General features: G+C 44.7%; 1 protein-coding gene across 1 annotated transcript; it reads left to right on the top strand.

The window, feature by feature from the left end:
- Positions 1 to 11,336: 11,336 nt before the first annotated feature.
- ankmy1 (ankyrin repeat and MYND domain containing 1) lies at positions 11,337 to 107,296 on the top strand. Its single transcript, XM_072573064.1, has 16 exons — positions 11,337 to 11,598; positions 16,981 to 17,127; positions 32,647 to 33,116; positions 39,852 to 40,068; positions 44,246 to 44,410; positions 55,594 to 56,075; positions 56,773 to 56,944; positions 62,665 to 62,814; positions 64,100 to 64,252; positions 64,964 to 65,071; positions 67,213 to 67,344; positions 74,891 to 75,004; positions 80,113 to 80,278; positions 97,548 to 97,722; positions 103,605 to 103,765; positions 106,925 to 107,296. The coding sequence occupies exons 1-16, from the start codon at positions 11,350 to 11,352 to the stop codon at positions 107,023 to 107,025; spliced, it is 3,162 nt and encodes a 1,053-aa protein (XP_072429165.1). The 5' UTR covers positions 11,337 to 11,349; the 3' UTR covers positions 107,026 to 107,296.
- Positions 107,297 to 119,347: the final 12,051 nt, after the last annotated feature.

Below are 119,347 nucleotides of genomic sequence, written 5' to 3'. Positions count from 1 at the left end.
TGTAATAACATCTCGAAAGAGGTTGATTAGAAAATATGAAAAGTCAGGTGCACAATGTGTTGCTAGTGGGAAGAGTAAATGTTCAGACAGCACTATGAAGAGGAATTAAGGTGAAGGCTTTACGTCTTTTGCTTGAGGCTCTTGAATGGTATTCCTACAATTGAATCCACTGAATTCACACAACACTCAAATTACAGACATTTGTGCACCATGGCTCTGTGCCCACAATAATTATGTAGAAGCAGCCTAACTCATTTCCTTTGAACTCTTATTAATGGAAGATCAAGCAGAAATTTATCCTGTTATTCTGATCTGGATTTTAACATTAGTCCCAGAGAACAGGACTAATATTTGGGCAATTTTCTGACCAATACCACAATTTCATTCCGTTTCGACTTGCTGGAGTATTAATGAATTTGTGGTTCATGCTCACAACCTGTAGAGGAAAAAAAACTCCATGTTGGGCTCTTGTGGTGCAGTGGTAGTGCTCCTGCCTCTGGTTAGAAGGTCCAGGTTCCAGTCATAAATGGTCACATCTCCAAATAAGTTGATTAAAAACACTTACAATTAACATATGACTTTGTGTCATGATTTGCAAGGACCTTGTGGTGTGTGGCAGTGTCCCTGTCTCTGAGCCAGAAGACAAGCATTCAATTTTTACTTATTGTCTTACTTACTATATGTCTGAACAGGTTGATTTGAAACAATTGCCACAAACAATCCATTAATGCTAATGGTAGAGATGACCATGGCATTTAACAATTACACCAAAAAAAATCAAGCAGGATTTAGCTTACATTGCTCGTTTTCCAAGTTCTAAGGAAGATTCTGATAGATTCCTGGATATATGGACGCAGAATACTGATTTTTATTAACAAACTAATGTGAACATCATGATTATGTTGATCAATCTTGATTAATTGTTCTGTACCCAGGTGTGGATAAAAGCAGTAAACTTCATTATTCACTTCAGTTAGAAATGATCTAGTTAAAGAATTTTAAAAGAAAAACTTTCTGATATGTGTTATTTTGATTTCAAAAATGATTTAAAGGTATTTAATAAACTAGTGCCTTTCTCTTACTCTTTAGATGTATTTCTTTCCATATAATTTTACATTTCCCAATAAACACTTTTTGTCATTTAACTTGAAGTAAGCAGTCTTACTTACTTGGCATAATACTTTCCACTGATTGCAGAAAGATGGAGTATACAGCATGCATTCAATAATTCATTGCTCTAGAAAGATGCTATGTCTTAAGATAAAATAGGGCTGAGAGTTAAAGTATGGTTTTATAGATTTCAATCTTGTTTCCTTTAAGGATATTTCCAGTAAGATTGACAAATTTATAAACATAATCTGAAAAGGTGAAAACCTAACATATAAAATAATAGTTCAAAAGGCAAATCACTCTGCCTTTCATAATTGTTTTGTTACCGCGAGAACAAAGAAAAAAATTGAGAGTAATGAATTGTAACAAGTGTTCCATAAATATTGAATACAAACCACTGTTTGTTTTGAAAGAAAATCAGAACAATTTGTTTCCCTTTTTATTTTTACCTGAAATGCCAGACTGGTTCTTTTATTCTTGAAGAATGAACATCAAACATTGATCTTAATGTCAAATAGCTACGTCTTTAATGTCAATTAAATGAAAAAAATGCTGATTTGATTGTTTTACTGTGCAGTGTTATTGCTTCTGTATGTTAGTATTCTGTGCAGTGCTGATGCACTTACTGGCTACTTTTTAGTCTTTCTGTTTGTAACTCAGGGCACTTTACAAAATAATTTAACTGGAAAGTGCTGGTGAATTTCCAGGTTAACTTTGTTCATGGTATGTCCTTGTATTTGCAGGCTTTTGGCTGTATTGTGCAGCCTTAGACCCTTATATAAAATACATCTACACAGAAATGCATAGAACGCATCAGCACAACCTTTGTTCATTTCAAAAATATACTTTATTCATAAATATGTATGCACATACAAAGTCACTGCAGCAGTATGGTTCTATATAATAGTACATGAAGTAAATAAACAAGCTTAAGAGTTTGACTTTATTTATCTAACAAACAAAGGCATCTCTTGCCTATGTGAGATTATATTTACATATAATTGAGGTACCGAGAGGGTCAGATAACCAAGGAGACCCCCATTTATCTTCAGCAGAAAGACCTTAGACAGTGGTCTTTCCCTACTGAGCCATGGCAGCAGCTACCCCAGGCTTTAATACATCCCTCAGCACGTAGTCCTGGACCTTGAAAAGTGCCAGTCAGCAACACTCGGTCAGGGTCAACTCCTTGCTCTGAAAGACCAACAGGTTTCAGGCAGACCAGAGAGTGTCTTTCACTGAGTTGATGGTCCTCCAGCTGCAGTCAATGTGGGTTTGCATTTACCTGTTGTGAGATTAGCTTGAACTGCATTTAGCTCCCCTGCTCCATTGTGCGTATTCAGCTTTTCTTTCATCCTTTTCTCCATTCTGATGTGTTGACAAGAGGGCAAAGTCTTACACTGGGCTGTGGTGAAGTGTCTGGCAGAATCGGGTGACAGAGTTCGGTGAGGCTCTTCTCGATGTCAAGATCATCTCGCTCCATCTTTAATGCCTCGTTAATATTCAAACCCCATCTTACCCAACATGCCATGTGAATAAAATTCAACAAGGAATCCAGAGCATGTACCTGGTGGATTCACCTCACTGCTCCCACCAAATGACCTCCATGCTGCCTGTGACCAAACTGCAGCCCAGAGCATGACAAGCTGCATTCCATGAACAATGGCATCCAACATCTGATATTCCAGTTTGACTGTCTTGGCACTTCTAATGTACTCTACCATTGTACTCTCAAAGCACAGATTTGATTGCAGGACACACCAGTCTGGAATCATAGAATCTTACTGTACTGAAGAGGCCTTTCAGCCCATCTGGTCCATACTGTCAAAACTAGGCTAAATCTACACTAATCCCTTTTTCTTGCACTAACACATAACTTTGAATGTTATGACACTTCAACTGTTCATCCAATTACTTTTTTAAAGGCTATGAAGTTCCATGCCTCTACTATCCTGCACTACTATTGAAAGGCTGCTGAGGGGATACCTACCACACAGGGGCAGGCACTCGGCTCACACAGTGGCCTGCAGCTCAAGGGTGTTGGTTTTCTGACTGAGCGCTCGCTTGCTGAGCACCTATCTGCTCGCTTACAGTAGTCCTGCCTTGCATTGCCATGTCCAGCCAATTACCACAGGCAGAGAGCCAGGCAGCTGGCCTTGCCGGTCAGCAGCCCTCAGTCAAGGGGATGTACAACTTTCTGTGTAGCAGTGTGCCATGTCAATCTCACACCTGCTCTCGGAGCTTACATGGCACACAGCAAGCAGACAACCATGTCACAAAGTCTTAGGGGACTAGTCCTCAATAAGGTGCCTGGAGGCATCTGGCAGTCAGGGGCTCCCAGCGTAATAAGTTAAGAGCAATTTCCCATACCACTCAAGGGCAATGGTCCCAGTCAGGTGTCCAGTTAGAAGACGTCAGTCAGGGGAATCAGTCCAGGGGGTGGGCCATACTCTGTCCATTCGCTCTGTAACGGCAAGTCTGGCAGTTGGACTAATGCAGTCGGGGAGAGGTAAAGGCACCAGGAACGAATTTGGTTGGAAATCGACAGTGTGCACTGGGAATCAAATGGCTGCAAGCTTACTCAGAATGGGTGGACTAAATGACTCGACCTGTGAGGGAGGGGGCTGCAGCACCCATCGTTCATGGGTTTTTTTTAAAGGGGAACAACTGGTCCCTGAAACGTCTGGTACACTGCCCTGCACGTCTATGTACTCCTTGGCCATTTTACAACATCGACCCTCTCTGGGACAGCCACTGCTGAACAAATCTCTGGCAATTCACCTTTGCACACAGACGAACCCAGGCATTAGCAATTTGTGTCCAAAAGTGCCAAAGGAGTAGGCAGGGTACCTTGGCATGTGTGCATGTTATTCCCCTGCTTGTAATTTATATGGTAAACTCTCAGTGCAGAGCTCAATCCATAAGCCTCTGTACAGCCATGAATTGTCACTAGATGGCGTGACAATGCATTGAGTGCCTGGACAGAGAGACTCAAAAGCTGATGTGTGCAAGTTAAAAGTCAACATTTGTGCACAAAGTCTGAAATAACAAGGTAGCCTTTTTACACCAAAGCACCTTCAATATGCTTTGTTTGTTGTCTCCATCCCACTGAGTCTAAGTGCACTCCCTCTGCTTCTGTTTCCATCAGAAGCTTTCTTTAATATAGGTGTGAAAAGGTGACACCAAGGTGATCATATCTGGACAGGCCAAACCTGCTGAGGGTCTTCTCGCTAGAGGTAGGTTGACCCTCCTCAGATTGACCTTGTAAGGGGGCAGGCAGTGTGGAGGTGGAGGACCAGGACCCCACTCTCCTGTGTCCTGAGTGGAAAATGCAGAGAGACCTGTGGTTCCTCCTCTGGCCTCTGAGACTGTTCCGTCTTCTCGTGAGAACGGGGCAGCCAGACTAGGGACAACATTCCCTGTGCCCTTGTCACCAGGCCCAGAGTCCCGGGGACCAACGGGTGAGGCAATGGAGAGTAAGTGTGTGTACATTACCAGCAGCCCTTGACAGTGTCAGACCTGGCTCTCCATGGCAACCTGTCAATGGAGGCAGCCACACCATCGGTCAACTCTTCGCATCGCTGCAGCTTCTGGGCGATGAGGGCCACAGAGTTCCACAAACTCATCAGGCCCGATGCTGTTACAAAGTTCCTGATTACTCAAACCACAGGGCATTCCCCTGCCTGATCTGAGTAGCTGCCTAGTCTCCTACAATCCTTTAAGTGCTCGCATCCTGCACAGCTGCTGCTGTGAGGGATACAGATCACCATTGCTTACCAGATTGTAGCCCCTCACTCTCTATAATGATGGTTCCCCACCTAGGTATCTGGCTGGACGTTGCAGGAGACAGTCTTGCCAGTGTTTCTTCTGAGTTGTTGGTACCATCATCCTCAAAGGTTAAGAATGGGACGTCTAGGGGTGCTGGGCATTTCTCTGCAGGGCTCAAAGCTAGGATTGAGGCATGCTTGAGACTTTTATACTTGGGTGACACGGTGGCTCAATGGTTAGCATGCTGCCTCACAGCACCAGGGACTCAATTGTGATTCCAGTCTCGGGCGACTGTCTGTGTGAAGTTTGCACATTCTTCCCGTGTCTGCATGGGTGTCTGCCTGGTGCTCCAGTTTCCTCCCACAGGTTGGGTGGGTTGGCCATACTAAATTGCCCCTGTATCCAGTGATATGCAGATTAGGTGGGTTAGCTATGGGGGAATGCAGAGGAAGCGGTTGGATCTGGATAGGATGCTCTTTGAGGTTCGGTGAAGTACTGATGAGCCGAAAGGCCTCTTTCTGCACTTTAGAGATTCTCTGATTCTACAAACCTTCAAGACAAAGGGGGAGTGTTACAGCAAGTGGTGTGCAATGTTGGAGAGTGATAGTGAGGTTAAAGGCAGATTGCCAATGGTATGCAAATGGCCCTTACTCATTTAGTGGGACATGGATGTCTTGAGATCACTGCAAGATCAGTCCTGGTCCTCTGCTCAAACAGAGCTAGGACCATCTCCATCACTGTGATGGGCTGCTGTCTTCTGCAAAAGGCAGTGAACAAGTGAAATTATAATGGGTAGCGTGTCTGTTCATTCTGGTGCCTGTGGGGAATGGTTGAGAGCTGCTCTGAGAGACTGAGGAGGGAGAATGTCGGGCATGCAGGGTTTAATTGCATGGAAGGCTGAGGTGTGAGAGTAAGTTTAGATTAGATTAGATTACTTACAGTGTGGAAACAGGCCCTTCGGCCCAACAAGTCCACACCGCCCCGCCGAAGCGCAACCCACCCATAACCCCTACATCTACCCCTTACCTAACACTACGGGCAATTTAGCATGGCCAATTCACCTGACCTGCACATCTTTGGAATGCGGGAGGAAACCGGAGCACCCGGAGGAAACCCACACAGACACGGGGAGAACGTGCAAACTCCACACAGTCAGTCGCCTGAGGCGGGAATTGAACCCGGGTCTCTGGCGCTGTGAGGCAGCAGTGCTAACCACTGTGCCACCGTGCTGCCCACTAAGGTGTTGGGAGATGTTGCAAGAGACTTGGTGAGAGGAAGTGCAGTAGCAGAGATGGAGTCGAGATGGTGGAGCTAAGAGTGCGGCACTTACCAACGCCGTTGACCTTTTTGCAGGTCAGCTGGGCATTCCTCCATAACTTGGCTATCGCTTTGAGCTGGGCGGTGACCTCAGGGTCTGGTGGCATGCCCTTCTCTATTGGTTGCCAACCTTGCTGACTTTCTCCAGCATTCTCTGTGTTTGTTTCAGATTTCCAGCATCCGCAGTACCTCACTGTTATTAAATGTCGTAATTGTACCAGCCAGCTGAAGTGATAGAGGCAGGTACAACCACAACACTTAAAAGACATTTGGACAGCTACATGGAGAGGAGAGGTTTAGAGGGATATGGGTCAAACACAGGCAAATGGGACTAGTTCAGTTTGGGAAACGTGGTCAGCATGGACAAGTTGGGCTGAAGGGTCTGTTTCCGTGCTGCATGACTCTGGATGGTTCTGGAGTCACATCTAGGCCAGACCAAAGAGGCATGACAGATTTCCCTCCCTAAAGGATATTTGTGAATTGGATAAATTCTTACAACAATTCATGATAATGTCAACATCACTGAGACTAGCTTTCAATCTTAGATTTTGCTACTTTTCATTAGAGTCATAGAGTCATAGAAATATACAGCAAAGAAACAGACCCTTCAGTCCAATTTGCCCATGCCAATCAAATATCCTAAATACATTTTGTCTCATTTGCCAGCATTTGCACATATCCCTCTAAACCCTTCCTATTCATATACCCATCCAGATGCCTTTTAAATGTTGTAATTGTATTCACCTCCACCACTTCCTCTGGCAGCTCGTTCCATACATGCACCACCCTCTCTGGGGAAAACGTTACCCCTCTGGTCTATTTTAACTCTTTCCTCTCTCGCCTTAAATCTATGCCCTCTAGTTTTGGACTCCCCTGCCCTGGGGAAAATACCTTGACTATTCATTCTACCCATGCCCCTCATGATTTTATCAACCTCTGTAAGGTCACCCCTCAGTATCTTAAGGTAATACAGCCCCAGCCTTTTCACCCTGTCCCTCTAGCACAATCCTCCAACCCTGGCAACATCCTTGCAAATCTTTTCTGAACCCCTTCAAGTTGAACGACATCTTTCCTATAACAGGGAGACCAGAATTGAATGCAAACTTCCAACAGTGGCCTAACCAATGTCTTGCCCTGCCACAACATGACCTCCCAACTCCTGTACTCAATGCACTGACCAATAAAGGGAAGCATACCAAATGCCTTCCAAGGATTGGTGAAAGAGGCAGGATTCAATAAGTTTCTTAAAGAAAAAGTAAGAGGCAGAGGAAATTCTGGAGCTTAGCATCTTTGCAGGTGAAAACCCAGCTCTCAATGCCAGAGCAAATTAAAACAAGCATACTTACGAAACCAGAATTGGAGGAGCTCAATTACCTTGGAGAATTGTAGGTTTTGCAGTAAATTAGAGACATATGGTGAGGCAAAGTTTTGGAAGCATTTGTAATTTTAAAACGGACGTGTTGCTTAATTGGGTGCTAATTGGCAGACAGCTTACATACCATTTTGGGTAAATGGGACAGCGCTGTTAGAAACAGTAGACATTGATCAATCATACTGCCTACTTCCATAATGTCTAATTAAACACTGCATCCTTGGAAACATTTCTTTGTGTTAGTGCTGCTTTACTTAATACCTTGGAATGGGGAAAATTAGCAAGAAAGGACATACCCTCAGCTATCTCACAATCCAAATAATTTTACGTATCATTGAGATGTAAAATCACGGACACAGACCCTTCAGTCCAACTCGTCCATGCTGATCAGATATCATAAATAAATCTAGGCCCATTTGCCAGCACTTGGCCCATATCCCTCTCAACCCTTCCTATGCATGCACCCATCCAGATGCCTTTTCAATGTTGTAATTGTACCAGCTTCCACCACTTCCTCTGGCAGCTCATTGCATACACACACCTCCATCCGCATAAAAAAGTTGCTCTTGGGTCCCTTTAAAACATTTCCTTGTCATCTTAAATCTATGCCCTCTAGTTTTTGACTCCCCTTTCCCGGGGAAAAGACGATGACTATTCACCCTACCCATGCCCCTCGTGATTTTCTAGATCTCTATAAGGTCACCACTCAGCCTCTGATGCTCCAGGGTAAATGGCCCCAGCATCTTCAGCCTCTCCCTATAGCTCAAACCCTCCATCCTGGTAAATCTTATCTGTATCCCTTCAAGATTCACAATATCTTCCCTATAGCAGGGCGGTTGCTTTTGAATGGTAGTCGCTATTTTACTGTGACCAAATGTAAAAACCAATTTCTGCAGAGTTAACTCCTATTAAAAGGAATATGATAAGGACTGGGTGATCTGTGATACTTATTTTGTTCCAAAATTGGTCAGAATCCCCTGATAACTTGCCAAGATTTTATCTGTCTATCTGAAAGGAAGGAATGGACTTGGTTTAACATCTCACTTGAAAGCTACCACTTTTGACAGTGCTGCACACCCTCAGGACTGCACTGAATCCACAAACTTCTATAACCTGTTACTTTCACAACAAACTAATACTTTATTGTCAAGTACCTCAACGCACAAGAAGGGTATTACAGCTCTGCCCAATTGACCTGATGTTTTTTCAGTTCCCAGAGATGATATGGGATGCACTTCAATGTGACCACCAAGGTGTGGTTGGGTCATTCTTCAAACATCAATCCACAGTGCCTCATACTAACTGGTCTCCTCTTTATCTTAGTTGTGCTGAAGAAGGATCTGTTAGGCACTAATACAGAGAGCTCAGCAGCATCTGTGGAGAGAGAGAAACAAAATTAACATTTTGAATCTTGCATGACTTCTGGTTGACATTCGGATGGATTTCAATCTTTGCCTCCACTTAAGGAACCAGTCTGAGTCGAAATTATATTTTCTTGGCAAAGTTGACATCCACTAGATCAATCTGTCCTACTGAACTTCACGTAATGTACTGAGTGATATCAATCCCGAGGGAACTATTTTATGGATTCGCTGATGTTGGTTTGGAATGGCCATTTCCTTACTTCAATTATTTTCAGCAGTATAAATCAATAATTTTGAAGAAATATTTGTTCCAATTTACAAAGAAGGTACTGAACAGCTTTCCTATGCCAGGCCTGAACATTAAGGGCTGAAGAAGCATCACAACTGGTTTCAATATGAGGATGGAGTCTCTTCTTAAATGGAACATGAACCTGAGGCATAAATTGTGGAAGGTCTGTTTGGTTTCAGAGGGCAGTACACAGACACAGGCCTTTCCAGTGGCAAAAGGTTTGAGCACAGCTGTGAAATGCATCATCAATGGAATGATACCACACGCGGTCCACTCAATCAGGGGGCAAGAATGCCCAGTATTCATGTTGAGCATTTAAACCACTTAATACCAGTTCAAAATTATTTCTCTTTCCTTTGAGCGACAAGTTTACCTTCCCTCTAAAATAAGAACAGGCACCTTTTATCAGTGCAGTTCATAGTATTTCTCCTGAAGGTTTACTTCTTGTGCCTGTCCTCTGTAATCCTGGGATATACAGCTATAATCTTGGAGGTATAACTGCAATCCCAGGATCTGGCAGAAATCCCCAAGAATGCAGCATTCCCAGCTGCAATCCCTGGATATAAACATGGTGGAGCAGCATTTGCAGGACACAACTACAATCCTCGGAAAACAGCATTCCTGGGATAGAGCTGTACTCCTGGGGAGCTACATTCCTGGGATATGGCTGTAATCTTGGGGAGCAGCATTTCCAAAATAGAGCTGTAATCCGGGAAGCAGCATTCCAATGATATAGTTGTAAACCTATGGAAGCAGCCTTCCCGTGATATAGCTGTAATCCTGGGGTAGCAGCAATCCTAGGGCATAACAGCATTCTGGGGATATAGCAATATTCTCAGGGCACGGCAGAATTCCTGGGATTTGGCAGCCTTCCCGGGATGTAGTAGCATTCCTGGGAGAAAGAAGTATTCCCGGCGTGTAGTCATTTCCCTGGGGTTGGGCAGCAGTCCTAGGATTTAACAGTGTCCTCTGGATACAGCAGCATTCCCAGGTATAAGCAGCATTCCTAAGATATTGTAGCATTCCTGGTATCCAATAACATCCCAGGGGTATCATAGCATTCCCGGGATATAACAATATTCCCGGGGGTATGGTTGCATTCCCAGGATATGGCAATACTCCTGGGGATATGGTTGCATTCCTGGGATATGGCAATACTCCTGGGGGTATGGTTGTATTCCTGAGGTATAGCAATACTCTCAGGGGTATGGTTGCATTCCCGGGATATGGCAATACTCCCGGGGGTATGGTTCCAATCCCGGGATATAGCAATACTCCCAGGGGATATGGTTGCATTCCCGGGATATGGCAATACTCCCAGGGGATATGGTTGCATGCCTGGGATATGGCAATACTCCCATGAGTATGGTTGCATTCCCGGCATATAGCAATACTCCCAGGGGTATGGTTGCATTCCCGGGATGTAGTAGCATTCCTGGGAGAAAGAAGTATTCCCGGCGTGTAGTCATTTCCCTGGGGTTGGGCAGTAGTCCTAGGATTTAACAGTATCCTCTGGATACAGCAGCATTCCCAGGTATAAGCAGCATTCCTAAGATATTGTAGCATTCCTGGTATCCAATAACATCCCAGGGGTATCATAGCATTCCCAGGATATAACAATATTCCCGGGGGTATGGTTGCATTCCTGGGATATAGCAATACTCCCAGGGGATATGGTTGCATTCCCGGGATATGGCAATACTCTCATGGGTATGGTTGCATTGCCGGCATATAGCAATACTCCCAGGGGATGTGGTTGCATTCCCGGGGTATGGCAATACTCCCGGGGGTAAGGTTGCATTGCCGGGATACAGCAATACTCTCAGGGGATATGGTTGCATTCCCGGGATATGGCAATACTCTCAGGGGTATGGTTGCATTCCCGGGATGTAGCAACACTCCTGGGGTGTAGGAACATTCCCGGTATAAAGCAGCAGTCCCGGAGTGCTCACTCCCCCCGCCCCGCTCCGCTGCACGTGCTCTCTGTCCCGGACTGTATCCAAGCGGTTGCCCGGGTGACGGGGGGTTTGTTTATTTCCGGGCGACTGCCTCACTCACTGAGTGACTGGGTGGACGACTGAGTGAGTGAGTGGTCAGCTCTCCTCCCCCCCCCCCCCCCCCCTTCCAAAACCATGAGCTCCCCGGGTAGCCCCAGCCCGGGGCTGCCCACCCAGGAGCCCCCCAGCCCGGAGCAGCAGCAGCTCTGGGAGCCCCTGGACTCCCCCGAACCGATGCAGCCCAGCCCGGCGCCCAGCGTCTCGGTGATGCCCTCCCTGGTGGACGTGGGGCTTCAGGAGTGGCCGAACGGCTGGAGGTACGAGGGGCAGTTCGAGGGGAACCTGAAGCACGGACACGGGATCTTCCAGTGGGCCAGCGGCGAGGTAGGTCAGAGTCCAACCCCCGGACCCCAGCAACTCTGTCTTCATGCACTTCCCACTTGGGAGCCATCAAGCCGAGGGTTGCTTTAGCTTTCTGCCTCTTAACAACTGCCCTCCCCCACCCCTCCCCAGGAAGTGAGGGAACGAAACAGCCCCACTCCTCCCAATCTCTGTGCCACTTCATCCAGGACTCTGAGCTCCGTCACTGCAGCTGCAGGTACCCTGACCCATCCTGGAATCAAACAAGTCATCGTTTTGTTTTCTTGTTTTACGGCGCTTGAAAGAGGGACCCTGCAGAAATGTGCGTGTCCCCCTTGAACCGTGGAGGAGGAGGGGCAGATAAACCTCGACGGGCACGGTTTTATCAAATCGATAGGAAATGGAATGAGGCGAGCTGTTGAATAAGAACCTGATGGAAAGAAACCTGACAACGTGTGTGTCATGTGAATATGCTCAAAAGCGGGGCAGCCAAGTATCCATTAATCACACTTTGAACCACAGAGTTCTTACAGCTTTTACAACATGGACATTTGCCCACTGCTGGTCATCTCATATCCATCTATTCCCACCCCATTTGCCTACACTTGGTTGGTAATCTTGTATGCTATGGTGTCTCAAATGTTCCTGTCAGTGTTCTTAAATGTCTATCCTGTCCATGACCCTTGGAATTCTGCACCTCAATCAGATCATCCCTCGGTCTTCTCTAGTCTGAGTAAAACAAACCCCAGCCTATCCAGCCTCTCTTCATAGCTAAATCACTCCAGTCCAGGCAGCATCCTGGTGAATCTCCTGTACACCCTCTCTCGTGCAATCACATCCTTCCTGTCGTGTGGCGACCATAACTGTACCAGAACCAGCTGAACTAATGTCATATGGGTCAGGCAATGTATTTCTGGAAACCTTGGAACCAACTGCTTTTCAGAAATCAGATAATTTTGGCTTTCAAGTACAGCCTACTTCTGATTTCAAATTAAGTTTATCACTTCCTGCTGGTCTGGTGGCTTGGTGGTTAGCCCTACTGCCTCACAGTGCAAGTGACCCAGGTTCAATTCCCATCCTCAGGTGATGGTATGTGTGGAGTTTACACATTCTGATTCCACACGGTAGGATTTTAAGATTCAGTGGGGCCTGCTTCCCCACTGTAAGGATTCTATACTTTTCCTAAATCCCGGAGCAATGTAGTCATTTTTTTAATGCTTTTTACTTTTTAAAAAAATATACTTTTATTGAAAAAAAGAGCATTTCTTGGATACTACAACAAAAACTAAATTAAACAATTCAAAACAATACAAAGAAACCCACTAATTACATAAATAAATACTAACTAATAGCTAACAATTAACTAATAAATCATGACAGTTATAATAAGGATCCAGCTCAGCGAATCAAGGTAATAGCTCTCGACCATCGAGTACATAAATTTATACATATTCATATGTTTATAGTTCCTCCTCTCTGGATACCAGATTCATTAAACAGAATCGTCATGGCTATGTAAAAGCCCTTATTAGTATGGCAGACAAATCTGTACCCAAGTCGTCCAAAAAGGGCTGTCACGTCTTATAAAAATTCTCAGTTTTGTGGTGCACCATACTTGTAAGAAAATCCAAAGGGATGTGTTCCATGTCTAACTTAAACCCAACAGCCCTGGTGGGTTTGCAGACACCCACCCAACAGGATGTTCTTTCTTGCACAAAAAGTGAGAATACTGAAAAGCCTTTTTTTTTGTGCGTGTCTAATGGAAGTGGATTATCAAGGTCAACAAGAGATACCGGGTCCATCTCTACCTCTGTCCCCAAGACCCTCTCTATTTCACCTACTACAGCGCTCCAGTATGCCCGCAATCTGTGGCAAGACCAGAGACAATGACTGAGTGACCCATACTCACTTTGCATTTAGGACACATTGCAAATACTCCCACTTTAAATTTTGATAGTTGGTCTAGACCCAAGTGGACTCTATGGAGAATTTTCAATTTCGAGAGTGCAGTGTGGAAAAGCATAGCAGGTCAGGCAGCATCCGAGGAGCAGGCAAATCAACATTTCAGGCATAAGCCCTTCATCAGGAATCACGTTCTCCGAGAGGATGTTCAATTGCAAGGCATGGGTCCTGTTGCAAATGAAGATCCTTCTTGCATTTTCCCAGATATCCTCCCATACTTCAGAAGAGCTCTCAATGTCCAGCTTCCTCTCCCATACCTTACAGAGCCATTTGGTTTCGTCCGAGGGACCCTCCCCCAATAGATGATAGACATTACTGAGAGAAAGTGTGTTCTCTGCACCCTCTTTTCTGTGTCAGATCTATAAAAATCAGTTAGAAGTGTGGTCTCTTTTTGTATGAAATTTCTAATTTGAAAAAAATGGAAGAGGTTCCTACTGGGCTACTTGTATTTCCAGGCCAACTGGTCGAAAGACATCAGTATACCCCCCTCAAATAAGTCACCTAGCTGCTCATAGTTTAAACCCTGAGTCTATCATCCCCAGCTGAAAACCCGGCATACCAACTATGGGTGTGAAAAATAATGTTCTGGCAATTTGCTCTCATTCTGATGCATTGCCCTCCACTCCTTGACAGTATTAATAACTATGACAATATTACTTAACTGTCTTCATTTTGTCCAAGAACAGCAAGCTAGTAAGGGGGCATCTTGCCTCAGATGCTTCAATGTCCAACTAAAATGAGTAAAATACCCCTTTTACCTAACACTACGGGCAATTTAGCATGGCCAATTCACCTGACCTGCACATCTTTGGATAATGGGCAAAATTGGTTTTAAATAACCGATCAAAGACGGGAGTAATGAATATACCTAAGTAGAGAAAGCCCTCCTGCAACCATCTAAAGGGAAATCAAGATTCACCTTCAGGACCAGGCATTTTCGGGAGACCACCCACAGGCATGGCCTCTGATTTTGCAAAGTTGATCTTGTAACCTGAAAAGCCGCCAAATAAATTAATGCATTGTATCATTTGAGCCACTGAAACTGTTGGCTTTGATAAAAAGACAAGAACGTCATCTGCATACAGTGCAACGTTTTGTGATTTTGTCCCCAGTTCTGGAGCAGGTATATTGGGATCCTTATGTATTGTCTCCTCCAGCAATTCAATCACCAATGTGAAAAGCAATGGTGATAAGGGACAGCCTTGTCAACTGCTCCTAAGGATATTGAACTTGCTTGACAGCGCACCATTGGTGATGATCACAGCAAGAGGGTCACTATTCAAAACTTTTACCCATCTGATGAAGGCTTCACCCAAGCCAAAGCACTGTAAAATATCAAAAAGATATGGCCACTCGACCGGTTGAATGCCTTCTCTGCATCTAAAGAGATCACTAATCCCTGTACCAATTGTTGTTGGCATGCTTGGATCATATTAAGTAACCTCCTGACCTTATTTGACGATTGGCGACCTTTTATAAAACCCATCTGATCCCCCTTAATGACGGAGGGCAGCACAGTTTCTAGTCTTAGTGCAAGAGTCTTAGAGAGGATTTTGAAATCGATATTCAGGAGTGAGATGGGCCTCTCGGAGGCACAGTCCTCTGGGGCCTTCCCTTTTTTTTAAGGATAAGAGAGATGTTTGCTTCTCTTAAAGATGGTGGGAGGAGGCCATGACTATGTGAATCGTTAAACATACTAAGCATTGGTCCTGACAGTACATTTATAAATTCCTTATAAAGCTCACTGGGAAGTCCATCAGGACCAGGTGCCTTTCCACAATGAAGCAGCCTCACAGTCTCCTGCACGTCTTGCACTGACAACGGGACATTAAGGAGACACTCTTGCTCAGGGTTCTCTCCCAGGAGGTCCAAATTCTTTAAAAAAAGACTCCATCCTAACCCACCCAACCTCTCAACTTTCAGACTGGTATAGTTTGGAGTAAAATTTCTGCGTTAATCCTTTTAGGTTCAAGGGTAAAACTTCCAGTATCCTCCCTGATGGAGATAAGGGCTTGGCGAGCCCTCCTTTTCCTGGCGAGGTACGCTAAGTACTTGCCCCGGCTTGTCCCCATGCTCAAGCAGCCTTTGGTTTGCAAATGTAGGCTCCCTCTTAGCTGTCTGTGTGAGCATGGAGTTCAGTGTGGATTGAAGTGCTGTGCTCTGCAGTTTAATCAGCGAGGGCCTGTCAAAGTATGCCTTTCAGAGGTGTCTCAAGCAAGCACTGCTGCTCACCCTTCTGCCATTTCTTCCTGGCAGAATAGGAAATAACTAACCCCCCCAGCATAGACTTTAGCAGTTTCCCAGAGAATGGATGGATTACTGGCTGAGTCTTAAAAAAGCCCTGAACTCATTAGAAAAGAATTCAGTAAAGTTAAGGATGAAGGGATCCAGTCGCTAGTGCCTCGATCCTACCACAGTATCCTTACTCTTGACCATTAAATATACTGGAGCGTGATCAGAAATAATGATATTGCCAATTGTACATGGCACCACTGAGTTCATGCACTGGGGAGTCAAAAAGAGATCAGTCCTGGTATGGTATTTGTGCAGATTTGAGAAAAACGTAAAATCCCTGCCAGTATGGTGAAGGTGCCTCCAAACATCTACCAATCCTAGATCAACACACAAATCCCTTAATAGCTTAGATTGTGAAGAAGATATCGGGGGTGGGGGGTGGGGGGGGGGGTGGTGGGAGGGGGGGGGGGCCTTTTGGCAATCTGTCCACTGTCCCCCACTCCAACAATAGTATGCTGAGATGCAAGGTTAACCAATCTAGCACATGCATCAATCAAGAACTTGAGGGGTTGGGCTGAAGGACAATAAACATTTATCTTCCCCATTTATCAAAGCTTTAAGGATTAAAAATTTCCCATGTGCATCTTTAATACACTGTAGCAACTTAAATGGAAGATTCCTAACAAGTATGGCCTCTCCCCTACTCCTAGTATTGAAAGATGAGAAATAAACCTAGTCATACCCATTCGGTTGCAGTTTCAGATGCTCTACCTCGTAAAGGTGTGTTTCTTGCATGGCCAGTTCACCTGACCTGCACGTCTTTGGATTGTGGGAGGAAGCCAGAGCACCCAGAGCAAACCCACACTGACACAGGGAGAGAACGTACAAACCCCACAGAGACAGTCGCCCGAGGCTGGAATCGAACCGGGGTTCCTGGCACTGAGGCAGCAGGGCTAACCACTGAGCCACCCAGGTTGCCTCTCCATTGTGCCACCCCTTTTTATTCTAAACTTGTCTGTATGTCACTTCCTTCTGTATTTTCACTCCATATCTATCTTCCTGTCAAGTTAACCAACTGCACCAGAAAACCTTCCCACAAGGATGTTGGCCTTGTTCCAATTTTGGCACAACCCATCAGACTTGTGCAGGTCTCACCTTCGCCAGAGACAAATCCAGTGATCCAGGAATCTTTGTGCTTTATTATTACAGTATTATGTTGGGAGCTTCTACAAGGATCACCGTCATGGACATGGGATCTACGTCTGGCCAGACGGGAGTAAATTCACAGGAATGTTTTACCTGGATCGAAAAGATGGATATGGGACCTTAGAAATGAAGGATGGTGCTATATTCCAGGTACTTCCATATATTCAGGGAAAAAAGAAGCTTGAAGTATTTTACTTCGAATCCCCACAGTGTGGGAGCAGGCCATTCAGCTGCTTGAGTCCACACAACCCCTCCAAAGAACATCTCACCTAGACCCACCCCAACCGTGCATTTCCATGGCTAATCCACTTAGCCTGCACATCCCTGGACATGCCAGGCAATTTAGCGTCGCCAATCCACCTTGTGGCTAAAGGCAGAGGATATTAAGCTTGCATTATCAGCCCTGATTGTATTGGATGGTGGCATAGGCTCAAAGGGCCTACTCCTGCACCTATTTTCTATGGTTCGGACCTGCACATCTGGGAGGAAACCCATGCTGACACAGAGAGAATGTACAAACTCCACACAGACAGTCACACAAGAGTGGAATTGAACCTGTGTCCCAAGTGCTGTGAGGTAGCAATGCTTACCACTGAGCCACTGCAACTTGTTGCAAAGTTGGCAGTGCATTCTCAATATTCATTGGATATGGTAAATGCAAGCAAGGCCTGTAATTGATTGCTGATCCCTCATTACCCTTAAACATGTGATGAAGTTACTCCCACACTATCATTAAATAGGAAGCTCCAAGGTGACTCTGTGGCTCTATTTTGACAAAGTAACGATAAAGGACAGTAAAATGCTTCAAGAAACTGGAATTCTGAAATGAACACAGAGAATGCTGGAGAAACTCAGCATGTCTGAAGAGTCTTAATGGACTTGAACAATTAGCTGACACAGATACAGTCAGACCTGTTGAGTTTCTCCAGCATCTTTGTATTTGATAAATGACAGACTTATGTTTCCAAGTTAGAATGCTATGTCGCTAAGAGAGAAAATGCTGCCCTTGTCCTTTTAGGTGGTGGAGGACACAGGTTTGGAAGGTACTGCCAAGCAAGCCTTGGTGTGTTGCTGTACTGCATTCTGTGAGTAAGACATCGTACTCTGGTGATGGATGAAGAGAATAGTTCAGATAGTTAAAAAAAAGGCACCAAAGTAAATGATGAAGACAGGAAAGAGTTTCCAAACTGGCAATGTTGGCAGTGGACCTTGCCCATTAGCTGAATACATTGGAACATGATGGGGGCCCTGCCACTTTTCCAATCTCTAAAGATATTGCAGGCCTACCAGCAGCATGGTGCTGGAGAAGTGAGAGAGAGAATCAAAAGTATGTTGTATTTCTCAAACTTACGCAGAGGGGACATTAGTTTCTGAGTGTGTGTGCTACATGTTTTATTCACAGGGTTTTTTGATGTCTGCTTCATGGTTCTAAGCTGCTTCCAGCTCATTGTACAGTTTGCTGACTTTATTTCAGAATCCACATCCAGACTTAACCAATCAAGTAGAGAGAGCACCAATAGTAAACTGACTCACAAAAGGTAACAGGTCAATTGAACCACTGAACAGCACAGCTTTTACAGCAATCCCATAATATGATGTATCTGCTTCATTCTTTGCAATGTGAGCTGTTCAGATTGAAGAGAGACAAAGGGCAATAATGAATTAGGGGTCGTGGTGACATAGTGATATTGTCACTAAATGAGTATTCCAGAGCCACAGGCTAATGCTATAGAGATTTGAACATAATAGTTTCGAATCTGACCATGGCCAATGGTGAAATTTCAATTTGATAATGTAGAACCACTGGTAATTGTGGCCATGCCATGCAAACCAATCTGGTTCATTAGTGCCCATTACAGAAAAACAGCTGCTGTCCTTAACTGGTCTGGTCATTGACTCTATAACATTGACTGAAACACTTATGTGCCCTGTGAACAGCATGACATACCTATTGGTTGTTTCAAAGTTGCAACAAATCCTTAAGTAAGGAATAAATCTGGACAAACCATCTAGCTTCAACCTCGGCACCAGAAAACCCAGCCTTAATGTCCTTAATAACATCTGGGGGCCTGTGAAAAAAATTGGGAGCACTGTCTCACAGTCTAGTCAAGTAACCATGTGATATAGTCATACTTAACGGAATCATGCCAGACAATGCCCCAGCCACCATCCTCACCATCCTTGGATACTTCCTCTCCCATCAACAGGACAGGTCCAGCAGAGGTGGTGTCAAAGTGATACACAGTCAGGAGGGAGTTGCCCTGAGTGTCCTTAACATTCACTCTGTAGCCCATGAAATTAGATTAGATTAGATTAGATTACTTACAGTGTGGAAACAGGCCCTTCGGCCCAACAAGTCCACACCGCCCCGCCGAAGCGCAACCCACCCATACCCCTACATTTACCCCTTACCTAACACTATGGGCAATTTTGCATGGCCAATTCACCTGACCTGCACATCTTTGGACTGTGGGAGGAAACCGGAGCACCCGGAGGAAACCCACGCAGACACGGGGAGGACGTGCAAACTCCACACAGTTAGTCGCCTGAGGCGGGAATTGAACCCGGGTCTCTGGCGCTGTGAGGCAGCAGTGCTAACCACTGTGACACCGTGCCGCCCAAATCTCATTGCATCAGGTCAAACATGGGCAAGGAACTTTCCCGCTGTTTAGCACTGACAAACAAACCCCTTCCCTCAGCTGAGGAATCGGTACCTCTCCATGTTGAACAACACTCCTTCAAAGGTGACAACAGACACAAAACATATGCTGAGTGGGGGTCCTCACTGTCCATCACCAAGAACAGCTTGGCAGCAGCATCATTGATTGAACTGGTCATAGGACATAGCTGCTAGGCTGGGTCTGCGGCAGGACGTGAGAGAGTCAACAAGCGGGAAATATATCTTTGACTTCATCTTCACCTGTCAGCTGGCTGGAAATGCATTTGTCTGTGATAGTGGAAGTGACCACTGCACAGTCCTTATGGAGACAAATACCATCTTTATTTTAAAGATACTTTCCTTAATTTTCTTTGGCACAGTCACTGTGTTGAATGAGATAGACTTTGTACAGATCAAACAACTCAAGACTGGATATCCATGAGGCACTGTGGAGGGCCATCAATAGCAGCATTGTGTTCAACCAGAATTTGCAACATCATGGCTTGGCCTATGGCCTGCCCCACCCTTACTACCAAGCCAGAGGATCAGTCAGGGTTCATTAAAGAGAGCAGAAGGGGATGCCAGGAGCATCCTAACCCAAAAATGGAAGTGTCAACCCAATACAAGACTTCCTCTACTTTTTGTCATTTACACAAATGATTTGGATGCGAGCATAAGAGGTACAGTTAGTAAGTTTGCAGATGACACCAAAATTGGAGGTGTAGTGGACAGCGAAGAGGGTTACCTCAGATTACAACACGATCTGGACCAGATGGGCCAATGGGCTGAGAAGTGGCAGATGGAGTTTAATTCAGATAAATGCAAGGTACTGCATTTTGGGAAAGCAAATCTTAGCAGGACTTATACACTTAATGGTAAGGTCCTAGGGAGTGTTGCTGAACAAAGAGACCTTGGAGTACAGTTCATACTCCTTAAAAGTGGAGTCGCAGGTAGATAGGATAGTGAAGAAAGTGTTTGGTATGCTTTCCTTTATTGGTCAGAGTATTGAGTACAGGCGTTGGGAGGTCATGTTGCGGCTGTGCAGGACATTGGTTAGGCCATTGTTGGAATATTGCGTGCAATTCTGGTCTCCTTCCTATTGGAAAGATGTTGTGAAACTTGAAAGGGTTCAGAAAAGATTTATAAGGATATTGCCAGGGTTGGATGATCTGAGCTACAGGGAGAGGCTGAACTGGCTAGGCTGTTTTCCCTGGAGCGTCAGAGGCTGAGGGGTGACCTTAGAGGGGTTTACAAAATTATGAGGGGCATGGATAAGATAAATAGACAAAGTCTTTTCCCTGGGGTTGGGGAGTCCAGAACTAGAGGGCATGGGTTTAGGGTGAGAGGGGAAAGATATAAAAGAGACCTACAGGGCAACATTTTCACACAGAGGGTGGTATGTGAATGGAATGAGCTGCCAGATGCTGTGGTGGAGGCTGGTACAATTGCAACATTTTAGAGGCATTTGGATGGGCATATGAATAGGAAGAGTTTGGAGGGATATGGGCCGGGTGCTGGCAGGTGGGAATAGATCGGGTTGGGATATCTGGTCGGCATGGACAGGTTGGACCGAAGGGTCTGTTTCCATGCTGTACATCTCTAAGACTCTATGACTCTACTCGTGTACCAAACAGAATAAGCAGCAAATGATTGACAGACCTGAGTGATTCTACAACCAGTGGATCAGATCTAAGCTCTCTGTTCTTGCTGCATTCAGTTATGAATGGTAGTGGACAATTAGCAATCAGGTTGCAGCTCTGTGATTATCCCTGTACCCAATGATGTATTGGTGAAGTGGGGGTGGGGGCAGCACATTGGTGTAAGAGACAAGGCTAAAATATTTGGATCCCTTTTCAGCCAGTAGAGCCAAGGGGATGGTCCATCTCGTCCTCCTCCAGAGTTCCCCAGAATCACAGATGCCAATCTTAGAGTCATAGAGATGTAGAGCACAGAAACAGACCTGCTGCCCAACTCATCCATGGCGACCAGATATCCCAACTAAATAATCTAGTCCCATTTGCCAGCACTTGACCCATATCTCTCTTAAACCCTTCCTGTTCATATACCCGGCCAGATGTCTTTTAAATGTTGCAATTGTACCAGCTCCACCACTTCCTCTGGCAGCTCATTCCATACATGCACCACTCTCTGTGTGAAAAGGTTGCATCTTTAGGTCTCTTATATCTTTCCCCTCTCACCCTCAATCTATGCCCTCTCGTTCTGGACTCCTCCACTCAACCTCTATAAAATCACCCCTCAGCCTCCAACGCTCCAGGGTAAACAGCCCCAACCTATTCAGCCTCTCCCTATAGCTCAAATCCTCCAAGCCTGGCAACATCCTTGTAAATCTTTTCTGAACCCTTTCAAGTTTCACAACATCATTCCGAAAGGAAGGAGACCAGAATTGCACGCAATATTCCAACAATGGCCTAACCAATGTCCTGCACAGCCGCAACATGACCTCCCAACGCCTGTACTCAATACTCTGACCAATAAAGGAAAGCATACCAAACACTTTCTTCACTATCCTATCTACCTGCGATTCCACTTTCAAGGAGCTATGAACCTACACTCCAAGGTCTCTTTGTTCAGCAACACTCCCTAGGACCTTATCAAGTGTATAAGTCCAACTAAGATTTGCTTTCCCAAAATGCAGCACCTCACACTTATCTAAATTAAACTCCATCTGCCACTCCTCAGCCCATTGGTCCATCTGATCAAGATCCCGTTGTAACCTTCTTTGCTGTCCACTACACTTGCAATTTTGGTGTCATCTGCAAACTTACTAACTATACCTCTTTTGCTCACATCCAAATCATTTATATAAATGACAAAAAGTAGTGGACCCAGCACCGATCCTTGTGGCACTCCATTGGTCACAGGCCTCCAGTCTCAAAAACAACCCTCCATCACCACCCTCTGTCTTCTACCTTTGAGCCAGTTCTGTATCCAAATACCTAGTTCTCCCAGTATTCCATGAGATCTAGCCTTGTTAACGAGTCTTCCATGCGGAACCTTGTCGAACGCCTTACTGAATTCCATATCGATCACGTCCACTGCTCTGCCCTCATCAATCCTCTTGGTTACTTCTTCAAAAAAACTCAATCAAGTTCGTGAGACATGATTTCCCATGCACAAAGCCATGTTGACTATCCCTAGTCAGACCTTACCTTTCCAAGTACATGAAAATTCTGTCCCTCAGGATTCCCTCCACCAACTTTGGGGCAGCACGGTTGTTCAGTGGTTAGCACTGCTGCCTCACAGCACCAAGGATCCGGGTTCAATTCCCACCTCAGGCAGCTGTCTGTGTGGAGTTTGCACATTCTCCCTGTGTCTGTGCGGGTTTCCTCCGGGTGCTCCAGTTTCCTCCCTCAGTCCAAAGATGTGCAGGTTAGGTGAATTGACCATGCTAAATTGTCCATAGGGTTAGGTGCAGCAGTATATGTAAGGGAATAGGTCTGGGTGGGTTGCTGTTCAGAGGGTTAGTGTGGACTTGTTGGGCTGAAGGGCCTGTTTCCACACTGTAGGGAATCTAAGATGAACTTTCCTACCACCAACGTCAGGCTCACTGGTCTATAATTCCCTGGCTTGTCCTTATCACCTTTCTTAAACAGTGGCACCACATTAGCCAACCTCCAGTCTTCAGGCACCACACCTGTGACTATCAATGACACAAATATCTCAGCAAGAGGCCCAGCAAGCATATCCCTAGCTTCCCATAGATTTTTAGGGTACACCTGATCAGATCATGTCGATTTATCCACCTTTATGCATTTCAACACATCCAACACTTCCTCCTCTGTAATATGGACATTTTTCAAGATGTCACCATCTATTTCCTACATTCTATATCTTCCATGTCTTTCTCCACAGTAAACACTGATGCAAAATACTCGTTTAGTATCTCCTTCATCTCCTGAAACACTGCACAAAGGCTGCCTTGCTCATCTTTGAGGGGCCCTATTCTCTCTCCAGTTCCCCTTTTGTCCTTAATTTATTTGTAAAATCCCATTGGATTCTCCTTAACCCTATTTGTCAAAGCTATCTCATGTCCCCTTTTTGCCCTCCTGATTTCTCTCTTAAGTATACTCCTACTGCCTTTATACCCATCTATGGATTCACTCGATCTATCCTGTCTATACCTGACATATGTTTCCTTCTTTTTCTTAACCAAACCCTCAATTTCAGTAGCCATCCTGCATTCCCTATACCTACCAGTCTTCCATTTCATCCTAATAGGAATATACTTTCTCTGGATTCTCATTATATCATTTCTGAAGGCTTCCCATTTTCCAGCCGTCCCTTTACCTGCGAACATCTGCGTCCAATCAACTTTTGAAAGTTCTTGCCTAATATTGTCCAAATTAGCCTTCCTCCATTTTAGAACTTCAACTTTTAGAACTAGTCTATCCTTTTCCATCACTATTTTAAAACTAATAGAATTATGGGCGCTGGTCCCAAAGTGCTCCCCCACTGACACCTCAGTCACCTGCCCCGCCTTATTTCCCAAGAGTAGGTCAAGGTTTGCACCTCCTCTACTAGGTACATCTACATACTGAATCAGAAAATTTTCTTGAACCACTTCTCTTTATTTCATGTGATATTAAGAAATGGGTGAAGGCACTGGATTACAGCAAAGTTGATGGCCCCTGACAACATTCCGACTATAGTACTGAAGACCTGTGCTCCAGAACTAGCTGCACACTTAGCCAAGTTGTTCCCATACAGTTAAAGTACTGGCACCTTGCAAACTCATGACCATGTCCATCTAGAAAGACAAGGGCAGCAGAGATATGGGAACACCACCACCTGCAGGTTCCACTCCAAGCCACATCCTGACTTAGAAATATATCTCCATTCATTCTGTGTCCTGGGTCCTAACAACATTGTCGGTCTACCAACGGTACATGGACTTCAGCAGTTCAAGAAGGCAGCTCATCACCACCATTAAGGTTGGGCAATAAATGCTGTCCCAGCTAGCAACATCCATATCCCGTGGGCGAATGAAAAAGAATCCATCTGACATTGTGAAAATTAGCAAAGGAATATCCTCTCCCCAAAAAGCAGTAAAGACTCAATCCAAACAATTACTGTCCTCTCAGAGTACTTCTCATCATCAGCAAAACGATGGAAGGTGTCGAGAATGGCGCTATCAAGCAACATTTGTTCAGTCACACAGCTCCTGACATCATTGCAACTTTGGTCCAAACATGGACAAAAGAGCTGGACTCAGGGGTTCTGATGAGAGAGACTGCCTGAATATTAAGTCAGCATTTGACTGACTATGGTGATATTCAATGGTATTAGTGTTGCTGAATACCCTACAATCAACATCCATTTATTGACCAGAAATTGAACTGGAACAGTCATTTAAATACTGTGCCTAACTAGAAGATCAGAGGCTTGAAATTCTGCGGTAGGTAATTAATTCACCTCCTGTTCTCTTCAAAGCCTGTCCAGTATCTAAACAGCACAAGGCAAGAGAGTGATGGAATACTCTCTACTTGTCTGGATGAGTGCAACTCTTGCAACACTCAAAAAGCTCAACATCATCCAGGACAAATCAGTCTAATTGATTGTTACTCTATCTACCACTTTCACATTCACTGCCTTCACCATTAACTCAGAGTGCATCTACAAAATGTATTGTCGCAACTCACTGCGGCTCCTTTGACAGCTCCTTTCAAATGTGTGACCTCTATCATCGAGAAGGACAAGGGCAGCAGATACATGGGAACAATATGATTTTCAAATTCCCCTCTAAACCACATGCCACCCTATCTTATAGAGTCATAGCATCATACAGCGTGGAAACAGACGCTTTAGTCCAAATAGTCCACATCGAACATGTGCCCAAACTAGGCTAGTGCCACCTGCCTATATTTGGCCCACATCTCTCCAAATATTTTCTATTTCTGTACTTAACAAAATGTCTTTTATATTTAACTGTACCCGCATGCACCACTTCCTCAGAAAGTTGATTCCACACACTAACCACTCTCTTTGTAAAAGAGTTGCCCCTTGTGTCTTTTTTAAGTCTTTCTCCTCTCACCTTAAAAATATGCCCCCCAATTTTGAACACCTCCACCCTAGGAAAAAGACCTTTGCTATTCACCTTATTAATGCCCCGCATGATTTTATAGACATCTGATGCTCCAGTGAAAAAAGTCCCGGCCGATCCAGTCTATTTTTATAATTCAAACCCTCCATTCCCAGCAACATCCTGGTAAATGTCTTCTGAACCCTGTCCAGTTTAATATTATCCTTCTGGCAACAGGATGACCCGAACTGGACACTACTCCAGAAGAGGCCTCACCAATGTCCTGTTCGAACTCAACACGATGCCCCAACTCCTACACTCAAAAGTCTGAGCAATGAAGCAAGCATGCTAAATGACTTTTTCCCCAATCTGTCTGCCTGTGATGCACATTTCAAAGAGTTTTATTGAAAATATATTGCTGTTTCCTTCACTGTCTCTGGGTCAAAATCCTGGAACACTCCCTTCTAGAATTGTGGGCGTACCTACATTCCAAGGACTGTAGCGGTATAAGAGGTGAGATATGACCACCTTCTCAAGGGTACCTAGGGATGGGAAATAAATGCTGGCTTAACCAGTGATGCTTTTATCAATGAAACAAATACAGAGAGGAGAGATTCCATGCATGCAAACTAAAAGAAGCAATCAAAGAAACAACAAAAAAAAGTGTATATTCTATATAAAAATGCTATTAGATTAGATTCCCTACAGTGTGGGAACAGGCCCTTCGGCCCAGCCAACCCACACCGACCCTCCGAAGAGTAACCCACCCAGACCCATTTCCTTCCAACTAATATACCTAACACTATGGGCAATTTAGCCTGGCCAATTCACCTGACCTGCACATCTTTGGACTAGACAAGTGAATAGTCCCAGAGGACCGGCAGAAGGCAAATATGATTCCTGTATGTCAATAGGGATATTGAACCATTCAGAGAACTATAGATCAGTTACTGTAATGTAGCAACAATAATGGAATTTTTACTGAATTATGTCATAGGAAAAATCTCAAAATCGCAACAACAACTAAAAGTAATCAACACACTCCTCTCAAAAGGGAAGGTCATATGTGGCCAGCCTTGGTGAGTGAAATAACTCCACAGAACCCTATCGTCACCCTTTATTTACACATTAATAATCCATGACTCTAGTACTGCCTCTTCAGAGTTATGTACTAGAGTGTCAGTATCTCTGACACTCAACCTTTTTATATGTCAGCCAAGGCTCCCTGGTTGGACCACATTATCAGGCCCAATCAGGGAACTCATATTCTGTGAGGTGCAGCTGGCTGACCTCAGTACAATCACCACAGTGAGGTTTTCCATGAAGTAACAGAACAATCATGGAATAGGAACTAAAAGCAGGGATAGGATACTAGGTGCTTCAAGTTTTCAGTACAATCCTGTCAGATCTATTTGCGGCCTAAATTCCACTTTCCTGCCTGCCTCCTTAAATCCTTGATTTCCTTGTAGATCAAAAAGCAGAATATATGCTTAATTAAATCATTAATCTAAACCTAGATCAGTGTGAGATGCTTCATTTTGTGAGGAATATAGGGAGCACATAAGGCTTCAACAATCAGCCTAACTGGGATAGAGGAACTAATGGATCTGGGAATGTAAGTTATCAAACAATTTAAAGTAGCTGTAACTTTTAAAAAAAAAAACTCTCAAGACATAAGTAAAGCACTGAGGTTCGTTTCAAGAAGATGAAGTTTGCAGGTGAACTAAAGGGAGTGATTCTGAAAAGTTTGATGTCTCAGGTTTTGATGGCGTCGATGTGGAGTAGGCATTTCCATTTGTACAGATGTGAAAATGAACATGCACATAAGATGGGCAGTACTAAATCTAATAAAAAACTCAGGTGAAACTTCTTTCCCTGAGAGTGTTGTGAACGACGACCTTTGTTGCAAATGGAGAAAGTTGGGGTCAAGAAGATAGATAGAGTTAGGAACGTGTGCTGAACACATGAGAGGAAAGCAATCAGAACATGACATGCACCCCATCCCAACAGTATCCCAATTCCATCTGTGCGTCACAAGCACCACACTTGTGCTGGTGCCCCTTTATTACGTTTCCTGATATATCAAGCTCCTTATTTTTGTCTCTTTTGTCCTTTCATGGGATGCGGGCATCACTGACAATGCTGGTATTTGTTGACCCACCCATAATTGCACCTAAGCCGAGTGACTTGCTAGACCATTTCAGAGGGCAGTTCAGAATCAACCACATTACTGTGGTTCTGTACTCCCTATCATCTTTTTTGTGCACGGACCTATGAGGTCCATGCGGGGCCGGAGCTTTCAAAATGGGAAGTCAGTGTGTCTACAGGTGGATCACGCAGATGGGCATGTGTAGAGTCTTGCAGTCACTGTGCAGCTTAGGGCAAATGCGGTTCTGGGCCTTGAGTTACACATAGGCCGGACCAGGTGAGAGTTTCAAATAGAAACAGAAAAACGCTGGAGAAACTCAGCAGGCCTGGCAACATCTGTGGAGAGAGAAACCAAGTTAATGTTTTGAGTCCAGTACGATTCCTTCAGAATGTCCTTCCCTAAAGGTCGATGTTGCACCAAATGGATTTTTATGTCAATCGATGTTAGTCATCAAGGTCACTAACTGGTGCTGGTGTTACATTTAAGATTTGTTCATTGAATTTCAATCCTACCAACTGCTATGTTTGGATTTGAACCCAGCAATGACCACTCACCCCAAAGAACTACACTACCCCTCTGGATTACAGTGAGTTCCCAACTATACTGCTGCCTCCACCTTTGTTTCAGTTGCAGTGTTGTGCTGTTTTGTACGGACTTAAACATTCTAAATCAGGACACTGAGATCCTGTCGTGATTTGGGTTGTACACTGGAAGCGTGGTATTATTAGATTGACATTGATTGGGTGAGGTAATGTGTGCATTGTATTAAACACCATCACAGGGCAAGTTGAGAATTGAAGTCAATAAATTCACTCATTTCTGGTCTTCAAGACTCACCGCAAAAGTGATTCAATTGTTAAAGGCAAGCTACTGCTCCAACCTGGCCTGAGCAACCAGAGAATACCATGAAATAACGCTGCGTCACTGCTGCTTACATTCAGTCATGGAGTCATACAACACGGAATCAGACCCTTCGGTCCAACCAGTCCATGCCGACCAGAATCCCAAGCTAAACTAGTCCCAGCTGCCTGTGCTTGACCCATATCCTTCCACACATTTCTTATTTGTGTACTTATCCAAATGTCTTTTAAATGTTGTAACTGTACCTGCATCTACCACTTCCTCTGGAAGTTAATTCTACACAAACACCACACTCTACGTAAAAATGTTGCCCCTTGTGTCGTTTTTAAATCTTTTTCCTCTACAACTTAAAAATATGTCCCCTAGTTTTGAAATACACCACCCTAGGGCAAAGGCATCTCCCATTCACCTTATCTATGCCCCTCATGATTCCTCCATAAGGTCACCCTTTACCCTTCTACATGAGAGAAATCCCAGCCTATCCAGCCTCTCCTTATAACCCTCCATTCCCAGCAACATCCTGGAAAATCTCTTCTGGACCCTCTCCAGCTTAATAATATCCTCCCGATAACAGGGTGACCAGAACTAGACACAGTACTGCAGAAGACGTCTCGCTAACGTCTTGTACAACCTCAACAAGATGTCCCAACTTCGACACTCAAAGGTCTAAGCAATGGAAGCAAGCATGCTAGACACCTTCTTAATCTTTGAAAGAAATGTCTGTTACCTTTTCTCATTGAAGAGTGAGCCCTATTAGACCGTAGAGCCGCTCTCTCATCAGAGAGACAACTGGTGGTGGTCTAACCTGAGGGTCACTAAGCCTCAGGGAAGGGGAGAGGCTGAGAAGATGAGTCCTTCACAGCATCAACATACTAAATCTGTTAGTATTAATTTGCATCACAAACCAGCTATCCAGCCAACTAAGCTAACCAGCCTCATCTAATCTTATTGGTGTCTAAGTAAATGTGTGACTGTGAATGAGTTATCCATCATGGCACTTAGCCCATTGCTAGCCTGTACTGAGTTACCTCATTGTTGTTGTGGTGGGTGATTTTAACTTCCCATATATTGACTGGGACTCACTTTGTGATAGGGGCTTGTGTGGAACAGAATTTATAAGTTCCATTCAGGAGGGTTTCTTGACACAGTATGTAAACAGTCCAACCAGGGAAGGGGTTATACATGACCTGTTTTTGGGAAATGAGCCTGGCCAGGTGAGTGAAGTTTCAGTGGGGAAGCTTTTTGGGTATAGTGGCCATAATACTATGAGTTTTAAGTTACTCATGGATAGGGATAATGGCAGTCCTCAGGTGCAGGTGTTAAACTTGTGGAAGGCAACCTACAACAATATCAAGACAGGAACTGGAAAATGTTGATTAGAGGCTGCTGTTTGAGGGTAAATCCATATTAGATGTGGAGTCCTTCAAGCAGCAGTTGTTAAGAATTCAGGAGTGGCACGTTCCTGTGAGAATGAAGGATAGATGTGACAAGTTATGTGAACCTTGGATGACCAGGGATGTTATGACTTTGGTCAAAAAGCAAAAGGAAGCATATGTAAGGTCTAGGAGGATGGGAACTGACAAAGTCCTTGAAGTACATAAGGAAATTAGGAAAGAACTTAAAAAAGGAATTAGAAGGGCTAAAAGGGTTAATGAAAAGTCATTAACAAACAGGATTAAGGAGAATCCCAAGACTTTTTATACATATGTAGAAAGCAAGAGGGTAGGCAGGGAAGGGGTTGGCTCACTCAAGGACAAAGGAGGGAATGTATGTGTGAAGCCAGAAGAGGGAAGTGAGGTCATAAATGATATAAATGAATATCTTGTGTCGGTATTCACCACAGAGAAGGAATTGGTGGAGGATGGTTTCAGGGAAGCGAGTGTCAAGTAAGTTTCTGTTAAAAAAGAAGAGATGTTGTGTATCTTAAAAAGTATTCAGCAAAGTCTCCGGGTCCTGAAAGGATCTATCCCAGAATATTGAGGGAGGCAAGAACAAATTGCTGGAGCTTTAACAAACATCTTTGTATCCTCTTTTGGCCACAGGTGAGGTCCCAGAGGACTGGAAAGTAGCCAATGTGGTCCCATTGTTTAGGAAGGGTAGCAGGGATAATCCAGGAAATTACTGGCCTGTGAGCCTCACGTTGGTGGTAGGAAGATTATTGGAAAATATTCCCAGGGACAAGATCTAGACACTCTAAGACGTAAACTGACTTATTAGCGATAGACAGCCTGGTTTTGAGCAGAGGAGGTCGTGCTTCACTAACTTGATCGAGGTTTTTGAGGAGGTGATGAAGATGATTGATGAGGGAAAAGTGGTTGGTATTATGTACATGGATTTCATCAAAGTTTTTGACAAGGTCCCTCATGGCAGGCTGGTACAAAAGGTGAAGTCACATGGTATCAGAGGTGAGCTGGCAAGATGGATACAGAACTGGCTTAGTCATAGGAGACAGAGGGTAGCGGCAGAAGAACTTCTTTAGGAATGGAGGTTTGTGAATGGTGGTGATAATTGCTGGGCCCTCTGCTGTTCATGGTCTATATAAATGATTTGAAGGAAAACATGGCTGGTCTATTAGTAAGTTTGCAGACAATACAAAGATCGGTGGTGTTGTGGATAGTGAGAGGGATTGTCAGAGGATGCTGCAGAATATAGATTAATTGGAGGCATGTGCAGAAAAATGGCGGTGGAGTTTAATCCAGACAACTGTGAAGTGATGCATTTTGGAAGGTCAAGCACAGCTGGAAATTCTATAGTGAATGGCACCACCCTTTGGAGTATTGATATGCAGAGGAATCTGGGTGTGCAGGTCCACAGATCACTAAAGGTGGCAGCGCAGGTAAATAAGGTAGTTAAAATGGCTTATAGCATTGTAGCCTTCATGGAAGGGGCATTGAGTATAAGGATAGACAAGTTATGCTGCAGCTTTATAGAACATGGGTTAGGCCACACTTGCAATATTGTATACAGTTCTGGTCACCACACTATCAGAAGGATGTGAATGCTTTAGAGAGGCTACAGAAAAGCTTTACCAGGATGTTGCCTGGTATGGGGGATTTTAGTTATGAAGAAAAGTTGGATAGACTGGGTTTGCTTTCATTGGAATGCAGGAGGTTGAAGGGGCAGACTGATAGATGTTTATAAGATTGTGAATGGCATGGATAGAGTGGGTAGTATGAGATGTTTTTCCCAGGGTAGAGAAGTCAATGACTAGAGGACACGGGTTCAAGATGCGAGGTTCGGGTGTGGTGGTGGTTTGTGGTGGGGGGAGGGGGGATGGTGGGGAAGGTGATTAGGGGTGGGGAGAAGTTTAAAAGAGATGTGTGAGGCTAGTTTTTCACACAAAGGGCGGTTGAGATCCTGGAACATGCTGCCAGAGGAGGTGCTGAAAGCAGACACAATAGCAGCATTCAATAAGTATCTGGATGAATACTTGAATAGGAAGGGAATATAGGGATATGGATTCTGTAAGTGAAGAGAGTATCATATGGAAGGTCAAAATATGTTGGCACAGGCTTGGAGAGGCGAAAGTCATATTCCTGTGCTGTATTGTTCTTTGTTCCTTATATTCAACAGAATAGCGTAAAGGTGCTGCATTTGGCCTGCATGTCCTGGGCACTGAGCTGTGCGCAATGAAGGCTTCCATTACGGTTCACTATCTGAAAGACCCCATTCTCACTGAGATTCCAGTAAAGCCGCAAATGGGGAGCAGTAGGTGTAGCTGCATGGAAATTGACAGCCAGTGCACTTTGCTACGTGATGATAAATACACGGCTTCAAGTTTATTTTTCAACAAATGTCCTGATTTTAACAGTCAAGAGGTCCATTTCAGTATACTGTGCATTACCATTCTGCTCTGTATTCAGAATTGCAGAATGTATGACTGCGGAATTGGCCCATTTGCCCTAAGTTTTATTTTGTTTCTGTGCTGTCAGTAACCAGGAATCTTTCTTTCCCATTTAGGGGCTTTATAAAGCTGATGAGCGTTTTGGGCCTGGGGTATTGACCTATCCCAATGGCCGGCAGGATGTGGGCCTGTGGTACCGGAATCACCTCATCCGGCTTTGTACTGAAATTCCCGGAGCCACCACCATGAAGGATCACCCGCTTTACTATTCCAGCAAGGAAGAGCTTACCATCCCAGCGAGAACGTACAAGGAGAAGTATTTCTGGAGAGTCAATCCCGAGGAAGACCCCTTCTTTTACCCTTTCAAAGAACTGCTATTTGACGACAACTACACCCTGCCTGCAGAGATTGCGATTTATTCCACCGACGCTGACCACTTGCCCCTCACTCGCTCCTACACAAAGGAAGGTGACAGATATTTCTTCCAAAAAGAAGAGTTGGGAGATGAAGATGAGATTGTGAAGCTCCCCATCGTAAACCAGACTCCTTTGCTGGTTCAAATGCAAATACACATCTATAGACATAGGTATACATTTGTCAGTTATTCTGGGATGCTAACCATTTTGCAAATGTTGTGGCATAGGGTCATACAATGTGGAAACAGAACTTTCGGTCCAACCAATCCCCTGGTCATAATTCCAAACTGAACTAGTCCCACCTGCCTGTACTCGGCCCATATCCCTCCAAACATTTCTTATTCATGTACTTATCCAAATGTCTTTAAGGGTTGTCAGTGTACCCACACCCACCACTTCCGCTGGAAGTTCATTCCGCACACAAGCCACACTCGGTGTAAAAAGGTTGCCTCTCATGTCCTTTTTAAATCTTTCTCCTCTCACCTTACAGATTTGCCCCTCAGTCTTGCAATCTCCTACCGTAGGGAAAAGACACCTGTCATTCACCTAATCTGTACCCTTCATGATTTTACAAATCTCTATAAGGTCACCCCTCAACCTCCGACACTTGCATGAAGAGAAGTCGCAGTCTAACCAGCCTCTCCTATATACTTGTTTGTGCAAGGTATTTTTCTCCTTTCACATATGTAAGAGGCCAAAAGGTAAGTACTCTACTCTCAGGCTTCTGTCAATGCCCCTCACTGTGGCATGTGTGGAGAAAAGGTTTGAAAATGACTTGCCTGTGCAACTATCCCTTAGCCCATGCAATTCAAACCCATGCAAGTGACCACAAACTCTAAGCTAACACTTCAGTGCTGTGCTGAGGGAGTGCCATATCTATTAAACCCTCAGCTCTGTCAGATTAATGCAACAGAACCCAGTGGTACTATCTCAAGGAAGACACTTGGATGTCTTGAGGAGGTGAAAAATTTTATATTTTATTCATTCATGGGATGAGGGCATCACTGGCCAGTCTAGCATTTATTGCCTGGGGCAGGGGGAAGTTCAGAGCCAACCACTGTGCTGTGGGTCTAGAGATACATGCAGACCAGACCGGGTCAGGGTGGCAGTTTCCTTCCCTAATGGACATTAGTGAACCAGATGGGTTTTTCCAACCATCAACAATGTTTTCACGGTCATCATTAAACTCTTAATTCCAGATTTTAAAATTTTTATTGAATTCAAAATGTAACAGCTGCCACACCAGGATTCGAACCCAGGTCTCCAGAACATAACCTGGACCTCTGGATTAACAATGCAGCTCAGCCATTGTCCCCCCTCCTCTTCCTAAAAAAGGTGCTATGTAAGTGCAAAATCTCAATGTCCTTGAATACTTTTTTGCCTGACTTTGTTTTGACTAAGATTGTGTTGATGACACAAATGTCCAAACTTAGACAGATAAGCATGTCCATGTATATTTCTCATGAGTCTCCATTCACCCTTCTTGGTCTAACCCTAGTTAAAAAGTGTGGTGCTGGAAAAACACAGCTGGTCAGACAGTATCCGAAGAGCAGGACAGTCGACGTTTTGAGCATAAGCTCTTCATCAGGAATGTGCTTATGCCCCAAACGTCGACTCTCCTGCTCCTCAGATGCTGCCTGACCAGCTGTGCTTTTTCAGCACCACAATTTTTGACTCTGGTTTCCAGCATCTGAAGTCCTCACTCCTGTTTGGTCTAACCCTATCAGAGCATCTCTCTAGTCCCTTCTTCATGTTGATAGAGCTTCCCCCTGAATGCATCTGTACTAATTGCCTCAGCTATTCTTTATGGTAATAAGTCTGACATTCTAACCTTCCTCTGAGTATAGAATTGTACCTGGAATCCCTATTGGAATTTGTCAGTGACTGGCATATATTTAGGACTCAAATCTTGCCTTGTCTCATGGAAGCATCTTCTCTACCTCTACCCTGACAAATATTTGCCTCAGAGGTCTCTATTCGGTCACCCCTTAGTTTCTACCTTTTGAGTGAAAAAAGCTCCTCTGGTTAGGCCAAACCTCCCTAATAGAGTGGATTTGGAGGCATAGTGGCAACATCTCCAGAAGCCAGGCTAATGCTTTGGGTTGTGAGATCTATTCTACCCTACCGTGGTGCACAGTAAAACCTGGAATTAAAAGCTAGTCTAATGGTGACCATGCAGCCATTGTCAACTGATATTAAAAATCCATCTGGTTCACTCATGACCTTTTCCTGATCTGGCCTACATGTGACTGCAGACTCCGAGCAATGTGGTTAATATTTAATTGCCCCCTGAAACAAATCAAGTGACACAGTTCAAGAGCAATTGAGGATGGTCAACAAATACTGGTCTTGCCAGTTATGCCCACACCCCATGAAAAAGTTTAATAAAAATTCAGGATCTCTCAATTTTGGTGTAATCCAGTAGCACCTTTTTCCCATTCTTCTTTCTCCCTTTTATAATATGGAAACTAGAACTGTTCACCAGACTCAAAATCTGTCACACTTGAGGAAGTTAAGTGTAAGGGGCTGAATCCTTGCCTTGGCTTTGGGCAGTAGGAGCTGGGACTGTTTCAGTGACCCTAGTCTGAGGGACTTCATTGGAACTTTGGTTGGAATTCTCCCGAGTTGGCTTGTGGAGGGGTTGCCTATCTGACTGTGAGTGGCAGGCTGGCTTTCAAAGCAAGTGGGTAAATCAGAGGCCTTCCCAGGTTGCAAGGAGCAGACAGCTACAACTAATGGTCAATAGCTGAGAGGGGGTGGGGGCTCCATCACAAAGGTGCTCTGTAAGCCACTTCATAAAAAGGATAAGTGCATAAATGAGCGAGAGCTGCCAAGTTGAGTAAAAACTGTGTCTCCAGAGATGGGGCTATGCAACAAAATAAATCTCGCCTTGAGCTTATCTATCCCTTCCATAAGCTGATGACACCCCAATGTAGTGTACAGTCAATAATGAACCAGCATTTATTTTAGCCAAATGTGTCATCATACTTATTATGAAGAAACCACAACTGCTAGTTCAACCACAGCAAGATCTTATAAACATGATCATTCATTTATGGGTCTACCGTTCCGTTACTTATTGAATAGGTACTGGCCAACTCAACAGGAGATCTCACCTGCTCTTCACCGAAGTCGTGACCAGATTGTTTATGGCTTCCTTTCCAAGGGGAGATAGGACCTCAGTTCAACATCTCATCCAAAAGCCAGTGCCTCAATGCGGCCCTGTCTTGAGGTATCATCATTGACCTTTGTGCTCAAAAGCTCCAAGGTTGAGATCTAAAGATGTGGGGCCTTCAAAAACTGAAGAAGGCCAAAAGATACAAAGGAATTGAAGGGCTGGAAGCAGTTGTTGAAGCAGGGGCATGTGAGATTTTGGATATGGTTGCAGAAAAGGATTTGAATTTGGAGGTTCGTTGGATAAAGAGCAACTAGAATATTCTAGTTTTTTTCTCTGTCAAGTATAGTTGAGGGAGTTAGTGATGCAGTGATAATGTCACAGGATTACTAGTTGAGAGGCCTAGATTAATAATTAGAAGTCCATCAGCCTGGATTAATAATCCAGAAAAGGGAACATGGATCAAATTCCATCGTGGCAGTTGGTTAAATTTAAATTATTTTAATAACTCTGGATTAGAAATCTTGGTTCAGTAATGGCTACCACAACCATCAATTGGTTGTAAAAACCCCTTCAGAAAATTCAGAAAATCTAAGCATTGTATAACCAGAGACTCTATTTTATCAATTTTAATAGTAACATTTTCAAAAGACTCCAACTAAGGAGGACCAAGGAACTGATAAGGAAGTGAAGAATAGAATATGAATGCAATCCAGCAAAAATATATAAACAGTCTGTAAAAACTTCTATAGGTACTTAAAAAGGAAACGTTTGGCTAAAATGAATATTGATTAATTATAGGCAGAGGAAGGAGAGTTAGTAATGGGGAATGGAGAAATGACAGAAGAGCTAAATGATTACTCTGTGGCAGCTTTCACTGAGAAAGATACAGAACTAGAGATTCAAGTGGCTAAGGAGAAGGAGGAGTTGGAAGAACATTAGCATTAGTAAGAATGTACTGAAGAAACTAGTGTGATTGATAATCCCCAGGACCGGATGGTCTACATCCCAGAGTGTTGAAGGAGGTGGCTATGGCGATAGTCAGCACATTGGGAATTATCTTCCAAAACTCTGCAGTCTGTGGAATAATTCCTGCAGTTTGAAAGGTATCAAATGTTTAAGAAGGGAATGTGAGAGAAAACAGGGAACTACAGACTTGTTAGCCTTTGCATCAGCATGGAGAAAATCTATCCTAAAGAATGTGATAAATAGACAGTCTGTTTATTGATAATGATCTGATTGAACACAGTCAGCATGGATTTGCAAATGGGAAATCATGCTTGACAAAGTTGTTAAAGTTTTTATGAAGATATTACAAACAGAATTGATAAAAGAGAGTCAATGGATAAAGTATACATAGATGTTCAGAAGGCTTTCAATAGAGGTTCCCAGAGGAGGCTGATTAGAAATGTTAAAAGACTGGTAACGTACTGGCATGGATGAATGATTGGTTACAGACAGAAAACAGAGCAGAAGTGAATGTGTTCTTCCTGCATGGGAAGGCTGTGACTAGAGGGGTACCATGAGGATCAGTACTTGGGCTCCACCTCTTCACAACACTTAACAATGATTTGAGGGTAAGGACCAAGTGTGATATTTACAAATTTGCAATGATGCACAACTGTAGGAATGTTTTGTGAGGAAAATGTAAAACAGTTTCAAGAACGTTTGAACAGGCTTGGTCAATGGGTAAGAGCACAGTAGATGGCAGAGAGAGATTGAATGGAAGACTGGAGTGTGTGACCTTAACTGCAGCTGCTAATTGTTGGTAATGGTTATGATGAAGTTGGCATTGAGGTGTGGTGGATTTTCAAAGGATGGGAGGTAATTAACAGTAGAAAGGACAGGAAGTCCAGCAGCCAAGTTACCCTTGATGGGGTGATTAAGAGCAGGTGAATAATGGCATAGAGACCTCATGAAGTACCAGGTCCCCAGCTGAAATACAGAAGGAAATGCAGTCAGATTCACCACCTCTGCTGACACTGAGCGAGTAAGAGTATAAGGATTCGGGGAAAAACTGCAGCTGTAGGAGAGACCAGAGACTGGAGCAGGAACTAGGGACCAGATGGAGTCTGGGGACTGGGGCAGAGACTAGGGACTGGAGGGAAACTGCAATCAGAGAGAAAATGGGGACCAGAGAACAGGCTGAGACATGTGTGAGAGGCTGGACTAGGGAGAGAATGAGAATCAAGGAGGTGTCTGAGGAGAGAACAGATCATGAGAAAGAGACTGGAGATGAGCAAGAGAGAGTAGAGACAAAGGAGAGACTGGACTTGAGTGAGAGGATTGAGTCTGGGAGAGGGATTGGGCTCCAGAGAGAGGGAAACCAGAGATAGGCCAGCAGGGAGAGAAAAGACCAGAGACAGAAATATAAAGGAGACAGAAAGTCTGGGGACCTATGGAGAAATCAGAGACTGGGGGAGAAACTAGCGACTAGGGGAAGAAAGGACACCAAAGAAGAGATTGTGGATTGGGGAAGAGACCAGAAGGAGAGACTTGTGACCAGACAGAGAGAGCGAGCGAGCGAGACTGGGCAACAGGGAAGAGATCATGAGCGAGACTGAGGACTGGGGGAAAAGTTGGAAATGGAGAGAAACTGGGGCAGCCTTTGGAGAATGTTGTCACCTAACTATAATTAATATATTGAGTGAATGTTGTGATACGGCTCCCCTAGAATCACAATGCTGTTATATGCTGTCTGCACTGTGATTATATGGTGAACAGAATCTGGTTCACATGGGGCACACAGGACACTGGAGGGTATAGTGCACGTGTCCCTGCCAATGGTTGGCTGTGGCAGATAAAGAACAGAAGGCATGGGTAGCCCAACAACAAGATGCCCCCGTTTGGGGGGATGTGGGAGGACTGGGGATGATACCAACTGGTATCGTATCTTGGGAATGAAATGGGAGTGGGATATTAGTGAAGAATGGATTAGAGGATGGAGGTGGCAAAGGAAAAAATGATGGGATGAAGATACTATGAGAGGAATCCGATGCTGTATTTATTCTAATGAACCTGTTTGATGATGTTATTACACACCTCTGGAGCAAGTGGGATTTGAACACGAACTTCCTAGCTTAGAAGTACTGACACTAACGTTGCTCCAGAAAGGGCCCCAATACAATGGAATAGTCTGAGACAATGTTGGCATGGAATGAATGAAATGGCGTTAGGTGAGCATTAAGAGATACAAGTTGTAACAGAGAAGCTAATTCCATTGCTAGTATTTTGTAGGCCCCTGCTAGTAATAAACTTAAAATGGAATGCTGTCAATGCTGAAATTCTGTAAGCAAAAGAGAAAATTAGAGAAATACAGAAAAAGTTAATGTTTCAGCCCATGTGACACAGACACAAGTTATTACTGGGAGAGATGTCTGGAAGTTTATTAACAACTAATCATGCTCACTGATATGACATCTCAGATTTCCATGTAGTCTGCGTCTTATTCTTACTTAATTACAATGACATTATATGTAGTTGACTGCCTCAGATTGACTCATTGCTCACTTACTTAAATCTACAAAGAGTAAAATGGGGATATTTTATATACTGTAGAGTTACACATCATGATGTTGTCTAACTATCTTAAAGGTCTAGTGCCGTTCTGAGATCTGTGTGACAATACGACAAGCTGACATATTCACTCATGTTTCTCTGAGTATGAGTAGTGGACATCACATGATGCAACCTCCAGCTACATCTAATCAGAGACATGTACACGCAGAGTTGGCAACCCTCAGTTCAATGCACACTGCATTAACATGGTGTCACATTCCCTTCCCTGTAGGCACGCTGAGGCAATGCTCTCCTGGGATGTCGCTGCTGTCATTGCAGGAAATCGTGAGGGCTTTGGTCCAAGGGGGCCTCTGGAATGCAGTTCCGAGCAACTTATCACTGAAGCTGGAGAGGGAAACCAAGAGACCGTGCTTAAAATTCTCAAAACGAACTTAGTGAGTGCAGATGTGGCAGATGTCAATGGACACTTCTCACTGATTGGTGCTGCAGTAAGTATCATTCCTTTGTCAGGGCTCTCTCTGGAGTGTCTATGAGGAATTGTCCTGTGGTAAAGTGAACAAACCATCTGTAAGGGGTTCACTCTCAGGAATGACCCCATAAACTTAGGGGGGTTCCCACCCTCCTAGCCAGGGAGCTCTTGATCTCAGTGAGACCAGGTTGACATATCATTGTACAATAGAGACTGAGGTAGCATTTTTGATATATCTCACAGAGGTATGTAGCCCTCCACAGCAACCGTTTCTGACCTATTTAGGCCTCCATAAATAGACATAAACCCCGAGACACAGCTACCTATTAAGAGAAGATGCTCCTATATCCTACTTTGATAATGATTATAAACAAACAATAAACTGGCTGGGTCAGTGGGTCAGACACTGTCCTTTCACACTCTGGGACTGACTGGGAGACTGGGTCAGACACTGTCCTTTCACACTCTGGGACTGATTGGGACAGTGGGTCAGACAATGTCCTTTCACACTCTGGGACTGGCTGGGACAGTGGGTCAGACACTGTCCTTTCACACTCTGGGACTGACTGGGAGAGTGGGTCAGACACTGTCCTTTCACACTCTGGGACTGATTGGGACAGTAGGTCAGACACTGTCCTTTCACACTCTCGGACTGACTGGGACAGTGGGTCAGACACTGTCCTTTCACACTCTGGGACTGACTGGGACAGTGGGTCAGACACTGTCCTTTCACACTCTGGGACTGACTGGGAGACTGGGTCAGACACTGTCCTTTCACACTCTGGGACTGACTGGGACAGTGGGTCAGACACTGTCCTTTCACACTCTGGGACTGACTGGGACAGTGGGTCAGACACTGTCCTTTCACACTCTCGGACTGACTGGGACAGTGGGTCAGACACTGTCCTTTCACACTCTGGGACTGACTGGGACAGTGGGTCAGACACTGTCCTTTCACACTCTGGGACTGACTGGGACAGTGGGTCAGACACTCCTTTCTCACTCTGGGACTGACTGGGACAGTGGGTCAGACACTGTCCTTTCTCACTCTTGGATTGGTCAGAGTTTTTGATTGACTCCAAACTGCATGGATTGAGAACAGTAAGCCTAGTATCTGTTGCCCATTCCAATTGTCCTTGGGCCAAATGGCTTGTTAGGCCATCTCAGAGGGCAGTTGAAAGTCAACCACATTGCAGTGGGTCTGGAGTCACATGTGGGCCAGTCAAAATAAGATTTCCCTCCACAAAAGGCATTTGTGAACCAAGTGTTTTTTTTTTCCCAGACAATCAATGATCATAGTCATCATTACTGAGACCGGCTTTCAATTCCAGATCTGCTAACTGAATTGAAATCTTCCCAGTCAATATATTTAGATTTGAACATATTTCCAGTGCATAAGCCTGGGCCTCTGAGTTCCCAGGCAAATGCTGTGTGGGAGGGTACCGAGAGAAGGCGGGATGAACAGGAATGGGGTGCACGATGAAACAAAACAAACTGGGGAAATGTGGTAAAAAGCAATACATATGGGAGCTGACTACAGAAGGACATATACTTAAAACAGGGCAGGCAGATGAGATTCAATGGGGTGGCATGTTGGCTCAGTGGTTAGCACTACAGCCTCACAGCACCAGGGCCTGGGTTCGATTCCAGCCTCGGGCAACTGTCTATGTGGAGGTTGCACATTCTCCCCGTGTCTGAATGGGTTTCCTCTGGGTGCTGCGGTTTCCTCCCACAATCCAAAGATGTGCAGGTCAGGTGAATTGGCCATGCTAAATTGCCCATAGTGTTAGGTGCATTAGTCAGAGGGAAATGAGTCTGGGTGGGTTACTGTTCGGAGGGTCAGTGTGGACTTGTTGGGCCAAATGGCCTGTTTCCACACTGTAGGGAATCTAATCTAATGTGGGAATGTATGAGAGATGCATTTTGGATGGGAGAATGAGGAAAGACAATATATGAATGAAATAGTGTGATGCTAAATGTTGTCATCAAACCAAGACACCTTGGGTGTCTGTCCCCAAATACTTGTACATCGTAGAACTAGTTGAAAAGGCTTTTAGGAAAGGCCTACCTCCTCGGTTTTATTAATGGAGACCTGAATACAAAAACAAACAAAAGGTTATATCTGGGCAATAGAACATATACACACCCCAGATTGAGTGCTGTCTTCAGTGGTGGTCAGAAACCTCATTCCAAGAAGGTCACAAGGCATTGGAAAGAGCAGAAGAGATCTATTGAAAGGCACCAAGTATAACGGACTTTGAAGACAGGACCTGGGTAGTAGTTTAGCACGGCTGCTTCACAGCACCAGGGACCTGGGTTCAATTCCACTCTCCGTTGACTGTCTGTGTGGAGTTTACACATTCTCCCCGTGTCTGCATGGGTTTCCTCCCACAAACCAAAGATGTGAAGGTTGGGTGGATTGGCCACGCTAAATTGCCCATAGTGTCCATGAATAGGTGGATTAGCCATAGGAAATGCAGAATTAAAGGGAAGAGTCTAGGTGTGATGCTGTTTAGAAGGTTGGTGTGGACATAATGGGCTGAATGGCCTGCTTCTGTACTGTAGGGATTCTGTGATTACCTGGAAAGGGAAGAGAGGCTAAATTATTTATCCTTTGCACAGGGGTGATTAGCAGAGATTTAATTAAGGTATTTAAAATCAAGAAGCGTTTTGATAGAGTAAATAAGGAGGAACTGTTTCCCAATTCAGAAGTGTTGGTGACAATGTGCAAAGTCAAAAGAACCAGTGGCAATATGTTTATGACCAGATGAGGAGGTGAAATTGGCTCCCCTTTTTTCTAATCCCCTCTTTGTCAGTCACAATAAAAACATGTATTTCTTTTTTTTTAGCACACAGCTGCCACTCTTTAGTTAAACTTAATTAGCCAGAGGAAAATGAAGGACCCAAAAGATGGGTTTTCTAAAGTGGAAAGATGAGGAATTTTATTATCTATTAATTCTGAAAGTATAATCAAACCATAGTCTCAAACAATGCACACAAACATAGGTAATAGTTAAAAAGGAAAAGGTATATGGTGGCTCAGTGGTTAGCACTGCTATCTCATAGCTCCAGGCACCTGGATTCAATTCCAGCCTTGGGCAACTGTCTGTGTGGAGTTTGCACATTCTCCCTGTGTTTGCGTGGGCCTCCTCAGGGTGCTCCAGTTTCCTTCCACAGTCCTAAGATGTGCAGGTTAGGTGAACTGGCACTGCTAAATTGTCCATAATGTTCAGGGTTGTGTAGGTTAGCTGCATTGGTCAGGGGAAAGGATAATAAGATGGGGGAATGGGTCTGGGTGGGTTGCTCTTTGGAGGGTTGGTGTGGTCTTGTTGGGCCGAAGGGTCTGTTTCCACACTGTAGGGATTTTATGATTATAGGTAGGAAAAATAGGTCAGGTCTTCAGACTTGTCTGATTTTAAATTAGAAGCCGATTGTTTAATAGTTGACTTGGATTCTTCAGCAGCTGCTAAGTTTGTCGACAACCTTGAGTTGTCAGTGAATGCTGGATTGTGAGAGACAGGCAGAAGAGAAGTTTGCAGTGTCCTTGCTGTTATCAGTTCATATTTATTTCTGTGTCTGCTTTTCTACTCAAAGCAGTTGTTGATATAGTTCCATTGATAGTTCCTGAGTCTGCTCCATTGTCTTTACAAGTTGACAGTTGTGGACAGTCCTTTGATGCTCATCACCGCAATATAAATTAAATTACAGATGGAAATTCTTTCATTGCTGATTTAAAGAGATTGGTTTTCTTCATCCCATGTGTGTTCTCAGGACTTACCTCAATTTGCGGTCGAGTTAGCCATTTTATTTCAGTATTTGCCGCTTTTGAAAACCAGGTTTAGTCTATAAAATCATATGATTTGTATCAGAAACTTGAACATCAATTGTTCATGTTTACTATCATCATAGCAGTAAGAGGAAATAATTTTTTCACATAATAGATTGTTGTGATCTGGAACAAACTGCCTGTTAGGATGGTGGAAGTAGGTGATTCACAAAAGAGAACAGGAAGAAATACACAAAGTTAAAAAATAAAGTGGCAAGCCATTCACAAAGAGTAACAACGTGGGATTAATTGGTTACGCCAATGAGCCAACGCAGACATGATGGGCCCTTCTGTTCAGTGTATGCTCTGATTCTGTCATTGCATGTTCATCCCACCTCATCTAATGCAAAATTGAAACAATGTTTTGCAGGCTGTCTGCAATGACTCGATCATCAACCTGCTGCTTGATAATGGAGCCAATGTGAATAAGCTGAACAACGAGGGTATATCTGCGCTCAACTACAGCTGTATACATTACTATCCTTCAGGCTGCTTTCTTCACAATGAGATCTACAAAGTCACAAACAAAAAAGAGGTTTGTTTCACTTGAAGCCAGCACTGGATGGGAAGAAAACTCCCTGAGTCCGGTTGCCTTTTGGTAAGACGATATGCAACTCAGTGGCTAGCACTGCTGCCTCACAGCGCCAGGGACCCAGGTTCAATTCGAGTCTCAGGTGACTGTCTGTATGGAGTTTGCACCTTCTCCCCGTGTCTGCGTGGGTTTCCTTCGGGTGCTGCAGTTTTCTCCCACAGTCCAAAGATGTACAGGTTAGCTGAATTGCCATGCTAAATTGCCCATAGTGTTCAGGGATGTGTAGGTTAGGTGCATTAATTAGGGATAAATGTAGAGTAATAGGGTCTGGGTGACATACTCTTTGGAGGGTTGGTGTGGACTTGTTGGGCTGAATAGCCTGTTTCTGCACTGGAGAGGTTCTAAAAAAATAACAGTTGTGGACTTATTGGGCCAAATGTTCTGTTGCCACTCTGTAGGAATTCTGTGATTCCATGAAAAGGTAGAGGGACAGAATGGCTGATATGTTTCCTATCCTCATTCTCCTGCATTTTCTCCCTAAAGCTTGATCCACTTACTAATCTATCTACCTCTGTCTTAAGTACATTAAATGACTTGGCTTCCACAGCCTTCTGCAGCCATGAGTTTCACAGATTAACCACCCTCTGACTGAAGACATTCCTCCTCATCTCAGTCCTAAATCCCTTTACCTCAATCATTCGGGTAATCCTGACAGTGTGCTGTCAACATTACCTTCAAGGTCTGAAACCACCTTTCCAACACTCCTAGTTTTACTTTAAACAATGACTTTTGGGAATAGTTGTTGGCCTCTTGAATTTTCACAGATTACTGCACGGGATAAATCTTTTCTGTGTTGCTGGTTTAAATTAAGCTGGGTGGGAGGTAGTTTACCTTGTGTCATAACATTCTGGGGGCTCGTTGTCGGGATTTGAACAGTTTGGGGGCTTTCGTCCGAGATTTGAACTGCTTTAGACAGATTTAAATAGATTTGGGGGTACGAAAAATCCCAGCAGATATAAGCACTTGCTAGTTAGTGTCGTGGATCTTTAAGTAAAACGTAAGTGAGACAATTTGTTTAATTTTGGTGACTTATGATTGATTCAATTAAAAGTGAGAGAAGTGGCTCTTAAAATTGCTAAAGAGGTCCTGGGATTTGAACATGATTCTCAAACTTGCCAAGAAAATTTAGAAGGAATGAAAAAGGCCATACTTTTAGAATTAGCAAATAAATTAGATTAGGAAAAAACCAAGGACAAAAGTAAAACTGAAATTGTAAGGGAGTTACTCAAACATTTAGGTGTGTCAGAGAAACAGACAAGTGCAGTGGAGGTAGAGAAACTTAAATTACAATTGAGGAAAATGGAGTTAGAAGATAAACAGAGAGAGAGAGAAAGGGAAAGAGAAGGTTCTTAGCTGAGCAAAAAGAGAGAGAATTTGAACTTGAGAAGTTGCAACGTAGTCAGTAAAGTCAAGTTAACAGGATGGAGATTAAAGGAGAAGGTAGTGATATATACAAACATGTCAAAACTCTGCCACAATCTGATGAGAAAGATGTTGAAGCCTTCTTTATGTCATTTGAAAAATTGGCTTGGCAGATGGAGTGGTCTGAGGATTTATGGGTTATGCTAGTTCAGACCAAACTGGTAGGCAGAGCTAGTGAGGTATTTGCCACACTGTCAGATGAGGGGTCAAGAGATTATGAAGAGGTTAAACAGGCTATTTTAAGTGCACATGAATTGGCGCATATAGACAGCGGTTCAGAAACACAAAGAAGGAACCAGGTCAGACTTATGTTGAGTTCGAAAGAACTAAACATAGTCATTTTGATAGATATGCTTTAAAAATAGATAGGACCTTTGAGGCTTTACGAGAGATTATTCTGCTGGAGGAGTTTAAAAACTCACTTTCAGAGGTAGTAAGAATTCACATGGAGGAACGAAAGTTCAGGAAGTGAGAAGTGCAGCAGAATTAGCAGATGAGTACAGTGGTGTATAAGACAAGCTTCCGGCCAGAATTTCATCCTGTGAGGGATAGACATTGGGAAAAGAGAAGATTCTACACTACTAAACCAAGAGTAGAGAGCACTGGGAAGATTTTACCGCAGGTTAAAGAAGCCCAAGAGGGTGGACAGGAGGTGAAAGGCCTCAGGTGTTTTCACTGTAGTGGAGTGGGACACAGAATTATAGTACCGGTGGTTTCAGAAGGGCACTGAGAAAAAGTATTTTCACTGCTAGAAGGTGGGACAGGTAAAGTCACAGTGCTAGTTGTTAAAGAAAGGTGCTGTGGGAAAAGATGAGGTAAAAGAAGCTAAGTCAGTGGCATTGGTGAAGGTAGTAGAGGAGACCCCAAGAAGAGCCGAGGAGCTGCAGGAGAGTGCACAGCCGAGGCAGGGGCAGGGTATGGAGTTAGTACCTGATCTCTACAAAGAATTTGTCTCTGTGGGTAAAGTTTACTCAGAAAGAACAGGGGAGAAGGACAAGGAGTTATCATTTTGAGAGATACAGGATCTAACCAGTCGCTGATAGTAAGGGATGAGTGAGTTTACACTCTTTCTGTTACCTGAGAGTGTGGTAATTTGTGGGATAGATGGACAGAAATTTAACATCCCCCTATGTAAGATCAGGTTGGAGTGCCAACTCAAGACTGGGGAAGTTACAGTGGGAGTGATTGACCGAGTGTCAATTCCAGGAATTCAATTTGTTCTTGGGAATGATTTGGCAGGATCCAAGGTGGGAGTGACACCCCATGTTGGGGAGAAGCCCAAGGAAGACCAAAAAACTGAGGAGTTAAAACAGAAATATTCTGCTATTTTTCCCAGACTGTGTGGTAACCAGATCCCACAGCATGAAGCGAAAAGTAAAGAGAAAGATGAAGGAGTTGAGGTTCAGTTAGTGGACACCATGTTTGACACAATGGTGCAGAATAACCTGAACAGGCAGAGGGTCAGATAGAAGTATTTCCTCCTGAAAGGCTAAGAGACTTGCAACAGCACGACAAGACAATAAAAGATATGCATTCCTGATCAAGGGCTTTTGCCCGAAACGTCGATTTCGAAGCTCCTCGGATACTGCCTGAACTGCTGTGCTCTTCCAGCACCACTAATCCAGAATCTGGTTTCCAGCATCTGCAGTCATTGTTTTTACCCCAATAAAAGATATACATGTGGATGCACACTCTGAAAAGGAGGCAGAGAATATTCCTGAAATTTTTATCTGAAAATTTTCATCTGGATTCTTTTTTTAGTTATTATGTGAAAGATAGAATCCTAAGATGGAAGTGGAGACCACAGCAGGTTAGAACAAAGGAGAAATGAGCTGAAGTGCACCAGATTGCGATGCTGGTAGTGTACAGATAGGAAGTGTTACAGGTAGTACATGGACTTACCTGTCAGAGATCACTTAGGGGTACGAAAGACTCAGGTTAAGGTGCAAAAACATTTTTATTGGCCTGGAATGCACAAGGATGTGGTTAACGTTTGCCGTACGTGTCAGACATGCCAAATGGTAGGTAAGTCTCAGGCGGTAATAAAACCAGCACTACACAATGCTCACATTTGAAGAACCTTTCACGAGGGTTATAATTGATTGCGTAGGGTCCCCTCTGGAGAACTAAAATTGAGAACCTGTACTTGTTAACCATAATGGATATGTCTATTAGATTTCCGGAAGCAATTCCATTACAGAGTATCAAGGCAAAAAGGGTAATAGAGGAGTTAGTAGCTTTCTTCACACGGTATGGGCTACCCAGAGAGATTCCGTCAGACCAAAGGTCAAATTTTACTGCTAGGCTGTTTAAGGAGGTTATGGATAGCTTAGATGTACAGGTACAGCACTTTAAATCCAGTGCATGTAATCCTGAATCCTGTATGAGCCCCAAAACTGTTACGACATGGCGTAAACTATCCTACTTAATTTAAACTAGCAACAGTGAAAGGATTTATCCTGTGCAGTAATCTGTGAAAATTCGAGAGGCCAAGAACTATTTAAAGTAAAAATTAACAACTTTATTTCTTTAAGTCGTTAACTAACAATTATTTACAACTCCTTCCTCTAACCTATCTTTTACCTTTCCCTCTACAATACTAGTCTGATAAAATCCCTGAGTAAGATTTACCAAAAATCAAACTTCAAAAGCAGGCAGCTGTCAAATCTTCCCTTCATATCTTCCTCTGTAAATTTTTTTCTGCTTAGGGATTTCTGCTTCACGGGTCTTTGATAGATAAAGGTACCTTTAAGAGAGCTGTGTTTCGGGCAGTCTGTACATGCTGGTGGCTTAGCAATTCTCCCCCAACTGTTCAGTTTTTTTTGGTTTTATATCCCAAAGCATCGGATTGTTTCATTGGTGTTAATGTTGTCAAAATACCAACTTCAATCTTGTTTGGAGTTTGGTATCTTGGGGTATAATTTAAACTGATTAGTCAAATTCAAACTTGTTTTTTTTTTCTCCAGGCAACCCAGCTAATCTAGCTGTTTGACCAACTGTTACATTTTAAATTTTTCAGTACTCTCTGCAACTCTCTAAAAGGTACAGTCCACCCACATCTGCATAACATCAGTTATCTCCTTCAGAACCCTGAGGTGTTGGTCCAGGTGATTTATTCACCTTCAGACCTTTCAGCTTCCCAGCACCATCTCCTTAGTGATGATCACTATACTCACCAGTGCCCCTGAAACTCTTGATGATCTGGTATGCTGCTGGTGTCTTCTACCATGAAGACTAGTGCAAAGTAGCTATTCAGTTCCTCTGCCATTTCTTTGTTCCCCATTACTACTTCAGCAGCCTCATTTTCCAGTGGTCCAATGTTTAAGTGCCAATCCCTTTCTCACTACGTCTCTGTCATACCCACAACATTATACCTGTCAGTTTTGATCTGCACTGCAAGCTCTCATTTTACCTTGTTTCATATACTACATGCATTTAAGTACAACACCCTCAGTCCTGCATTGACTGCTCCCCTTCACATAGTTGTCCCCTCATCTGCTGTGCTTAAAGTTAGATTCCTGACCCTTTCCACACTCTCTGTCTTATTACTTGCTCTGGAAGCTTTAACAACCTTTCCTGAGCCCTCCCCACATTTAACTTTTTTCCATAATTTTCCGTGCAATGGAAACCACATTCTTCCCCTACAATTGAGTTTAAAGGCCCATCCACAGCCCGATTTATACAGTTCACCAGGAGTCCAGTTCCAGCATGATTCAGGTGGAGACCATCCCATCAGAACAGTTCCCCCCTTCCACAGTACTGGTGTTACTGTCCCATGAACTCAAAACCTGTTTCTCCCCCACCAATCTTAGAGCCACACGTTTGCCTTTTTGATCTTGTTGGCTGTGTCCCAATTAGCTCGTGGCTCAGGTAGTAATCTAGAGATGATTACTTTTTTGGTTCAGCCCCGAGCTGCTCATATTCCCTCAGCAGAACCTCGTTCCTCTTTCTGCCTATTTCATTGCAACCAATGTAGTCCATGACAATTGGATCTTTCTCCTCCCACTCCAAGTTCCTTTACAGTCCAGGTGAGACATCGTGAACCTGGGCACCAGGCAGGCCACACAGCCTTCAGGATTCTGCATCCTGGCCACAGAGAACAGTGTCTATTTCCCTGACTTTACTATCCCTAATTACAACTACCTTTCTCTTTTTTCCTCCTGTCTTGACTGCAACTCAGTGCTATGGACAGTTTCCCATCTTCCCTATAGCCTCGACTCTCGTTGACATAGGAAGCAAGAATGTCAAACCTGTTCGACAAGCTCAAAGGCTGAGGTTCCTTCAGCACTACCTCCTAGATCCCTCTGCCTGCCTCACTCATAGTCTGTTCCTGACCACTGACCAAATGCAAATCTAAGGGATGGGACTGCCTCCTGAAACTATTCCCCCTCCATGATGTGTCAGTGTTTGAAGCTCAGACTTCAGCTCACCAACTCTGAACTGGAGTCCCTCAACCAACCAGGCGTTGCTATAGATATGGTCACAATGAACGACAATGGGATCCACCAGCTCCCACACCTGAAGCCTGCCCCAGTATTTCGATTTTATTTAATCAATTCTTAATTTGTGTTTTTGTCTGAAATTCCTACTGGTATTTTAGTTTGTAGCCTGTAAATATTCCCCCATTTAACATTAATATGAAAATAACCTATAACACATTGTCAAATTCGCGATTATTGCCAACCAATGAACTTACCGTTTTCCAGTGATGTCACTCTTTCTTCTGACCCTGGGCTTCATTTTATTCTGTTCAAAAAGGACCATATAAACTATGAGCCAAAAAGCAAGCAAAAAAACTCCTTTTCATCTCTGCCCGAATTCCCGGCTGCCTCCAGAACCCTGAACTACATATACTCTCGGGCTGCGGTCTCACATTTGGGTAATTATTCAAAATGGGTCTGCTTTCAGTTGAGTGAGGTGTCCAAGTTCTGTTTAATGTCATTGATAGAGTTATATTAAGTGGATGCGGAAGCAGTTCCAAGCAGTGGTTCCAGGGATGAGGAGCTTCAGTTAAAAGGATTGATTGAAGAAGCTAGGACTGTTCTCTTTGGACATGACAAGGGATATTACAGAAGAGGAGTTGCTGAATGTCTCGAAATGCATAAAGGTGGATAAATCCCCAGGACCTGATCAGGTGTACCCGAGAACTCTGTGTGGGAAGCTAGGGAAATGATTGCTGGGCCCCTTGCTGAGATATTTGTATCATCGATAGTCACAGGTGAGATGCCAGAAGACTAGAGGTTGGCTAACATGGTGCCACTATTTAAGAAAGGTGGTAAAGAAAAGCCGAGGAACTGGAAACTGGTGAGCCTGACATTGGTGGTGGGCAAGTTGTGGGAGGCAATCCTGAGGGACAGGGTGCACATGTATTTGGAAAGGCAAGGACTGATTAGGGATAGTCAACATGGCTTGTGCATGGGAAATCATGTTTCTCGAACTTGAATGAGTTTTTTGAAGAAGTAACGAAGAGGATTGATGAGGGCAGAGTGGTGGGTGTAAACTATATAAACATAGTTCAGCGATCAACAAGATTTACAAGGATGTTGCCAGGGTTGTATGATTTGAGCTATAAGGAGAGGTTGAATAGACTGGTTGTTTTCCCTGGAGAGTCAGAGAAATTCGAGGCAGAGACGAAAAGGAGTTTTTTGTTTGCTTTTTGATTCATAGTTTGTAAGTCCTTTTTTAACAGGATAAGACGAAGCCCAGGATCAGAAGACAGAGTGACATCACAGGAAAACTGTAAATTCATTGGTTGGAATTTGACAATCTGTTATGGGTTATTTTCAGATTAAAGTTAAATGGGGGGAATATGTGCAGGCTACAAACTAAAAGACCAGTTGAAATTTCAGACAAAAACACAAATTAAGAATTGATTAAATGAAATCGAAATTAGCAGTTTATAAAATCATGAGGGACATAGATAGAATAAATAGACAAGATTTTTTTTCCCTGGTGTGGGGTAATCCAGAACTAGAAGGCATAGGTTTAAGGTGAGAGGGGAAAGATATAAAAGAGACCTAAAGGGCAACTTTTTCGCACAGAGGGTGGTACGTGTGTGGAATGAGCTGCCAGAGGATGTGGTGGAGGCTAGTACAATGACAACATTTAAAAGGCATTTGGATGGGTATACGAATAGGACGGGTTTGGAGGGATATGAGCCGGGTGCTGGCACATGGGACTAGATTAGGTTGGGACATCTGGTTGGCGTGGACAAAGGGTCTCTTTCCGTGCTGTATATCTCTGTGACTCTATGACCTGGTGGAGGTTTTCAAAATCATAAGTCATCTGGACAGAGAGAAACTGTTTCCACTTGTAAAAGGGAAAAGGGAGTATTGACTTAAAGTGATCAGTAGAAGAACCAAGGGTAATGTGAGAAAAATCTTTTACATACAGCAAGCAGTTTGGGTCTGGAATGCACGGCCTGGAATCTGTACAAGGTGGGTTCAAGTGAGGCATTCAAGAAGGTACTGGATGGTTATTTGGACAAAAACAACGTGAATAACAGAAGATTAGCACTAGGTAATAATGCTTATTTAACGAATCAGTGCAAGCACAGTGGCCTGAATGGCTTCCTTCTGCCCTGGGACAATTCTATGACTTCACCAAAAAGACAGTGGGGATTTGGAACTTGCCAGCAGGAAATGGTGGAAGTGAATAATTTGTCTTGACTTGATTTGAATCAGCCTTATTGTCACGTGTACTGGAATGAGCACCGTGAAAAGCTTATACGTCACCACTTACGGTGCCAGCTTAGGTGCCTTGGTACAGCTTCTGTAGTTACAGGATTAATTCCAGTGTGTCACTAACACACGGCATCATCTTAGGTGCAGAGAATCTGGGTACAGTCCTTAGGTACAGAATAGAGAAATTAATAAAAATAATTTGCCAGTATTTGGTGGATTACTGGACTGGCCAATGAGACAGCAGGGATTAGAGAGTTTCAGCAATTGATGTAAACAGGAGAGCAATGGATTGTACCCTTCCACCATCAATCATGGCCACCCCCCCAATGATGCCAGGCTCCATCTTCCCAGTTGAGCTAAGGATACCTCTCAATGCCACTACAGCCTTGTTGGCATTGGTGGTCCACCATCTTGTTTTTCAAGAAAGATGGAAGTTTTTCGGTCAGTGTAATCTTTTTGAGTGATGTTCCTAGCATAGCTGACAGTATGTGCAAGCTGGGAGTTTTGGGGACAAGGCTTGAGAAAATGCTGGGTGTGTGAGTGTGAAATGAAGTGTATGAGCTCCGGATTCATAGAGAGATTTCCTTTTCCCTATTCTTTCACAGGACCTGGACATTGCTGGCGAATCATTTGTTTTCCATCCCTAATTGCTGTCTGAAATCAGCAGCTTGTGAGGCCACATCAGAGGCTAGTTGAGAGGCAGCGAGGCTGATGGGTCTGGGTCATGTATAGGTCAGATCAGGGAAGGAAGAGAGGATTCTTTCCTTCAAGGGCATTGGTGAATGAGGTGGGCTTTTGTGATAGTCAACGCTGATCATTGCCACTGAGAGTCGTTGGTATTGTAGATTTCTCAAGTCATTCAATTTAAGTTTTGGATTGTTGGTCGGTGAGATATGGTGTACTCTGCAGCGACTGAGGTCCCATTATGCGGTTGGTGTGCTGTGGCAATTCAAGATGCATTCACCTACCTTGGTCATCACTGTGAGGCCATTGGAACTTCTTGTGAAGCCAATCCTCAGGACTGTCCGACACAGCGATCTGATCCCACTCCCTCCTCAAAGCCTCCATCTGGAGTCTACTTTCCCTCCTGAGGATAATTGACACCCTTCCTCCACTCGGCGAAAGTGGGTACAGCAGATGCTGGAGATTAGAGTCAAGACTAGCGTGGTGCTGGAAAAGCACAGCAGGTCAGGCAGTATCCGAGGAGCAGGAGAATTGATGTTTCAGGCAAAAGCCCTTCATCAGGAACCCTTCCTCCACTGCCCCTCCCCCACCCCAGCCTCCAGTGCATGGTAGCCGGGATGTCTTGAAGGGGTACGTAAAAGGAATTTTTCTCCTTTTAAAAGATTGGCATCAAATTGTTCTGACCTCCTGTGAGTTTGCAATAAAAATACAAAATGGTGCCTGTGTGACTGGGACTGGCTGTACACAGGTAAATAGGAAGACAGTGTATTGCTGGGGAAACAGCAGGTGTAGGTTCTCCTGGTACATATGTCCCTGAAAGTGAGCATGTAGGTGCAGTTGGCATTGGTATATTGGCCTTCATAGTGAGAGGATTTAAGTTCTGGAGCACGGGTGTCTTGCTGCACTTGAGCAGTGCCTTGGTGAGACTAGACCTGGAATACCGTGTGCGGTTTTGGCCTCTCTGTCAGAGGATGGATGTCCTTGCAAGAGAGGGAGTGCTGTGAACATTTACCAACTTAATTCCCTGCGAAGAGGTTGTATCGGTTAAAGACTATGTTCACTAGTACTCAGAGGCTTAGGGGTGGGAAACCTATAAAATGGGAGTCCAGAACTGGTTCTAGATGTGGGGTAAACCATTTAGGAGTGAGATGCAGAGAAACGTTTTCACCGAGAGTGGTGGGCCTGTAGAATTCACTTCCACAGTAAGCAACTGAGGCAAACATATTGTATGACTTCAAGATAAAGCACTTGATGCTTAAGGGATCAAAGGGTATGGGGGATAAACGGGAAAAGTTGGATGGTCAGTCATGATCATAAAGAATGGCTGAGCAGGATCGAAGGACCGATTGGCCTAATCCTGCTCCTAATTGTCTATGGTTCTGTGTAGCTTGTCCCTCCTGCACCTGTTTTGCCTTTCAGGGACACTCACAGCCTTGGAAGGCAAGCCTCTGTTTGCCGCTCCGACAGTAAGCGTTTGAAGTAGGCTGCGACATGCGGATGTTCTTCCCTTTGCATGGTTTTCACTCCCTGGAGGGTCACTGGCCTTACGTTCTAGAGTGGAGACACCCAAGTGTTTAGACTCTGGGCTCATTTTTCAGAACCTTGCCTCTCGCCATTTTCAGCTCCCACTCTAAAGTACCAAACACTTCAGGCTGTGAATTTAATCAAAGCTGTCTTCCACGTGAAGCATCTCCACAGAGATTGGAAATGGCACATCGCAAAAAGGAACCCACCACCCCCCCCAACCCCGCCCAAATTTTACACTCACCTTAGCCCCACGCTCTCTCCTAGGTCCAATACAAAAAGGGTCTCAGTTTAATAAAGAACAAGGAAAATTACAGCACAGGAACAGGCTCTTCGGCCCTCCAAACCTGTGCCGAACCAGATCCTCTATCTAAAACTGTCGCCTGTTTTCAAATGATCTGTATCCCTCTGCTCCTTGCCCATTCATGTATCTGTCTAGATACAAATTATGTGATGTTATCGTGCCCGCCTCTACCACCTCCGTGTTCCAGGCACCCACCACCCTCTGAGCGCAGAACTCCTTAAACTTTTCCCCTTCAACTTTGAACTCATGACCCCTAGTAATTGAGTTCTCCCACTCTGAGAAGCAGCTTCTTGCTATCTACCCTGTCTGTACCTCTCATGATTTTGAAGACCTCAGTCAGGTTCCCCCCACAACCTCTGTCTTTCCAATGAAAATAATCCTAACCTATTCAACCTCATCGAGAATCCTGCGCGTGCCCCTCAGTCACTCACTGATTTTTCCTGCTAAAGTATTCACAATCACTTGCATTGTGGTGAGAGCTGACTTTGGATTTTTTTCCCTGTCTCCAGCCTCCCAGTGTGACCGAAAGGAAGGTAGAGGATCTGGAGATGGATGATGACCTGACAACGCAGGTGAAGATGGCTAAAAGGCTCTCAGTTTATGACCACAAGATAAGAGTTGGCAGCATAAGCTTTAAGAAGGCTTCACTAGTTGCTTCACAACAGGAAGAGCTGACGTGGAAAGAGGAAGAGGATGCGCAGGTACACGAGCTTCCGAATTTTGAAGAATCTCTAGACGATGAGACTACCGTGTCAGAAATCGACGAGGAGAGTCTTGTGTCACCATCAGTAGGGCCTCCCTCAACTGGTTACTTTGAATCCACCCGGAGTGTTCACCATTTTCAGTTCAACGTAAGTGGCCGACAGCTACAGCAGGCTGCCCATGTCCTAAGTAGGAACCAGCGTTTCAAGAGCTCGGCTGGGAAATCTATGATGACACCTGCTTTCAAACACAACGAGAAAGTGTGGCGGATAGCCGCAATGAAATCTGAGTACGTGCAACAAGAGCAAATATTGCCTTACCCAACGGGGACTGTGTCGTAAATGTATGCCGCTCAATCTGACCCAAAGCACGTTTTCAGCTCGCCCCATTTGACCCGGATCAAAAGACCACCCCAATGGATTTTCCATCAGGTTCTGTTCCCCATCCCTTATCTTCCTGTGTAAGGCCCATTGCGAACAGAGGTTCAAATTCAGGGCAGGTCGCACTTGAGCATTTCACGAAAATGCCTTACATTGAGTGGCTCGCATGGGGATGGCATCAGCGCGATCTGCAATCCAACTCCAAGATTGGGTTTTCTTTTGCCTGGGTTACTCTAGTGTGTTAAGGCTTCGGTTTTTTTTACAGTATGTACCCAACCCTATACCTGCTAACTCGTCATAGGGATTCCAACATGCAAGTTCCCAGCATCGGCCCAGATTAAACTCTTACTGCCTCCTGCTCTATTGTTCAGCACAGAGTCAAGGCTGAGTCACCCTCACACTTGCTCCTGTTCCATTACTAATGATATTGACCTCTCTGCATTAAGTCAGTGCTTCATTGCCCCATTACTGCATGCTGGTCGTACCCGGTCGAGTTTGACCCGATGCTTCTGCATGAAAGATAGTCAATCCTTTATTTGCGGAAGGTATTGTATATTAAAGGATGGCATAAATCGATTTTTTTTTCCAAATGTTTCCCGTTCCCAGGCACCAGAAGAGAAGGGAAATCATCATCCTGCTTCTCCGAAGAGGAGCAGATCCCAATATTTCCACTAATCCGATACCAGCACTCTTTCTCGCCATGTTGGCTGGGGACCTCAGCTCAGTCAAATTGCTACTGGAGAGCAAGGCAGATCCGAACACCCGTATTCGGTCACAGGTAATGCACCAAACCAGCACAGCAAAGGGGGTAGCCATATTGATATGATTCGACATATTAACCAAGTGCAGGGGACAGCATGACCTTTCATCAACAACACACACTGAAGCAGTTTTGAATAGCTGAAACACGCTTCAGAATAGAAAATGGTTGAAAGCAGATCCAAAGATTGAGTTTTAAGAATAGTTAACAAAGAGATGGTTGGTAGGTTTGAAATGAAAAAAGTTGGGGGGTGGCTACACGGTGGCTCAGTGGTTAGCACTGCTGCCTCACAGCATCGGGGACCTGGGTTCGAATCCAGCCTCGGGTGACTGACTGTGTGGAGTTTGCACATTCTCCCCGTGTCTGCGTGGGTTTCCTCCGGGTGCTCCGGTTTCCTCCCACAGTCCAAAGCTGTGCTACATTGCCCATAGTGTTCGGGGACGTCAGGCTAGGCGGGTTAGCCATGGGAAATACAGGATTACGGGGATTATGCTGTTCGGAGGGTGGGTGTGGACTTGTTGGTTGGAACGGCCTACTTCCACACTGTAGGGATTCTATGAAAAAGGGATGATGGTGCAAGGCAAAAGGGAGTGATAATATGACAGATAAAGAGGATTTATAAACAGAAATTGCAGAATCATTACCCACACGTGCTTCCCCTAAAAGGAAGAAATGGCTGCAGTGGTTATGAAATGGCGAGGACTCATTACTGAGGCTGGAAGACTGTGAAGTGTATTGTCTGAAAGATTTAGTGCAGTTTCTGTAGCAGGTTGAGGACAGAGGTTTGAGAGTGAGAGCAAGGCAAAGAATTAAAATGAGGGCAGCTGGAAGCTAAGGGTCCCACTTTGAGGTCTGAATTCTGGAGGCAGATCTTGTGAGGAGCAGACCATCATGAGTACTGGTAACTAAATTGCAAGAAACACAATTTTATTCAGAACCAGTGCTTGGGTCCCTGGGTGGGGGTGAAAGGGCAAAGGTTGCATCTTCAGTACTAACTTGGAAAGGTGATGTAGAAAGACCATAAGACCATAAGACATAGGAGTGGAAGTAAGGCCATTCGGCCCATCGAGTCCACTCCGCCATTCAATCATGGCTGATGGGCACTTCAACTCCACTTGCCCGCATTCTCCCCGTAGCCCTTAATTCCCCGAGACAACAAGAATCTATCAATCTCTGCCTTGAAGACATTTAGTGTCCCGGCCTCCACTGCACTCTGCGGCAATGAATTCCACAGGCCCACCACTCTCTGGCTGAAGAAATGTCTCCGCATTTCTGTTCTGAATTTACCCCCTCTAATTCTAAGGCTGTGTCTACGGGTCCTAGTCTCCTCACCTAACGGAAACAGTTTCCTAGCGTCCACCTTTTCCAAGCCATGTATTATCTTGGACGTCTCTGTTAAGTCTCCCCTTAATCTTCTAAACTCCAATGAATACAATCCCAGGATCCTCAGCTGTTCCTCATATGTTAGACCTACCATTCCAGGGATCATCCGTGTGAATCTCCGCTGGACAGGTTCCAGTGCCAGTATGTCCTTCCTGAGGTGTGGGGACCAAAACTGGACTGGAAAAGATGGGGTTTTCCAAGCCATTCAAAACAGGAACAGGACTTAATGAAAGAGGAATGATACTTCTGGCCCATGGTCACTGCTAATCCAGGTGGAGTTTGACTCTGATTGACAAAGACATTGCCATAAGGAATGAATCAGATGATGGTTGTGTTGAATTGGAAGGGATGCAGTGTATGCTTATGTTTCTGCTGTCTGCAGAGTACAGGGCGCTGAGTGTTAATCTATATCACTTCCCGTACACACCGCACTATGAGCCCAACTGACAATCCTGAATTAATGGTCGGCTTAATTCTTCACTCACTATGCAGCAAGTGTTGTCCAATTGCAAAATCTTATCTAATGATCACTGTGTTTTGCAAGTGCGGACTGGTTGAGTATCGGCAGTACCTTGGTAAGTTTGAACAGAGAAGCGGGTGTGCTTGGCTGTTGACTGCCAGTCATCTTTAACTGATGCTTTCTCGATGGGAATACCTCTACCAATCAGAGTACACTTGCTCACCAATCTGTCCTCTCCCTGGGCTTAAAAGCTGCTTTGCTTTGATCTTTCTTGTAAATTGTCCTGGTGAGCGCAAAACAAAAAGCTTTAACAAGATGTTTTTTTTCTCCCCCCCCCAGCAGCATGACCACTTCTGTACAACAAAGCAACTAAGAGATGGGTTTGTTGGGGAAGATTTGGGATCCAAATGCATTGAGTAAGTGAACACAGGGGTCAAAGGGAGTTGAATTCAAACTTGCTGAGGATGAGAATCATTTGGTTCAGAAGCTGAGAGAAGGCAGGGAGAGGATATACTGAGGTGTAACCTTGATGGTGGGGCTCAGGCCATGACTTCAATGATTTGGACACTCCAGGCAACAGAAGGCAAGGCATTGACATTGACAGAACGTCAATGAAGGTGACCATAACATGGCTGCTAATGGCAGGGACACTGTTTGCAACCTCCTGATGTTGGTTCAGAGAAGGCTGTGATTGCAGTTTCATTGACTGAAGCCAAGGGGGAAGATGTGGGTGGGTGTGAGGAGACAGTCATTGAAACCAGGATGAGTCAGGATGGAGGGGCGTGCATTGGGGTGCTGGGGGATGAGAGAGTAAGTCAGTGATGGGAGGAGTGGCTGAGTCAGTGAGGAGGGGACGGTGAATACGAGTCAAGGTAAATGGACAACAAATGCTAGTCCATTGATGACCCATATTCCATGAAAGAGTTAAAAAATAATACCAGAAAAGAAGGAATGCCTATGGAGCGTTTTGTTTTTCTTTCAATCTTGGGATGTGTGTGTTGCTGCCAGTTACTGTCTATCCCTAGTTGTCCCTTGAGTAGTTGGTGGTGAGTTGCCTTCTTAAACCGCTGCAGTCCATTACTGTGGGCTGACCCACAATGCCATTAAGGAGGGAATTCCGGACTTTGACCCAGTGACAGGGAGGCAACGATAATATATTTCCAATGGTGAGTGTGTTGGAGGGGAACCTGCAGGGGTGCACGGTATTCCCATGTATCTTTTGCCCTTATCCTTCTAGATGGAAGTGGTTTTGGGTTTTGAAGGTGATGTCAAAAGAGCCTTGAGGGTGGCATGGTGGCTCAGTGGTTAGCACTGCTGCCTCACAGCACCAGGGTTCCAGGTTCGATTCCAGCCTCGGGTGACTGTCTGTGTGGAGTTTGCACATTCTCCCTGTGTCTGCCTGGGTTTCCTCCGGGTGCTCCGGTTTCCTCCCACAATCCAAAGATGTGCAGGTTAGGTGAATTGGCCATGCTAAATTGCCCATAGTGTTAGTTGCATTAGTCAGGGGGAAATGGATCTGGGTGAGTTACTCTTCGAAGGGTCGATGTGGACTCGTTGGGCTGAAGGGCCTATTTCCACCCTGTAGACAATCTAATCTATTCATAAGTTAGTACAGTGCATCTTGTCTATGATTTACACATTGCTGCCCCATTGTAACTTTAAGACGAAGGGAATGCATGTTAAAGATGGTTAAATGGTAAGAGTTCAGCAGGATGCTTTGTACTGCATGGTGTCAAACATCTTGAGTGTTATTGGAGCTGCACTCATCCGGGCACGTGGGGTGTATCCCATTGCATGCTTGATCTGTGCCTTGTAAATGGTTGATAGACTTTGGGGAGTCAGAAGGTGAGGTACTCAATGCAGGAGTTCTAGCCTCTAACTTGAGCTTGTAGCCACAGCATTGGATGGCTGGACCAGTTCCGATTCCTGATGAAGGGCCTTTGCCCGAAACGTCGATTCTCCTGCTCCTCGGATGCTACCTGACCTGCTGTGCTTTTCCAGCACCACACTAATCTTGACTCTAATCTCCAGCATCTGCAGTACCCACTTCTGCCCAGTTCAGATTCTGCCGATAGTGAGGAATTCAGGAATGGTAATGGGAGATGGTGCAGACACCACACCCGGGAAAACATTCATGGCACACTTAGCATCACCCCAAAGCTCTGTGATTGGATCCTGGAATTGGATGGGAGGATGGGAGTGAAATTTAAGACCCACAACTCACCGTCTCACTCTGTTCTCCCTTTATCTTCGGTATTGTTCTCTGAGCAAGGAGCCCTGATCCAGGACAGTTTCATTGGGCATTATCGTGTTGTTGCCTCACATCTACCAAGTGTCATTTCACCCAGTTCCTAATCTGAAGCAGAACAAACAGTAATGTAGGAACATACCAACAGGAGTAGGCCATTCAGCCCTTCAAAGACGCTTTGCCATACTCAATAATGTTGATTATCCATCTTAATGCATATCCCTCAATATCATTAGTGACTAGAATTCTACCAATTTCTGTCTGAATCATACTCTGTGAATCAACTTCCCTCTCGGGCTGAGGAATACAAAGATTTACCATCCTCTGAGTGAAAGAATACGTCTTTTAGTCTGTGTTATGGACCAGGCCAGAACCCCTCAAACCATTTCAAGAAGATAGCCCAGACCCTAACTTTGCTGGTCGTTTTAAACAGATGTACAGTGGACATTCCAGGAGAGAATCAGCTAGTCAACCCACTTCGTTTTAAACAAAACAGAATTTACTTACAAGATTACTGAACGAAACACAAAAAACAGACAACAGATTACCGAATAACTTATCCTATCCGAAAACCCAACAGACATTCCAAACTTAATGATGCTGTTCCAAAATACTCGCAAGCATCCCCATAAATACCCCTTGGCAGAATAGATAAAATCAAACAAGGTCTTACAGACTTGATGTTAGAGAGAGAGAGACGACAGTAGCCTTTCCTCACACACCCACACTCACAGCTGCATTAAACCAAACCAAAGATTAGCTGCTAGAACTGGCCACTCCCCTTTCATTATACAAGTGCTTTCTCTTTTCAAAACTTGAAAGCCTTCTGTCTGAGGCAATATCGGTTAGCTGTAAACAAACTGGCCCTACCATCCATCCAAACTCGGACCAGTCGGAACCTTTTGTTGTTTACAACCTCTCTGAAAGACAACCTAACCTTGCCAAAGGAACATCTTCATCACAGTCTGATACTGTGTCCTCTGATTCTAGGCCCCCACACCAACGGGTAACACCCTTTCTGCAAATACTCTGTCAATCCCATTGAGAATTTTGCTACACCACCACCTACCCCCCCCCCCCCCCCCCATTATATTTCATATGACTGTGTCCTGTCCGTTCCTGCCTGTCCAAATTCCTGAGGAGCCTCTTTGCATTCCCTATACACCTCACTCCCCACCAAGTAACATCTCCCACCATCTCCCAGGGAAGACAGTCACTTCTGAGTAGTCTGTGAATGGTTCCAATGGGCACTGTTAAAAATCGCACAACACCATGTTACAGTCCAACAGGTTTATATGGAAGTACTAGCTTTTGAAGGGCTGCTCCTTCATCTGATAGCTAGTGGGAAAGGATCATCGGACACAGAATTTATAAGTAAGAGATCAAAGTGTCATGCAACTGTTGCAATGTATTGAACAAACCTAGATTGGTATTAAGCCTTTAATCACTTAGAATGCACTGGCACCACCTTTAGAAGGTGCCACTCTCCTCCCTCTACATGCCAGTCACCCGGTCTCAGCTTCCAGCGTCTGACCGGGTAGGTCTCGATAGCAGGGGCAGACTCAGCATGTCTGATTGTAGCCAGCGTGTGAGAAGCCAGTGCAGGTGAACACCAAGACCGTTGGTTTTGTGGCTGTTTTCTTGCAGATAAAGGAAATCGATGGACTGACCCCACTCCACGTCTCTGTGGCGATCCCTGGCAAGCAAGGAGTGTTGATTACTGAGCTGCTGCTTAATGCTGCTGCCAACCCTAACAAAGGAGCATACGATGACGATGTGACCTACGAGCCTGACATGGTACGCCGTTTAATACGTATGTCCTGCACATGTATGTTGTGAGGAACTCCCTGAATCTCCCATGGGAGGGAGATAGCAGCTCTGCTGCTCCTTATCCAAGGAAGGAGGCAGAGCTTTAGGGGAGGCCCTGAAATTGCCCACCAGGCTTAGCTGCATTTTTCGGTTTCAGGAGAGTTCCTCATTGCCTGGGAGGGCACAAAACATCAAGACTGGGTTTTTGTTTTAGGGAACTTGGAGCTCTGAGTTGGAGCAGCACAGTGGCTCAGTGGTTAGCACTGCTGCCTCACAGCGCCAGGGATCCGGGTTCGATTCCAGCCTCGAGTGACTGTCTGCATGGAGTTTGCACATTCTCCCCGTGGGTGTGCTCTGGTTTCCTCCCACAATCCAGGTTGGATGGATTTGCCATTGGAAATGTGGGGTTGCAGGGATAGGGTAGGGATCTGGGTGGGATGCTCTTTGGAGGGGTCAGAGTGGACTCAATGGGCCTGCTTCCACACTGTAGGGGTTCCATGAATTCAAAGCAAATTACCGTTTGGGCCTATTGGCCTATTGACCACAAAACCTATTTATGTAGCCCGTCCACTTTTGGCTCTCCAACAATCATTCCAGCTCAGAAAAGGCATCTACCCTCTGGAACAGGAACTGCAGTGTCCAGAGACAGTGATGCATGTGGCAGTGTTAGGAAGACCAAGACTTCTTTCCACCGAAACACCTCAAATATTCCTATTAATTGTTCTTCAGGGCACCACTGGCTAGACCAGCATTTATTGCCCAGAGGGCAGTTCAGAGTCAACCACATTGCTGTGGGTCTGTAGGCCAGGCCAGGTAAGGACCGGTTTCCTTCCCTGAAGGACATTAGTGAACCAAATGGGCTTTTTACAACAAGGGTTAACATTAATGCTTACCTTTAATTCCAGTTTGTTCTTGGGGTTCACCTTCCACCATCTGCCATGGTTGAGATTGAAACCCATGTCGCCGTTCTGGATTACCCGCCCCAGTACCAATGCCAGTCGGCTGCTACCTCACCTTCCCGTCCAACCTGATCCAACTGCTGGGCGTAGACCCAGCCCCAACAGTGTGGCCATGGCTTGGCTGGTGTATTTCAAAAGGACAGACACTGGTTAGGGTGCAGTCTGACAGGACAGACTCCAGGGCTGGCGTTGGGGAGAGGTGAACCACCCTCCTGTACCCACTGCAGGTCGTCAGCAGGGGCCGTGATTTTGAAACACTCCCTCTCAGACGATGTGAGAAAGCGACACCCAGTCATGAGTTGTCTCTCTGGCAGGACATCCAGACAGAGGAGCCCACAGGTATGATCCTGAAGAGCCCCAATTTGATGGGAGTGCCATCACATTACTTTACGCCCAGCGACATAGTGTCCATCGAAGGTGGACGAACCCCGCTGCATATTGCTTGCCAACGTGAAGATGACCACAAGGTAGGAAAACATACTGTTGTTGCACCCCCCCCCCCCCCAACCCAACTCCATGCTGCCTGGCCAGCTCCTGACCCACCTTCTGCTAGGCTAGGAAGATACCGCATTGGGGGAGAAGGTAGGGGCTGTTTTGGGTGCTGGATGAGTGGGCGGGAGACAGAACCTGACACTCGCCCAATGTCAACATCGAGGGGAGTGATCTTCAGTGCTGTTGTTTGGGATTAGTAAACCCACCCGTTGGAGGCAGAGTTCCATTGGCTAGAGGTTACATGGCAGACTCAATACACTGCAATCCACCAGTGACTGATAGAGGGTGCTGTGCTGCTTTCAGGATAAACACTTTCTCTCTCCTGAATGGGCGCTGATGGCATGGCTAGCATTTACTGCCCACCCCTAACTGCCCAAGAACCGAGAGGCTTCCTCAGTCATTTCAGAGGGCACTTAAGAGCCAAGCACATCACTGTGGGCCTGGAGTCATGTGTAGGACAGACCCGATGTGGGCTCCCTTCCGTAATGACCAATGGGGTGGAATGTTCTCAGCGCCGTTGAGATGGGATCAGCAGCAGTGCAGTCTTACAGGCCAGGTGTGTGTGTGTGTGTGTGTGTGTGTGTGTGTGTGTCTGGGTTGGGCTGTATGTGGAGGCTGTGTTGCAATGGTTCACTCCTGACAGCTGACAGTGAGTGTTTATTGATGGGCATCACGTGTCATTTCAGGATGCTCACCAGATTGTCAGACTGCTCCTGCTGCACAAGGCTGATCCCAATTTACTGTGGAGTGGTCACTCACCCCTCTCGTTGGCAATCGCTAGTGGAAACGACCTGGTAGGTGCTCCCTTCGAACACTTTGTTTACATTCTCACCCATATCCCATGACGCATCCATATCAACATGGTGTGTCCTGCAAAGATTCTCAATGAACCAAGTCTGTGTATAGCGAACGAGGATTAGATTGGGCTCAGTGTGGGTCAATCCAAGTTAGAGAATTTGTCAAGACCACTGAGGTACCAGATGTGACCATTTGGGGCAGGCACTGGAGTGCACTCTACAATGGGAAATGCTCATGGGTTCGGCCAGGGGTTTACAGATTCTGAGGAGAGGGTTGACTCATTAGAGGGAGAGGGAGGGGTGGAGTTGTCCTCTTGGTGAGGGAGACTGACCTTTTTGATCCTTGACATCTTATGCCAGTCAAGGAGGAGGCCCTCTGAAAGTTCAACATTTGGACATGAGGAAAAGGGAGAAGGGAATGAACTAGAACATGACCTTTGCCCTATTTAAGGTGTTGGTCAACTTCCTTTTGAAAATCCTCTGGCCTAATAGGGTTTGAGGATTAATGTGGCTGCTTTTAATGTTACCTTCAGCTTCCTGCAATACTAAGATTTGCCACATGATGGTGGAGGTGCATCATATACAACTGGAAGGCTCTAGCCTATTTGTGGCTGCACTCTGCTATAACTGACAGGAAAGATGCAGTTAAATGTGAATACATCGAATAAATACCAGAGATTATTTTAAAGTTGCAAACTGAAAATGAGGGCAGAAGAGGGACCAAGTTTATATGAGGAACAATGCTAACCAGTTATTTAGAGAGGGAGTGAAGCAGACAACGAAAACTTGCCATTAGATTCACCGGCATGATGGGCCCAATAGCCTCTTTCTGTGATGTAATGTTGTATGAAAAACTACATTTCAACTGGTTTGATCTTTTCAGTGTGCAAGTTTGATGGGATACAATTAAGATAAAATGCAGTGTCAAAGAATGGCACTCTGTCTAGCGTTGCCTCTTCATCAAATCGACTGATACCATCCACATCACTAGCCCAAGTCTGAGAATATGCCTTCTTCTGTTCAGCATTGATTCTCCTGGCTGTACCATCAATATTCTTCAAACTGAAACCCACCTGCCCCACCCCTGTGCTCCCCTCATCTCCCTTCCCCCTTCCCCTCATCTCTCCAGTCTAGAATCATCCTGCTGCCAGTCTCAAAGTTCAACCTCTTACTGGTCTGGCTTTACCCTCATCTAACATTGCCCCTGCCACCTTCCCATCTGGGAAAACACTCAAGGGCAACTAGGGACGGGCAATAAATGTTGGGCCCAGCCAGCGATGCCCACATCCCTTGAGTGAATGTTTGAAAAAGTCAGCATTTAAGATTTAAGAAAGGACTGTCAATTCTTTCATCAATTTGAGTTGTAAGTTGATTTGTTTGCCTCCGGTGAGAATTGATTTATTTGCAACAAATATTACTCCTTATTAGGAACAAAAATCTGCTCAGTGTTTTCTTTTGATCTGAGTCCATCACGCAGGCAAATTGGGGAGCTTGATTAAGTTTTAAACTTGTGTGAAGACCCGGAGTGGTGGGGTCCAAGTATCAGTGAACTGTCCCAAGTGTTTCATAGCAAATGCTGGTCACTCAGAATTCTGAATCCTGAGCTCCACCAAATCGAGTGGCTTAAGTTCAGCTTTTATACTATTCTACGTGTCCCATTATCACTCCACTCAATGTGTTTTGAACACCCTTATACTCTTGAGCAGACTGGACAACTGACCCATGACTGGCGCTCAATATACGTTACCTTGCCAGCCATTTTTGCATAGCAAGATCCCAATCTGACTGCACGATACTCACGGTGTTTGGAGCTCAGAGGCTGGACATTTATTTGGCCTACGCCAGGCTGTTCCAGTGTGGGTCCCTCCTGAGGCAGCAGACCCACTTCACAAGGGATCCAGGTGAAGCGGCCTCCTCCCACCTCTCTGCTCCAACCTCTGTAGACCCCCCCCCCCACCCCAACAACATGCCCAGGGTTAGCCCAGAACGACTAGCTTTCCCCCTTTCCTGTGGTGTTGCTCTCACCCACTCCCACTGTCAGGCTGAGGCAGCCGGGCTGCACGAGCTCTCGGGTCCCGCCAGGAGCAAACGTTCAGTGACCTCTGAACCCTCTCTCTCTGCCCTTCATCTGTCCCCAGGCAGTGAACGAGCTGCTGACTAACGGAGCTGAGCCGAACCTGCCGCTGACCCGCGGACTGGGGAGTGCGATGTGCACTGCTGTCAACACCAGGTACGAGCACAAGAGGAGCCTGACGGGCAGACTAGCATTGGTAAGTGACAGAAAGACCCAGCCAGCTGTGTGTGGGGGGGGGGTTGGAATTGTTGCGGGGTACCATGCTGAAAGGAAGCCTCACTGCGGTTTGAAAGGTGGACACTCTGCAGCCTAGGCTCTTTCCAAAGTGTACTTACTTCACAGGATATGGGTAAGGCCAATTGCTCCTTGAGGCTGTTTGCTCGGGCCATTTCCAGAGGGAAATAAAGAACCAATCATATTGAGGAGATCACTACAGAATCCCTGGAAGCAGGCCATATTGCCTATCGATGAACTTCCCTTCTGGACTCACTCCCTGCCCTATCCCTGTAACCCTGCACTTCCCATGGCTAGCCCACCTAGAGGGCACATACCGAGATACTACGGGGGGAGTTTAGCATGGCCAGTCCACGTAACCTGCACATAGAATGAATGAATAATAGAATCCCTACAGTGTTGAATCAGGCCATTTGGCCCAACAGGTCCACACTGACCTTCCGAAGAGTAACCCACCCAAACCCATTCCCCTACCCTATTACTGTACATTTTCCCTGACTAATGCACCTAACCTACACCTCCCTGAGCAATTTAGCCTGGCTAATTCACCTAAATTGCACATCTTTGGACTGTCGGAGGAAACCGGAGCACCCGGAGGAAACCCACGCAGACACGGGGAGAATGTGCAAACCGATACACAGGCAGTCGCCCGAGGCGGGAATCGAACCCAGCTCCCTAGTGCTGTGAGAAAGCAGTGCTAACCACTGAACCACCATGCTGCCCAGGGCCTGAGGGGGCAACCTTTCCAAAGAAAAGGTGATGCTTCTTGTATGGATCGAGCTGCGAGAAGAAGCAGTGAAAGCTGGCACAGTTACAACAATTAAAAGACATTTGGACAGCTACATGATTTAGAGGGATATGGATTGAAAAGTGTGGTGCTGGGAAAGCACAGAGGGCCTGACCTGCTGTGCTTTTCCAGCACCACACTTTCTGATTGTGATCTCCAGCATCTGCAGTCCTCACTTTCTCCGAGAGGGCAATGGGTCAAACACAGGCAAATGGGACGAGATCAAGTTGGGAAAGCTGGTCGGCATGGACGACTTGGGCCAAACTGTCTGTTTCCACACTGGATGACTCTGGGTGGATCTGGAGTCACATGTAACCCAGATCAGAGCGGGACAACAGATTTCCTTCCCTTAAAGGACATTGGTGAATTGGATAGATTCTTACAACATTTCACGATAATGTCACCATCACTTAGACTAGCTTTCAATCCCAGATTTTATTAGTGTGCTTTAAGTTAACTCCAGCAGCTCCCCTGATGCGATTTGACCCCATAACAACAACCTGTGTCTGGAAAACTATTCCAGTGACATCGCCCCCTATCGCACCATCTCCACCATAACCTCTACCCTCCCACACCTCTGTCATTTCCATCAGGTTTAATGGTTCACTCGTCTACTCAATGGCCTTCCATTGGAAATGTCTGAAGAATGATGGATCGGGCCAGGATCATAGATGTCTAGAACATAGGAGCAGGAATACGCTATTCAGCCCTTCAAGCCTGAGTCTCCAATAAGCACAATCATTGCTCTTCATCCCTGTTTCTCCTGAAACCCCTTGATCTATTAGGTAGAGACTGATACAACTGCCTCATTTAAAAGACATCTGGATGGGTATATGAATAGGGAGGGTTTAGAAGGATATGGGCCAAATGCCAGCAAATGGGACTAGGTTGGGCTGGGATATCTGGTCGGTGTGGACGAGTTGAACTAAAGGGTCTGTTTCCATGCTGTGCACGTCTATGACTCTAGTAACCAAGAAGATTGATGAGGACAGAGCTGTAGCTATTGTTTACTTGGATTTTAGTAAAGCCTTTGACAATGTTCCACACGGTCGACTAATCAGTAAAGTTAGAGCACATGGGACTCTGGGTGAGCTTGCCAAATGGAGACAAAATTGGCTTAACAATAAGAGACAGAGAGTGATTGTGGAGAGTTGTTTCTCAGATTTGGAGGCCTGTCAGCTCGCTCTGGTTTGTCATTTATATGAAATGGATGAGAGTAGGCATGGTTAGTAAGTTTGTGGATGACACCAAGATTGGTGGTATCGCAGACAGTGAAGAAACTAATTCTTCATGAATTGGGTCAATGGGCTGAGGACCAGCAGATGGAGTTTAATTTGTATAAATGTGAGATTTTGGTAAAACAAACAAGGGCAGGACTTATACAGTTAAGAATAAGGCCCTGGGTCATGCAGTAGAACATAGAGACCTAGGGGTTCAGGTACATAATTCTTTGGAGTTTGCATCACATGTAGACAGGGTGGTTAAGAAGACGTTTATCACACTTGCCTTCATTGCTCGGTCCTTTGAGTATAGGGGTTGGGTACGTCATGTTGAGGTTGTACAGGACGTTGGTCAGGCCTGTTCTGGAGTACTGTGTCCACTTCATGTCACCCTGTTAAAGGAAGGGTATTATTAAACTGAAAATAATTTAGAAAACATTTACCAGGATGTTACTGGGAATGGAGGGTTTGAGTTATAAGGAGTGGCTGGATAGGCTGGGAGTTTTTTCACTGGAGCGTAGGAGATTGAAGATTGGCTTTATAGAGGTTTGTAAAATCTGGAGGGCATAGATAAGGTGAATGACAGGTATCTTTTCCCTAGAGTGGGGCATTTCAAGACTAGGGGGCATGGAAGGTGACAGGAGAAAGACATGGGGGCGATTTCTTTAAATGGAGAGTGGTTCATTTGTGGTTTGAACTTTCAGAGAAAATGGTGGATAAGGGTACGGTTACAACATTTAAAAGACATTTGGATAAATATGTGAATAAGAAGTGTTTGGAGGGATATGGACCAAGAGCAAGCAGATGGGACTAGTTTGGTTTGAGATTATGCTTGGCACAGACTTGTTCGGGTCTGTTTCCGTGCTGTATGAATCAATAATTCTAAGAATTTTATCTAACTCCTTGAAAACATTCATTGTATTGGCCTGAACCACTTCCTTCAGCATGAAATACCATGGGCTCACCCACTTCTGAATGAAGAAATTTCTCCTCATCCCAATCAAACATGGCACACCCTGTATACTTATACTGTGACCCTTTGGTCTGCGGGTCAGTGGGAATGCCCTTCCTGCTTTACCTATTCTAGTCTTGATAGAATTGTATTGGATTCTATGAGATCCACCCAATCCTCCGTGCCTCATTCTTCTGAATGCCACTGAATGTAATCCCAGCCAACCCAGTCTGTCTCCATTTATCAGTCCAACATTCCAGAAATCAGTCTGGTAAACTCCGTCTGTAGCCAGAACAACTATCTCAGATAAACAGACCAAAACTGCACACAATACTCTGAGTAAGGTCTCAGAAAGGCCCCTATATAATTACAGAAAGACATCTCTGTTCCTGAATCCTCTCTCGGTGAAGGCCAACAAACCATTTGCCTTCTTCACCACCTACTGCACCTGCACGCTTACTTTCAGTGACTGGTGTAAAAGAACCCCAAGTTCTCTTGGTACCTCCTCCTTTCCCAGCCATTCAGATGATAAACTGCCTTCCTGTTACTGCTACCACCGTGGAAAGGCTCACATTTATCCAAATTACACATCATCTGCCATTATTTTCCCACTCGATCGACTTGTCCAAGTCACACTGAAGCACCTCTGCGTCCACCTGAGAGCAACATCTCATGATCCTATGTGTTCTGATCCTTTGACTCATGCACATTGTGGCACTGCATTGATCCTGTGGAGAGTCAGCATGTAAAAGCAAGATGCTCCCGCCCAGGGAGAGGAGGTGCAACGGTTCCATTCCAATTTATCTCCTGCCTAAGAGTTGTCATTAAACACGCCCTTGGTGGCACTGAGCTGAAACGTGGCACCCATTTGCTTTGTGCACATCAGGACAAATGCTAAATTTCAAACAATCACAGCAATTTATACCACAGGAGACAAACTGTTTTACAAGAATATTAATGACTTGGAGGAGGAAGTGAATGTGCTGTAGCCTGTTTTGCAGACAACACCAACATCGGTGAAAAGGCAGTTTGCAAGAAGGATGCACATTGTTTAAGGTTGAGTAAGTGGGCAAAACGTTGGCAAATGAAGTGTGTTGTGGGAAAATGCAAAGTTGTTCATTTTGGAAAGGAGAACAAAAAAAGCCGAATTTTATTTAAATGGAGCGACAGTGCAGAACGCTGCAACACAAAGGGACTTGGGGGTACCTGTGCACAAAACTCAGAAAGCTTGCACACACGGGGCAGCAGGTAGTCTGGAAGGCTAATGGGCTGTTGGCCCTTAATTCAAAGGGATTGGAGTATAAGAGTAGGGATGTCTTACTGCAACTGTACAAGGTGCTAGTGAGACCACTACTGTGAGCAGTTTGGGTCCCCTTTTTAAGGAAAGATATTATTTCCCTGGAGGCAGTCAGAGATGGTTGATGAGGATGTTCCCTGGTATGGAGGGATTGTCTTATGAGCAAAGGCTAAACCATTTGGGACTCTCAACTAGATTCTAAACTCACTGGGGTTTAGAAGAATGAGAGATGACGTTACTGAAAGATATAGGATTCCAAAGGGGCCTGACATTGTGATGATGCTGCTTCTTTAACAAGGTTATGTTGTCCTTGGCTTTTTTCAAAAGTGCTGTATGAGGCAGAGTTGCTGAGAGGTCTGGCTTGGATGGGTTTTAGGGCCAGTTTGATCATAGCTAACATTACTGCCTCAGGAGCGTCGCTCCGAAAGCTAGTGTGCTTCCAATTAAACCTGTTGGACTATAACCTGGTGTTGTGTGATTTTTAACATTGTAGATCATGGTTGCATAATGTAACACTGTGATATCATTGGTCAAGGTGTTGTAATGTAATGTCACACTGTGATATCATTGGTTAAGGTGTTGTACAGTCACCGTGTGATATAATTGGTTAAGATGTTGTAATGTCAGACTGTAATAATGTTTAAGGTATTGTACTGTCACACTGTGATATCATTGGTTAAGGTGTTGTATTGTCACACCATGATATCATTGGTTAATGTGTTATGTTGTCACACCATGATATCATTGGTTAAGGTATCGTACTATCAGACTGTAATACCGTTTAAGGTATTGTACTGTCACACTGTGATATCATTGGTTAAGGTGTTGTATTGTCACACCATGATATCATTGGTTAAGGTATTGTACTATCAGACTGTAATACCGTTTAAGGTATTGTACTGTCACACTGTGATATCATTGGTTAAGGTGTTGTATTGTCATACCGTGATATCATTGGTTAAGGTATTGTAATTTCATGCTGTGATACTGTTTAAGCTGTTGTAATGTCACACTGAGCTATCATTGATTAAGGTGTTGTAATGTCATGCTGTAATATTGTTTAAGGTGGTGTAATGTCACTCTGAGCTATCATTGATTAAGGTGTTGTAATGTCATGCTGTAATATCATTTAAGGTGTTGTACTGTCAACACCCTGATATACTGTCACCATGTGTTTAAGGTGTTATACTGTCACCATGTGATATAATTGGTTAAGGTGGTGTAATATCAGACTGAGATACTGTTTAAGGTGTTGTAATGTCACACCGTGATATCATTGGTTAAGGTGTTGTATTGTCATACCGTGATATCATTGGTTAAGGTATTGTAATGTCATGCTGTGATACTGTTTAAGGTGGTGTAATGTCACATCGTGATATCATTGGTTAAGGTGTTGTAATGTCAGACTGTGATATCATTGGTTAAGGTGTGTAATGTCATGCTGTAATACTGGTTAAGGTGTTATAGTGTCACACCATGATATCATTGGTTAAGGTGTTGTAATGTCAGACTGTGATATCATTGGTGAAGGTGTTGTAATGTTACACTGTAATACTGATTAAGGTGTTTTAATGTCACGTCGAAATACTGGTTAAGGTGTTGTAATGTCACGCTGTAATACTGGTTAAGGTGTTGTAATGTCACACCGTGATATCATTGATTAAGGTGTTGTAATGTCACACTGAGCTGTCATTGATTAAGGTGTTGTAATGTCATGCTGTAATATTGTTTAAGGTGTTGTAATGTCACACCGCGATATCATTGGTTAAAGTGTTGTAATGTCACACTGTAATACTGTTTAAGGTGGTGTAATGTCACATCGTGATATCATTGGTTAAGGTGTTGTAATGTCAGACTGTGATATCATTGATTAAGGTGTTGTAATGTCACTGTAATACTGGTTAAGGTGTTGTAATGTCACGCTGTAATACTGGTTAAGGTGTTGTAATGTCACACCGTGATATCATTGATTAAGGTGTTGTAATGACACACTGAGCTATCATTGATTAAGGTGTTGTAATGTCATGCTGTAATATTGTTTAAGGTGTTGTACTGTCAACACCGTGATATAATTGTTTAAGGTGTTATACTGTCACCGTGTGATATAATTGGTTAAGGTGTTGTAATTTCAGACTGTAATACTGTTTAAGGTGTTGTAATGTCACACCATGATATCATTGGTTAAAGTATTGTAATGTCACACTTTAATACTGTTTAAGTTATTGTCATGTCGCACTGTGATATCATTGATTAAGGTATTGTAATATCCGACTGTAATACTGTTTAAGGTATTGAAATGTCACACTGTGATATCATTGGTTAAGGTGTTGTAATGTCACGCTGTAATACTGTTTAAGGTAGTGTAATGTCACACTGTGATATCATTGGTTAAGGTGTTTTAATATCAGACTGTAATACTGTTTAAGGTGTTGTAATGTCACACCATGATATAATTGTTAAGGTGGTGTAATGTCACACTTGTTATATCATTGGTTAAGGTGTTGTAATGTCACGCTGTAATACTGTTTAAGGTGGTGTAATGTCATACTGTGATATCATTGGTTAAGGTGTTGTAATATCAGACTGTAATACTGTTTAAGGTGTTGTAATGTCACACCATGATATAATTGTTAAGGTGGTGTAATGTCACACTTGTTATATCATTGGTTAAGGTGTTGTAATGTCACGCTGTAATACTGTTTAAGGTGGTGTAATGTCATACCGTAATATCATTGGTTAAGGTGTTGTAATATCAGACTGTAATACTGTTTAAGGTGTTGTAATGTCACACCATGATATAATTGTTAAGGTGGTGTAATGTCACACTTGTTATATCATTGGTTAAGGTGTTGTAATGTCAGACTGTGATATCATTGGTTAAGATTTAATGTCACGCTGCAATACTGGTTAAGGCGTGGTACTGTCACGCTGTAATACTGTTTAAGGTGTTGTAATGTCACACTGTAATACTGGTTAAGGTTACTGTTACGCTGTAATATTGTTTAAGGTGTTGTAATGTCACGCTGTAATACTGGTTAAGGTGTTGTAAAGTCAGACTGTGTTATCATTGTTGATGGTTGCGTAGTTTGCAGATCTCAATCGGCACAGCTTAGTAAAGATGTGGTCACCACTCAGATTGTGTTGGAGACAGTGCGGGACTCCCACCAACCCCCTGACCCTCAAGTTGCTCATGGAGAGGAGGCTGAAAAGATCGAGAGAAAATTAGCGCGTTGTGTTTCTTTCTTTTTCCAGATCCTCAAGTTGCTCGAAGCCAATGCCAATATTTTGATGCCCATCACTCTTACCTCCCAGGTCAACCAAGCTATAGGAACAGCTGTGGATTTTGCATACTACAAATATTTTCAGGTACATCCTCACGATCTTCCCTTCGCTCATTACAGGGCCTCAGAGTCCATTCATTCCCACTCAACCCCATCGCCCCCATGTAATCAACATCCTGCCATAGCTTTCACAGCTGCCTATGTTTCAGCTGGGGCTTACTGGTATTGGTCTTGTGTCTAGATTGGAAGACCATGACTTCAAATCCCCCACAGAGGCCTGATCTAGCCACCACTTCAAGTGCTGCACTGTCTCTCGAATGAAGCATTATATCAGAGTTCGATCTGTCCTTCAGGGGGATGTTTGTGATGCCTTGGCTCTTGTCAAGGAATTCCACAGCACTGAAAGGGGCTATTTTTCCTGGTTTCCTCGCCAATATTTGTATTGGGGATCAGCCTGAAGGCAGGTCCTGTGCTCCCTCGGGAGGCTAACGAAATTCGGCACGTCCATAAAGATTCTTACCAACTTTTATAGATGCACCATAGTGGCACAGTATGGTATGGCAACTGCTCTTCCCGAAACTGCAAGAAATTACAGAGAGTTGTGAACATAGCCCAGTCCATGATGTAAACCAGCCTCCCATCCATTGACTCCATCTATACTACCCACCAACATAATCAAGACCCCTCCCATCCCAGTCATACTCTCTTCCACCCTCTTCCATTGGGCAGAAAATATAAAAGTTTAAGTACACGCATGAGCAGATTCAAGAACAGCTTCCTCCTCACTGTTATCAGACTTTTGAACAGACCTCCCAAACGTTAATTCTGATCTGCCTCTCTCTGCACCTTCTCTGTGGCTGTAACCCTCTATCCTGCACTGTTACCTGATGCACTTTATATGGTACGATCTGCCTAGGTAGCACATAAAGCAATATTCTTCACTGTATCTTGGCACGTGACAACAATAAATCGATCAATAGTTTTTCTATGCCCTCCTATCTCGACGTACCTCTTAAATCCATGTCGTTGCCTCACGGTTTCAATTTCAATGGGCAATGAGTCATGTGACCAGGTTAAACTAATCAAGGAAGTAGTTTTCCTGTTCTCCCTTCCTATTAAAAGAAACAGAAGTCCTCTTCCCAAAGGATCCTCTCAGTAATCAGCACCCAATCCTCAAGGTTCTAGCCATCCCGCAATCACTCATGAAAACTCTGTGGTTCCACCTTTGACCCTGAGCATGGGACTCTTGCCTGGTCTGATTTACAGAGATGACTATTGCTTACTCACCCTATCCCCACTCCTCGTGAATTAAAGTGATTCACCGGTAACATCTATGCCTCAACAAAAATCACTATAAACAGCTCATCCGATCACTGTTTCTTGCAATACTTTTGACCATCTGAAAGGTGCTATGTAAATGCACATCTTTCTTGCCAGCGTGTTGATGCACAAATGTATTAGAGGAGTTGTTGTAATGCACTGTCAGTGGGTTAACCCAGGACATGAACTTGCCTCTTCTCTGTTCAGGTCAAACTGACTTTAGATCGTCTCTAGCCTTTTTGTATTGTTCCTGCATTGCGGCATCTAATTTTCCTTCTTAATTATCGGGTTAAGAATAGTCTCATTAGTCTTGGTCTGCTTTGAGTTCAGAATGTGGCTTTTCCTATTCACTATAAATTATCAATGGGAAAATCAGACAGGAGTCTTTCAGGCCAGGTTCTTCCTCTCCGATCCATCAGTCATCATTTACAGTAGAAACACTACCCAGAATCTTTCACTCCAGATGTAGGCCATTCAGCCCAATTTTGCTGATGTTCATGTTCCTCCTACACTACATTGTCTCACCTGATCACCATATCTTTATTCCTTCATGCGCTTACACGGTTTCCTCTGAAATGTAATTACTTCCACTTCTCTGTTCCTGCTTTCTCTCAAGAAGCCATTAGACTCAGAAGTCTCTTCCACAGAAAGCACTGGGTGACTCGGTCATTGAGTTTATTCAAAGTCAGAAGTCACACGACTCCAGGTTATAGTCCAACAGGTTTACTTGCAATCGGAAACTTTCAGAGCGCTGCTCCTTTGTCAGATGGAGCAGCGCTCCAAAAGCTAGTGCTTTCAAATAAACCAGTTAGACTATAACCCGATGTCGGCTGACCTCTGATATTGTCCACCCCAGTCCAACACTGGCACCTCCACATCATGGCTACTATCGAGTTTATTCAAGGCTAAGATTAGACAGATTTTTGAAAGACAAGTGATAATGGGTGGACAGGAAAAACCACAACCAGATTAACTATGATCTTATTGACTAGTGGAGCAATGCTGAGTGGTATCTTGCTACAACTAAGTCTGCTTTCTGACACCCGTACATAATTGATCTCAGTTACTCAGTAGGGGATATTCCGGGTGTGATGCAGCTGGTCAAACAACTTAGCTTTAAGCATAGCAGAGTTTATTTAAGCACTACTGTTGAAACACAAACAAAAATAAATCAAAATTTAGAATAACTTAACTATTGGAAAACTTAACCAACCCAACACAGCAACTTAACTCAGGAGCCATTCCAATTCATCCCATAAACGCACCCTTTGACAAAAGATGTATTCAAACTCAGGTTCTTACAGGCAGGAGCGATTTCAGGGAGAAAAGTCTATCAAGAATCATCTGCTGAAGCACGGAACCTTTCTCTGGACTGTAGCAGCTTCTCACTGTTACAACTGAAAAAGAAACTAGAACAAAAAACTTGAACTGGGAGAATTGCCACTGCCCTGCCATTTTACAGACATTTCAGCATCTCTGCCTTTACAACCTCTCTTAAAAGAACCCAAGGACAAAATAACCTTGTTAAAGTGACAGCATTGTCACAGGGATTCCACAGAGATGCCACCATCTGTGTAAAGAAGAATTGGTTTGTGACTTTCCGATATCCTGGTTGGACCTCTGAATGACTATAAACATCATTGTTATATTTAATAAGATCAATAGTTTAAAATTCTTTATCAGATCGCCCCTCAGCCTCCTGTCTTCCAGGGAGAAGGGCTCCTGCCTGTTCAATCTTTCTTTAGCTGACCATTTTTTCTTACCTAACACATCTGATAACATCAGATGTCAAAACTCTAACCCATTGTTATCAGAATGGAGAATGAAAAGTCTGTACCAAGGCTCTTGCCTGTGTGTACTCACTCTTTCCTTTCAGTGCCCTGAATATAATGCCCTTAACTACTCCTTGAGGTGCTAGATGAGCAGAAATACCCTTTTCAAATAAGCCACTTAGTTCAGGTTAACTCAGGCATTCCAAGTCTGGTGGAGTTGGTTGCTGTGCTATTAGCTGCTTCAAACGCCACTAATGTTAATGTGCCTAATCTCCCAGCTGATAAGGAGAATCCATCTCAAACAGGGCTAATGGTACTTCTCCAGGGTCTTGAGGTGGTCGTCTGAGTTCCAGAACCATATATACAACTTCACAGCATAGCCAGTGGGTCAATTACACATGGCTGCATTGTGACCAGCATCTCGTTAGTTTCCATATATTCGGACTACAGATCAAAACCTGGGAAAATACTGCTTTGAATGAAGGGAACTGTGGAAAGGGAATGGCTACAGTTTTAAAACTGAGAGTGTGGTGCTGGAAAAGTACAGCAGGTCAAGCAGCATCTGAGGAGCAGGAGAATCGAAGTTTGGTGAAAGTCCTTTATCGTCACTTTCACTTCAAATGTCATGTGTACTGGAGCTGCAAAGGAAATTGAGTGAACAGATGCACAAGGAGCTACTATTAGGGCACGGCAAAGCCAGACAAATCCTCTCCAGTTCTCTTGTGTTCAAGGGGATTTTGCACCATGACTCTGGTTTGATTACTCTTTCCATTGTTTATTTTGTCTGGGTGCGCAAGAGCTCCATTTAACGACAGCATCTCGATTGACCCCTGATCAGGTGATGAAGTTTTGCTTGTGCTAGCAGAGACAACCCAATGTCTGAAGGTAAACTACCAAGATCTATCTCTCTCTCTCTCTCTCTCTGTCCACCTCCTGCGTATGACATTCACCTTCAAAGCCAGCTCCTACTGACTGTTGTCACCCTCCTTATCCTGTCACACCCCTGTTAAAGGAAGGGAGAGAACCCAGCAAAAGGATCGATTCTCAACCACTGACTGGAAGACTGAACATCAGTGCAAACAACCCCATGTCATCAGTAAAGTGCCAAAAGCGATCCAGGGAAATTGGAAGACATCAACCTTAAACAACTCATCAGATCCTGTAATCCAGATTGCACTATCAAACTATATTATCCCTGCTTCCCCCCCACCCATAAAATCCATATCCCTTTGTCCATGTGTCGGTACATTCATACTTTTTCATTACCATTGGCTAAGGGCAGTTTGTTTACAATGAACAGTTCCGTTCTGGTGAACACACAAACCAAATCACATATTTACTTTCCGTATGAATTTGAGAGAGAGAAGTGGGCAATTTGGTGGTAATCAAGTTAGTGATGACTCTGGGAGTAATGGAGCTGGATTTCCAGCGCGCTACCCCAGCATTTGGTAACATAGATGACATACTATGTTCTGTTGTCGGTACCACAACCACAAAATGGATCGCACGGGAATGTAAGGAATTGAAAGAAGATGGTGAATTTTTCTGTGACTAGAAACTAACACTCCTAGATTGGCCTCGAGAATAGAAACAGAGCATTCTTTTTAATACCCAAAAACAGAAATTGCTGGAAAAGTTCAGCAGGTCTGGCAGCAGCTGGGGAGAGAAATCAGAGTTAACGTTTTGGGTCCTGTGACCCTTCTTGTTCTGAAGAATCTTCCTCTGATCTTTGATCTTGCTGCAATCTCATATTGTCGGGGCATCCATCTATGAAAAACCTTGAAAGCTCCAACTATCCCCAGACCATTAAGGTGTCTCAGAAGAAAGCAGCTTTGACCAGCAACAAAGTATTATGGCTGAGCCGATCTAACCTCAGTGGGTGACAGAAGAAACATTGTAAATGAACTCAGTGCCCCTGAGTTGAAGGAATGTGCTAGCCAGGTCCTGAAACTGAACATGCGTTTCCACTCTTGACCAATATCCCACCAGAAACAGGAGACAATGTGAAATGCAAAGCCCTATGATAGCTTGATATAAAAGGATTGGGTGTAGCAAGTCCTACTCCCTGACATTGACCATCTCCCTGTTATTTTGTGCACAGGATTCAAGAATAGCGCAAACACCTTACCACGCCCTGACACACAATGAGCGAGAAGTCTATAATGCCCGCCGTGAATTACTCAACTTTCTGAGCAACCTGTTTCGAAAGGCTACCGTCACCATGGAACGGAAGAGATTTGAGGAGATCATACAGCAGAACATGCAAGGTCAGTGGAGACGTGTGGGTGGCTCAGTGGTTAGCACTGCTGTCTCACAGCACAGGAGACCCAGGTTCGATTCCACCCTTGGGCGACTGTCTGTGTGGAGTTTGCACATTCTAGCTATGTCTGTGCGGGTTTCTTCCGAGACCTCTGGTTTCCTCCCACAGTCCAAAGATGTGCAGGTTAGGTGGATTGACCATGCTAAATTGCCTGCAGTGTCCAGGGATGGGTGAGTTAAATGGTACAGGCATGGGGCAAACCTTGTGTGGGGTTACAGAGATGGGTCTGGGCAGGGTGCTCTTTCGAGGGTCAGCCGAATGGCCTCTTTCCACACTGAAGTGATTTGATATGGTGACGCTTTGCTTTTTATGTTGTTGCATCGAATGTTTTGCTCACCTGAACCTGCCACCTGAGGAGTGTGGTCTAAACACAGCGACTGTCCAGACTGAACCATGGAGGCTATTCTTAAATGAGTTCAAGTCTCACACTGTGAATGGGGCCCCCCCACTGAAGCTCACTGGGCAGGTTGAAGATCTAACTTCCATGCCTGCACTGCCTGACAAATACTGAGATAGCAGCTAAAGATGGAAATCCCCCATTTTAACCTAATTCCTGCTTTCCCAGTCATAAAGGGGCGGACTCAGCTTGTGTCAGGGCTCGGGTTAGGGTTCCCACTGACTTCCAGTTGAATGACATATGGGACTTTTTAAAAGTTATGTCGTGGGATTTGGGTGTGATTGACAAGGCCAGTACTTGTTGCCCATCCCTAGTTGCCCCTTGAACTGAGTGGTTTGTTCAGACTCACACGTGGACCAGATAAGGCCAACACATGTCTTTCCCTAGATGGGGTTGGACTTTTACAGTAATGAATGATTATCATCTTGGTCACCATTACTGAGTCTATTTTTACATTGCAGATCTACTAATTGCATGTAGGTTGCTGAATTGGGATTTGAGTCTTTGCCATCAAAGCATTAACCTCAGTGTCTGAATTTCCTAGTCCGGTGGCATTGCCTTAATGTTGCAGTCTTCCTGGCCTGATATCCAGGTGAAGTTTCCTGGAGGGGTAATGGCCTTAGACATCAGGAAAAGACCATCCCCTCCTTTTATTTTTGGAGATTGGAGTAGTCTAAGGTTTCAGAATTCCGATAAGGATCTGATTCACAAGATAAACATGCTGCCCTAAAGAACCCAAGCGCCCTCTAGCAGCAGCTATTAACCATGATTGCATTAGTCCAAGATACAATCAAAAATACAAAAGGCAGCATTGCTGTCTCCAAAGGAATGGGTAGGGGAGGTTCTGCAATATACAGGAACCATTGCACGAAGGAGGAGACCCACTTCAATTTCAAGAAGGCTTTCAGCTCAGTGCTAGGATCTATTGGAGAACAGGGATGAGTTTTGGAATTTAACCCAATACATCCACCACCTCAAATTTCACCCTGAGTCTAACCCTCACACATTGGGGGGTGGGGGGGGGCACATGGGATAAGGTTGCTCTGTACATTTAAGGTGATCTCTTTGCAGGCTCTATGTTGATGACGTTGTAGGGGGACAGTTTTGTGTTGTATGGTCATCTGAAAGGACTGGGAAATTTCTACAAGAAATGGTAACAATGGATGGATCAGTCAGATAAGGTGGTGGCAGGTACCCTAAACTGCTCTGTACAGATCTAGAGGACACATCAAAGCTCTTTATTGGGATGTCTGCCCAATAAAATTGTTGTACAGCACAGATGGAGGCCAATCATCCCTTCATGCCTGTTCTAGCTCTTTGGAAGAACTATCTATTCAACTTGTTGCTGTCTCTTGCTCTTCCCTCTTCACTCTGAAATGATTTCACCTTTTCAAACATCTACACAATTGCCTTCTGGAAGCTATTTCTTTTCAGGCAGTATCCTCCAAATCATATAAACTCACTGCATTAAAAAAAAAGGTTTCATCTCTGTTATGGTTCCTTTGCTTTTTATTTTAAGTCTGTGTCCTCTCGTGACTGGCTTCTTCCCTCCAATAGTGGAAACAGTTTTATTTCCAGAATAACCCTGTCCACATTCTGTATCAACGCAATCATGCCAAGTAAATATCTCCATAACCTTCTCTGATCTGAGCAGAACAACTGATCACTGGCTTCCAATGACTGCTCCACAGAAAGGGGAGAAGCGTGCTGCAGAATTCCCAGGAAGCAGCACCACTTCATGCAGACTTCCAATACCGCACATCCACTGAGATTCGCTTGCACAGACAAAAGGAAAACCACTCATTATGGATCCAAACAGTCAAGCTGAGAACATGCAATGTTCAAGGATCAAACAGAAGCAAAGATTGATGGAGTGTGTATGGATCCCAAGAGGCTAGATACCCACAGAGGATAGAATCATTGAACACCTACAGTGTGGGAGCAGGCCATTCAGCCCATCAATTCCACAGTCAATCTCCAAAGACCCCTCAACAATTTAGCATGGCCAATCCACCTGAGCTGCACACTTTCGGACTGTGGGACGAAACCCACACGGACACAGGAAGTATGTGCAAACTCCACATGGACAGTCAATCGAACCCGGGTCCCTGGCGCTGTGAGGCAGCGGTGCTAACCACTGAGCCACCATGCCTCCTTTGGTGGCTGAGCTCATAGCAAAATCAAAGGTAACCCCATACCATTGGTGAAAATGTAACCCTGCCTGAATGTGAAAGAAACTACAGGAAATGTCAAGGAGATGTTAGCAACTAGTAGGAGGTTTGCTTTGCAGGTTGACAAATCCACTGACATAGCAGACACGGCCAGCTGCTGGTCAAACTTCCATACATTGTTGCGATCTCTGTTCAGGAGAATTGCTTTCTTTTGTACGGAACTACCATTCCATGCAACTGGTGAAGAAATATTGTGTGTAACAGATACCTACCAGATGCACCTGGGTCAGGTGTTGGGACATTTCACTGCTGGAACAGCCTCCATGACAGGGAAAGTCAAAGGAATTTGTCAGGAAGGTGAAAGAGCAAAATCCTAACACTTGGATCACCCATTGCATCCTCCACCATGGAGGTCATGAACCCCAGAGTTAGCTGCAGTATTAGAACAAACCATGAAAATCTTGAGTCAAATAAAATCACGGCTTTTGAAATTATGTTTGCTCACTATTGTGAGATACTGCACTTCCCTGCAATCCCCATCTCACAGCTCCGACTCTTCAGCAACACTGCCCCTACCTCTCCAACTGCCGAATTCAGTACAGGAGTAAGAATGTCTTGCTGCAGTTATACAGGGCCTTGGTGAGGCCACACCTTGAGTACTGAGTGCTGTTCTCGGTCTCTCCTCCTTGGTCTCGGATGGGTGCCATACCAGAAGTAGCCACAGTTTTGCCAGTGGCAGCATTGGGTACAGTGGAGCTAACTGTAACTCTGATTGGATGGGACCTCCAATCAAGCAGCTCTGATTGGACAGGGCCTCCGCTGCTGTGGCCCTGGATCCCAGGTAAAAGCCTTCCAGTAAGTGCTTGAGTGGCACAAGATGCATGCCAAAAGGCATGCAGCGGATCTCCAGTCAGGCTCCTGCTGCCACCTCAAGTTTCCACTCATTTTGCTGGCCAACCTATGGTCAGAACAGTGCCATGCTCACTCTCACCATCTACATACACAGAGGCAGAGCTTTCTCTAGCTCGGATGAGGAGTTCAGGCCGGATTGGGTCACTCTCCTACATGTGTCTGTCATGCTATCCAATGAGATCACAATGGAACTGTGTCACTCTATCCATCCATTGGCATTGGATCCATTACCTTTTATAACTTTGGTTACCAAAAATCAATCAACCTCAGATTTACGATTGTTAATTGATCTATCTTGTGTGTGTGTGTGTGTGTGTGTGAGAGAGAGAGAGAGAGAGCGAGAGAGAGAGACAGAGAGTTGTGCCACATTTCTAGCCCCATTTACAGTGAACTGGATTATACCACAAAGGGTAACAGGGAATGTTTTCGTGCAATGTCACAACCTTCCACCTCCTTGGTATAACTACCTTTCACTCTCCCTCCCTGTCTATTTCCTTGTTTCCACTTTCATGATTTGGACGAAAGAATTGAATGCCATATCTCCAGCTTTGCAGATGACACTAAGCTGGCTGGCAGTGTCTGCTGTGAGGAAGATGTTAAGGGACTGCAGGGTGACTTGGACAGACTGGCTGAGAGGGCAAATTACTTGGCAAATGCAATACAATATGGATAAATGTTGGGCAATCCACTTTGGTCACAGAAACAAGAAGGCAGATTATGATCTGGATGGTAGAAGTTTAGGAAAAGGTGAGGTGCAATGAGCCCTGGGTGTCAGGGTGGAACAGTCACTGACAGTTGGCATGCAGGTGTACCAGGTCGTGAGGAAAGCTAATGGCACGCTGGCCTTCATAGCGAGAGGACTTAAGTGTCGGAGGAAGGATGTCTTGCTGCAGTTATACAGGGCCTTGGGGAGGCCTCACCTTGAGTATTGTGTGCAGTTTCCTGGTCTGAGGAAGGACATTCTTGTTATTGGGGGAGTCCAGCGAAGGTTAATCAGCGAAGGTTGATTCCCAGGATGGCAGGACTGAGATATGAGGAAAGACAGGATCAACTGGGCTTGTATTCACTGGAATTTAGAAGAATGGGGTGGGATCTCATAGAAACATAGAAAATCCTGATGAGACTGGCCAGGCTAGATGCAGGTAGAATGTTCCCGATGTTGGGGAAGTCCAGAACAAGGGGTCAAAGTCTGAGAATGACGGTACACTATTCAGGACCGAGATGAGGAAGAATTTCTTCACTCAGAGAGTTGTGAACCTGTGAAATTCTCTCCCACAGGAAGAGTTGGAGCCAGTTTGTTAGATACATTCAGAAGGGAGCTGGACCTGGCACTTGCATTTAAAGGGATCAAGGGGTATGGAGAGAAAGTGGGAACGGGATACTGAGATTGCAGGATCAGCCATGATCATATAGAATGGGGATGCAGGCTGGAAGGGCTGAATGGCCCATTCCTGCACTTATTTTCTATGTGTCTATGTTTCTTCACCTGTAATCTCTCTCTATATGTAAATTTTAATGTATCCGTGAATCCCTCCCTGTCTATCCCAGTTGACCACAGAAGCTAACTATGTATAAATTGCTGGAAATTAAGGGCCAGATTTTCACATGGGTATGGGAAAACGCCACCGATGCAATTTTGTGACTTCTGGAAATTTCAGCCAACCCATGCATGACCCAGAACTTTTATCTTCTTACACAGCAAAGGATTACATCTGTAGAGAACACGTTGGTTAGGACCTTAACCTTCACCCTCCAACATAGCAGCCCAACTTCCCTAATATCATTCAAAACTCTGCTCCACCTCACGGCAAACCCCATCAGCACCCCATATCCCCTCAGATTGCCCACATATGATTCCCTATTCCATGTATCCTCTATCGCCACTCACACAGTATTGACTATGTACAGTCCTCATGACCCAGTCTGGCAATTGTGAGCTATTTTGAAGTCATTGGATTAAAAAAAAGACTTTGGACAATTTAATAATTCAAGCACTATTATTGATACAGAAAAAAGCCAGCTGCAGCGTAAATCAAAATCCCTCCGCGCCTCTTGTAAACAAACAAGAAGCCACATCAAAGGTATGTTATGTTATTACATGCTGTTAAAAATGTCAATCATGCTTGAATGAATAAACCACTGATTGAGCCAAAGCCACCAAAAGCTTCTGAAATCTGTAATGGCTATTGCTGTCATTGCTGTGAAAGCTCCATGCCACACTACCTGAAATTGAGAGAGCACCACCAGACGCCTGGAGGAAGAACGCCTCATCTTCCACCTCGGAACACTTTAACCTCAGGGCATCAATGTGGACTTCAACAGTTTCCTCATTCCCCCTCCCCCCACCTCACCCTCGTTCCAAACTTCCAGCTCAGCACTGTCCCCATGACTTGTCCTACCTGCCTATCTCCTTGTCCACCTATCCACTCCACCTTCTCCTCCCTGACCTATCACTTTCATCCCCTCCCCCACTCACCCATTGTACTCTATGCTACTCTTTCCCCACCCCCACCCTCCTCTAGCTTATCTCTCCACGCTTCAGGCTCTCTGCCTTTATTCCTGATGAAGGGCTTTTGCCCGAAACGTCGATTTCGCTGCTCCTTGGATGCTGCCTGAACTGCTGTGCTCTTCCTACACCACTAGTCCAGAGCAGAATGTAACCCTTTTCCATTTCAAAGTGGCCTGTCTGTACATCCATGGAGGGGAGCAAGTGCAGAGCTTTATCTTCAACTTCCAAAAGAATTTTTGTTTGACAGACAGAACTGTCAGCTGATTTAAATCACAGCACCACGCATGTTAGCAGAAGCTGGCAAGGCTTGAGGAAGTACTGTGTCAGTTCTGGTCTTCCTGTTCCAGGAAGAATATTATTCAGCTGCAGAGAGTTCAGAAGCGATTTACCAGGATACTGCCAGGGATGGAAAGTTTGAGTGACCAGGAGAGGCTGGATAGGCTGGGACCTCTTTCACTGGCATGTAGGAGGTTGAGGGATGATCTTATAAAGAGTATCGGTAAGGTGAATGGCAGGTGCCTTTGTCCCTAGGATGGGGGATTTCAAGGCTAGGGGGCATATTTTTAAGTGAGAGGAGAAAGATTTTAAAAAGACATGAGGGGCAATTTTTTTTTTACACAGAAGAGTGGTTCGTGTGTGGAATGAACTTCCAGAAGAGGTGATAGGTACAGGCACAGTTACAACAATCAAAAGATAAATACATGAATAGGAAATGTTTGCAGAGATGTGGGCCAAGCGCAAGCAGGTGGGACTAGTTTGGGATTGTGGTCCACATGGACTAGTTGGACTGAAAGGTCTGTTTCCCTGCTGGAAGACTCTATTACTTTTTTTTACATCTTTTAATGCAATATAGCACCTTCGACATTTGGAAAAAAACTGATGTGATGCATGATAATGGACACATGAAGCTGATCAAAATGGGGTTCAACTTACCAGTGCAGGACTGATCCTTGTCATGAACTACAGTGTCTAGTCTGTAGTACAACATTTGACAGTCACCTGTAAAAGGGTCAAAATGTTTTACGCCAACCTGTCATAATCCTCAGCAGGCTTCCTGCAATGGTCACAAACTGTCCAAGTAGGTGAATCCTTTAGGGCTTCCAAAACAAATATGCGGGAGGGAATACAATTTACCTGTAGTCCTTGCAATGGGGGACTCTCACTTCGTATATAGTGCATTGTGTTGTGCATCCAAGCCCCTTCCCAACACAAGAAACGGTCACACCGGCAGCATGGAGTGGGGTGGAGAGGACAATTGTTTTATCTTCCAAATGAGTGCTGGGTTTTGTGCCTCGGATCCCACTTGCATTTGGAGTTGAAAACCTGGCCTAATAACGCCAGACTAAAAAAAAGATAAACATCTAATTGGCTGTTCCCCTTCTTTCATCGGCAGTTGAATGGGTGCTTTGAAATATTTGCGGAGCTATGGGAAGGCGGCAGGGGAATGGGGCTTTCAGACAAAGCAGCAGAGGTGCAATGTACCCACCCAGTGGCCCCCTTCTCCTGATTCTATGACAGGACGTAGTGGCTCTGAGGAACTCCCGGTTTACGTAGCTATGTATAACAGTGGCACTTTGTACACAGCTACTCCGACCACTCAAAGCAAGCCTCACCACAAGACATCCCCTAGTATTGTAGAGACGGGCAGGTAATGAGTGTGGGCTTTGAAAGTCTTGTAAGTAGGAGCAGCAAAGGTGCATCAAGAGACCTGTATTTACTGCAGTGACAGCCAGTTTTACGTGGCTTTGTTCTAAATGTCCACTCGTGCCTCTCTATGCCTCGTGCAACCACCCCCTTCGTTATATGGCAGGCACAAGGGATTTGGTATGTTTCTGATGACAAGAGGCTTCATTTTTGCAATGTGAGTTTTTTTTTGTGTGTGTTAGTCCATTAGGCAGGAGATTGCTTTTCTATTAGGGTCTTCTCATTCATCAGTGTCTCAGTCATTGAATGGCTGTAGATTTTGATTGCCTGCTCACAATTACATGCAGATAGACTCTGGCTCCTGACATCCACCATCATTCTCTTACTCAGCCCAGTTGCTTCTCTCATTATTGATCTGGAGCATTTTAAATTCACAATTTATTTTTCAGCCTGACACGTGTATGCTTTTTTTTCTCTCTCTCTCTTTGTTTCGCTACAATCCATGAATTCAGTTTGTGAAAACAATGGAATTCTCCTTCACAATGCGGCAATAAGATTGGTACTGCAGGAGCTGTCACTTCTTAGTCACTTGAAGTGGTTGCTCCCTCATGGAATTGGGTTGGATGATGTGGATATTGTCCAAATTTTCCTGGAAGTCTCAGCATTTAAACTAAATGGACAAAGTGCTCAGTGGTTGGCACTGCTGTTTCACAGTGCCAGGGACCCAGGTTTGATTCCACCCTCGGGTGACTGTCTGTGTGGAGTTTGCACATTCTCCCCATGTCTGCGTGGGTTTCCTCTGGGTGCTCCAGTTACCTTCTGTAGTCCAAAGGTGTGCAGGTTAGGTGGATTTGCCAAGTTTAATTGCCCATTGTGTCCACGGATGTGCATTAGTCATGGGAAATACAGGTTGTGGGCATAGGCAGGGGGATGAATCTGGTGGGATGCTCTTCAGAGAGTTAATGCAGACTTGATGGGCCAAATGGCCTACTTCCACACTGTAGGGTTCTGTGATTCTTTGATTTGGCTGCCATACCCAACATTGTTACATCCAAGTTCTGAATCACCTAAGCTGCTGAACCACAAGCAATTTACAGCACAGCAAGAGCCCATTCAGACCAAACTGTCCATGCCAACCCATGCCAGATCAATTCATACTGAATCACACAGTGCTGCCTATTCCCCCACTGTCCTGTTTGTTCCATTGCCTCCAATATTTACCCAGTTTTATCTTAAATGTTCCAATAGTTTCTGCTTCAACTATAAACATTCCATGGGTTAACAAGGGGTTACAGAATTACATTTCCAGTTTCTCATGTCTTCGATGAGAACTGTAAACTGATGACCCAGGGATAATAGCTTTTCCTCCTCTCCAACGGACAAGACCATCATCGTTTAAAAATCTCCAATTCATGGCACAAGGTGAGTTGGTGAATCAGAGAGAGTTCACACAGATGATGGAATGGATGGCCTCCTTCTGAGCTGCAGCAATTCTGTGTTCCTGAAAAATCTCCCCTTTGCCTTAAAAATATTCGCAGCATCTTAAATCTGACCTCATGACAATAGTTTTTCAACACATGACATTATCCTGGTAAATCTATTCTACACAATGTCTTTGCCTTGAATGACCATTCTAATAGCAGAGCATCAAAAACACAGTACTTGAACAATATGTCACAATTGCTTTGTGAAAAATCATTATTTCATGACTCTTGTGCTACTATTAAAATATTTTTATTGTCACTGACCATCTTATAACATGTCATCCATCTGAACTTGCAGAGAATTATTTATCTGAACCCTTTGATTCATTAACTCTAATCTTTCTATTGCGTGTACACAATTTCAATCCTCCTTCTTCCATCCTCGCAATCCTCTACCTATGTCCCCATGGCACTGATGCCCCAGTCTTTTCTAGTCTACTCCACTCTTTGCTAACTGTCCTGCTTTGATGTATGAACACACTTGCACCAAATCCAGTCACATATATGAACCAAGCACTCACCTTGAGGGTGCACAAGTGTTAATCCTCTTCTATCTCCAGCAACATACCTTTCCCAAACTCTGCTGGGTCAGATGTGATTTGAACAGCCCCCTTTACACCTCCCCTTGCCAAAGTGTGTGCACATGAGTGACAAGGAAAGTACTTGCATTTGCTTACACCTTTTGTGACCTCAGGACATTTCAAATGCACTGGAGGTAATCGAGTCATCTTTTTGGAAATGTCGGAGCTGTGTAATAGGGGAAAAGCATAATTTGCAACTAACACTGTCCCCCCCATCATGATCGGGTTATTTTGTGGCTGTTGAGAGATAAATTTTGATCAGCGCACTGAGATGAAACCCCCTGCGTCTTCTTCGAAATGACACAATGGGATCTTCTGCATCCGCCGAGAGGGTACTGGGAGCTTCTGTTTAAAATTACAGTTGAATGTGGGCACCTCAGGCAATGCAGCACTCCCTCGCTGTTGCAGTGGAGTGTCTGTCTAGAGGTCTCAAAATGGGACCTGAACCTATAACCTTCCATCAGGCCATAAGACTTAGGAGCAGAACTTAGGCCATTCAGCCCATTGAGTTCTGCTTAGCCACTCAGTCATGGCTGATAGTTTTTCAACCCCATTTTCCTGTTTTGTCCCCATAACTTTGATCATCTTGGCAATCAAGAACTTATCAATCTCGCTCTTAAATACATTCAATCTCCTGGTCTCCACAGCCTTCTGCGGCAATGAATTTGACAGATTCGTCACTCTCTGGCTGAAAAGGGTTTCTCCTTAACTCTGTCTAAAGGGTCTTCCCATTATATCCTAAGGATGTGTCCACAGGTCCTCAACTCTCCTGCCAATGGAAACATCTTCCCAAAGTCGACTCTGTCCAGGCCGTTCAGTATTCTGCAAGTTTCAATCAGATCCCCTCTCATCCTTCGGCTATAGTCCCAGAGTTCTCAAGCGTTTCTCATATGTTGAGCCTCTCATTCCAGGGATCATTCTCGTGAACCTCCTCTGGGCCCACTCCAGGGCCAGTGCATCCTTCCTGAGGTATGGGGTCCAATATTGCTCACAATGCTCCATCTCAGGAGCATTGCTTTCCTTTTGAATCTTAATTTAAAATTGTAAGTTCACATAGCACTGAACTCTCACAAGAGTCAATCTCAACATAATTATTTCAGACTATTCATCAGAGGATAAAAAGCAGCCTTGTCCAACTACATCACCAGACTGGGCCGATTTCCTTTCCAGTCTTTTCCCTCTCCTCAAGGTTAGAGATGAGCGTGGACACAAGCCTGAGTGACAGAGCAGGCGTGGTCAAAATTGGCCTGAATGTCATGGGCAGCACAGGGCAGTGCCATTCAGCTGAGGCTAGGAGGAGGAATGTCAGGGTGCGAGAGTGTAAGTGAAACAGAAAGACTAGTGTGTCGCTATTCCAAGGTTGTGTCCAGTGCTTTGAAACATTTTACATCAACATAGAGCTGTAGGGATCGAGCGGACCTTCCCACCCCTCCCTCAACCCCAACGTCAATGGTGTCGCTTGAAGGTTGTTTTTAAAAAGTGCAGATGATGGTTCTCCATTTGAAAGGATTGTCCATTTCAATGGCTACTTCCTCAGCTGTACCTACCAGCCCTGCAAAGTGTCTCAATCTTGAACAGGCTTTGACGCTGCTCTGGGCAGAGCTAGGCTGCTCTGTCATGGGTAGCGCCTGCCAATTTAAGACGAAATGAAATGTTGTTATGGGGCAGAGTTGACGTACTGCATCCCTCATGGTGTCCAGTGGGTGTCTCCTGTGTGTACAGTATATAAACATGCATGAGACCTGAATTGATACTATCAGAATATAATTCACACCCAATGAATACTTTGAAATTCGTATGGAAACCTAGTAAGCAGAAGGCATTTCTTAACTATTTGATATTTTTACCTTTTCTTCCCATGGTGGCACCTCTTTCATTGTGTATATTTTCTACCAGGCTTGTGCCAGTAGGTTTTTTCCTGTCTGGCAAATATGGCACATGGGTGCCAAGCAGATACTGCTGTATGAGTGATGACATGTTATATTCTTAGTTATGTCCACCTGCACATTAGGGTCAGTCAGTAGCAGGCTCGCCCTCTTCATTATGTGACTTTGACCTTGAAGCTCTGCTCTACAGCGTGCAGTATAAGATTGAGACTGGCATTCCAGGGTGGGGTGCTGCCCTCCCTCTCAGACCTTGCAGGTAAAACCTCAAACTGAGACTCTTACTTCCCTCTTGGTTAGACCCTTCAGCACGGTGTTGGAGGCGAGCTGACAGGTTCTGTCCAGTGTCCTGGGCCAGTATTTATCCCGCAGCTGATAAAGGGATGGCCTTTTTGTTTATCTGACTGCTGCTTGTGGAGCCTTGCTGTCTGCTTGTATTTCCTATATCACAGCAGCCACTTTGGAAAGTGCTCAACTGGCCATCAATCAATTTGCTCGGTTGAGAGAGGCGCTATATCAATGCAGGGTCTGAAGGAAAGCCTAACAAGCGACCCCGTCTCCAGTCGTGGCACTGAGTAATGTAGGAGCCTGACTGAATGAATGAAGCAGTTTCCCGGTTACAAGGTGTCTTGATCTTGGTGACGCAGCAAGGCCATGGGCAGGGCGGTGAACTGGCAGCTTCCGTGTGATGGGCTTCACCCACCCGAATATTTCTGCAGTTTTCGGGACAACCCGTAACAGTGGGCACCTGTTGACCCTGGGTCAAGTCAGACAGGGAGGCACAGTTGTACCATTACAGCTGTTGGAAGGGATGGGCAGGAAGCCATACATAACCGTCTCATAAACATTCAGGGTGGGTCAGATTTCCCCGAGAGGGATCGGGTGTGAACCTACGTGCTCTACATTAACGTGTCATGAATAATGGTGAGGGCCCAGCCCTCCTGGAGGAGGGTCAATTGCACAAACTTTGTTCGGTAAAATCATGAGGCCCATCTGGTCATAAAACCGATGAGAACTCAATGAGATGCCAACCTGACCGGGTAGTCTTCATGCTCCAGTGAGCGTCTGGTTAGCTCACGTGGATCGCAACACAGAATGACACCCACAGGATGCCTTCAAGTCCTAGACTGCTTGAGGTCACCACAAAGGCACCAACCCCCAACCTCTGACGAGTCCTTCCCTGAAGTGGTGCTGACCCCCAGGTTAAAACCTCCCACCAGTCATCTCCCTCCCCAGTGAGAAAGCAGCCATCGTTCACAAACCTTTACTTCAAAAAAAAATCAAGTTGTTATTTTTACACTAACGCTTAAACTCTTTTTGTTTAAGGTGTGAAGCCTCTCCCTGTTGGTCAACCCACAAAAAGTCTCAGTCTGGCTTTTTGTTGTTAAACACTTACAGCGTTGGCAGGAGCTGTGAAGCCTGACTGTGCCTTCTAGGCGAGGTAATGGCATTGGCTGATTCCAGTCAACTTGACCAGGGCAGACAAGTAGGGCTGAACCCAAAAGGCCGCACTTCATGGTCATCTCCTTGTCCCATGATGCCTTTGATAAAAGCCTGTCAGATGTGTACATGAGCTGCTGAGTGTTGGAGCACCCTTTATATTTGAAGGGTGAATACTAAACTGTGAGAGGTCGTGCTGCTCTCAAACTATTATTGCTCCAACACAATGACATTAATTTCCCATGAGGGGCATCTGATGGAGATGCCTAATGTTCAGTCTTGAGTGTGAACATCCTCTGCAGTGCCAATCTTACAACGTTAATTCACACTCAGTAGATACTGGCACAGACCCTGGCAGAGTGCACTGGTCAATTATCTTCTTCTGGCACTGGAACCAGGTTCTCTTGAACTGCCCCGTGGGCACTAACTTCCTCACCCACCTCTGTCCAGGCTGACTTTGCCAGCTGAGGTGGCATCTTGTTGCCACTCACAGGGAACAGAACTTCCCTTGTCTCCCGGACAACCTTCAGAAGGTCACAGAGTTATGCAGCACAGAAACAGATGCTTTGGTCCAACTTGTCTGCACTGACCAGATGTCCTAATTTAATCTTGTCCCATTTGCCAGCACTTGGCCCATATCTCTCCAAACCCTTCCTATTCATATACCCATCCAGATGCCTTTTAAATGTTGTAATTGTACCAGCCTCCACCACTTCCCCGACAGCTCGTTCCATATATGCACCACCATCTGTGTGATAAAATATCCCCTCAGGTCCCTTTTAAACCTTTTCCGTCTTACTATAAACCTATGCCTCTGGTTTTGAACACCCCTCCCCTGGGAAAAAGACCTTGTCCATGCCCCTTAAAGTTTTATAAACTTCTGTAAAGTCACCCCTCATCCTCCAACACTCCAGGGAAAACAACCCCAGCCTATTCAGCCTCTCCCTATAGCTCAAACCCTCCAACTGAATGCCCTAAAGTTTAAAAGCATCTTTCCTGTAGCAGGGACACTAGAGTCGAATGCAGTTTTCCAAAAGTGGCCTAACCAATGTCCTGTACAGCTACAATATGATGTCCCAACTCCTAAACTCAATGCAATGATCAATGAAGGCAAGTGGGCCAAGTGCCTTATTCACCACCCTGCCTACCTGCAACTCCACTTTCAAGGAACTATGAACCTACACTCCTAGGTCTCTGTTCAGCAACATGCCCGAGGACCCCCCTTTAACTGTATAAGTCCTGCCCTATTGGTAACATGTGGCTGTGCTTTTTGCTTAGTCTCCAGGGATGGATGGGGGCGATGAGCAGAGGTGTGGTGGTGCTCCTATTGCAGAGAGTGAAGTACGCTCCGGGTCCCTTATAAATATATCGGACAAATGGTGAAGCCTGGAAAGTCCAAGTGCGGGACGACCTTCCTGTGCCCGCCTGCCACTCCACACTTTGGCATTTTACCCACACATGAATACCAAGCTGAGAAGGATGCAGTGAACATGCCTCCCACTTTTCCACTTAGCTGTGTAATTAGCTCAAAATAAAAACAATATTTTACCTGAGGGGTTAATCTGGTCTCTTTCTTTTTAGTCCACCAAACCCCCCCTCCTGCCATAGCCACTCAAATGAGAAATGACAGGCAAAGCTATCCTTCATTATCTACCTTAACTGGGATCTTCTTGCAAATTCGAGCTGAAAGGTCAAAGGTCATCACTTGAATTGCTGCCCTCTTGAGAAACAAAAAGTGACACAGTGAGGATACATGTGTTAATTGTACTCCCAGCTCCGGAACAGCAGGCAAGCCCCAGGTAGTCGACGGAAGTGCTTCAGGGATACCCTCCAGGCCTCACTGGTGAAGTGCTGCATTCCCACAGACACCTGGGAATCACGGGCCCGAGACCGTCCGAAGTGGAGGAGGAGCACCCAGGAAGGCATGGACCACCTTGAGACTTGCCATCGGGACAGAGGGGAAGCCGGGGGGGAAACAGCGAAAGGAGCGCCCTGCCACACCACCCACCCCTTACCCATGACCATCACCCGCCCCAAGTGTAACAGAGCTTGTGGTAGCCGCATCGGTCTGCATTGCCAGCGATGGACTCACCCTAACAATGGAAGAGAGTCATCCTCATCTGTGAGAGACTGCCGATAATGATGATGTTAATTGTTTATCAAATGTATGTTATTTGATGCAGCTGGAGGGCACTAAATCAAGTTTTATTTGAGTACTTAGAATCAGACAATAGCTGCAGCATGGCAGGAAGTAATTCAGCCAGTTAAAGGAGAATGCTACTTTGTACCAATCTCCTGCTTTCTCCTCATCCCCGCGCACGTTATTTTCAGACAGAGATACCCAGTACGGAGAGGGGCAGGCACATCGGAGGATTTCCTTGTGGGTCTGCGCCTGGGCTTTACCCAAGATACCCATGAACTGGTCGAGGCACAGGCCATAGTAGGTCGGGGTGGGGCGGAGTTGGGAGTGGGGGTGGAATCCCTTGTGTCCAAATACCTGCCTTTGCTTGGGGACTAAGTCAATGCCAAGGTATCCTTGAGATAAAGCACAGAATGCCTGCCGGTACATCTCGGGCCTTTGACAACTGCTGAGCCCCATTGGAGGATCCTCAAACTCCAACAGATATTTTCATTTATAATTGTGAGTTACCTTTACAATTGGATTTTTGCTACTGTGCCCTTAAGGGGATGTACACAACTTTTTCTTTAGTCTAACCTAGTTAATTGTTTTGGCTTCACATAGTAGAGGCACTTAGTAAAACGGGGTGATGGCTGAGCTCAAAGGTATAAGATCAGAAACAGGCCATTCAAACCATCATGCTTGTGCTATCTCTATTATTTATTTCAAATATCTTATCTAGTTCTAATCCCCTACTTTTCTCCCATATCCCCGCACACCCCTCGTATCTAGAAAAGAATATCCTATGTCTCCTTGAGTTCTTAATTGAACCTGGCTCCACCACATCTCCAGGTAATCCATTCCATACCCTAACTACTTGCTGTGTGAAAAAAAACCTTTTCTTAAATCATCCTTGCTTCACCAAAACATCACCTTAAAGGCATGCTCTCCCTGCCCTTGTACCTTTTGCAAGCTGAAATACTCGACCTAATCTATCCAGCCCACTCATGATTTTGAAAACCTCAGTCAAATCTCCTCTCCACCTTCTTCTCCCCCATCCCCTCGTGATCGATCCCCAAAGTCAAGGGAAATCACTTCCGCACTCTCTCCAGTGCTTTCGCATCTTTTCTATCCCGTCATGTTTCACATTTGTAAATAAAGTCAAGACTGAGTAAAACTTGAGTCCAAAACTATCGCTCACCAACTGGCTTTTCAGTTCAGCTCAAGCACTCATGGTTGGGTGACTTGAGCCTGGGTCTTTTCAAACCTGCAGATTGTAGCAGAAAGAGTAAGCAAGAGGGTGTCTCAGTCCTGAGGGAGATTGGCCCTGGGAGATGCAGGGTTACGGGGTTAGGGCCAGGGGTTGGAATGCTCTTCGGAGGGACAGTGCAGACCCAATGGGTTGAATGGTCTGTTTCTGTGCTGTAGGGATTCAATGACAGAAAGAAATCGTGCAATCGTTTCCAAGGGGTAAAGGAACAGCTCAGATGGTCCAAGAGTGGAGAGCAGCAGAACACACACCATTAATATACTTATTAGATTGGGAAAAGTTGTGAGAGAGAGATGTTGAAGATTTGGGGGATGGGAGTCAATGAAGGTAATAAGGTAATGTGTGCTCTAATCTTGATGGATAGGCTTGAGCATTCAAATAATAGAATCCCCACAGTATGGAAGCAGGCCATTGAGTCCACACTGACCATCCAAAGAGCAACCCATCCAGACCCAGGCACTACCCCTGTGACCCTGCATTGCCCATGGCTAATTCACCCAGCCTACAGTTAGACTGTGGGAGGAAGCCAGAGCATCTGGAGGAAACCCATGCAAATGCAGGGAGAACATACAATTTCTGCACAGACAAGCATCCAAGCCTGGAATCCAACCTGGGTCCTTGACACTGTGAGGCAGCAGTGCTAACCACTGAGCCACCACACTGCCAATGCTGTTAAATGAAAATGCAAGAGTCTGGTCCCTCTTGCTTTGGAGACTGCTCTAGTTTTAAATTGTCCTTAGTTCAGGATTTGAGATCGGCATGCATTCCGTTCTAATCCTTACTGGAAAATGTTCATGCTTTTACAGATCGGGAAATCGATTCAGCTTTGCCACCCCTGACTGAATCAGAGGCCCTGTCTTTCGCCGACATCAGTCTGACAGCAAAGGCCATCTTTGAGCGAAACGCTCATGTCGCTGAGGGGAACCTGCCAATATTGGCAGCCTCCGAAAAAAAAAGCAAAGTCCAAGATACAGCTCCCAGGTAGGATGTGTGGGCTGGAGGTTGGCAAGGCTGAGGTGCCCAGATCTCCAAATGTCCCGGGTTTCTGGAATCAATAGCATCAGACCTGGAGTCCGTTCCCTCCAGAAGCACTAGGACAGAGTCGCTGGAGTGAAGCACACTATAAATACAATACCAAGCGAGTAGAGAGCACCACCCTGTGTCAGCTTCACTCAGTAAGCAGGGAGTCATACTTGGAAAGAGAGAGACACAGCGAGTGAATAGAGAGCAACACAGAGACAGGGACTCACTGAATGAGCAGAGAGTGACTCAATGAGAGGCCACAGAGTGAAACAGAGTGAGGGACACACTAAGAGAGAGCAGAGAAGGACTCACAGAGAGAGCAGGAAGAGACAGAGGGAGAGTGACATGGCAGACAGGGACACAGAGAGAGAGAGAGACAGACAGACAGAGGAGAGCAGAATGGAACAGTGAGGGAGAGCAGAGAAGGACACAGGGAGAGAGCAGAGAGGGACAGAGAGAAAGAGAACAGGGAGGGACACAGAGAGTGCACCTATGGAGTCAGCTATTACGAGGGGGCATAGCTTTAAATTAAGGGGTGGTAGGTATAGGACAGATGTTAGGGGGAGGTTCTTTACTCAGCGAGTCGTGAGTTCATGGAATGCCCTGCCAGTAGCAGTGGGGGACTCTCCCTCTTTATGGGCATTTAAACGGGCATTGGATAGGCAGATGGAGGATAGTGGGCTAGTGTAGGTTAGGTGGGCTTGGATCGGCGCAACATTGAGGGCTAAAGGGCCTGTACTGCGCTGTATTTTTCTATGTTCTATGTTCTAGAGGAACACAAAGAACAGAGTGGGAGCAGAGATGAACAGATAGCATAGCAGGTGAGGAGACCTGTGTCAGAGTTGGCAATCCCACAAATAGCCAGAGGAACCCTCTCCAGGATCATCCTTTCTACCAAAGATCAAGCAGCTTTCTGTGTAAGGTCAAAGTCTGAAGTCACAATGCTGATTAGCAAAGTTAAAGAATTAACTCCAGAAGAAAAGAAAGGTGTACCTAGTGGAAGAGTGAGGGGGCATCAAGGTAACGAACTGATCAGAACAATATGGAAAGGACCCTTGCCAATGGATCTCTGAAATGTTCCACAACTCACTAAAAGTTGTGATGTTATGCCCAAGTAGCTACATAGAAACATAGAAAATAGGAGCAGGTGTAGTCCATTTAGTCCTTCGAGCCTGCTCTGCCATTCATTATGACCAAGGCTGATCATCCAACTCAATAGCTTTTCCCTGTTTTTCCTCCATATTGTACCACCCCAAGGCCTATATACAATTCCTTTTTCAAATCAGACAATAATTTGGACTCAGCTGCATTCTGTAGTAGCAAATTCCACAGGCTCATCGCTCACTGGATGAAGACGTTTCTCCACATCTCAGCCCTAAATGATATACCCGTGTCCTCAGACTATGACTTTGGCTGTGTGGCAGTGATCACACCTGTCTCTGAAAACCTCCGATTCATTATTCTTGACTTTGCTCTTCTGCTCGCTGCATGTCCTGTGAAACTCTGTAAGAGAGAACAGCAGCTTAGAACTACCACAGAACCTGGGCAAGGGGGAGAAGCAGGGCTCAGGATTAGTGTGATAAGGGGCAGGAGCCAGCTGGTATCTATGAGGCTGGCGTGAGAGACATCAAACCGAAGGCAACATAATATCAGGCAAGTATGGCATAAATGGAACAGGATTGTTTGACCCGGCAGGAATCAGCTGAGCCTGAGTCGGGGGATGGGTATATGCAGAGATCAGAAAGGAGATTCTTCATTTCCCTGACAATTAATCTCCCCTGCTCCCCCTTTTGAAATATGAAGTCCTAATCTTTAATCACTTGTACCTCTGCTGACAATAAGACATAAAACTAATTAATATCCTTTCTTCCTTCACGTTTGTGCATGGAGTATTTAAGAAGGAGAGATTTTGAGTTTCAGCTAATTGAGTTGAGTTATTAATTCCTAGTTTTGTTTGTCTACTGCTACTACTAATAGGAAAAGTTTAGAGGGATTTGGGCCAAGCACTGGAAAACGGGACAAGATTAATTTAGGGTATCTGGTCAGCACAGAGAGGTGAACCAAAGGGTCTGTTTCCATTCTGTATATCTCTATGACTCCATCAGACCTGCACAACCTTGGACTGTGAAAGGAAACCCACATAGACACAGGGAAGGTGTGAAAACTCCATACAGTCACCCAAGGGTGGGATTGAAGCTGGGTCTCTGGTGTTGTGAGGCAGCAATGGAGCAGATTTTGGAGCAAAATGGAGCTGGCTCAATCAAAAATTGTGCGAAACAGTGAAAAAGAAACTGTGTTGTGTGTTGTGTTGTGTGTTTTAGCTGTTCACAGTTGCTAATGGGCAGATGCGTCTTTCCTGCCCAGTGTGCAGTGTTTAGCTTCAATAGCAATGAAATCTAATCTGTGTGAATTCTTCATAAAGTGAGCTCTCACTCCAGAATCTGCTGTACAGTTTTGCTACAGCTTCAGAAATCACAGCAGACAGGATTTTGCTGTTTAACTGTCGCAGCTTTTACCAGGATCAGATGTTGTCTGGGCAAGGTGCACCCCAGAATGGAGGTACTCTGTGTGTACAATCCCCGCAGCGCTGCCAGTACCTTACACTGAGTGAATCTCAGATTATTTTGCTGACAATTCCTCTCCGTATTGGGTTATTCGGGAAAGAGATGTCAACGCGGCCAGAATCTTACTAATGTCAGAGTGCCCCCTTACGTAAGGTTAGACACAGGATCCAGACTTGAACCAGAAGCAGCTTCGCAGTGGTGGGTCCAGTCTCCATTGTCAGCTCCTCTCTGCAACTGCTGAACCGCTGGCTGTAGCTGGGTGTACCAGCCGTGCTGTGGGTTGGCTGCTCCTCTGCATCAGTGGCCTACAGGTGTGGACTTTTCACAACCTTGCGGATAGCGCCTCCATTTTGAGACTGCCTCGCAGTCTCCTGCCCTACCTCAGAAGGAGCTGGCCAGGCATTGCAGTGGGCCCTCTAATTAGCTGTTTCACTTCCCTGCCCTGCTCCCTGTCTTTAATCTGATGGATGCCTTCTTAACTGTGAATAGCAATGCCAACACCCCCCATCACCATCATCTCCCCCCTCCTCCACCACCACTGTCTCCCCACCTCCCTCCCCATGGCCAGTTTCAGATTCCAACCCAGAATCCAATTGGATGGCAGGATCCCATTGGGCTGGGTTAGTTGTTTGCAAAGGCCCAAAAGCACAGCAGTTATAGGCCCTTACTGAGCTCACTACCAGGTATCAGGGAGCCCCTGGACTAAGCCATCCAGGTAGCTATCAGTATGAGCAGAGGGTGTGAGTTGGATTGGCCCTGTGAGAAATTAGGCTACACACATCCTACATCAGGATGGCTTTGAGGTTTGATCTCTGGTCCCTTTTGAATGAGAGGATTCAGAGTGGCAGTACAGATGCTAAAATTGGCCTTGAAGCTAAGATGGGGGAATGAGGGGAAGTCACCCAGTTCCTCTTTGCCACCAACATAATGAGTGGGTCGGAAAAGAATCAGGATTGGCTTTGATGGGCCACAGTGCTGAATAGCACAATTATACACAATTTCTACAAATGAAGGGTGGGTTCTTGGGCCAAGGATCAAAGTTACTGTTCAAGCAGTGACTCTGACAATTTATTTGCAGGAGGGGAATACGCAGAAGGGTTCAATACCTGTTACATATCAGTGAACTATTTAAAACCAGACCATTCCCCTTTTAAAGCACATGACTGTAGTTGGCTTGGCTACATGTGGGATGGTGCTGGGATGGAGAGGGAGAGCAATATTTTGGCTACATGTTTGAAATACAATCAACCAGGAGCGAAAATATTTTTATTTCTTGAAGGTCCTTCTTGAGATTTTCTGGAGCACTATTTGATTTTCAGGGGCTACTATTTCACTCTGACTAACTCGTTTATCCAGTCATAACAGCACCTCCAGTACTGCTTCGATGTATTTAGTGTCACAAAGGAACAGCATTAGAACGATTTATCAATATATTCAGTTATCAACCCTCCATTGAACTTAAAGCTACTACACTGAGAGGGAAGCATTAATTTCTTAGATACCATTGTACTTAAATTGGCACAAGAAAATAGCACAAGCTTCCAACAGAAGTTTTCTTTCCAAAACAATTGACACGCAAATCTACGCAAAGTCACCATCCTTACCATAGCTTCTATCGATTGGTCAGGTCATTACCAATGCCTTTGCAGATGCATGAAGGTGGAACATATTAACCAGGCAGTTACTACCCTATTTATTGAGTCTCAAATTTCAATCTCAGATTCAAAATTTAACAATTGATACGGAGTCTATTATAATGACAGAAGTTCATTTCACTCTAAAAGGTAACATCTGAAATCATGCACACTTAAGTGCACACTAGAGATTCCATTTTGATTACTGCAGTGATTTCACATTTTCTGACTACAGTTGACTGAGAATTCAGTTGTTATCCCTGAAATCATTCTCTTTCCTTCACATCTTCTCTCTTCCCATTTGCAGTGTCCATCTCCATCCCTTACATCTCTTCTGCCACTCTTTCCTGACACTTGTGGCCCTCCTTTTACCCCAGCCCTGCAGCCTCCTTCTTCAACCCTCCCTACCCCAACCACTTCCTTCTCCCACCCCCAACCAATGCAGGAGACAACACCACCTGAATATGGCAAACTGCAGCCCCAGCAAGACAATCACTCGCTCACATACCGTCACATACAATCACATTCTAGACCTCTCCCATGGCCACTACTGATAGTGAGCCTAAACATAAGAAGATCTATAATCACTAAGAGCAGGAGTAGACAATTTTGCCCCTCAATCCTCCTCAACCATTTAATACCATCATGGCTAATCTCATCTCAGCCTCAATTCTTCCCTGCCCACGCTCTATAACTATTCAATCGATTACTAATTAAAAATCTATCTCCTCCTTACATTTACTCAATGTCCCAGCATCCCACTGTAGGGTACTGAATTCTCCAGATTCATTACCCTTTGAGAGAAGTAATTTCTCCTCTCTTTTAAATCTGTTACCCCTTATCCTAAACTATGACTTTTCATCTGAGATTGCCCCACAAGAGGGAACAAGATCCTTTCTACATGTACGTTGTCAATTCCTTTTACGATCTTATATACCTCAAATTGATCTTCTGTCATTCTTCTGAACTCTCAGAGAACACAGGCCTGAACTGCTCAATCTCTCCTCATAAGACAAACTCTTCATTTCTGGAATCAGTGGCAAATACAGGTGAGAAACAACCTGTGATTGGAGGAGTGTGAGAGAGACGGGATTTCTGATTGGAGGAGCAGCTCCTCACTGACCCTGGGTCCAGTCCCAGAGAGCGGAGTGGGAGGAGGGCAGTGTCCTGGTTCTGACAGTGACCCTATTGATTGAATCTCCCCGGGCGTCTTTGTTGATCTTGGAGGTGGATCCTTTGTATTCTGTACACTGCCTCCCACCCTCAAGTGGAATATCACAAAATAGCTGATAAAAGCCTGTTTTTCAAGAGGGAGAGGGTATCCCAATGAACATTGTCGTTTGTTTTCACACATTCCCTTCCCTATCCCTGGTCTAGGACATCACATGTCACATCTTTGATCTTTAACTGCCACCTCACGCTCTTCCCAATAGTCACGGTGTTTGTCCCACTGAGCCTGGTATCCTGGCAAGCGAGAGGTGTGCACAGGCATTTGCTGACGGGCTATTGCCCCAGGAAAATAGGCACAAGCCCTGCCTTGGCACACCCCAGTGGAAGAGGAACCAGGCCTGAACGGGGCAGCGCCCATTTGCAGATCCGGCCCTGACTAACCAGATTTCTGCTTTCCTGCCTGTTTTAACAGGAGGCAGCTATTCAAGTTCAAGTTCTGTTACGCCTGTGGGCGTTCGGTGGGCGTTCGGCTGATCACGTGCAGTCGGTGCAAGGAGGTGTACTACTGCAGCAAGGCCTGCAAAGTGACAGCGTGGAATGAATTTCACAAGGATGAATGCTACTTAACAAAAGGTGAGGGCATCCTATGTTTTTAATTCATTCCTGGGATGCGGTATTGTTTGCGTTTCATGCCCATTCCCAGTTGCCCTTGAGAAGGCAGTGTTGAGCTGCCTTCTTCAACAACTGCTGTCACTGTCATTATGGACCAGACCAGACCCCCTGTAAGAAGGTAACTTGGACCCTAATGTTTCTTATTTTAAAGGCAAATGTCAAGTGCTGTGTTCCAAATGCAATTCGACTGGTCAACGTTAAGCAAAACACAATTCAAATACTATAGTTAAAACACAACAAAAGAAACAAGAATTTAGAAGTACGTAACTCTATTGGGAAACTTAACAGAATGACAGATACAGTAACTAGTACTAATTAACTGTTCCAATATTGTAACATTCCATAAGCACACCCTTTGGCAAAAGGGAAATTTAGAAAACAGGTTTTGTCTCACATGCAATCCAGCAGCCTTGGCTGGAATTGAGAGCGAGAAAAATAGCTTCCAATTCTTCCAGCCCACAGCAGCAATTGCTGAAAGCTAAAAGTCCTTGGTCTGTGAGAGCTTGACCACACCCGTTCAGGCTACTTCTATTGTTCCAACTTTAAAAAATACAATGCTTCACAAGTTGCTTACCTTCTCATAGACTGCTCAGCACTTGTACCCCAATCTCTATCTAAAAGAAACCAGGACAAAACATACCATTGTCACAATGTGCTGTATACCACTAGGAAGGGAGTTCCAATAGACCCAGCAACATTAAAGGAATGGCAATATATATTTTCAATAAACATATTCAGCCATTCACACTTTTGGTGTATGTAAGACATGATCCTGGACTTCTTTGGCTCTTATGATCACTACCACCATGCCATCATATCCCTGAAGAAATGGCGGTATACTTCCAGGTCCATTCAAGAATTCAGTTTCGAGATTTAGTTAATGAGATAAAGTCCATATTGTCTAGATGTATGGATGTCTCTACCTCATGCATATATTTCAATAACCTCCACATTTTTCATCGAACCCTTTTCACTCTCTTAAATGCTTACTGCTTTGAGATACACATCTTAAATGTACAGATATACCTTTAAGTATGTAGCCACTAACCACACACAAGACTAAACATTTCCCATCTGTTAATGCAGACTGTCAGAGTTAAACACTGCAGGCGTGCTTGACATGGAGAAGTCTAATACAGCTGGTCAGTTGCAGGCATCCACTATATTAGATTGTTTTGCAATGCCTCAGGCCAGTTGCTACACTGCCAGCCTGTAATCAAACGTTAACTTCAATATTGTCAATTTGCCTGCCTCTTTAAACTCCCAATTGCCTAAATTGTTCTTCAAGTTCCACTAATTGAATGCGTGAGGTGCATTTCTCTTTGTCTCCCCGTGTGGCCGAGGGGTAAACCTGAACCAATCAGATTATCATTCCAGTTGACAGACAGAGCTCCCTTTCGTCTTCTGTTGCAGTTAGATCTGTTTTAATGAAGTGCTTCGATGAGGTCGAAGAGTGAAGCTACCTTCTCAGTCGTTAATTGAAGGCTGCCAGAAACAACATGAACAATTTACCTTGGAGACATTCCCGAAAGCTAGTGCTAGAATACCATAATCTGTCCGTCTTTATATAGTCCTAAACACATTAGGACAGGGAGAAGACCATCCAGTCTATTAGGTCTCTCCCGGTGCTTTATAGAGCAACCCATTCAATCCCATTCCTCCTTCTATGTCCAGAGCCCTGCACACTGATTTTCTTCAAATGCTCTCCCAATTCCTTTGTGAAACCGTCGATTGTTTCTGTAAGGAACATCTGACTGACTTGTGTCATTTAAAAATCTTGTCATGGAAATGTTGTGTGAAGCAGCTTGTATAAAATGAAAAGGTAAGTGGTTTCCTGCCATTGGCACCACAAATGTCCACTGGAGTGGTCTCCTCCTCACTTACTTCAATGGCGGATTAGGGAAAAGCCCAGAAACCTTTCTTCTGTGTGGAGTTTACACATTCTCCCCATGAAGGGCTTTTGCCCGAAACGTCGATTTCGAAGCTCCTTGGATGCTGCCTGAACTGCTGTGCTCTTCCAGCACCACTAATCCAGAATCTGGTTTCCAGCATCTGCAGTCATTGTTTTTATCACATTCTCCCCGTGTCTGCATGGGTTTCCTCCAGGTGCTCCGGTTTCCTCCCACAGTCCAAAGATGTGCAGATCAGGTGAATTGGCCATGCTAAATTGCCCATGTGTAAGTTAGGTGCATTAGTCAGGGGTAAATGTAGAGTAATAGGGGAATAGGTCTGTGTGGGTTACTCTTTGGAGAGTCAGTGTGGACTTGTGGGGCCGAATGGCCAGTTTCCACACTCTAGGGATTCTAAAAAAGAATTTTTTTGGGCAACATTTGAGAACAAATGTAAACAATGCTCTGTCATGCTATTAGCCAATATAAAGATTTAATGGTGCACAACGGTAAGATATCATATTGTGCATTACTTAAGCACAAAGAATGTTTGAAGCAGGCATTGGAAAGTAAAATGTAATCTAAAAGAATGTTTGGAAAGCAGAACAAGGAGTGGGCAATTGTTGCGGTGCATGTGTGTATTATTCAAAATGTGAATGGATTGCAGAATTCGATCCTGGGAACGGGCTTTGTGGGAAAGGTGACTTGAGGGATGGACTGCAGTGGGAGATTTAGGATACTAGAGGGATAGGCTTGATGGAAGAGTTGGCAGACTGGAAGAGTAAGCATTGGTAGGAGAGCTAAAGAAATATAAGCTTCAATGAAAAATTTGGGAAACTGGAGGAATAATGCTTTGATGAGAAAACTCAGGTTACAGGAAAACAGAGGTAGAACTGATGTGGGAATTTAAGGGATGATTTAAAATTGAAAAGAATAGGCTTTAACAAGAGAGTGAGGGTACTAAAGAACAAGTTTTGATAACGGAGGCAGACTGAGGCAGAAGTGTTAGAGTACTAGAAAAATGAACTTCAATGGAAAAATTAGGGTCTTGTAGGCTGGAGATTTGAAGGGAGGGCTTGAATGGGCTGTGGTGGCAGGTTCAGATACCAGAGCATTGAGGTTCAAAAAGCCAAAATGGCCATAACTTATTCTAAACATGTTGTAATTGTTGATGTAATCGCGCTCTCTCTCTCTCTCTCTCTTTCTCTCTCTCTCTCTCTCTCTCTTTCAGGTCGCCCCTCAAGCAAAAAAGATGGTTCTTATGGGGATGCTGGATGGCGAAGTGGTTCATCATCACCATCTGTAGAACTGGACAACTACAGCTATATTTAAACTGATACCCAGTCAATTCTTTTGTTCATGTTAATTCTCACTGGGTTTTTTTGTTGGAGTGTGAGGCATCTTCCTTATTTTTCTATCAGTGCATGGAACTAAATACTTTTGTGAAAAGTGCCAACATTTGGCAACCCTGGGCCAGAATTTACACAGACCCTTTTTGCACTGCCAAGATAGATGTGATTTTTTTTTAAAAAAAGTTTATTCTATCTTCTAGACCGTTTATCAAGCACTCTCACAGAACAATGTTACATTTCCCCAAAGTGGGGGCCATTGAGCTAACCCACTCTGAACAAGTGAAATTACATGATCATCAGAATTATACAGATGTAAATCAGCTTTGTGTGCTGAAGGCAAGAAAAGAGAACTTGACGTTTCAGTAATCACCCACACTCGTCATTGCTGTTTTAAATTTCGCAGAGCTCATCACCAGGTTAGTCTTGTGGTTTCCACTCTGAGGGGAGAGGTATCAAGTTGACTAGAATGCCGAAAAACACAGCAGGAAGTGTTAAGGCCAGGGAGAGGGATGGCTTCAATACTGTGTCAGAAGATATGTGGAGAGAGTAGCAAAATAAGCTCAAAAGCAATTAAGATGACTCACTGAGTCAGGTTGTGCACTGTGTTTGTTACTTTTATATAACTTGAGAATAAACTATTTTGATGGAAATAAATGAATCTGATCTAATGTTACTCTGTTTGAACACATTATTGTGAAATAAAGCAACGGTTTGGTTTCAGTCTTACCTCATCTAGTAGTAACCCGGGCTGCTCCTGGAGAGATTGAAGAAATGTATGTATGAAAGAAATGAACATTCTCTACACGGAAATCACAAAAATGTTATGGTGCTGAAAGAGACCATTTGGTCCATCGTCAAGAAAGCATGCCAATACCTATATGTCCTCAGGAAGCTAAGGAAATGTGGCTTGTTCACAATGACCAATACTAGTTTTTATAGATGCACCAGCGAAAGCATCCTTCTGAATGCATCGCAGCTTGGTATGGCAAATGTCCTGCCCAAGGCCACAAGAAATTACAGAGAGTTGTAAACACAGCTTAGACCATCATGAAAACCAGCAGCCCATCAATTGACTCCGTCTACACTTCCCACAGCCTCAGGAAAGCAGCCAATATAATCAAAGACTCCTCCCACCCTGGTTATACTCTCTTCCACCCTCTTCCATCAGGTAAAAGATACAAAAGTTTGAAAACACATACCAGTTATTTTCCCCCAGTATTAGATGTTTAAATAAACCTCTTGATCTTTCTACGTACCTTCTCTGTAGCTGTAACACTATATTGTGCATTCTGTTCTATTACCTTACTTACATAAGGGATGATTTGCCTGGACAGCACACAAAACAATACTTTTCACTGTATCTCAATACATGTGACAATAATCAAATCATGCCTGTTTCAGCTCTCCAAATGAGAATCATGGTCTATTACAATTTTCCAACCTAATTCACACACCCTTGCACATTATGTTTATCAATTTTTTAAAAATCAAATAATCATTAATGCACTCTCTAATGCTTCAGTTGATTCATTTCTAGGCAGTACATTCCAGGTCTGAACAACTCATTCTTTATTTTTTTTTCTCTCATGTCACAATTGCTTCTTTTGCAATTCATTTTGAATCTGTGGCCTCTCATTCTTGTTCCTTTTACAAACGGGAACCATTTTTTCCTATCTATTCTGTCCAAACTGGTCATAATTTTGAGAATGTGTAACAGACCTCCACTTAGATTTCTTCTCAAAAGAGAGCAGTTCCAATCTCTCCAATCTGTCCTCAGAATTGAGGTGTCTCATCCCTAGAACCATCCTTGTGAATCTCTGCTGCATTGATATCCAATGACCTCACATCCTTCTTATAGTGTGGTACCCAGAAATGAGAACAATATTCCAAGCTGTTAAGTCCCTGTGTTGTGCTCTCAGACAGTATTATGAGTCAGTAAATTACTCAGGCTGCTTAAGACAACAAATTACCCCATGGTCCTCTGGAGGAACCATGGAAAGATCTGAACTGAGATTAAGTTAACTAAATTACTATAATATTCCTTCATCAAACACTCGCTGAATTCAATAGACAGAGAAAGGGTCCAAAGTTCCTTCCACACTGTGCAATTTAGGAGTAGAAGATCAGGTTTCAGTGTTGGTTAAACATATTGCATTTTTCAAAATGCAGTTATACCCAGAAAGCAAAGATAAAGTTCATTGTAGTCTCACCTTCTCATTAGAGAGTTAAGATGACAGCCACCATACCTCAAGTGAGCTGGAGAGGGCAGAGCCCCCATGGTAATCTCAGCCCATCTGGGAGTTGAACCCATGCTGCTGGCATTGCTCGACCATTCACACCCCAAACCACTTGTTGATTTCATTCTATTTCAACTTAAACTCCACCAGCCGACATGGTGGGATGTGAACCCATGACCCCTGAGCATTCAGCTGGGTCTTGCGACATCTAAACCGGTGACATCACCACTATGCCATCGTCTCCCCCTGACATCCCATGACAGAGACAGTGTTGGTTAGATGTAGTGTACACTGTTCCAGGCAGGATCAGGTTAGATCCAGGGTACAACTCGATCCATCTTCCACAAGCAAAGATTCTGAGGTCAAGTCCAATACAAGTTGGATCCAAAATAAAGCTCCTTCTGCACTGCTCCATGAAACACACCCAGATCAAGTTAGATGCAACATAAAACTTTCTCTCTACACTATCTGAACCAACAATCCCAAGAGAAGTACAACACAGGTTAGATACAGAGTAAAGGTGGCATACTATACTGATATTTTTTCCAAAGCAGGTACAATGTTAGTCAGATTCACAGGAAAGCTCCATCAATACTTTTAGGTGAGATGCAATGGAAGTTCGAGAGACACCTCTGCCATTAGTCACACACCCTGTATGTTTATATTTACATGTGGAGTACTGACTTATTGCTTCTTTAATACTGCTGTTGAATTGGTATTAATATAGCAACGAGCAAAGTTCCACTTTCCTGGTGACAGTATAGCTATCACTGGTCAGCACCACTTCCATCCAAGTGGATACCTGTGACAAAGAAATAACCTGCTCGCTGATGCTCTCTTTGGGATCTGCCATGGCCATTTGACCTCACCACAGTCTTGGTCAAAACATGGACAAAAGGTGCTGCGCTTCAGAGGTGAGTGAGAGTGATTGCCCTTCGCAGCAAGATGGCATTTGACTGGGTCAATGAGAATTAAAACTCTGCCGTGGCTGGAGTTATACATAGGACGAAGGAAGAAACTTCTGTTTTCTGGAGGTCAATCATATCTATCCTAGGGCACTACAGCAGGAATTCCTAAGGGTTGAGTCCTCAGCCCCTAACCATTTTCAGCTGTTTTATCTATGACTTCATTCCAGCATGAGGTCAGATGTTCCCTGATGATTGCATAACGTTCACAATTCCTCAGATACCGATGTCGGCCAGGTCCAGATGGAGAAAGACCTGGACAGTATCCAAGGCTGAAAAGTAGCATGAACAACACTGTACAAGTGCTAATCAGTGACCATCTCAAATGAGAGAACTAACCGTCATCCCTCGAGATTTTGTGGCATTACCATTGCTGAATTCACCATTATCAATATCCTGGAGAGTTAACCTTGACAAGAAACTGGAAAAGTCAGTGACTTATGGAGTACAAGTTCAGGTGAAAGGCTGGGAACTCTGTATCGAGTAATTCACCTTGTGTCCAGCATTCCCTCGAATTTTCTTTGCAGTTGCGCAGGCTTCCTATGTCTGTGTAAGGCAACGATTTCTGAAAAAGGAGTCAATGCCTCGGGTTAACGTGCTGATGCTGATCGCCACATGCAGAACCCTTGGAGTAGCTGCACACACGCAATTTAGATAGAATGTTGCTTGTTTCCCTATTTCCTGTCCACCATCTACAAGTCACAGTCAGGTGTGTGGTGGCATACTGACTATTTGACTGAAAGGGTACCGACCTAAATAAAGTCAAGATCAACATCATCAAGGACAAAGCAGTTTGCTTGATTGATAGCTCACAAAACATTCTCAATAATCATAATGTACAGTGGTTGATGGGGGTCTTGTCTACAAGATGTACTGCAGGAACTCACCAAATCTCATTCAGCAACTTTTTCAAACCTGTGGTCACAACTATCTAGAAGGGCAATGGCAACAGATACATGTTTAAAAAAACCCATCATGTATAGGTTCCTCTCCAAGCCACACATCATCCAGACTTGGAAATATTTTGCCACACCTTCACTGTGGCTGAGTCAAAATTCTGGATCGATATTCCGAACAGTAGAGCAGGCATGACTACATCCCAAAGTACCACATCAAAACCAGAAGGGAGCTCACCACCACTTTCAAAAGGGTAATTATTTGGCAATAACAGTTGGACCAGCCTGCAATTCTCATATCGCATACATCAATCGAAGAAAGCAAATTGCTTGAACCAGTGTTAAAAAGTTCAGTCTTACTCTATCTGTCTACAGTGTCTAGTTTATGCAGAATTCCAACAGTACAGATAGAGACCATTCAGCCCAATGAGTCTGTAACACCTCTCCAAAGAGCATTCCAACCAGACCCACCCCATCCCTGTTAAATTCATTTACCATGACTAACCTACCCAGCCTGCACATCCTTGGATACCATGGGCAATCTTTAGCATGACCAATCTTTGGATTGTGGGATGAAACCAGAGCACCCAGAGAAATCCCACTCAGACACAGGAAGAATATGCACATTACACACAGACAATCGCCCAAGGGTCAACTCAAACCCGAATCCCTGGGGGTCTGACACAGCAGGGTGAACACTCATGTCTTTTTAAAATTTCTCTCCTCTCACCTGAAAAATGTGCCCCCTGGTCCTGAAATCCCCCATCCTAGGGAACAGGCATCTGCCATTCACCTTATCTACACCCCTCATGATTTTATAATTCTCTATAAGGTGACCTTTCAACCTCCAATGCTCCAGTGAAAACAATTTCCAGTTTATCCGGCCTTTCTTTATACTCAAACTCTCCATACGCAACAACATCCTGGTAAATCTCTCCAGCTTAATAATATCCTTCCTAAAACTGGATGACCAAAACTGGACACAGCACTCCAGAAGAGGCCTCACCAATGCCCTGTACAACCTCAACATGAACTCCAATATTCAAATGACTGAGCAATGAAGGCAAGTGTGCTAATTGGTTCAATGAGGTTGAGGGGCTGAATAGCTGACTCCCCTTCCTACAACATTGATTATCTGTGATCCTCGGAATGAATGTGGCATATTTCCATGTACCATCTTTAAGTCTCCATCCATTAATGGCTGCAAGTTGCGTGGACATCAACTACCCCAACACTCAAATACGTTTGTTCCAATATCATTGAATGTCGGATGAAGTCCAATTTCTACATCTTCGTGTTAATCCATTGTCAAATGTTGTCAAGTATGTACAATGTATTAAACTTCCCCGGCACGATAACAATCACCTGTCAGTAAATGAGAATATCGAGACCTAAGTCGAAGTGAACAGCAATATAATCAACTTCAAACTGTCTTGGCTTTAACATTTGTCCCTCAGCCAGTATCAGCATTGTCACATGAGGGTTTTTTTTGCATTTTTGTGACAACTGGCTGGCGTAAATGGTCGTAGTCTTCGATCACAATAGTTCAAAAGCACACAGTTAGTTGCAAAGCACTTTCAGACGTAGTGAGGTTGGGAAAGACGCTATACAAATTCTGACCCTTTTGTTTTAGTCTAGGTTGTGATCAGTGCTAAGAGGGAGACGTGCGATTGCCCAAAACAATATTTTTTTGTCGGGCTTTTTGAAAATGCTTTATTGAGGTGTGCACTGATTTGTGCCCTAAGGGATTGTAAATTTTCTGGTAATTAACAATGATAATGCTGTAATGGACAATGCTGTTCAGAGGAGTTATTAATGACCTTGGCAGGGGTATTGTAATTAATCATTTAAGTTTGAGGATGACATGCATATAGGAGAACAGTGCATTTCAATGAGACAGATATTATTGAAGGAGACCTCCAGTCACTTAGAAACTGGACAGAGATAAATAGCAAACACAGTTAATAGAAAATTTGTACAGCGAACAGTAAATTGGAGGATATGAATATAAAATTAAACAACTCTGAGCAAGCTTAGAGGCTGTTTCGCTACACTTCAGTGGGCTAATCTCCCAGCTAAAGAAATGAACACAAGAGCAAGTGAAGGCAGGAAAGAACACATTTGAATTTATATTGCACGATTCACAATCTTATGATGATCCAAAGAGCTTTACAGCTGATGAAGTGTTTTTGAAGTGTAGAGTTTGTTAAACTTCAAGGAAAAATGGCAACCAAGTTATACATAGCATGATCCCATGAACAACAATACAATAATGTCCAGGTTATCTGTTTTAATAAGAACCTCCAGCAATCTGCATTATTTTGCTTCACCGATGTTGACTAGGATACTGGGGAGATCATAGAAACACAACAGTGTGGAAACAGGCCATTTAGCCCATCAAGTCCACACTGACACTCTGAAGAGCATCCCCTCCAAACTATCCCTGAAACATTGCATTTCCCATGGCCAATCCCCAGAACTTGCACATGTTTGGATTGTATGAGGAAACTGTAGCAAACCCACACAAACATGGGGAAAATGTGCAAACTCCATTTAGATAGCTATGTGAGGGTGGAATCAAACGTGGGTCCCTGGTGTTGTAAGGCAGCAATGCTAACCACTGAACCACTGTGCCACCAATGATGGTGAGTCAGGAGGTGAGTACCCACCATAGACCTCCTAGCTCTTGTAGACACAGGTTTTATATAGCTAGTCCAGTTCAGTTTCTGGTCAATGGTAACACCACCCCATATGTTGAAAGTGGAGGACTTTGTATTGGCAATACTACTGAATGGCATGAGGCAGAGGTCAGATTTTCATTTGTTGAATATTGGTATTGCTGACTGTTAGAGTCGTGGAGTCTTCTTCTTTACCCTATTATGTGTGACTTCTGCACCCTAAGGTCTCTTTGTTTAGCAACACTGCCCAGGACCTTACCATTAAGTGAATAAGTCCTGCCCTTATTTACCCTACAAAATTCAGCACCTCACATTCTTAGGATAGTAGCTTAGAGCATAAACAAGATGCATAGTTGAACACACTTAGAAGAGACATTCAACTGAAGCTCCATTTGAAATCCATCAACTATAAATGCTCAAATGCTGACCTGCATCAGCATTGGAGATTAAACTTAGGATCTCCCAGTTTCCGGCTGCCAACACTACTTCGGTCTATTCCTGGAGGATTCATGACTTGACTTCCCACCTCTAATTCCCAGCCAAGTAAGCGGGACTGTTTAAAAACCTCTAATATGTTCATAACTAATGTACCAAAGTGCTTAAATAAAAAATATGAAAACAACATTTTTAAATGTCCTTGCGATTTTAGTTTCCTGGGCTAATCGGAACACTGTTGAATTGCAATGTCGTCATGATTAACGCAGAATTATTCAAAACTCCAGGGTAATTCTGGAGGAGTAGCAACCTGTGACAGTCAGGTTTCTAACTGGATTAATGAAACAGGAACAAGAGTTCAAATCCCACCATGACAACTGGGAATTTGAATTAAATGAACTTCCAACAAAAAAGGTAGTATCAGTTAACTTCAGCTGCTTCACCAATGACCTATCCTCCAATATAAAGTCAGGAATGAGGATATTTGCTGATGATTGCACATCATTCTTCATAGTTTGCAACTTCTCACACACTGAAGCACTCCATTTCTCTTTGCAGCAAGACATGAACAATACTCAATCATTTGCACTGATTAGTGGCAAGTAATATTTGTGCCATACAAGTGCCAGGAAATGACAATCTCCAACAAGAGAGAATCTAACCATTACCCATTGACATTCAATGCCACTGACATTACTAAACCTCTCACTATCAACATCGTGCAGGTTATCATTGACCAGAAACTAACCTGGGTCAGCTACATAAATTCAGAGTCGAGACTGTGGTGCTGGAAAAGCACAGCAGGTCAGACGGCATCGGAGGAGCAAAAGAATCAACGTTTCGATCAAAAGCCCTTCATCAGGAATGAGGCTTGTGAGCCAAGGGGATGGAGAGATAAATGGGAGAGGGGCTGGGGCTGGGGTGAAGGTAGCTGTGATTGTAATAGGTAGATGGAGGTGGGGGCAAAGGTGATAGGTCACAGAGGAGGGTGGAGAGGATTGGTGGAAAGGAAGATGGACGGACGGGACAGATCAAGAGGACGGTGCCAATTTGGAAGATTGGAACTGGGATAAGGTGGGGGGAGGGGAAATGACGAAACTGGTGAAATCCTCATTGATGCTGTGTGGTTGGAGGGTCCCAAGCTGGAAGATGAGGCATTCCTCCTCCAGGCACTGAGTGGTAAGGGTGTGGCGATGGAGGAAGCCCCAGATCTGGATGTCCTTAGTGGAGTGAGAGGAGGAGTTAAGGAGTTTGGCCACGCGGCGGTCGGATTGCTTCGTGCATGTGTCCCGGAGATGTTCTCTTAAGTGTTCCGCAAGTAGGCGTCCTGACTCCCCAGTGTAGAGTGCATTGATCCCTTTGCGGTCTCCTCTACATTGGGGAGACAGGACGCCTACTTGCAGAATGTTTCAGAGAACATCTCCAGGACACCCACACCAACTAACTCTGAAACGTTGATCCTCCTGCTCCTCGGATGCTGCCTGACCTGCTGTGCTTTTCCAGCACCACACTCTCGACTCTAGTATATTCTCCAGCATCTGCAGTCCTCACCTTCTCCACACAAATTCAATGGCGACAAAATCAGGTTAGAAGCTCGGCATGCTGTGGTGAGTATAGGTGCATGAATAGGAAGAGTTTAGAGAGATATGGGCCAAATGCAGGCAACTAGGGTGAGATTGATTTCGGATATCTGTTTGGCATGGATGGCTGGAGCCAAAGGGTCTGTTCCCGTATTGTGTAATTCTATCACTCTAGTCATCCCTTGACTCCCTAAAATATTGTCCACGAGACTCAAGTTAGGGATGTAATGGATTACAGTCCACTTGCCTGCAGGGCTGACAAAGCTCAAGAGGTTTAACAATATCTAACATAAAGTCCGATGCCCATTCACTACTTTAAAAATTCATGTGCTCCAGCACTGATGCACAGTCACAGCAGTGTGCTCCAGACACAAGATGCATTGCAGCAATTTACCAAGTCTCCTTCACTAGCACCTTCCAAGCCCATAACCTCGAACATAGAGTCATAGAGTTATAGAGATGTACAGCAGGGGAACAGACCCTTCGGTCCAACCCGTCCATGCCGACCAGATATCCCAACCCAACCTAGTCCCACCTGCCAGCACCCGGCCCATATCCCTCCAAACCCTTCCTATTCATATACCCATCCAAATGCCTCTTAAATGTTGCAATTGTACAGCCTCCACCACTTCCTCTGGCAGCTCATTCCATACACGTACCACCCTCGGTGTGAAAAAGTTGCCCCGTAGCTCCCTTTTATATCTTTCCCCTCTCACCCTAAACCTATGTCCTCTAGTTCAGGACTACCCCATCCCAGGGAAAAGACTTTGCCTATTTACCCTATCCATGCCCCTCATAATTTTGTAAACCTCTATAAGGTCACCCCTCAGCCTCTGACGCTCCAGGGAAAACAGCCATAGCCTGTTCAGCCTCTCCCTATAGCTCAATCCTCCAACCCTTGCAACATCCTTGTAAATCTTCTCTGAACCCTGAGAAGAACAAAGACATTTCACTGTTCCTTCACTATGGCTGGATCAAAATCCTGGCACTAACTCCACCCTTTGGGGACTAGACCTCCACTGCATAGACTGCAGCAATTCAAGAAAGGAACTCACCACTAACTTCCTCCAGAGCAATTAGGGATGGACAATAAATTCTGGCCCCTCCAGCAATATTCACATCTGATTAACAAATAAACTAAATTGAGATTACATGACAACCAGTTCATGGTATAAAATCCATTTGGCTCACTGCTAACCTTTTCGGAAATGAAACCTGCTGATGCTGGCCTTTAAATAACTCCAGACCCACAGCAATATGATTGACTCAACAGTTTCTTCTGAAATGGCCAGGCAAGCTGTTTGTTCGTGTCAAACTGCAATGACAAAGTGTTCCTGATTCTTCACTGTCATTGGGTTGAAATTCTGGAAATCCCTTTCTAACAGTTCTGTGGATATACAATACCACACTGACTGCAGCAGTTCAGGAAGGTAGCTGATCATCGTAAAGACCACTTTTTTTGTATTGTGGGCTTAAAAATGGGAAAAGAAACTGATCTAAAGCAAAGGAAATGTTATAGCTGTTAAAAAAATTAATGCGTTTCTGGAAGTCATTGTGTGTTGTGTCTGTATTATTGCCTATTCAAACAAAGGATGCTAGACATCTAGACCAAAAGGGGTAGCCATGGGCACACGTATGGGCCCCAGCTATGCCTGTCTCTTTGTTGGCTATGTAGAACAGTTGATCTTCCGTAATTACACCGGCACCACTCCCCACCTCTTCCTCCGCTACATTGATGACTGCATTGGCTCCTTCTCGTGCTCCCGCGAGGAGGTTGAGCAATTCATCAACTTCACCAACACATTCCACCCTGACCTTAAATTTACCTGGACCATCTCTGACACCTCCCTCCCTTTCCTGGACCTCTCCATCTCCATTAATGACGACCGACTTGACACTGACATTTTTTTACAAACCCACCGACTCCCACAGCTACCTGGATTACACCTCTTCCCACCCTACCTCTTGCAAAAATGCCATCCCGTATTCCCAATTCATCCTCCTCCGCCGGATCTGCTCCCAGGAGGACCAGTTCCACCACAGAACACACCAGATGGCTTCCTTCTTTAGAGACCGCAATTTCCCTTCCCACGTGGTTAAAGATGCCCTCCAACGCATCTCGTCCATATCCCGCACCTCCGCCCTCAGACCCCACCCCTCCAACTGTAACAAAGACAGAACGCTCCTGGTGCTCACCTTCCACCCTACCAACTTTCACATAAACCAAATCATCCGCCAACATTTCCGCCACCTCCAAACAGACCCCACCACCAGGGATATATTTCCCTCCCCACCCCTTTCCGCCTTCCGCAAAGACTGTTCCCTCCGTGACTACCTGGTCAGGTCCACGCCCCCAAACAACCCACCCTCCAATCCTGGCACTTTCCCCTGCCACCGCAGGAACTGTAAAACCTGCGCCCACACCTCCTCCCTCACCTCTATCCAAGGCCCTAAAGGAGCCTTCCACATCCATCAAAGTTTTACTTGCACATCCACTAATATCATTTATTGTATCCGTTGCTCCCGATGCGGTCTCCTCTACATCGGGGAGACTGGGCGCCTCCTAGCAGAGCGCTTTAGGGAACATCTCCGGGACACCCACACCAATCAACCACACCACCCCATGGCCCAACATTTCAACTCCCCCTCCCACTCTGCCGAGGACATGGAGGTCCTGGGCTTCCTTCACCGCCGCTCCCTCACCACCAGACGCCTGGAGGAAGAACGCCTCATCTTCCGCCTCGGAACACTTCAACCCCAGGGCATCAATGTGGACTTCACCAGTTTCCTCATTTCCCCTTCCCCCACCTCATCCTAGTTCCAAACTTCCAGCTCAGCACTGTCCCCATGACTTGTCCGGACTTGTCCTACCTGCCTATCTCCTTTTCCACCTATCCACTCCACCCTCTCCTCCCTGACCTATCACCTTCATCCCCTCCCCCATCCACCTATTGTTCTCAATACTACTTTCTCCCCACCCCCACCCTCCTCTAGCTTATCTCTCCACGCTTCAGGCTCTCTGCCTTTATTCCTGATGAAGGGCTTTTGCCCGAAACGTCGATTTCGCTGCTCCTCGGATGCTGCCTGAACTGCTATGCTCTTCCATCACCACTAATCCAGAATCTGGTTTCCAGCATCTCCACTCATTGTTTTTACCTTTTTATCTCATCTCTGTGAGTGGGTGGGTGTGTGTTCAGGATAACTTTGCCCTGTGACAGTCTTTTAATTGTTTTGTCAATCAAGATCAGTTGTGCGTGCTCAGGAGGACTCAGCATAATAACTGATTCTTGATTGTTCCTTCAGCCTGGGAAGGAGAGAACGTCTCACTCTGTTTCCACCTTCCATGCTTGGAGAGGTAAAAGGATTAACTAGCCACTTTCATTCTCCACACACTCTGCTCTTTGACCAATCTGTTTCAGAACGACCACTCTACTGGCAGACTGGGATCTTACACTGTTCCTGGAGTCATCAAAAATATGAAAATTTGATTAAACTGCTGAATTGCACAATT

Source organism: Chiloscyllium punctatum, chromosome 6, assembly GCF_047496795.1.
Source record: "Chiloscyllium punctatum isolate Juve2018m chromosome 6, sChiPun1.3, whole genome shotgun sequence".
Taxonomy (NCBI): domain Eukaryota; kingdom Metazoa; phylum Chordata; class Chondrichthyes; order Orectolobiformes; family Hemiscylliidae; genus Chiloscyllium; species Chiloscyllium punctatum.
This window is presented reverse-complemented; position numbering and strand designations above follow the sequence as displayed.

What these genes read in the sequence shown, in the direction of transcription:
- ankmy1 (XM_072573064.1), top strand. Translation starts at nt 11,350, where the DNA reads ATGAGCTCCCCGGGTAGCCCCAGCCCGGGGCTGCCCACCCAGGAGCCC. An exon ending in TCTCACTGATTGGTGCTGCA is followed by an intron (nt 40,069 to 44,245) that starts GTAAGTATCATT and finishes AATGTTTTGCAG; the next exon opens with GCTGTCTGCAATGACTCGAT. An exon ending in TGACCTACGAGCCTGACATG is followed by an intron (nt 62,815 to 64,099) that starts GTACGCCGTTTA and finishes TCTCTCTGGCAG; the next exon opens with GACATCCAGACAGAGGAGCC.